The sequence below is a fragment of the Ailuropoda melanoleuca genome, chromosome 7 (assembly GCF_002007445.2).
Source record: "Ailuropoda melanoleuca isolate Jingjing chromosome 7, ASM200744v2, whole genome shotgun sequence".
Classification (NCBI taxonomy): Eukaryota; Metazoa; Chordata; class Mammalia; order Carnivora; family Ursidae; genus Ailuropoda; species Ailuropoda melanoleuca.
In genome coordinates, this window is record NC_048224.1 from 48,220,379 (window position 1) to 48,362,058 (window position 141,680).

General features: G+C 48.8%; 5 protein-coding genes across 15 annotated transcripts in view; 2 read left to right on the forward strand and 3 right to left on the reverse strand.

The window, feature by feature from the left end:
- Positions 1-25,253: 25,253 nt before the first annotated feature.
- NDUFA8 (NADH:ubiquinone oxidoreductase subunit A8) lies at positions 25,254-39,764 on the reverse strand. The gene is made up of 4 exons (XM_002915950.4): positions 39,602-39,764; positions 32,704-32,867; positions 29,242-29,407; positions 25,254-25,572 (listed from the first exon to the last, which is right to left on the reverse strand). The coding sequence occupies exons 1-4, from the start codon at positions 39,650-39,652 to the stop codon at positions 25,435-25,437; spliced, it is 519 nt and encodes a 172-aa protein (XP_002915996.1). The 5' UTR covers positions 39,653-39,764; the 3' UTR covers positions 25,254-25,434.
- Positions 39,765-39,878: 114 nt separating this feature from the next.
- Positions 39,879-68,340, forward strand: MORN5 (MORN repeat containing 5). Of its 2 annotated transcripts, XM_034663713.1 has the most exons (5): positions 39,879-39,988; positions 43,204-43,351; positions 45,028-45,139; positions 48,716-48,847; positions 68,253-68,340. In XM_034663713.1, the coding sequence occupies exons 1-5, from the start codon at positions 39,942-39,944 to the stop codon at positions 68,330-68,332; spliced, it is 519 nt and encodes a 172-aa protein (XP_034519604.1). In that variant the 5' UTR covers positions 39,879-39,941; the 3' UTR covers positions 68,333-68,340. The 2 variants fall into 2 exon arrangements, with proteins under 2 accessions (XP_034519604.1, XP_011218966.1); XM_011220664.2 differs by lacking the exons at positions 45,028-45,139; positions 68,253-68,340 and having other exon boundaries at positions 48,716-48,811.
- Positions 68,341-70,104: 1,764 nt separating this feature from the next.
- LHX6 (LIM homeobox 6) lies at positions 70,105-95,026 on the reverse strand. 4 transcript variants are annotated; one of them, XM_034664446.1, is made up of 10 exons: positions 94,866-95,026; positions 93,649-93,720; positions 93,074-93,256; positions 92,603-92,724; positions 83,511-83,731; positions 80,676-80,776; positions 80,358-80,453; positions 79,968-80,142; positions 76,739-76,842; positions 70,105-72,254 (listed from the first exon to the last, which is right to left on the reverse strand). In XM_034664446.1, the coding sequence occupies exons 1-10, from the start codon at positions 94,947-94,949 to the stop codon at positions 72,234-72,236; spliced, it is 1,179 nt and encodes a 392-aa protein (XP_034520337.1). In that variant the 5' UTR covers positions 94,950-95,026; the 3' UTR covers positions 70,105-72,233. The 4 variants fall into 4 exon arrangements, with proteins under 4 accessions (XP_034520337.1, XP_011218965.1, XP_034520338.1 ...); XM_011220663.3 differs by lacking the exon at positions 94,866-95,026 and adding an exon at positions 94,036-94,646; XM_034664447.1 differs by lacking the exon at positions 76,739-76,842.
- Positions 95,027-104,591: 9,565 nt separating this feature from the next.
- On the reverse strand, positions 104,592-125,941 carry RBM18 (RNA binding motif protein 18). 5 transcript variants are annotated; one of them, XM_034664454.1, is made up of 8 exons: positions 125,803-125,941; positions 122,770-122,898; positions 114,842-114,968; positions 114,556-114,645; positions 111,793-111,879; positions 109,999-110,084; positions 109,716-109,788; positions 104,592-106,635 (listed from the first exon to the last, which is right to left on the reverse strand). In XM_034664454.1, exons 2-8 carry the CDS (start codon positions 122,880-122,882, stop codon positions 106,609-106,611), a joined length of 603 nt encoding a protein of 200 aa, XP_034520345.1. In that variant the 5' UTR covers positions 122,883-122,898; positions 125,803-125,941; the 3' UTR covers positions 104,592-106,608. The 5 variants fall into 5 exon arrangements, with proteins under 5 accessions (XP_034520345.1, XP_034520342.1, XP_034520343.1 ...); XM_034664453.1 differs by lacking the exon at positions 104,592-106,635 and adding an exon at positions 106,644-108,356; XM_034664451.1 differs by lacking the exon at positions 109,716-109,788.
- Positions 125,784-141,680, forward strand: part of MRRF (mitochondrial ribosome recycling factor) — a 55,225-nt gene continuing 39,328 nt past the window's right edge. Inside the window, exons 1-3 of one of the 3 annotated variants that reach the window (XM_019796105.2) lie at positions 125,784-126,026; positions 130,804-131,015; positions 138,572-138,727. In XM_019796105.2, coding sequence (XP_019651664.1) covers positions 125,833-126,026; positions 130,804-131,015; positions 138,572-138,727 — 562 coding nt within the window. In that variant the 5' untranslated portion in view covers positions 125,784-125,832. The remainder of the gene's footprint in view (positions 126,027-130,803; positions 131,016-138,571; positions 138,728-141,680) is intronic. The other 2 variants (XM_002915948.4, XM_034664450.1) reach the window with 2 other exon arrangements.

Here is a 141,680-nt window from a genome sequence, read left to right on the forward strand (position 1 = left end):
GCCCTCCCTCCGCATAAGCCTCACTCCTCTGGCTTGTTTCCTGGTCTATCTCCGTGGAGCAACTTGTTTCTGGGGCTGCCGGGGCAGATGAGCCCCAGACCCTGTGGGGGGCTGTCTACAGCCCCTCCTGACAGCCAGCCCGGGATGGAGGCTTTATGCCAGCTCCCCGAGGGACGAAGACATCCTCTTCCTGGCAGCCACCCAGCCAGGGCCCCAGGGTGGCTATTTGGCCAGCAGCAATCCCAGCCTCTTCAGAGACACCCCAGGAGCTCTGCAGAGGCCCCGGGATCAATGAGCCTGGAGGAAGAGCCTCACTCTTGTGCAAAGCATATCCCTCTAAATGACAGGGCTTACTGGGTGGGGGGGTACCAGTGCACCACGTGAGCCTCTGCTCCTTGGTAGGCTGCCTGGCTGCTGGCCATCGCAGAGGGGAAAGCTTGGGGTGGGGAGGACCCAAAGCTGGCATCCAGTCCTGGCTCTGGTCCCAGCCTTGGGCTTGTGTGACCTTCTTTCAGAGCCCTGTTTCTCCATTGTCCCATGAGAGGTAGGACCAATGTTCTCTCTGACCCTCACAGCTCAAACGTGCCGGGCTGTGAAATAAGGACCCCCTCCCAAAACCTGTCCTGTGGTTTACATCACCCCTCAGTGCCCACGTTCTGCTTCACCGAAGTCCCTATGAGGCGGAAGAACAAGGTGTGGGTGAGGGGCTTCTGTAGAAACGTGACTTTACTCCCCTCTTGGCTTTCCAGAAGCTAGTGCTCAGTCTGGGCAATGAGGTTCTCAGTAGGCACTCACCTTAAGGACACCATAAGGGGCAGAGAGCACAGTAGTTATGGCCACTTGGAGTCCCTGGCTTGGGCTCAGACCCTGATTCTGTCTCTTTCCAGTGGCGTTACTTTGGACAGGGGCATCTTGACCTTAGCACCACTGGCCTCCCAGGTGTGATAATTCTGTGTTGTCAGGGCCTGTCCTGTGTGCCATCGGGTGTTTGTCAGCAATCCTGTAGCAGCCCCCGAGATGTGACAACCGCAAATGCGTCCAAACATTGACAAATGTCCCCTGGGAAGAAGATCACCGCCCCCCCCCATTTGAGAACGACTGCCTTAGACAAGTCACTCAGTTTTCTTTGCCCTCAGTTTTCCTATTAGTAAAATGACAATTCGTAGAGATAAGCAGGACAGCTCACTTGTAGTAAGTCCTTAGTGAATGTGAGGCGATATTCTAAGTGCTTTCCACATTGTAGGTGTTAATTCATTGAAACCTCACCACAGCCCTAGGGATGGGTATGATTCTCCCCATCTTATAGGGAAGGAAAGAGAGACATTCAGAAGTTGAGTAACTCCCCAGGGTCCCACAGCCAACAAGTGGCAGATTCAAGCAAGGCTGTCTGGCCTGACACCCCAGGCCCGTAACCAACAGGGTGATGTCAGGACTGAATGAGGCAATGCACGGACAGTGTGTCTGGAATTGTCCAAGAACTCACTAAATGCCATGATTGGCCTCGATGAGCCTCTCCAACCCAGACGCTGGCCTGTTGTCTCCCCTCTGGATTCTGAGTCAGCTAACAGTGATTGAGCCACTGCTCTGTGCCAGTTACTGCACTCGATCCCACCAGAAAGTTCTCTCCCCCCATTGCAGAGGGGAGATGGAGACTCAGAAAGGGGAAAGGCCTGGCCCACCGTCACTCTGCCAGGTGCCGGGCCACCACTGGGCCAGGCGGTGACCTGCTGCTGCATGACCCTCGGAGGGACCCATGTGGGTACCAAGGTGGGGACAGGTTCCCCCTGCCCCGCCAGAACTGTGAGGAAGGGAGTGAACCTTGCAGCATGGATGCTGAGGAAGAAAGCCATGGTGGGCGTCCCCTCCCTTTGTGTTAGACCAGACTTGCCACGATTGGGGCCTGGAGCCTGTAAACTTGCAAACTTGCACACAACTGTGATTAGTTGCCAACATCAGGAACATCTAAAACTATGGTGTTTCATGTGAACTTTTATATTGCTGCTTTCCTCTGCAATTTTGGAAGAGATCGTATACTTGTATAGGTGATAAGAGCAGGAAGTCCGAAGTCCGAGCATGTGGGTTCCAATTCCGGCTCTGCCACTAACTTGCTGTGTGTCCTGGGCTGAGTTACTCAACCTCTCTGTGCTCTGGTGTCTTCATCTGTATAATGGGGATAATAATAGTACTTGCCTCAGGTTTGTCATGAAGATTAAATGAGAAAGTGCCTACAAAGCTCTTCTTTGGTACAGCACTACACACAAAAGAGGCAATCAAAATGTTAACTCTTATTCTTTTTTATCATTAGTTACTAGTACTAGAATCAGGCAGAGCTGAGCCTCCATTCTCGCTTCCTCATGGCCAAGTCCAGTCAGAGCTGAAATGGCCGCCAGTCTGGAGGGCTGTGAGCTCTTCTGTCGTCCACAGCCCCCCGCCCCCAGCACAGACCCCCAAGCGGAGGTCCTTAAAAGGGCAGCACTGGGGGCCTGAGTCCCGGTTGCTGTGGGACTTTGGACCATCACGCCATGCGTCTGGCCCAGGGTCGCCATTTATAAGATGGAAGCACAGAATTTTAAAGCCTGAAAGGAGCCACACACAGGAGGCCACATTCTCTACAGTTCCGTCTGTGTGAAGCGTCCCGACTAGACAAATCCATAGAGACAGTTAGATCAGTGACTGCCAAGGGCTGGGGGATGGGAAGTGACAGCTGCTGACAGGACTGCTTTTAGAGTGATGAAAACAGTCTGGAACTAGGTAGTCGGGAGGGTTGCATGACCTGGTGAATACACTAAAAGTCACTGAGTCGTGCACTTTAAAATTGTGAATTTTATGGGAAGTGAATTATATGTCAATTTTTAAAATTCTGAAATGGAAATGTCAGGGCCCACCTGGCCTGGCGTTTGGTGAGGATCAAATGAGAAATGGGCTACAAAGCACCAGGCCCACAGTGGGCGCCCAGAGAAGGTGCGTTCCCGGCACCCCGGCCATAGCTGGCTTGGCCCCCTCCTTGGAATTGGAGGGACTTCCTGACCTTCAGCCTGGGTTCCTTCCCTCCCAGCGCCTTCTGTGGAGGGAGCCCCTGCACCCACAGAGGCCAAGGCCACCGCCAGTCTGGCTCTGGTCAAGGACAATCTGCAGAGGCTGGAGCGGCTTCCCCGCTGGTCACTGCTGCCCTGGTGTCCTGAGGAGACCCCTGCCCCACAGAGAACTCAGGAATCCCCTAGTTGCTCTCACCCCTGCTGTGCTTGGCCTAGTCTGTTGGTTTCCTGCCCGAGACGCTGGGACCCCATAACCCTTACCCAGGCAGGATCTGGCCTTCCTCATCTCTACTCCCTGTCTTCAGGGGCCAGAACTGCCAAGGGTTGAGGGCTCAGTCCTAGCACTGCACGACCCTGTCCACAAGTCTGGAGGCTCCTCGGCTCAGCCTCAGCCCCTGGGTACTCGACTTGCTCAGGCCCAGCTCCTGCGGGGCCTGGTGGCTGCAGGGTGTCGGTCATGCCCTGTACCTGCCTCTCCTCCGGAATCTTCCAAATGTGCGATGATTCCCCAGGCCTAAGGGTTTTCGGCTACCTCACCCAAAATGACACCCAAGACACCTTCCGTTGCCATGTCTTCTGGTCCAAGAAAAAGGTGAAGTTCCCTCCCCCAGCGCCTCCCCGCCTGCTGAGAGTGGAGCATATGTCTCATCTGCTCCAAGCCAGGGCCTGCTCTGGACATCTGGGGGGCCTGGAGGAAAGGCCTGGAGGGGGGCCGTGTGCTCAGAGTAAGGCACATCCCCCCGAGGGCCTGCGTGTTCCTGCGAGCGCACCATGAGCATGCGTCTGCGGGCACCCAGCATGTGCGTCCGTGCACATATATGCACACGCATGCTGTTGACACAGCGTCCGTGCACATTCCACACTCGTCCCCGTGCCTGCGTGCTTGACGGTGCACACACAGCCCTTCACAGACCTCCTGGTGGGTGTCCACACATCTGCGGTCCCCCATCCAGGCACGTACGCGTGTCTACATGACGGCGGAGCAGGTGATCTACCGGGGCTGTGTCTGCCCTTCTGTGGCCAAGCCGTTCACACCTGCCTGACCCTGAGGGGCTGCACTTATGTGTGCCCACGCCCACACCCGTGCACATGTGGCTGCTCTGTGCATGCAGAGCACACAGCACAGCAGCGACAACCGCAGCCTGGCCTTAAGGTTCCCACGAGCTCAGCCTCCAGCACCCGCGGCACCTGGCAGACTGGGCCAGTGCCCCGCCACGGCCGGCACAGATGCCCGAAGGCACAGCTCCAGCATCACCGTCAGCAACGAGGGCAGCACCAGCGACAGCCCTGAGCCTCAGGGACCCCAGATCCCAGAGGGCCCGGCCAAGCCACTCCCTCAAGGCACTCAAGATGGGCCCTACAGGTGCTCAGATACAGCTGTGAGGCTGCGCACAGCTGGGCTAGCCGTCAGAATAGGGATGAGGAGGTATTTCCTGTCTGCAGAGTCTCTAGCTCTTCCCCCCCACACACACACCTGCTGGAGCCTATCCCCCAGCACCTCCCTCTTTCCTCTCCTTGGGGTCCCCCAGGCTGTGTCCCCAGCTCCTCAGCTCCTGCCAATGTGGGAGGCTGAGGCACAGGTGAGAGTGGCTAATGGGCAGGTGAGCTGGGTGGGTGGGGGCCAGACCACCCTTTCCTATCCCAATGGCCCCCAGCTGCCTTGGCACAGGTCCTTAGGGCCTGGCTACGTGCTGCCACGGTGGCCCGCAGGGAGGCCCAGGCCCCCGCCACCAGCCTCTGTGCACCCCCCAAGTGTCTGGCACTGCCGGTCCTAGACAACCATGCCTGCGGCTTACCTGGGGAAGAGAGGGCCCCAAGAACGAACACAGCCCACCACCTGGGAGGCCGTGGGCCCAGGTGGAGTTGGGAACTCTGAAGGTCCTGCTCTGGGAAGAACTCAGAAGGACAGGAAATGGCAGGTCCAAGATGGGAGGGGACTTGCACAGGGTCGCCTGTCCAGGCAGTGGCCAAGCCCATGTGACTGCAGCAACTCTTGATTACCCTTTCCCGCCCCCCGAGCCAAAAGTTAGGAACCAGGATCTAACCAAGTCAGATCCCCAATTTTTTTAGAGTGTCAGCGGGCTCCATAAGGCCACCTTCCCAGGGACTAGGCCCCCAAGGACAGGTGGCTGGCCCAGATCCTAGGGCTACTCTGAGCCTATAAGATACTGTCTAGAGTCCTGCATAAGCCCCCCTGCCAAAGCCCAGAGAGGGTTAGCTACTCGCCCAAGGTCACGTAGCAGGAGAGTTGGCACTGTCCAACGGGTCCCTGAATGCTCTCCTGTGCTGCTCTCCACAGGCTTCCCTGGGCTGCCTCACGCTCTGGGGGGAAGGGACCCCTCCAGACAGGCACTGTCTCCCTGGGAAGACAGTCCTGCTCATGGCCAGCTCTGGTCAACCTGCCACTCCTCCAGAAGTGGGCAATTCAGGCCACACTCAGTCAGATTCGGCAGTGAGACCTCAGGCCCGACTCCTCACGCCGGCTCTCTGAAGACCAGACCGCAGCACCAGGGCCGGGAACCAGCAGTCCTGACCCTAGGAAGGCACTGAGGGGTGTCCGAGGATAGGGGAGGGCTGCCTCAGAGGCATGGTGAGGCTGGCAAGATGCTGAGGAGGGTCTCGTGCCTTCCTCCCACCATTGTCCAGAGGTCCCCGAGGTCTGGAATGGAAGGTCATGCAGGGGGTCAGCAGAGGGCATGACAAGGAACCCAGGCTCTGGCCTCCCAGCTGGACTCTGTCTATAGCGCAGACAGAAGGGGCAGAGAAGAGGAAATGGAGCCACTTCCAGAGACGTTGTTATAGATAGGTTTACCCCATGTCTGTGCAATTACGTAGTCTCCATTCTGCCCACCTCACCTATGCCCGTGGGCTTCACTCAGGCCAGCATTCTGTGTCCTCACCCACACTCGGTGTCTGTACCCAACACACTTGACACACGCATGTGCCATCAGCTGGGAGGCCGTCTACACTTGTCCCCTGTCATGGGCTTGGTCTCAGCCAAGCCAGAGGTCTAGGTGGGTGATGGATGGGACAACATGAAATGAAGGGAATCTCCTCAGGGTCCCAAGAAGTGATGGTGTCCAACTCACCCGCTTTGCAGGAAAAGAACGTGAGACCCAGGTTGTTCAAGGACACACCAGAGGACCTGGACCTACAGTCCTAAAATGCTGACGCTGGGCCAAGGCATGACCTGTTCTCATGCTGCCCCCTTGTGGTTGGAGGAAGGTTGGAGGAAGGCACCTGCGTGTGACGGAGCACAGCTGCCAGGCCAGCACATCCCCTGGGGCAGATTCATAGATCCCTGTGTCTACTTTTCTCCTCCCCAGGCCAGCTCCCCTCCACCCCGCCCAGGGGTCCTATCCCCTTCCTGTTGCTCAGTTTAGAGAAGCCTTACAGTCAAAGGGCAGCCGAGTTTCCCCATTCCAGAGCAGGACGCGTGGAGGGGCAACCAGCTCCGTGTGGCTGAGTGAGTGGCTTGCACCTGGGCCCCCCAGCAGCCTCATGGACACATCTGGAGTAACATCTTCAGGCCTTACCTCCTTACCCGCTCTGGTTTTCTACATAACGTTCTTGAAATTCTCAACTTCCTTGGCCTCGCTGAAGAGACACACTCCTGGTTTTCCTCCTACCTCCCTGACCATTCCCTCCCAGACTTTGTGGACATTTGCTCCCTTCTGCCCCTGAATGGTGATGCTTCCTGGGCCCCTGACATCACTGTTCTTGCCTGGATGTGGGGCTGGATCACCTAGCAGGCAAGTGGGTAGACAGGCAGCCCCACAGCACCAGCAGACCAGGAGTGCCAAAAGAGGGAGACGGGTAGGAAAATGTTAGTTTTTATGAACCTACCCATTTGGCAATGACGAAATTTTTTAAGACTCCTAAGTATTATGTTTGACAATCTAGTATCCTTCCTTTAGACCTGCAGATGTAGGGCGGTCACACCATCTTTTCAGTGCTCAGGGCTTCTAAGGGCCCTGCCGGGGCGATCTTACCTGCTCGTTGCTTTTAACTACCCGTCAATAACCTTCAACCTCCACGTGTATGTCACCAGACCTGATTTCGACCGGCCCCTTGAAACCTCCCACCGGTGTCCCCTTGGCTCTCCACTCAACAGATCCAAATCACTCTTGCCATCTCTTGTCTGGCTCTCTCATCCAGCACTGATGTCCCTCCGGGTAACTTCTTCATTCTGCTCACCTCCTCTGGCTCTTCCCACCACGGCCAGGCCCTCACCAAACCTGCTGAGCCAATCTCCACAGTAGCTCTGGAATCCACCTCCTTCTCACCACCCCACTCCTGCCTTTACCCTGGTCCTGGCCACCGCTGCGGCTCCTGGCTGGCCCTCCTGCCCCCATCCTCTTCTCATTACTGGCTCTCACATGGCCATTTGGCCATGTTGCTTCCCTGTCTGAGCCTGTCCCCAGATCCCTGTTACCCCCCAAATACAGTCCTTACTCCTAAGACTGTCCTTGAAGGTTCCCAGCCTCTGCAACCTCATTTCCCACCACCCATGATCTCACCCTGATGCTCCAGGTACTGAGAGGGTCTCCAAGTTTGATGGCTGGTGAATAAACTGAACAGAAGGGTGCTCTGGCTGGATGGGGGTATGATACGGTTGGATATATCTCCCCAAGCTGGTGATAACTTCCAAGTCTGTCCACTCTGCCACTTAAGGCCGCCAGCCTGCAGGGGGTTCCTGATCAACTTGTACACCTCCCATGATGGGGAGCTCCCTCTCTCACCATCCCTGGATAGGCCCTACTGTTAGCAAATTTGGCTCCTGGAGTACATGGGGATGGGGGCAGGGAACCGGAGTTCAAGAGACCTTCAACCTCAGGAACACTTAACTGCCCTTTCCTCCCTGGGAGTCCCAGTTCCCTGGGTCTGGGTGCCCCCCAATATGGCTCCGCTGTGGCTCTAGGAAGCCAGTCTGGGCCAGACGGCGAGATTGCCAGAATAGCCACCAGAGGGCAGTGCTGCCCCATACACAGCCCTTGGGACAGGAAAGTCTTTGTGTCTCAGACTCTGTGGATCTTTCAGATTCAATCTGTGTGTGTGTATATGTGTGTGTGTGTGTGTGTGTGTGTGTGTGTTGGTGTGCATAACAACTGTGTGAGTGTATGACTTTGTGTGTCTGGGTGGAGGTAGCTGGCTAGGCCAGTTGGTGTATGTGGTTGTCCATTTTTGTGCACATCTGGGTCCCCCAATTCCTACCCCAGGAGGGAGTGTCCTCATCACTCTGAGGGTCCCAGGGAAGGACAAAGAGAAGCACAGCCCCACTCTGTGCATCTTCCTCACCCTCTAAAAAGCTCCCGCCACGATCACCATCACCATCACCACAAACCTCAGTGGCCACAGGTGAGCCTCAGGGCACTGACCCCAGTGAGAGTAGGGCAATGACCCCAGTGAGAACGGACAGCCATGCTTTCTGCTGGCTGGGGCACTAGGACTTAGAGACATAGGCCATCCTGACCTTTGGGGCCCATGTGGGCTGGGAGCCCCCCAGGCTCTCCTTCCCAGCCTCACATCCGTTCCTGCCCACCAACACCCTACAACAGGATGGGGTGAATACATCCCCCCATCACAGAGGCAGTGTGTTAGTTTGGTCAGCCACAAACTGGACAGCAGGGCAACAGGGTAACTGAGCCCCAGGCCCCAGGCTTCATGGCTCGGGGCCCTGGAGAAGGGTGTGCATGTACCCCTGCTCACTGCTACAACAGCAGGACATGTCTGGGAATGACAGCGCTCAGGGGAGGGGAGCTGTCCTGTTGCCTGGGTGGTGAGAACAGAAGACATCTTAGGATGGGCTTGGGAAGGGTCTTGCAGGACAGGAGGGGGTGCCAGCCAAAGAGCAGCCCGTGCAAAGGCACCCGCGTGTGACAGAGCACAGCCGCCAGGCCAGGTGCCAAGACTGTGGGATGTGGCGGGTGATGCCCACCCGAGGCAGGAGAGCACTGACACTGACCTTCCTCCCAAGCGGGCTGATTTGGGGGACTGGTCAGGCCACTGCATCGTCAAAGCCAATACCCGAATGGGATCCACCTCATATCTCAATGGCCTCCACAGAACAGACAGGTCCCATTACGGTCCCTACTGTTCCCCAGGATCCAGGAACCCAGAGAATTTCTACAGCAGGAGCGGGGAGAGGGGAAGGGCGTCTGGTATGTTTCATGCTCTGGACGGAGAGCCTCGCGCCCGGAATTAGAGACCTAGAGAAGAGTCAGAAGAAAGTGTGTGAGACACTCGGAGAAAGAAGAGAGAGAAGAGGGAGAGACACATGGGCGAGACCGATCCCCGGAGCCTGAGCAAGGAGCTGGAGCAAGCAGGGGAGCGGCGCGAGGAGGGGGCAGGGCGGACCCCGTGGCCGGCAATCAGGCCGGCAGGAGGCAGGTGGTTCGGGGCAGACAATGGCGCGGAGGAGTGCGGAACCTGGGACTAAATTTGGCGTTGCCTTTGCAGGGCGCGGGGCCGCCCGTTCATCTCGATGCAAAGAAGAGACGAAATGAATATGCAGCGCGGGCTGTAATTGGGCCGCCGCGGCCGCCGCCGCCGCCGCCGCACTATAATTTTCCAAACAGGATCTTGCAATCAGGGCCTTATTCATTAGCGCATAAACAATTTTGTTTCTCGGCACTCGAGCCTGTCAATCACGCCGAGAGGGAACATCTTGGTCGGAGGCGCGGGCCCCCGCGCGCGCTCCCACGCGCGCCCCCTCGAGCGCCGCCAAATGGCTTTGTGCCCGGAGGCCATGGGGTGCTGAGATGGAGGGCCACGGGAGCACGCTGCGGGGTCCCCCCTCCGGGGAAGATGGGGAATGCGCGGCGGAAGAGAGTGCGAGTTTGGGGGGCCCAGCGCTTTGGGTTCGAATCTCGCTCTGACGTCTTCTGGCTCCGTCCTTGGGCAACCCCCCCCCCCGTTTGTCCTCTGGGAAATGCACTAAGTGCACTCACCCCGCAGAACTACAGGGCATCAGCAGAAAGCGTGCCCTGTGCTCAGGATGCTGGGGCTGCGGGGAGCTGGGGGTGCTGGAGCATGGAGGGGGGTGCTAGGGGAGGGGCCTACCTAGTTTCTTCTAGTAAAGGGGGCATGGGGCTCCACAGAAGTCTCCTCATTGCCCCAACCCCAACCAGAACGTGCTTTTGTGACACCGGGTGTGTCCATGAGGTTCCCCAAAGAGCCAGGCGCAGCCCTGGGCTCACCCGTGAAGGGGCGTGTGTGCCTGCGAGACCTTGTGCGCTTGCTGGAAGCAGGGTTTGTGGCCCCTGCGGCACCTAGGATTCTGCATCCGCATGTAACCGTAGAGGGGCTTTGTGCCTGTGTGGTTGTGTGTGTGTCACATCCTGTGTCGCTGTGCATGTAAGAGTCCATCTGTAGATATGCCTGTGTGAGGGCTGGGCTGTGATGGTGTGTGCGGGGTCTTGGCTCCCCGTGAGCCCACGGTGCAGAGTGTGGCTGCCGGTGATGGCTAGATGACAGGTACTGAGTGAGGGAAGGCTGTGTGAGCAGGGCTATGTGACTGGGGGAGGGGGGGGTTCTGTCTCTCTGTCTCTGGATGTGGGGCTAGACCATGTATTTGGGTGGCCCAAGCACTGGGGAGCTGTTTCTGTCAGGACAGATGACAGCTTCTGTTCTCCCCACTTCCTCCCTGGCCACCCCTCCATCAGCCCCACTTCCTGCAGAGTCAGCCAGGATGCCCAGGCGAGGAGAGGAGTAGCTTTTGCCCTACTGGCAGGTTCTGTGTGGTTGGGGGGGGGTCACCTTCCCAGCCCCCTCCAATGCTTTCCTCAGACAGTTCTGAAACTCAACCCCTGCTGTTTCCTCCATTGGGAGAACCCCAAGGCCTCCAGAATTTCAGATCCAAATGTTCTAATCAGCTCAGCTTACATAAATAGCATGTTAGGCCTGGACAGGCCCATTGTATTGATGGGGAAACAGAGGTCTGGGACACTAAACAGGAAAGAGACCTCCCTGGCATCCCCCAGCAAGTGGGGAGCAGAGGCAGGATTTGAACTGTCTGACCCCAAAGCAGGGGACACGGTCCTGACTTCTTCAGACACAAACACAAACACACACGTACCTACACACACATGCACAGCCTCACCTCCCAGACCAAGCCTCAGGGCTGGCCAAGAGCAGAGGCAGCAGGCCACGGAGCTGTCCCACCCCCTCCCACTTAGCACCCCCACACCCTCCCGCTCCTCTTTTGTAGTGCCCCACCCCCACCCTGCATACAATCCCCGCTCTGCACGGAGACAAAGAATTTGAGGATGTGCCGGCAGCCAACTGACAGGCCATCAGTCTCTGCCCAGACACCCTCTTCACAGCTCTAGACCCAGCCCGGATGCCACCCCACCCGCTGGTCACCCCCAGCACCAGGCCAGGAAGGGAGGTGGCCGGGGAAGGGGCTGCAGGGGAAGGCACGGAGTCCGGAAGGCCAGAGGAACAGTCTTCAACCTGTGAATCCGGCCGTGCCTGGCCCTGAGGCCTCCCTGCTCCTGCGTGTCTTGCTGCACGCCTGGCTGGCTAGCCCGGCCCACAAGGGACCCAGGCTGCCCGTGAGGCAGCTGCCCTGAGCAACTCCTGGAGGATAGCTGTGGCACCTCAGCGTGCTGGGCAGAGGCCAGAGGCAACGACTTTGGACAAGGAGGCCAAGGTGTAAAGCCCAGCTCTGCTACCTCCTGGCTGAGCAACCTCAGGCAACTGGCCAGACCTTCCTGTGCCTCAGTTTCCTCATTGGTAAAGAAGGGCTGTTTAACTTAGTCAGCACCCACCTGGCACTTGGTGCTTAGTAAAGTCTAGGAGGACAGAAAGGTCAAAGGAAGAGACCCCTTGGGCCAGATTTCGTCCTGGAGCCCATACCCCAGACACCGTTCGGAGCTCGCACTCATGAGGAAGCCCTGCCAGGCTCGCAGCTGCTGGAGGCCACCGGATCAGGGTTTCAAAGCGAAAGTCACACGAGTTTGTCTTTCTTGAAAAATGGTCCCTTTCCAAGCCCTGCATGACTCTTCTTATGAACAATGTGCTTCAGGGCCACCGGGTGGCCTAAGCCTGGGTGGTCGGCGACTCTGATCATTTATGGAGGCAGAACCCAAAGCCTGGAGGGTCAAAGTCTCTTCCCCAAGGTCACCAGCTGGTTAAAAAAAAGAAGTTGTCAGGACTTGATCCCATGTCTGCAAGCACCAGGAACTGTGCTTGCGCCATCCCCACTCCCAGCCCTCCACTGCCTTTGTAAGAGATGGGCCTTCAGGTCGGGGACACCCAGGCTGGCCCCAGTCCAGCCTCTGGAGCTGCCAGAGCAGCACTGGTCACCCATCACTGACCTTTCTGCAGGGTCACTGGACTAAATGTGAGGCAGGAAGATGGTGGCCTGAAAGCAGGTGCATCGGAAACTGCTGGTCTCAAGGCCCTGGGGTCACAACTCGGGCAGCTAGGGGAAAGGACGTTGAGGAGGGGGGAGAAGCTTGTCCCCAGGGAGGTGTAAAGTCCAGAGGCAGGGGTTTCCTTGAGGAAGGCCCTCTGTAGACCCCTCCTGTACCCCACTCCTCCCTTCTGGGAGCTTTACTTACTTCTAGGTGACCTGTGCAACATGGGGCGGGGGAAAGGGCTCAGAGGGTTAGCAGCTGAGTGACCTCCAGAAAGGCCCTCCGCTTCTCTGAGCATCAGCTTCCCCATCTAGGAGAAGGGAAATATTAGCATAATTGCCTTATTCTCGCCCTCGCTCCTACCATAGTGTTTTACACATAGTAAGTGCACAACAAAAGGCTGTCACATGACTTAGCAAGGGTTGAACCCAAAGAAAACAGCAGAAGAGGCCTGGGGCTGACAGGTGTTCCCTTCCCCCACCCCCGCCTCAACCCACTGGTGTCCCTGAGGTGCCTCCCCGGACTCAGCCCACCCAGGACCTCATTACCAGGGCACGGGCTCCACAGCCCAGATAGCTGTGCCGTCCAATGCAGTAGCCACAGGCCTCACGTGGCTCCCGAGCATTGACAAGTGGCTAGTCCACACTGCGGTGTGCTGTGGGTGCGGAATACACACCTGTTGTCAGACTTCGGAGCAGAAAAAGAATGTCAAATATCTCAGGCATCATTTTTATATGGATAACCTGTTGAAGTGATGGCATTGTCGCCACGCTGGGGTAAGTAAGCTGTGCTCTTTAACTAACTTCACCTGCCTCTTTTTACTTTTGACTTTTGTGTTACTAGAATGTTTAAAATGATGTATGTGGTTTGCACCCCCCCCAGTGCACTCAGGCCTAGTGCACGGCTCATGGGGTCTACCTCAGTTTCCCCATCTGACCCTCCAGTCCTTCATGGTCCCAGCGTCCTGCAGCCCACCTGGAATCACCCCAGAACCTCATTCATGAGCTAGAATAGCACCTGTATGGGGCCACACCCGCCAACTCAGAGGGGGCCTCCGGCACATGTCCACCAACTGACCAACCCAGCCTTCATCCAACAAACCGCTTTACCTTGTACACGTCTCTCAGCCCTACACCTCTCTCTATCCCTTCTGCCACTCTTATCCAGGACTCATTCATTCACTCATTCATCCATCCATCCACCCGCCCATCCACCCATCCACCCAGTAATCCATTCATCCGTTCATTCACTCAGCAAGTATTTACTGAGCACCGCGTACCAGATACTCATTTTAGTGCTTGATATACATCAGCGAACAAAGCAGACAAACCCCTCTGCTCCTAGTGGGGAAGACAGATAATAAGTGGAAAATATTATAAATAAGTGCTTATGTGTTAGAAAGCATAAATGGTAATTTTTAAAAAATAGAGCCAGGTGAGGAAGATCGGCTTCCACTGTGGTCCCCCTGCCTTCGCTCTCCCGCCTTTGACTAATGCTGCATGGGCTGCTGGTGGGATCTCGGGTCCTACCATCCTACCTCCCTGCTTCCAAGCCCTCTCCGGCTCCCCAGCCTGGCATACAGAGCCCCCGGTGATCTGACCCCACCCCACTTCATCCTCCTGCCCAGCTTCACCCTAGCTGCCCTCCAGCGCCTCCCTGTTGTTCTCTCTGCCAAGAACACCTTCCCAGACTCCTTCTGTGCCCTCGCTGGTTCCCATGGCTAGAAGATCTGCTGTCAGGAAGGTTTGCACCCAGTCCCAAGGGGATCTCTGCATCCTAGGCCCGTGTGTTTGCGCCAGCTACGCGCTTGCTGCTGCCACGGCTCACTCAAGTGTGTGTGGACTCCGTGCGAGCCCGCCTGCCACAGACCCGCGTGTCCTCCCCCTCAGAGAGGCCGAGCCAGTGCAGGGGCTGCCCAGGTATGTCTCCATTTCCCAAAGCCTCAGCGGGAACAGCGCTGCATTCAGGAAGTCGCCATGGCAACCGCCTGGCCCTGGTGCCATCTCCTGCAATCAGCGCTGGGACCCGGCCACCCGCTGGGCTTCCTGGAGATTTGATCCCCATGGTGGGAGACTGGGAGGGGGTTCCTAACCCTCCCCCTCCTCTCCTGGTCCTCCCCTCCCTGCCCCCAGCATAGCATGGCAGGACTCCCAGGCCAGGATAGCAGAGTATTGGCAGAGGGCTTCCCTGGACTGGAACCAGGGACTGGAGTTCTGGTCTCATATAAGCCACTGGTACCTTATGTGGTCTTGGATAGAGCCTTCCTTTCTCTGCACCTGTTTCCTTATCCACGAGATTCCTCCCTCACAGGTGGCTGTGGGGTCTGGGGCAATGAGGTGGCACGATTTAGGTGCTCAGCTAATGCTGTCATCAGAATGAAAGGTCTACAACAACCCCTCACCTTCACAGGGCTTCAGGTGAGTTCCTATCCGTTGCTTCACAGCAGCCCTTGAGAAAGATAATTAATGTCAGTTTAACAGAAGAGGAGCCTGAGGTCCAAGAGGTGGAGAGAAGGCTCAAAGTCGCAGCCCCTGCTGGCTGGGGCAGGTCAGGAGTGCTGGGGAGCCCAGGAGAAAAGCCCTCTGGGAGGGATGGGGCTTAGGACCATCTTCTCTGTGAGCACAAGAACAGGTAATTCTGCCAACCTTCTAGTCCCTGATGAGAGCCTGACTCTCATCTCCTGGGCTGGAGCTGAGGCGTAAAGCGGGCTTCTCCCATCCCAGGGCCTCCTGAGTACGAAGAGCCTCGGACTAGGAGGCAGGAGGCCTGGGTTCCAGTCCCGACTGGTGCCGTGACCTCAGGAGAGGGACTCGCCTGCCACCTACCTCTTGGCTTCACTGAACCAGTGCTGTAGACGAGCCGGTGCAGCAGGGGACCCCTGACCCTCCAAAGGCACGTGCCACGCATCCAGGCTGTGGTTTCCATTCTGTGCCCGGACCAGCTCATGGCACATGCAACCCTGGGCCACAGTGACCCGCGAGTTCCCCAATGCCAGGCACAGACCTCACCCACCAATTGCTGGGCCTGGCTTCCCACTCTCCTGGGGAGTCTGGAAACGGAACAGCGCCTTTGATCTCCCAGCTCCCCGAGAGCTCTGACTGCGGGATTCGGGATTCGGAGGCTGCAGCGTCTGTTTCTCTACCTCACAATTGCTGCCAGAAACATCCCCCAAGTGAGGGGAGAGGCGCCACATGCTCACCACGTGCCTCGTGTTCCTGTCATGCCCATGACCCCGTTTAATTCCCACAACCACTCTGCAAATGATGTCTTCCTGTGCGCATGTCATGGGTGTGCAAACAAAGGCTCAGAGAGGTGGAGTGACTTGCTCAAGGTCACACAGCCAGTAAGTGGCAGAAGTGGTACTGGAACCCAGGCTGATTCCAGAGCCCAAGAAAAAGAACCGTCCTCGATTTCTGCTTTACCCAGTCGCCTTTTCCACCCTCAATGAGAGCTCTGTACCCCGAACTCCTCACCCTCCTCTTTCTGAGGCCCCAGGTGCTGCCCACAGCAAAAAGATGCTTAGATTCCAAATTCCAGTGCATCAGAGGCGAAAGTGCCCTTTGAGTTGACCCCGACCAGCCCTGCCTCACCAGTTCTGCCCCTGTACAGATGAGGAAACTGAGGCCCTGTGAGGCGGAACCAGTCCTGGAGAATTAAAGGTGCAGCTTTCCATCCTGTGTGGCATATGGTGAGAGGTGAGTCCCAACCCACGGGAAGCAAGGGGCTGCGGACCTCAGAAAGAGGGGCTTTGGTGAAGCTCTGGAGACGCCTCCAAGGGCAGGCAGGTCTGTGGGTCCGAGCTTGCAGGGTTCAGTCTGGACTGTCAGAGAGGCGAAGGAGTGAGCCAGACACCGGGGTGGGGGCTGGGTGGCCCGGCTGAGCAGGGGGCGGTCAGGCAGCCTTGGCCTGGCTCCCGTCTCCAGCCACAGGGCCAGTGCGTGAGGTGGAGCTGAAACATTCAAGCAGCTTCCTCTCCTTGGTTGGGAGTGATGTCGCCCATTTCCTGGATGTCCAAGAACCGGCTTCAAACAATAGCGCTGTCAGGAAGCCAGGAAGGGGCTGCTGCCCTGGGCCTGGGCCTGCCCCATCCCTCCCCACCTCCTGAGACCTGGCCAGGCCAGGCTGTCCCTTATGCTTATCTCTTGGAGTCTGATGTCTCACTCTGTCCCCAGCCGGCCGGGTTTCTGCAGGCAGGCCACCTGACTTCTGTGGGCCTCGGCTCCCCATCAAAAACTTGGGGAACCTATCCTTACCTAGCAGAACTCGCACATCGATCAAAGGATGTGGTAACACTAGTAGTAGTAACCAGCACCACCACACACAGAGGGGACAGGAGGAAATGCTCAGCACGTAGTAGGCACTTAAAAATGTGACTTGCACTCTGAATCATGGAAATTGTCAACTCACGTTTTTCAAGCCTACTACGTGCCGAGCATTTCCACACGCATGTGGAATGCGTACGGTGTGTTAAGATGGGCAAAGACTGACAATTTGGGAGTCAGACAAAATTGGGTTAAATCCTAGTTCTGTCATTTAAGGAGCTGTGTGACCTGGGACACTGACATGGCCTCTCTGAGCTTCAGTTTGTTCTAAAATAAAGCAAAACAGGAAAAACAAGAATGCCTATTTCATGGCATCATTATGAAGAATAAATGGGCCAATAAATGTAAACTATTTGGTACAGTGCCTGACAAAGAGCAGGCACCCAATACATGTTAGCAATTATTGTTACAACTGCTTCCACGATGGGCCTCCACAGCCACCATTTCATACCTCTGCTCACATTGTCCCCTGTCCGCAAACCCTTCCCCTCCACTGCCCACACATCCAGCTCTGCACAAGCCCTCAGGTAGCTCTGGCTGCAGCCCCTCGGGTAGCCCAGGGTGGGCAAGTCAGAAGTCTAGACTCGGTTCTAATTTTTGCGATTACAGAGTGCTTCCGATCTGTAGGCCTCAGTTTCCCTATTTGTAAAGTAAAGGAAATTTATGGGTGCCTAAGGTCTTGCCAGTTCTGATGCTCCATGAGACAGACCGGCTCCCAACTAGATTCCTGCACTGGACTTGGCCAGACCTGGCGCAAGAGGGCGTCTGCATCCCCAGTCCACCAGCACGCCCCTGAAAGATGAGAGCCACTCAACTGGTTCAAGCTGGCTCCACGCTTGGGAGCTGGGTGGGTACTTTTGTCGAGGAACATGGCCTTTTCATTAGCACCATTGTCCCCCAATTAGCCCAAAGCTGACTCACAGGGAACACGGCACTGGGGGGGGGGGCCACCATTCAGACGGGTATCATGTCCTACTTCTCTGGAAAACCTAGGCTCCACTACCGGGCCAGCTTGTCTCACAACCCTGCTGTGGGTGCACCTGTCACCTTACGAGGGTCACGTTCATTGTACACCTCCGTGGTGCCAGGCGAGGCACACTCATCTGGTTACTGAATCCACAAAACCAATCCGGAAGGGAAGCACTGTTGTTGGCCTCCTTTCTCAGAGGAGGAAGCTAAACCTCAAAGACATGAGGTGTGTTTCTCGGGTCCCGCAGAGGCGTGAAGCACTTCATTAGTCACCAGCCAGAGCAGCCCCTTGGACCCTGTTTGCCAAGGAAACCTAGAGCTCTGTGGTCTTGAGCAAATCACCTTCCTCCACCTCTCCTCTGCTCTCCTGTCCCTCCTACCTCCGTTTCTATGCGGAGCCATGGACCCAGGTTTTGGAGCCCAGCAGGGTTTCAATTTTGCTTCTGCCAGAGAGAAAATACACATGGTTTCTGGGTTGGGGCAGCTCAAGTCCAGAAAGGGAGGGAGGCCAGTAGACAGATCATCTGAACGTAAAGGAGCNACCACGTCATCTGAACGTAAAGGAGCCAGATCGCCTAGAAATCTTCCCATAGCAACGTAGAGAACCACCTGAGACCTTTGCCCGGCCGCCCACGATCGCACTGTATGGTTCTGTCACAAGTCAGAACTGCTTCGCCACCCCTGCCCGACATTTAGGCAGTTTCTCTGGGTGTGTGTGTGTGCACTTTTACAAATAATGCCGCGATGAACATCCCTGTACACATCTTAAAACACTAGGATCAGGACTTCTGTCCTGTACCTTTTGACAGATGTGGAATGCTACACATACTTTGTATTTTGGTAGATGCAACAAATTGTCCTCCCAACATAACGTATCGATGTATCCGTTTATGCTCCTGCCCCCAGGCTAGTAGAACACCCATCTCCCCTCCACCCCGCATCAGGGTTTGGGCGAACTAATAAAATGGCATCTCACTGTGGCTTTAATCTGCATTGTTCTGACTACTCCTGAGGTTAATCATCTTTTCATAAATTTATTGGCCATTCTGATGGTCTCTTCTGCAAACTGCCTGCCCATAGCTTTTGTAGGTGACTCTATTAGGATGTTTGCCTCCCAACCACACTGCCTTGATTCTGTCTCAGTTTATCCCACTCCTGGCATTTTGGCTTCAGATGTTCAGCCCCCTCTCATATTCCAGGCGCTGCTGCCTGCTCCCCGAAAGTGACCCTCCCCGCTCTGCCCTCCACACTGCCCCAGTCTCAGTGTCAGCCAGTCTGAACCCACGAGGGCAGAGTGCTTCAGACTGGACTTGGCAATCAGAAGGCAGCCCAAATAGGGGATGGTCTCCAAAGGGTTCCTCCTTTAACTCTTAAGATCAAAGCCTTCATAATAATCCTCTGACCAAACTCAGCCTCAAATAACAAGAAAGTCACAGGAAACAATTTCCAAATAGATGATAAACTCCCTCAATCTCTTCCATATTATGTCCTTTAAATGTCACTGCTAGTGATTTATTTAAAACAAAGCCTGAAATGCCCTTCTTATTTTAAAGAAATTTCCAAAGCCTGAAATGCCCTTCTTATTTTAAAGAAATTTCCAGAATGAACTGCTCAGGTGATGAGATCTAATCATCAAAACTCCAGCATCTCCCCCAACAAGTGGGCTAGCAGAGAAACTCCGTTTCATATAACTCTTAGCGTGGACAAGAGCCTGGATGCCATCTTAGTCCAATACTTCACTTCACGGCTAAAGAAACTGACTCAGAGGGGAAAGTGTTTTGCCAAAGCCACACAACAAGGTCGGAGATGCAGCGGGGAACAGGACCCCCACCACCACCCCCAACTGTGCCCGCTGCCCGTCATACCGATAGGGCAGAAAAGATGCCAAAGGCTTTACTTGAAAGTTCATGGCACTGATTTCACCACTGGGAGCCTCAGATCCTTGGAACCCAGCAACACAATGGTGCTGCATGGTTAACAGACTGTCAGAATGAATGAATGAATGAATGAATGAAGCCTGTACATCAAACTACTGTCACATCATCTAATACCGTAGTTTCAGATGGCAAATGAAAGAAACATTATTATCATCCTTTTTAGCTTCAACTCTTCCGCCAGAGCAGCAGAATTGATTAAAACAAGGCTTCCAGAAAGGGCATGCCTGCTTAATTTGCATTCAACCCTCAAATTAAAGGAATACCAGCATGCAATTATATTTCTTATTACCATAGCCTAATCTGACCTTTTATGCATTCTCCCTTCAGTTCACAGACAGCATTTTTACTGAGACTGTGACAGAGATTTCTGTGCTCTATTTGGGGAAAAAAAAAAAAAAAAGCAAAAGACCTGAGGGTTTCCTTCCTTCTCCGATGGTGCTAAATCATTACAGTAGAAACCAGCGCCTCTCTCTGAACAGAAAACACTCTCGTGCTTATTCTACACAAAGGGATACACGTTTATGGTTAACTAAGCTACTCCCTTCTGGAGAGGCCAATGGCTGTGTAACATTCATCCAACAAATACTTATCAAGTACTGACTATCCACCAGCCACCACGACACAAAGTAGGTGCCGTGAAAAATAGGGTGCAATTCTTGCTCACAAGGAGAACGACAGCTGTAACGGTCAAGATGCTCTTGAATGCGGAGGAAGGGAAGGTGTGGTTCGCTCTGGGGGTAGTTGAGGGATGTTTCACAAAGAAGACAAATTTGAGCTGCATCTTGAGGGAAGGGCTCACCAAGTAGAGGTGGGGGAGAACTTCGGGGCAGAGGGCACACATGAGGAAAGGTGCAGGTGTCTGAAATGGCGGAGAGCAGAGTGGGGGGCACAGTGGCGGGGGAGGAAGCTGGAGGTGTCTCAGTCAGAGTCTGGAGAGAGAGAGACTGTTAACTGAGGAGTCTGGACTTTACCCAGTGGTCTGTGGAATCACCTATGACAGGAAACGCCCCCATCAGGTTAAAGGCAGTGGGCTTATACCCACAGAGCCACCCTTGAGCCAGATCGTCCCTGAAGCACACCGAGCCCTATCCTGCCTCGGGTTTGCTCCTGCTGTTCCCTCACACTGGACACTCTTCCATCCACTCTCTAACTGGCGGGCTCCTTGTCATCTGGAGGAGGCAAGCTCAAGTACCACTCCCTCTGAGACCTTCCATGGCCTCCCATCCTAAACATATCCTCGCCCCCTTGCTATTTGCTTTCATACTGACCCCGTTTGGTGCCTTCACAGGACTTATCACAACCTGAGACCATCCTGTCCATCTCATGTATGTACTGACCTGTTTATTGCCTCTACCACTGGAAGAGAAGCCCCATGAAAGCAGGGCGCCATCTGCCTTGTTCATCACCCATGCTCCGAATCGTAACTAGCACACAGAGGCTGTAAAATACTTGCTGAATGAATGAACGAATTCATTCATGCATTTCCAGGACGCTAGCTGCAACCATACTCTTTTTTTTCTTTCACCAAAGAAAGTATATTTGAGTGATAATATTTACTGTAAAATCTGTATGCCCAGGCCACACCACAGATCAATCGGACCAGAATATCCAGAGTATGGGATCCAGGCAGACGTCACTATTTCAATGTGTCTGGGTGATTCCAGGGTGCATCTGAGGCCGAGATTCAGTGGCTTTGAAGGACAAGACCGTGGCCCCTGGAATCAGACAACCTCCGTTTGTTTCCCAGATTTACTACTCACAGACCTGCTTCTCACACAGAAAGCCTGGAGCTTCTTACTAAACCTCCCCCTAATCTCTTGAATCTGTTTTATTTTTTAAAGTAAATACATTTGTAAATGTCACCATCTTATTGAAACAAATTACTGGTGACTCATATTACAAATGATCAAGACACCCAAAGATGTCCCAACCCCAAGGTGAGATTTCCTGCGTGGTAGAAGCGACTGATACGTGTTAACACCCGAGTACATTATGGTCTTTTCCAGGGCATAAGAATGCATCTTTTTTTCATACCTGAAGCCATTCAGCTAGGATCTGATACCTACCAAGATGGCAATTTAACCTCAAAGATTTACTCCTATCTCTACATAATTAATGTGGGTGTTTGTTGTTTTGTAACAAGGAGGGGGTGTGGAAATTCTTTGGAAAAATAAACCGGGGGTACAGTTAATCGTTTCCTGGAGGTCTGTCATGTATGGGGCACTAGTATATAGAAATATAAATAAGACAGAAGTCCAGATCTTGCAGTACTTAGGCCAGGGGAGATAGAACACACCCAGTCCCATGACAGGTGTGACACAAATAGAGTGTTTAACGATTGCTATCATTTGTCAACACTGTACTAAGCATCTCGTGTGTCTAACTCATGAAGTCCTCAGAGCCATCCCAGGACCTAGGTGCTATTATTGTCCCCCTCTTTTTACAGGTGAGGAAAATAAAATACAGAAAAGTTAAGTGACTTGTCTAGGGTCACACAGCTATTAAAGGACAGAGCCTGGATTCAGATCCAAACAGCCGCACTGCAGATCCCTTGTGCTCAACCCGCACATTATATTGTGTCATGGGAACAAAGGGGCAGGAAAGACCACTTCTGGCTGTAGGAAAGCGACACTTCCTGGGGAAGACAGCATTCGTGTTTGCCTTGAGAGATGGGTAGACTTTCAAGAGGCAGAGATGGGGGGAGGGTTGTTTCCCAGCAAGAGGATGGCAGCCTCAGGGAAGATTGGGAAACCAGAGAACGCTCTCGAGAAGTGGCACATGGTAAGAAGGTAATGGTGAGGAAATGGGCTAGGCTAAGGCCAGATTCTGCAGTGTCAGAATGCCAGTAAGGACTTGGGTTCTAGTCAATAGCGACTTGGGAGCCACTGAAGGTTTCTGAGCAGCAGAGGCGCACGCAGCAAGTCAGAGGCCAGACTGGAGGGCGAGGTGGCAGGAGGAGACCCATTCGGAAGCAGTGCTAACAATCCAGGCAAGGGGAATGAAAACAAGCTAGGACAGGGACAGTGAGATAAAAACGGAAGTAACAAATGTGAGCGATTATGGAAAGAACTCAGCAGGGCTGGGTGTTGGACTGGAACACGGAGAGGAGTGAGCAGGAGTCAAAAGGTGCGTCTCGTGTTTGACTCTGGAAGGATGGAGACACCGTTCACTCAGATAGGGAAGACAGGAACGGGCTGGGCGGAGGAAAAGGGGCAGATAAATTTCCTTTGGAAATGGGAGGAATTAGTCTCATTATTCTCAAGCCAAACCAGCAGGAAGATGTCCTTATTCTTTGAAGCCCTGCTCAGAGATCCTTCACACTAACTGCTTTCAAATTGTTCTGTGACCTTTTACCTACTGAAATGGAGAGATGTGTTTGTCCTGAGAGATTGGGGACTTCTATCTTTACTTAGACTCCTTGGTCCTAGAAGGCTACGATGTGGTGTAATTCCATCGAGAATACAGGAAAGCCAAACGTTAGTTTCTTTGTTCAAGGAATTCAAAGCAAGGTGGGGAGGGGGAAAGGCAAGAACCTCTGTCCAACTTGGGCAAAAATTAAAACATCCTACAATTGAATTTGCAGCCATTAGCGGCTCAGGACGCGTGGCTCTGAGTCCAGAAAGGTGAGTTAGCAATCAGGGAGGACCCGGTGCTAGACACTGCAGCAGAATAGATTCATCAGATGTACACCCTCCCCTCAGAAAGATGCTGTGGTTTAGTCCCTTGTTAACCAAAGCGTGGTCCACGGACCAGCAGCATCAGCACCAACAGGAAACTTACTAGAAATTTCAGGACCTCCTCCAGACCAATTGAACCAGAATCTTCATTTTAAGACCTCATGTGATTTACATGCAGTGGTATATACAACAGCATGGACTTCGGAACAAGATGTATCTGGGTTTCAATCTCAGCTTAGCCACTTCCTACTTAGTAGCACTTAACCTGGATCTGCTTCATGTATACAATCAGGGACCCTATTCCCTGGTTGGACCTTAGAATAACCTCGAGAGCTTTCAAGAAAATCCAGGCCCTGGCCATACTGCAGACCAATTAAATCAGAACCTCCAGGGGCAGGAACTGGACATCGGTGTTTGAAGGTCTCCAGGTGACTTGAACGTGCATCCAAGGCTGAGAACCACTGACCAAAGAGCAAGGGTGACCACTGGAGCCAGTCTTCGTCTGCATCCCACATCTACCATCTCTCACGAGGACTGGGGCTTCTTCGCTTCTCCCGAAGCTATAGTCCCTTTGGGAAATGGACACGACAAATAGAAACTCTTTCAAAAGCTGAGCACTGAAACAGTTGACACATGGGGAAGCACTTGGCACGATGCTCAATGAATATCTATTACTCATGCAGGTCCCAGCTTCTTTTGCAGAGAGAATCTAAGAAGCAACACATAGCTTGAGGTGTCACGTAAATGCCAATCTGTGAGCATGCCCAAACTCTCCCCACCAGGGGTGACTTCCAACTACTTGGCCAGCAAGAGATTAATAGAGGTTACCTTGGCTGTTTTTAAAACTTAAGAATCTATTCTTTTTCTACATTAAATTCAAGAACGAGGCAAAGGCAGCCAGCTAGGAACTTTTGCAGAACAGGTGAGAGTAAGGTTCACCCAAAGTGCTCCCAACTGTGGGGTAGGACTAGGGTGGGCGAGGGGCCAATCACACAGAGCTTTGTCTTTGAACCGCGCTGATACTTTGGGCGACAGACCCTGTACCTCCTCTAATGCCTCCTAGCACTCTCCCCGCCTGCTAATCTCTAGAATGGGAGTTAGAAAGGCCTTTGGAAAGACTTACAGGACAGCTCTGCTTTTTGGAGTGCCACAAAGGCACACCGAGGCCCAGGGAGCCGCTATGGACTTACGCAGGGCCATATGCAACTGAAGGCCACCAGCAGAAGCATGTAAAGCAACCCAGTCAGATGTAGAGGAAATAGCCTGGTAGCGAAAAAGGAACTGAATGAAAAGGAAAATAACGACATAATAGCGCTTTGAACCAGAGCTTTATAAATACTTGTGGCTTTAACCTGCCCAGGAGGTAGATAAGCATGTTGCCTTTAGTTTGTCCTCAAATTCAACCTCTCACAAGAGGTTAAGGAACACACCCAAGGTTGGAATTGACACTCAGACCTCCCGACTTCCTGGCTTTGGAGCTGGGAGCTCAGCCTCCACCTCCCTTGTCTATCAGGAAAAACATCTGGGTTATAATGCTTGAGGATGGGATATCAAGGGGAAGTGGTGGAAGTTTGGTTCTTTAAGAAACTTTGAGCAAGACTGCCTAAACCCCAGCCAGGAGGCCCCTCCCATGGCCTGAGTCACAAGGCTCAAACATTTCTTCACTTCTCCTATCCTGGACGCTTCCCTTATATGACCTTTAGGAAAAGCTGTTTGTCAGAGATGCTGGATGGGGAGAGAGGTAAGACTACAAAATGCGTGAACACAGACAGGTAAGAGGGCCTTTTCTTTACATAGTCATTTCTGCCTGATCGAGCGTGGCTCCCTGTTAGTAGGCGAATGCCTACTTAAAGCGAAGAGAGAGGAATAGGCAGGACCACAAGAAGAACAAGCAAAGGGAAGTCATCTTTAAAGGCCAAAAGGTTATATAAAACATAATAAAATACAACTGTTTCCTTTAAAATTTTTAATGGCCAGGAAATGGTATAGAATAACTGCCAAGTGACATAAATTAACTTTTTTGTTAAGTTTGTGATCCCAGAAAGAACACTCTATCGGTCGATGCAAACTGCATGGGAATTTCATCAGTGGTTGTCTGGGCGTGTGACTGAGTGTGGGCCATGGACCCATCTTTACATGGTCCAGAAAAAAAGGCGGCTGCCATGTCTGGCAGGCTTCAGCTCTCCTTCTGTCTCAGGGTTGGGCTCTGGTCTTGCTCTTGAGTGATAGGGATTCTCCGGTAAAGGTCGTTCTGTTTTCACTTTGGTGACCTGTGAGGAGCGAAGACGACAGAAGCAACGCTGAGGTCAGGTGGAACAGTCTGAGACCAAGAACGTACCTCCCAGCACTTCCTCTCTGCTCCTGCTACCCCAACTACCCCTCTTTTTTCAAGCCCCAGCAAATCACATTTAGACTCATTTGACCTTTGAACAAACATTTAAGAAAGTCTTCTTTGGGGCATTCCACGTGGTAGAAGTTAGGGATACAGAAGGGAACAAAATACACACTGTCCTCGAGGGGCTCACCGTCTACTGAGGGAGCCAGACAAGAAAATCAACCAAGACTTCCTACAAATTAATCACAACTGAGGCACGAACTAAGTGCTGGGACTTAGGATTCAGAGCAGGGACTCCGCACATGTAACCCATCCTGAAGGCTAAGGGCTGGACTATTTCAGAGGGAGTAACCTTTAGCTTCATCTCAAAGGATGCCCATGCGCCAGGCAGGAAGAGTAGCAGGAGAAAGATACTCCAAGGAAACAGTACATGTGAACATGGAGAGGCAGGTCTTCAGAATGGCCAAAGCCAAGGCTGCACGAATAGCAGTGGGAAATGAAGCACCTAAGTGAGCACCTGTGAGAAATGACAGCGAGCACCTTACTCCATTTCGTTTTCACGATCCCATGAGATCCTCTTGCAGATGTTCCCTGTGGCCACCTGCCTACAGTGGGAAAACCAGTACTCGAAGCCGAGTCTGCCTACTCCAAAGCCTGTGCTCTTAAATAACACACTTCACTGGCAGACAGGGCCAGATGATGAAGGGTACCGAATGACGTGCACAAGTGTCTGAATTTTAACCCAATGGTAACAGGGGCCACTGAAGCAAGGAAGCAATTCAAGCACGTGTGCAGGCTGGAAGGTACAGACGCCAGATCAGAGAGGGGGCAAGGACAAGAACTGGGAGAGCCAAGCCAACAGGCCTGGCAAGATGGTGCAGCACTACACCGTGGTCACGGGGAGAGACAGAAGGTGGTCACCATCCACATTAGCCTTGATGGTCACAAAATCTCTACCAGAAACCCCGCAGAAAGTGTTCTCACTTTAAAGATGAGGAAACATGCAGAGACATGGAAAGACAAGGCCCATAGTTTTAACAGTGTTGTTATGTAGTGGTCTGATCTTCGAGCCACTCCACGTGACATGACTGATTAGTATTCCCATATGCACTAATCCAAAAACCATTTACAGGAACACAATAGCACAATTACTGCTACGACCACGCCGTGAGGCATTATTATCTGTAGTTCACAGGTGAGGACCAGGGAGGCTAACCTGCCCATGATAAAGACACACGCTACGTGTCAGAGCTGGAGCGGGGACCCAAGTCTTCTGTCTATAGGTCCAGAGTAGTTGTTTGTTTTTTGGACAATGTTCTCATCTCTCCACCATAGAGGTCACTAATGGTTCCTTATCGCTTGACAAGAGTTAACTCCAAGTACCTTCAGCTGGCATGTGAAGCTCCTTTCAGGAATTCCAGGTATGTATGAATTAAATCTAGAAAAATGTTTCTCAAATTTAAAGTAATGAACAGACCCCTTAAAAGGACAAATTATTGTGGAAAGAACAAGAAAACAACTTTCTCTTCTGTACCATATCAAAAGAGAAAAGGAGCAGAAGCATGTGGTCAAACTAATTGCTAGGTACACAACTGTGGGCAGCCCACCCAGCCCTCAATTTCCCATCTCTCCAGTGGGGCTCTTAGCTCACGGTGCTATTAGGATACTACACGGTCAGGGGCCTGAGGCACGGCAGGTGCTCCATAGTCATTCTCAATGTGAACCTCACCAGGATACTGGAATGTGGGGTGAGAGACAGCAACAGCCTAGGAAGGTTGGAAACTTCAAAGGACATTGACATTGAAGCTGAGGGTGGAAGAGTGAGTAGAAACCAGCCTGGGACACGGAGGGGAGAAGGGGAAGCCAGTGGAAGCAGAATGCAGAAGTGAATGCAGCTCAAATGTAGGCTTCATCCAGCTGCTCATCACCTTCCTAAAAAGAGAATGGAATCTGATTTTAAGTACGACTAAAACTGATAATCCTCTTAAAGAAATAAACTTTCGAAAAGAGGACAGTATTTTATAGGTTTTTAAAAATGTTAACACAAAGATTCAGGAATCAATATGCTTTCTTAACAGCATGATGTGTTAATTCTCCTTTGATCAGAGACAGAAATGAGAAAAGGTTGTTTTCATTAGTAAATGTGTAGGTCCCACCACTTTCCAACACAGAGTTAGCAACAACTTAATTTTGTTCAGGGCTTTAGCAAAAGAAGACATTGGAAGATAATCAAGCTGGACAAAAAAACAAAACAAAATTGCTAAGTCGTTCATCTACTAATGACACCAAGCTTAAGGCCCAACTACCCACAGACACTACACATGAAGGGAAGGGAACAAAGCTTAACTGCAGACCTATGCACCGGGCGTTAGGCTGGAGGTTCACAGAGGCTCTCTAGCTTAATCTTCACAGAAAACTAGGGATGAATACCGGTCCTACTCTGTAGATGTGGTAGGACAGGAAATAGTCAGCAATTCGCTCAGGATCCCATACTGACTCGGTAGTACTATCTTCCTCCATGCAAACCTGAGTTTTCCCCTCACACCTTGATACCTATCTGTCCCGAGGGAACGGATGATGATGGGGCTCAAGAAGCAGGGGTGGGTCGGGCCGCCTGGGTGGCACAGTCGGTTCAGTGTCTGACTCTTGATTTCGGCTCAGGTCATGATCTCAGAGCTGTGAGATCGAACCCCTCATGAGAATCTTGAGATTCTCTTCTCCCTCTGTGCCACACCCTGACCCCCCCTTAAAAAAAAAAAAAAAAAAAAAAACANAGCAGCAGGGTAGGTCAGATCACAGAGGGCCTTGTAAGCCAGACTACTGCAAGCAAGAGAAGCCCCTGACAAGTTTTAAAAAGAAAGTGATATTTATTTTCCAAACAGATCATGCCTAGAGTGAAGATGTAATCATATCCTAAGTTCTTCAATTTCAGGTGATACAAGGTCTTCTAACATCTGAACTGAACCACCATTCCCTCCCAGACATTCACACAGCCTGAGTTAAGAACTCCTGTTCAAGATGTGGAGACAGTGAGAGGATTCAAAAAATAATCCAGGAAATGCTTACCTACAGGAACTGATGACTGTATAAAGGGAGAAAGAGTGGGACATGAAGAAAAAAGACATTCAGGTTTCTGATGTTTCAAGAGGTGTCATGACTGAGACAGGAAATATAGAACAAAGAGTAGGATGCTTTTTAAACTACAGGGATATACTTTCAAAAATCTTAGGTACTGATAAATCTGGCCTGAAGAATCTGGCATATCCTCGATCCTACTTCCTCTCTGAATTCCACGATAAGTTCAATGCTTTCAACTGACAGTGCCCCCCTAACATTGTGTTTATCCTCATCTACTCCCTTCTGTTCTCCAATTAGCTAATTAAACAAAAACAAATCTGCACATGCTGGAAGATCTATTTAAAGGAGTATTTCTATTAAATAAACTCCCTTCTGGATTGTGTATAATCACTCCCTCATTAACCTGTTTGGTAAATACAGATTTCTCCCATCATATCTGTACTCACAGAAGACCCTTTTCTGACCGCCTCCTGCCCTTAACCACCCGTTACTAAAAAGGCGAGACCGCCAGCAGGTGACTTTTTACCTTGGACAGCTCTCCCAGGTCAGGTCGCACCCAGCCCAGTTTGTCCAGCACACACTCGTCAAACTTGGCCTGCTGTGTGCGACAGCGACGGAACAGCTGCAGGCCGGAATAATCGATGCAGGTCCAGTAGTCTGTAAAAGGCTCCGCACAGTGAAGCTTTATCTGCCTGGAAAAGAGGGCTAGGTTAGGGGTAGCTCCTTGCAAAATAACGAAAAACAGGTAAGTGGGGAAAAACTAAGTACAGACCTCAAATACATAACCTTGCTTTCTGAAAGGTAGGAGAGCAGATGCTCTGACCTCACTTACAAAACAACTTGGAGATCCTCAGATTGAGAACCAATAAGCAGAAAAAGATTTCTGAGGAAGAAGACCTACTTTCTTTATGCAGCAAAACTAAATGAGTTGAAATGCAAAAAGACTGTGGTCTAAGGCGCATATATTTTACACAGAACACTGCTCACTTAGGGCCTATCTATTCTTTCCTTTAGATCCAATTCTAAAGATTATCAGTTCAGCAAACTTGGAAGAGGCAGCATAATCCGAGATGGGCACGTTGACAAAAGTCAGAGGTGACAGACAATGGCAAAGGAAGAGACAATTATAAAAGGCAAATACACAAACTAACAAGCAGAAGATCCTGGGGTCATTCAGTACAGAGGCAAACCACCTTACGCTCCTCAGAGTTCAAAGTCCTCACTGTATTAACGCACTGAACAAAACAGATTAATCTGTGATTAAGAAAGTTAAATTAGGGGCGCCTGCGTGGCACAGCGGTTGAGCATCTGCCTTCGGCTCAGGGCGTGATCCCGGCATTGTGGGATCGAGCCCCACATCAGGCTCCTCCGCTATGAGCCTGCTTCTTCCTCTCCCACTCCCCCTGCTTGTGTTCCCTCTCTCGCTGGCTGTCTCTATCTCTGTCGAATAAATAAAATCTTTAAAAAAAAAAAAAAGTTAAATTATATTTGGTGTTCTCTGTTAAGAAGCAAGATAGCACATAATTCTTTGTGTGACCAAAATGGTTGAAGAAAAAGTAACTTTTGTGTATAAGAGATAAGCTTCAAGTATTTTCCAAAATTCTCCTTCTCTTACCATTCAACCTTGCTGGTAATCCAGTAAGTGCCAATTCAAGGAAGAATACAATACCATCATTTTACGTAAAAGCCATACACATGAGGCACTGGAAGAAATGCATAGCACCCTCCTTCCCCCGACGGAATCACGATCAGGAAGTGACTACTTGCCACACTCTAAGAATCCAGCTACACTCAACAAGGACTCTTACTTCACACAGCTCCAGAAGAACCTCAGAGATGGGATGGAGGAAATACACAGAGAAAAATCTGCTTTCCATTCCTGCTGGGTCTCCCTCCTAGGAAACACCCAATGTTCCCAGTTTCTTAAGTACCCTTCCAGGGATTCTAGTGTAACCTGGGGGTGGTGGGGTGTGCACAGGAAGGAAGGAGGACTAGCAAAGCCTGACAAAGCTTTTCGGAATTGCCTCCAGCCTCACCAGGATGTCCACGGCACACAAAATTGCACCCACCTCACTCGAGAATCACTCCGGTAGTGGGCTACTGTTTCCAATGCCAGCTTTTTAGTCCTCCAGCGTGGGACGGTGGAAGAGCTGCCAGCACTACTGGAGTACTTAGTCTCTCTCTCCTGAACCCTGGTACCCTGGTACCCACACCCAACTGTTACCGACTAACACCTACAAAGAGCAACTTCGGCAGTGTGAAATTCCTCTCATAGAGGCAGGTGGGCTCCTCGGGAGCTTGTCAAACCCAAACACTGCCTGCTTAAATGAACCACCTCTGGGCCAAAGCAGAAATGCTTTTCCAAAGTTCTCTTAGGAAAGTTTAAAAAGTAAGCACATAAACTTGTTAGCAATCAAACCAATGCAAATTTAAGCAAGAATAAAATATCACTTTGTACCTATCAAATACTTAAATAATATGCAATGCTGGTAAGGTATAAAAAGATATTGTGCCGTTGGCAGCATAAACTGACCCAACTTTTTAAAAAATGGCAACTATAGTCCAAGAGCCATAAATAATGTTCAAAGCCTTTTTATAGAATAATCTCATTGCTGAGAAATGTATACCAAGGAATTAATTAAGAAGAGAAAAAGATCTACATACAAAGGTAATCACTGCAGATTTATCTAAAACAATCAAAAACTGGAATAAAAAATGATGTCTAATAACAGGAATTGGTCAGGTGAAGTAGGGTTGGTTTACCTACCGGTGGAATAGTATATAGCCATTAAAAATGACGATCATGAAGACAATCCAGCAACGTGAAAGAACGTTCCCAAGAGTTTCAATGAAAAATGAATTTTAAACCACACACTGTGGCTTTAACCACAAAAATGTCTTTGCATATGGACAAAGACAGCAGAAGCAAGAAAGAAGGAAAGCAGCTATTATGTGAAGGAAATTTGATTTTTCCCTCTCCCGTCATTGTAGTGGACATCTGTGGGTTCTGCCAAGCCAGCCGTCAGTCCCCATTCTTCTGTACCGTCCTTCTAATTTCCCTTTGGGGAACAATCCCTCCCTATCTCTCAGCAAAGTGGTTTGGATGAATCTAAGTCTACTCCCCACTTCAGGCCTGACCAAGCACAGCATTTTGTCTCCTGAAACACACCCGACTCAAAGATACGCATATGAAATCAAGCACCAGGCCAACAAGACTCGGTCCAGGGAGCTCTGCTCACACCACTGGGCAACTGGCACGGCTGGTCTACGTCCACTAGGCAAGCAGCACAGCAGTGTGGAGTGGCTGGTGGCCACTTCTACTACAGCAAGGAAAGAGTCTCTGAAAATGAACTTGACAGAGAAAAACAGAACTAAGAGACTGGGGGAGGACAGGCAAAAGAGATACCAAGTAGTTCTGAAATTATGTAAGCCCTTTGATTCCAGCCCTGCCCGATCCCAGTCCTATTTCTGGACTTACAGCTACATGAGCCAATTCCCTTCAAGTGGAGTTTCTGTCCCTTTTAATAGAGTCTGTCAAAACATTTCTCTACAATTATAACCTGGATTTTTTTTTTTTTTACTTATAGTATCAAGCCTAATGGCCTACTTAATACCTTGACTCTGTACACGCTTTTCTCTCCATAATAACTGAGTGTTCCGTATTAATACCAATCTAGTGAATACCCGTTAGCAAGCACTGTGCTGAGTTGTGCTTACGTACTTCCACAAGTTTTTCATAACAATCCTGTATAAGATAGGTATTATTCTATAATTTGGAAGTGAAGACTCATAGATATTAAAGAACACACCAAATAATAAAAACAAATAACAAAAAAACCTGCATCATTTACTGTGGGCTTATTCTGGTCTGATTTCACGGTTCTACATGTCCTAGTAAAACTCTCCTTTCACTTAATTAGCTGGATGTTCACCGAGATACATATACCCAGATGTTTCAGCCCCTAGGCACTGATGTGAGGATTCTTACCTGAAGAAGTCCAGAGCACACTTGTTGACGAGCTTGCCTTCCTCTAAACACCGCCTGGGGTCTTTCTCTTCCCAGCGGCAGAGCATGAACTCCTTGTTGGGCTTATCACACTGAACTCCATAGTGATGGGCAGCAGCTTTGAGCACCGAAGAACTGACTTTCACCTGGGGAAAGGAACAGTGGGGAGACAGACCTCAGATTTGTGACCAGGATATCACTTCCTCATCTTCACCTCCTGCTGCTCAAAACAGAGGGAACACAAAGGTAGCACTGGTGTGACTCTACCACGAAAATTCAAGACAGGGGCTGCCATAGTAATCCTTTGTGATCTCCGCTGCTTTAGGGATCACAAGGCTCTTTCACATGAGGATTTTCTACACCTTCATAATAATCTCATCAGGCTGACATCACTCTCCCCATTTTAGACATAAGGAAACGGCAACCCTAACAGAACTTAGCTCTCTGACAGACAAAGTGGAGCTCTGAAGGATGATGGAGACCTCGGGGATGGAAAGGGAGGCACCAACTCTGGGGAGCTTTGATGAGTCTTCTTTCCAGGAATAAAAGTGATAGAATAGTAAAATTCCCAGATGAGACTGGAAAGGATCAGTAAGAGAGTATCTAGTCCAGAAAGTTATTAGTAATAATAAAGTACTAAAATTTTTGCATTTTTTACAATTACGGACTATATCCAAAGTAGCCACCCCATAACTATGTCAGTCTCTCACTTGCCTCCCAGGACATTTTCTTGAGAAACAGTGTAGTTACAACTCGCGCACAGGGGACTGCACATAGACCAGGACCCCTCTGACTGCAGCTGCAGCAACGGTCTGCTGGCCTCCTTTGTGTACTAGCCTTTCCTGTGCCCATTCTACAACGTTTTCATTACTGTAACTCGGAACGTTTGCTGTCTGCGAGGACCGCCCTCCTCATCACTCCTCCCTTTCGAAATCACTTTGGTTATTCTTTCAGATGAACCCCTCACCCAATAATCTGCACTGAACTGCACGAAGTTTAGTTATGTATTAAATTAGAAGGTAAGGAGCATGTTTACAATATTAGGCCTCTGCTCAAATTTTCTCTCCTCAGAGGATCTTTTTCTACCGACCTTATAAAAGCTCCTCAATGGTCACTGTGTGTGTGACCACTAGGACATAAGCTCCAAGAGGGTAGGGACTTTTTTCCAACAGAGATCCGAGACTAAAGATGTCAACTCTCCCTGAATGAAATTATAATTAAATGTCATGTTTACTGTGGCTCGCCAAGCACCCACAATAGTGTCTAGCACAAGCAACTGGTGAGCGCACATCGTGTGCCAGGCACCGGGGGTCCAACACTCACAAAAGAGACAAGACTACAGGAATTATGCTCCTCACCAAAATAAAGTATGTCCCTCCTCTTATTCAGGTCATTCTTATGTTCTTTGGTTAAAATTATACTTTCTGTCATATAGGAACCTTGCTCATTTCTTGTTTAATTCCGCAGTATTTTAACATTTTTGATACTAGCTTAATAGGATTTTTTTTTAATATTTTATTTATTTATTTGACAGAGAGAGAGAGAGAGACAGCCAGGGAGAGAGGGAACACAAGCAGGGGGAGTGGGAGAGGAAGAAGCAGGCTTCCCAGCAGAGGAGCCTGATGCGGGGCTCAATCCCAGGACTCCAGGATCACGCCCTGAGCCAAAGGCAGACGCTTAACGACGCTTATTTCTCTCTGTCAAATAAATAAATAAATAAAATATTTTTTAAAAAATCCTATTAAGCTAGTATCCCAGGAGCCCCAGGATATTTTTTTCACTAGATTTTCAAATGGGTTACTGATTGTTTGTACACTGTATCTTCTCTCTAGCCAGATCTTACTGAACTCCTGTCAGTTCTGATAGAAAACTAATGAGGATTAAGAAGGAAAATTTCCATTTACAAGTAAAAACTACCTCCCTTCCTTTCTGATATTTGTATCTTTTTTTCCCTCCTCCTTTTTTCCTATCTTACTGCTTTGACTAAACTCTAGGACAGGGGCACCTGCGTGGCTCAGTTGGTTAAGCATCTGCCTTCGGCTCAGGTCATGATCCTAGGGTCCTGGGATCGAGTCCTGCATCGGGATCCCTGCTCAACAGGGAGTCTGCTTCTCCCCTTCCTTCTGGCTCATGCTCTATCTCTGTCTCTCTCAAATAAATAAATAAAGTAAAAATTAAAAAAAAAATAACTCTAGGATAATACAAATGAACAGCAATGGCAGCAGGTACCCTTGTCTTTCTCTAGACTTTAAAGCACAGTTTGGTACAACGTTTGCTGTTGTTGTCCAGGATATAGCTCTTTGGATATTCCTCAGTAATGAAGTTTCCTTCTAATCTGAATTGACTGTTTTACTGTTCTTTCTGGAAAGACTGAAATTTTCAGGTTTCTTTTTCATTAATCTATAATTGTAGAGCATTAACAGATTTTCCAAAACTCTCTCATTATAGATAGAATAAAATCTAGTTTGCCATGGTATATTATGCTTTAAGATATTACTGGATTTGATTTTTAAATATTTTATTAAGGATTTTTATGTAAGAATAAAGTTGTGATTATTTTTATAATGCTAAAAATTTTATAATTGTACTTATGTTTTAAAGATTTATTTATTTTAGGGAGAGAATGCACATGGATTGGAGGGGCAGAGAGTCTCAAGCACACTCCCCACTGAGCGGGGAGCCTGACACAGGCCTCAGTCTCCCGACCCTGAGATCACGACCTGAGCTGAAACCAGGAGTCGGACGCTTAACCGAATGCAACACCCAGGCGCCCCTATAATTTTATTTTTTATGAATTTCACACAGCTTAGGTTAAACTATTAGTAAGATAAAAGGCAAGGAAAGATGAAGAGAGTAATTCATCTACACACTACAGGAAGAGAATAAAGTTAGAACGATGTCTACTAATATTACAACTGCTATATTATCAAAGCAAAGACAAACTTATGATACAAGTGAAATCAGCCATGACAATTCTAATAAATTTGTTTAAAAATCTGTAAGATTTTGTATTACAGTTTTTTATAGTAAGAGTTTATTTAGGTTAATTGAGGGGTATTCTCTTGCTTGCTTTATTACCTGTAAGAGAATAAAAATCAAAGCTCAGGGGCGTCTGGGTGGCTCAGTTGGTTAGGCCTCCAACTCTTGATTTTGGCTCAGGTCATGATCTTGGGGTTGTGGGATCAAGCCCCGTGCCAGGCTCTGCACTGGAACCTGCTTGGGATTCTCTCTCTCTCTCTCCCTCTGCCCCTCCCCCCTGCACACATGCACTACTGCTCACTCTCTTAAAAATCAAGATTCCGGGGCGCCTGGGTGGCACAGCGGTTGGGCGTCTGCCTTCGGCTCAGGGCGTGATCCCGGCGTTGTGGGATCGAGCCCCACATCGGGCTCCTCTGCTGTGAGCCTGCTTCTTCCTCTCCCACTCCCCCTGCTTGTGTTCCCTCTCTCACTGGCTGTCTCTATCTCTGTCAAATAAATAAATAAAATCTTTAAAAAAAATAAAATAAAATAAAAATCAAGATTCAAACTTTTTTTTAAAGCTAAATATATTTAAAAAATTAAGTTAGCTATATTTACTTCTTTGACAAACGCCTTAAAGATATTTAAACGGCTGATTTAATTACTCAAGTGCCTTCGCAGCTATCGTGCCCAAAAAAGTTATGGCATTCTTTCCTGACTCTCCTACCAGTGTAGAGGTCTTACAAAAATCTAGGCAAGCCCATGTTGTTAAGCATATAAAATATGCGCTGTCACAGGAAAATAAAAGACAATAACCACTCACTGAATCTCTTTCCTGGGGAAAGAGATGTGCTCAAGATGACACAGCAGGCCAGTGGCAACTGGAGAACTGGAATTCACAGACCGTGACTTTCAATCAGGCCTTTTTGCATTACATCACCTACACTGAGGTGGCAAAGGCCTTTGGATGTCACCATCTCCTCTCACCTGCTTTTTCCCAAAGACTGATGAGTTCTAACAGAAACAACATCCTTTCACAGCTGCTTACTGTGAATACCCTCTCAAATTCATTCAGCTCCCTTTGTCTCAAAGAACACAGAGTTCCAGCATCTTCCTCATTTACCCTCATGACAGCCTCCCCGCACAGCAGGTCTATACAATCTGCAGGTGTGGAAAGGGAGGCAGAAAAAGTCTTACAATCTACAACCAATCTTCTAGTCCTGCTCTCTTCCTTAAATCTTGTCTGCACCTCTTTCTACAGTCTTTAATTTATGCTGTGCCTTCCATTTTACTTAATTTATGGAAAATGGGGGATAATCATACTTATTTGATAGGACTACTAAGGATTAAAATGAGTTAACACATAAAAATATAAAGAACAGTGCCTAGCACATCATCAATATTAGCTATTACTTCTACTCAAAATTGTTAACGTGTACAAGGAGTTTCCAGCCTAAGCTTCTGACTGCTTCTTCCATAGGGATGTGTTATAACTCCAAAGTCAACAAGGTCCAAAATGTGTTTGTCTCTCAAATCTGCTCCCTCTGGCTTCCCCAGCCCCATTGTCAGGTTACAAATTTGACAGGCTCCTCAACCTTTCCTGCCTGTGATATCTAAGTAACCGCTAAGTCTCATCACTTCCAGATAAATCTGTTCTTTCGCTCTGTGAGCACAGTCACCAATTATGTTGGGGTCACTAATACCCTCCTCATTATTTCAACAGCCACCAAGACTAATCTCTCTGCTTTTCTTTTCCTCTCTTCAATTCATTCTTCACAGAGTTGCCAGAGTGATCTTCCTAAAAGACAATTCTTACTCTAATCTATTCAAACAAATTAGCAACAAAGCCCTGAAAGGATTCAGGCTTAACAGCAAAATAAAGCCTAAACTTTTTACAGGGTATCCAAAGCCTTCTGGATCCAGCCTTCTTCCCCAAGACACTTCCAAAAAGGGACTTGCTGCTGTCTCAGAACACTGAACTCGCCATCCCCAGAACCCATCTGTGGACCCCGGCATTTTCCCAACTCCTTACCTTTGCTCACATCTAACCCTCGCTTAGAAAGCCCATGACTCTATCTTGGCCTGTAAATGCTATTCTTCAAATGCCATTTAGCCAAGTCTCACATTATGCCCCAGAAGTGCTTTCTCTGTTCCGTTTATAGCCTCAGAGAATTATACAGCTGGAATCACTTCATCTTACAAATAAAATAACCATGTCTGCAAATGCTACAAGTGACTAATCAAGGTAACTGAGCAGTTAGGCCTGGAATTTAGATCCAACTTCAAATCCTGCTCTCTTCTCTTAAACCGTCTGCCCCTCTTCCATAGTATTTAATCATACTTTGTCTTGTATTTGAGTTATTTATGTAATTATCTGTATTTCAATTCAATTGTATGAACGCTCAAGGCAAATTTATTCCAGATATAGAATGCTTGCAGGAAGTAGAACCTTGATGTTTGCTGAACCAAATTAAAGTTCCCATGAAAAATACAGCACTTTCAGGCTAACCCAGCTTCACTGTGGGACAAGAAACCAAAGACTGAATATTGGAGGCCCCCACTCAATAAATGTCACTTTACTCTAAAGTCCCTGAACACAGCAAAAAGTTCTTCATCTGCAGAAAATAATAGCTGCCATTCTCAACAGGCATCTAAGATTAAGTGAAGTCATGATTAACTTCCCGCACATAATTTTTAGTCTTCTCCTTTTCCTTTTATGTAGCCTAGTCTTTCTACTACCCAGTCCTGCCATGACACTTATCTGCCTTAAAACCTTCCACCTCTCCCCGCCACCTCACTTATAAAATAAGTCTGGCCTTGTAGACGCTGCTTCCCAGTCCTCCCAGTCTGAGGTACCTCTCTCCAGGATCAGCAACAGCTGAGCTTCCCACCAACCCTAGAGTCACATCCAACAGCACTTGTCTCCCAGACACGAAATGTTCTGCTAAGCCTTCTCACTCTTTTCAGCTTTTGCCCATAATATAAGAGTTTAAAAGCATGGGTTTTAAACTCAGACCTGGATTCACAGTCCAGCTCCACCGCTTACTAAACTATATGACCTTGCGCAAATGACTTCTACCCCAACGCCTGTTTACTCACCTTTCACATGAAAAGACAAATAATATCCTACTTCATAGTGCTGCTGGCAGGATTTGACGAATTAATGAATGTGAAGTAATTAATTAGCATCCTGCCTGACATCTAGACAAGGCTTGGTCATATTTGCTATAATTTGTAAATACTGGCTTGTCTTCACAGCACAAACTGCACTATACTGTAATTGCCTCTTTATGTCTGTCTCCCCATTAGATTATAAGCTCTATGAGGGCAGGGACCATATCTCTTACTCCCCCGTGTATGTGTATATGGCAATTATTCAATGATATCTTCTGAATAAATGAATGCCTTAAATGTTCTATAACCAAACATCATTCCAGGGCTGTTAGCAACTCCACTCTCCAGTATCATCTTTTGCTTTTCCGCTTCCTAGCTCCACTCCAACACCGTACGGATGAGGCCACCTGGAAGCGACTGCCTCTCGCTCGGCTGTAAGCACCCGGGGTTGTATAATCACTTCGCGGGGAGAGCTGAGTATTAAGTGACATTAAAGTAAGTAAAGTGGCCCTGGCTGGTGCTTAATAAAAAGTACCACTATTATTCACGTTAATGACAAGCAGATCGCTGGGGGTCAGGGTGGGGGAGGAGAGGAGAATGCTACAGAGCCACTGCATGACGGGGTGGGGGTGACGCGATTCCCGGAGGTGAGGAGGGGGCGTCCGGGAAGCGACTTCTGTCTGTGTTGGGGGGGCACTGCGTGGGGGGAGACGGGGCCCACAGTCCAGTGAGACGAAGCAGGGCTGGGCCCAGGCCCGAAAAGCTGCAGCCCTATGCCCCGCTTGCCTGGCTTCCGAACGAGCCTCACCTCCTGCACTTTCAGATCGTCCAGAGTAGGCAGCTCCACTATCCCCGGCATGATGGCGGGAGCCCCAAACCCGAGGAGGCGCCCGCAGCCGCGTCGCCCCCGTCTCCTTGAATTCCCCTTTCGACCGCCAAGGGCCACCTCGCGCCTGCGCCTGCGCAGCCGGCCACGCAGGCGCACTGCTCCGCCCAACCGCGAGCCACAGAGCGTGCGCAGTGCTTGGAAGGGCTGCAGGCTCTGGGGGCGGGGCTTCACTTCGGCCCCGCCCGTCTTGGTTGTCATAGTGAGACGGGACGCACTGAGACTCCGGGATCCCGAGCGCTGGAAGCTAGAGGCCGGCGCCATGGAGTACACAGGGAGCCAATACATTGGGGAATATGTAGACGGGAGGTAAGGGCCTCATCTGATTCACTATGTCTTGAATATCTGTGACTGGGAAAAGACGGCTGCCTTTTTCCTTTGCAAAGGACTATGTACCAGACGTTTTCCCAAACTTCATTCCTTTTAACCTTCAGGACACCCTTCACGTAGGATTGTTTATTCCCATTTTACAGTTCAGGAAAATGAGACCCAGTGAAGTAAAGTGTCTTGCTCAAGGACACATATCTAATAAGCAGCAGATACATATTCATTCCATATACACTTGTGTGTTTGCTATCTGCCGGTTTTAGGTACGGGGATAAAAATATTAAAAATGTCAAGATCCTTGCTGTCATGGAGCTTACAGTCTAGTTGGTGTATTGCCAATAAACAAAGAAATGAGAAGATAATTTCAGATAGTGGCTTTACCTGAATCTTCCCCTTCCTCACAGCAACCCTAGGAGGTAGATATCATCTTCATTTTGCAGATGGGAAAAGTGAGGCTTAGAGTAACTGTGCAACTTGCTCAGAGTCCTGGTTGGTATTGGGCAGATCAGGGATCAAAACCCAGGTCTGACTCCAAAGCTCATGTGTTTTCTACTATGGAGCCCTGCTGCTGAGCTCCTACAGAGGACACATCCAGTCGGGGCAGTCCTTGAAGGCTTTCTGGAGGAGAAAATATTTGAAATGGACCCTGAAGTTTGGGTAGGATTTAGATGGGTAGAGATGCAAGGTGAAGAATGTTTCTAGGCAGAGGGAACAGCATGAGCAATAATAATTCAGAGGATTTACAGGTGGAAGAGCAGGCAGTTCAGCGTGACTGGAGTGTTGGATGCGTCTAGAGGAGAGTGAGAGCTAGAGCTGGAAGGGTGGGTCTGTGCTCCGGCATAGAGAGATTTGAGTACTGTGCACAATTCCGTGGGTGGGGGGAGCCACGGATAGATGGCTCCTTGGTAGGAGCTGGGCATTAGGAAACCTACTTTATTTCATTTCTGTATCCCTCTTCATAGTGCATATGTCACTCGGTAAATGTTGGCTGAATGAATGGATGGATGAATGAAGGAATGAGTGAATGAAATTTGAGACATGGTAATCACAGCCTCACTATGGATTGGAGTCTTTATCTCTGTGCTCTTCTTAACTTACTTTTAATTTATAATGAAGGCTTTTTGCCTTGAGTGAATAAAAGAAAAATGGGAGGGAAGGAAAGAGAGGAAGACAAGGGAAAGAAGGAAAGAGGGAAGCAGAGTGGAAATGGGGAGATCAAGTCCGAGCCCATGGTTGCCCTAGTGAAAGGCAGCAGGATCCTGGACCAAAGCAGAGGCAGTGGAGCTTCGGGAAAGAGAAAGATGTAGAAGTTTGGGAATTTTCATTGCCAGGACTTGGCAACTGATTGGCTCCTGGTCCCACTCAGAGACTGCCTCCAGTCCCAGCTCTGTGCCCAGCTCTAGGCTTCGAACTTGGATGATTCTGGTACCATTTGTGGAAATTGAGAACTCTGCGGAAGGGCTGCTTTGGAGGAAGAGAGGATGAATTTCATTTGGGGTGAGCTGGAGATGTCTGCAGAAGGTCTGAACAGTGATATCCAGTTTGCAGTTTAAAAAAAGGGAGCGGCGTCTAATCTCAGAGAACGGGTTTGATGGAGACAGAAACGGTAGATGTGATTTCGAGTAAAGATGTAAAGGACAAAAGGCCTTCTCTCACGTGTCCTGTCTTGCAGTAGAATAAATGCAACACTGTGTTCGAGCTCTTACTCTATTTGGGGCCTTCCGCTATTGTTTCATAGCTATTATTTCATCCAATTATCTCAACTTTGGAGAGGAGTGTTGTCATTATCCTCATTTTACCAATGAGAAACTCAGGTTCAGAGAGGCAAAGGAGCTGGCCCAAGGTCACACAGGCACAGAGGTGGAGCCAGGCCTGGCTCAGGTTTGGCAGCCCCAGGTCTACATGGCTCAGAAATTGTGCCTCGACCACAGCGCTCTTCTGCTCAGGGCCTATGCCACAGCGGCATCTTCCTCTTCCCTTCATTCCTTACACAGTAGCTGTTTACAGGGCACCTGTTTACATAGAATCAGGATTCTAAGAGCTGAGGATACCAAGGTCTTCCTCTCCAGAGCTTTGATTAAACAGGGAACATGAGGAATATCATTACAATGTAAGGCAGAAAGTGCTGAGCATCCAACGGAAGGACACATAAAAACCTAAAGAAGTTCAGAGTTAGAAGAGGTGACTTCCAGCCGGCGGGGGAAGAACAGAGAAGGAATGCAGGGATGAAGAAATGAAGGACAGTATACTTCTTCAGTACTCACTGGATGTCAGGCCCTTTACTAGGAAAATCATTATACATTATCTGGGTTGATCTTGGGCATTAATCTCAGCCCTTTCACACATGAGGTAGGTGATCAGCTGGTCAAGCTGGGTGTCCCTGGCCTGGGCTCCTGTAGAAGCCTGCTTCCCCTGTATGGCAGTTCCCACATATTCTGCAGTTGCTTAATTGTGTCCCCCACTAGACCATAAGCCCCCTTGATGGCAGGGATGGCACATGCCTTGATCACTGTTGTGACCTCGTTGTATCCAGCAGACCAGACTCAGCACATATGGTAGGTGTTGGTATGTAGTGGATGCTCTGTAAATATTTGTTGGAAAAAAGGAAGGAAGGAAGGAAGGAAGGAAGGAAGGAAGGAAGGAAGGAAGGAAGGAAGGAAGGCGAAAAGGTTTAGGAAGGTCTCCAAGATGATACATCTAGGAAATGGTGAAGTAAGATTCAAGCCCATGTCCCCTGTCTGAATTTCATCCTTTTCCCAATTCTCTACAAGTGGCGTAAAGGGCAAGGGTGGGCTGGGCATGGGGGACGGGGAGGACACAGAACCAGCTGCCAGGAAACCTGGCCCTAGTCTTTGCTTCACAGTGCTTCCTGTGTGGCTTTGGGCACCTCCCTCCCCTCTCTGGGCTTACCAAGGGGGCTGTTATGGGATGTGTGAACTCTAAGACGGCCTCTAGGTGAGGGGGAAGACAAACCGACAAAACTCTCTGCCCCACCCCCCACCTTCAACAACACAGACCCTCCCATTTTTGAGTTTTTGGAGGAAACGAAACGGAAATGGTGTTCTTGAGCAGTATATTGCTGGGACAGTAACCCCTGAGCACCCCGGGGATGCCGTTCCCACTTGCTCTCCTGTGCCTGGCAGCTCTGACCCTCCAGCTGCTGTGCGAAGGCCACTGATTTCCCTTTGTCCTTGCAGGATGGAGGGCAAAGCGGAATACATCCTCCCTACCGAAACAAAATACGTCGGGGAAATGAAGGATGGCATGTTTCATGGCCAAGGAACCCTGTACTTCCCCAGCGGGAGCCGCTACGATGCCGTTTGGGAAAAGGGACTGGTCGTGAAGGTGACCAGCCTGAGGACAGGAGGTTGCAGAGGGCAAAGCCTTGGATGGGAAGAGCGCCCACTACAGAGCACCCTGACCTCTCCATCTGGTGCCCACCTCCTTCCATTCCCCTGCTCCCCTCCAGCCGATCTCCCAGGGCTCTGGAATCCACTCCTCTGGATCCAGAAGGGCCCCGGGAGAGGCCACGATGAGACTGAATCCTATTGTGCCGCTAACTAACTGTGTGACCTTGGGCCCATGGCTTCCCCTATAAACTGGGGACAATAGCTGTACCTCATATTGCTGCTGTAACAAATTACTATAAACTCAGTGCCTTAAAACAATAGACATTTATTACCTTACAGTTCTGGAAGTCAGAAGTCTAAAATAAGTCAGCGGTGCTGCATTCCTTCCAGAGGCTGTAGGGGAGATCCATTTCCTTACCCTTTCCATCTTCCAGAAGTTTCCTGCGTTCGTTGGCTGGTGGCCATGCATCAATCTGACCTCTGTTACTATCATCACATCACCTTCTCTCTGCTTTTGTCATCATCTTGTGCTCTATCCTTCTGACTCCCTTGCTCCCCTCTTATAAGGGACCTTTGAGAGGGTCCGATATTAGGCCCACCCAGATAATCCAGGAAAATCTCCCCATTTTAAGATCCTTCACTTAATCACCTCTGCGAAGTACCTTCTGCCATATAAGGTTAACATTTTTACAGGTTCCAGCAGGTGGATGTGGATATCTTGGGGGCCATTATACAGCCTGCCATGAGAGGTTAACATTTTTACAGGTTCCAGCAGGTGGATGTGGATATCTTGGGGGCCATTATACAGCCTGCCATGAGAGCACCAGCCATGTCCTGGAGTGGTCGTGAGTGTAAATGCGGTGTTGTCTCCAAGCGCTGTGCTCAGTACCTGGCATACAGCAGGCAGTCAGTGTTAGGTCTTAGTACTCCTGCCACCACCACTGCTGCTATCATGACAAGTCAGCTAACCCAGTCATTAGAACCTCCCACTTTATATGCAAAACTTTCTGTGTATCTGGGACTTTGGTTTTCCCTGGGGAAAGATCTATGGCTCTCATCAGTTTCACTAATGCCCACCTAAAAAGGTTAAGGAACATTCCTTGTGTGACAGCTTGGAGAATCTAAGCCCCAGGAAGGGGATGTGACTTACCCAAGGTCACACGGTGAATTAATAGTATCGGAATTTCCACCTACGTTTCCTGATGCCCAGGCCAGTGCGACCTCTACATCCTGGGGACTCCTTCAGCCCTAGGGCAGCAAAAGCAGAATGTACGTGTTTGGACAAAGGGCTGTGACCCGTGGCTGTGACCTTTTTAGCTATGACTGAATGCTTACTCCATGCCAGGCACTGTGCAAAACACTTTGCCGGTACTGTCTCATCAAATCAACCCCGTGAAATATGTGCCGTTACGAGGCAGTTTTACAAATGAGGAAACCAAGGGCCGGTCATCTGCCCAGCATCTCGCAGAGAGTTGCCATATATTCAGTGCCAGTCCCAGAGCCCAGCATTATAGCCGTTCCTTCTAATCATCACGGCCCCGATAACCGGGATAGCTCTCCCCGCTCCTCTGTGGCAATGAGAAGGTGAGAACATCACCCTCTTGCCATGACACCCGTCCTTCTTGGCAGAAGGGCTTCCTCCCACCCACACACATGCTCCTTGTCTTCCAGGGCACGTACACCTTCTCGGACGGGCTGCAGTATGACGCCGAACACTGGCATTACTGCGACAGCTACGATCGCAGGTTTTACACTGAGATCTGCCACGGCTTGAAGCCTGCAGGTACCCGGGCACCCTCCCTTTCCTTCACACCCAGACCGAGAGGGAAATGAAAGGCAGCCTTGCGTAAGGGGCCACGGCCCATTGAAGTCACCCTCAGATCTCCGCCGTACCAGCAGGGGACCACAGGAAGGGCATGCACCACTCGGTGTCTTGGTTCCTCTCCTGCAAAAGGGGACAATAGCATCATCCGTCGCACAAGTCTGTTGTAAGTAAGACCGTGCATGGAAAGTTTCCAGCAGGGTCTGGCGTGCAGTGGGTGTGTGGCCCATCTTGGCTGTCGTTGTTCCTAGTACCCGCGGTCGCGTGGAAATTGAGCGGCACTAAAGGAGCATGTGCCCTGTGTACCAGGCTGTGGCTGGGGCTCTGTGTGATGCCTGTCTCACAGCATCTCCAGATGACCCCGCCACGCCTGCCTTTCTGGTCTCATGTTGTAGAGGAGGAAACTGAGGCTCCAGACTCCAGACCAGCTTCCTGCTGGCAGAACTCCTGGCGGGGGGGGAGGCCAGATCTTCCTCTCTGTGTCACCTGTATCATCAGATATCGTGTTCCATCACGGAGGGTGACAGGTGGGCCTGGACTCTGGATTCAGGGAGGCCGCTGAAGGGGCTCACGTGTGTTTCCGGGGCTTGTGTGTGGTCAGCTGCACCTCAAGAGCATAGGTGTTGGCCCAGCTGAGACAATACATCCAAAATGACAAGTGTGAAGGTGACTTGCGAACTCTAAGAATAAATCCTAACTTACGAAATGATGTGGTGGAGTTGACAGAGCCTGGAGCTGGAAGGTCTGGGTTTGCATCCTAAATTCCCTCTCAGTGGCTGGATGAGCCTGGGTAAGTCAGTCTCCATGAGGGCAGAAAGCTCCAGAAAGCACCCAGGTTAGAGTCAGGCAGACCTGAGCTCAAATCTTGGCTGTGTCACCTTGAATCAGATGGTTGACCCGGTGAGACTTCTCTCCCTTTGTCTCCTTTGTCAGCTCCTTCTCCCCCTCTCCATTATTAATTTGGGGGTTCCCAGGGCTCTCTGGCCTTAAGCCCTCTTCCGTAACATTCTGTACCCGCTCCCTAACCAAGCTGATTCAGCTCTTAAGACTTCATTTATACCATCAGCTTCCAAACAGAGATGAAAATTCCTGAGCCCCAGGTTCCTGCAGCTAGCTTCCCCAACACCTGTATTTGGCATCCCTTACCTTGTCTGCACGGAGCTCATTTCCCTCCCCACCATCCCCTTCTTCCCCCAAGGATTGCTCCCTCAAAGACTGTCACCCCATCCACCTGGATGGGCCGAGTCCTGCCTTCCTCTTTCCCCCTGCACATGCAGCCACCTGGTCCTGTGGATTCCACCTCTCAAATGTGTTCCTTCATCTGTTCATTAAATAATTGTTGACTGAGCACCACCACACACCATGCAGGTTTCCTTCATCCTGTCTGGTGCTGCCGTGTCCCAGACCTCCATCCTCTCCCCTCAATTACCTAGTCTCCTGAGATCTAGGTTTGACTCGCTCCAGGCCATTCCGCACCCCACGGTCACGATCATCTTTGAAGAACATGACTCTGATTGCCACTCTCCCCCACCCCGCCACCCACTCTGCAGTGCTTCCTCCATACCCTCATGAGAAGGTTCCAGATTCTTAAAATGACTTGCATTCTCTGGCTCCTGCCGCTGTGCCCAGCCTTAGCCCGCACCACCGGCCCCTCTTGGATTTGCTCTCCTTCCTCGCCGTGCTGGCTCTATCTTTATTCCTTGAAAAGACCACGGTCTTTCCTGCTGTTCCCTCTGCTGGGATGCTGTACCCCCTCACTGCACCCGAATAACTCCTTCCCAACCCTCAGGTCTCCGTGTATTGTCCCTTTGTCTGGGGCCCCTTCCCTGAATTCCCAGACGAGGCAAGGTCTCCCGGTGGCATACGACGGAGCAACCAGGGCTGGTCCCCGGAGCTCTGTCATGAGTGCACAGCGGGTCTCTTCCCGCGCCGACTGAGCTCCGTGAGGGCAGGGGCTCTGTCTTGGTCTCTGCTGTGTCCCCAGTGCCTGGCACATTGCTTGGCACCTAGTAGGCGCTCAGCAAAGAGTGACACAGGGAGGATAATAGTGGCATCACAGCAGGGGGAGATGCGGTGTGGGAGTTAAGGCCATGACATTAAATTTCCTGAGCATCTACCCTGTGTCAGACACGGGCCGGGCCCCAGGGGACAGTCTCTGCCTTCAAGGAGCTACCAGTCTAGATGCCACTTGAGAACTTTGTCGGTGGCGCCTCCTGGGTTAGTTATGACAGGGCCTGGACTCTGTCATGGGCTCCTCACCCCGACGGAAGCCTGTAGGCGAGGAAAGAGCCCCTGGCCTCAGGCCTTCAGCTGTCCCGTGGCGACTGGTTTTGTCAAAGGAGGGGCTGGGCCAGGCTCATGGGCAGTGCAGTGACCTTCCCTGCGTCCTTCCTTCTCCTCCGACGACTCCCAACATGGCAACTTCATCCTAAGTACCCACTGCCTTGCCAAGTCCCTGGGTACTGGGCAGGGGGAAGCTGAATCAGCCCCTTCCCCTCCTCTCTGAGTATCTGTAAGACAGCACTGGCGTGAGGCTCTGGGAAGAGAATGGCTGGAAAGCGCTTGGCATGAGGGAGAGCCCGGTAACTGTCAGCCGGTAGTGTATACAGGTGGTATCAGTAACCAGCAGAAGGCCTCCTGTGGGCAGGACCCAACCCGGCACCGTGAGCAAGGTGCTGGGCTCAGTGGGCATCCGGCCCTCAGTCCAGAGAACAGGGAATTCCAGGAAACGCAAGTTAGAAAGAAGCTGGGAAGTTATTTATTCCAACCTTGTACCCATTACTCAGGCCTCAGCCTTCCAAGATACACAACACACAGGCCACTGTGACCGACAAGGTGCACCAACTCCTCTCGAGCTCCCAGTGGTGCCAATGTCTGCAGCCTAACGTAGAGGTTTCACGGCTGGGCGCCTAGCCGCTTCCTAGCCAGAGAGTCTGGGGCGAGTTACTTGCCCTCTCTGAGCCTGTTTTCACATCTGTAAATGGGGCCCCAGGGTTGCTGTGAGAATTAAGTGAAATAGCAGGAGTCAAGCATTTAATGAATTTCCAGGCACAGGGTAAGCACTGACTAAATGGCAGCATTTAGTGGTATGTTGGTAAGAGTCAAAGTTGATCCCTGCCCACCTGACCCATTTCTTCCTGGTGTTCTCCTTATACACGCCTTGCCCCGCCAGGTTTCCTGAGTGAGGCTGAAGGCTCGTGCCTCTGGCCTCTGCCCACCCCTTGCATGCCGTCCCTCCTCTAGACACACCTTTCTATCCACATGGCGGACGTGATGCATCGACAGGATTTCTCTGCCTCCAGAACCTATAGGCCCTTGTCATGGTGTCCCCAGAAATGGAGGACGAGGTCACGGGAAGAAGTTGGGGGTCTAGTCTCCAAGCCTCTGCTCCCAGAGCCATTTTCAGGGAGCTGCTCTGGGGTACTGCTCCTTTGCTTTTGCTCTGAGCTCTGAATAGCGGGGAACCAGACAAAAGTGGACTTTAGGGGGCTGGGTTTAGATTTGGCTTTGTTTAATTATCCATTGTATCCTTTCAAGGTATCTCTCAACTCACCAATATGGACCCACCTAGAAAAATCCCTCAGGGCTGCTACGACTGTGGAGATGGCTTCTATAACCCAGCCACGAGGATAATCAAGGACTACAGGAATCGCTTCCTGAGAAATGCAGGTATGCCCATTCTGACATGCCGGGATGCGTGTTTTCTCTTTTCTCACCCCCACGTAGCTGTGTGCATATGTGTGCACACACATGCATGCATTTTGGTGAGAAAGAAACTTTTGCTGACAAAAGACAAAAATTATGATCTGAATGGTTCACAGTCAGGAGTTCTCATGGCTGATGAGTCCCTACATAGTCATGGAGTGAAGCCAAGCACAGTGGTTAATTGTGGCAGCACAGAACTGTAGCACTAAAGGGATTAAACTACAGATTTCTGCATGCTTTCCTCCGACTGGTATTTAATGAACACCGACTGTGTACTAGACACTGTGCTTGGTGTGAGCAGCAGAGCTGGGCAAAGCTAGACACAAACCCCTTACTCATGGAGCTCGCGTTTTGACAGGTAGCAGACAAGTACGAGAAGGGGTTGATCGCATCGTGGGAAAAACACAATGAAAGGCGAAAACACGGCCCTAGGTGGGGAGGAGGGGAGGTAAATCTGGGGAGTCCCAGGGAGGTGGAAGTGATGCTGTGGGAGCACAAAGAAGGCCAAATTCAGAGGGTTTCAAGAAGGAAATGGCAGCTTAAAGGAGACCCAGAGAATAATTGGGAGTTGACCACAGGGCATGGGGAGAGGTTTTCCAGAGAGGAAACAGCACAGGTAAAGGTCAAGAAGGTGAATGATAGCATGTGGTCCAAGAATGCTGGCTGGCCCCTCAGCCAGGGAAGTACCTTGGAGGATCCAGCACTTCCGTTGGTAAGTGAATGTAAGCTGATCAGACTGAGACTTACGGTAACCAAACTCACAGGAGGCCAAGTACAAATAAGAACAAGAAAGTTTTCTTTAGCATGGTGATTCCTAACCTTTCTCTTTCTTGGAGTCACCGTCCCTCAAGGAATAACAAGAGCTATGGGACCTCTTCCTAGAAAAATGACCACATGTGCACACACATAAACCTACATGTTCACACACACACACACATATATACGTTTTGCATGTAGTCTAATGGGGGTCCTTCTAAAGACCCAGGTCAAGAAACTCTGCTCTAAAATGAGAAAGAAACTGCCAGGGAGACCAGGAGCCCCGGACTGGCTGATGAGAGCCTCCTCTCCCTACAGGGATGTTTACTCAGTGAGTCGGTGGTGATTAGCCTCATGGTGCTGGGATAAGAGCAAAGGGGATTGTCAGCTGATGTTGTGGCTGAACGCTGGAGCCGAGCGCTCGGGGAGCCCTGAACCACTGGTGCTCCTGGAGGAACATGGCAAATGCTCACATTCCAAGTCCCTTGGCAGTTTTCTTTCATGACTTCCCGTTTTCCATTCGCAGAGTAGACTGCGTAGGCACTAATTCTTCTGGGTGTTGACAGGCTCACTATGAAGCTTCTTGATCAAGGAAACTGAGGAGATGCTGAGTTATACAATGCCGAACAGTTTCATCTATTGAAGGGCTTCCCAGGGCCATTCACATGCCAATATACTTTGTACTTTTCCTTCCTGGCACTCATAACAACTGTAATGAAATCCTCGTCTGTGTGAGTAATGGCTGGTCGTCTGTCTCTGCCCCGAGACTGTAAGATCCATGTGAGCAGGAACCCTGTCTCTGCATCAGGCAGAGCCCAGTCAGGAAAACAGAGAATTTACTATCAGGAGATACTGGAGAACTGAAAAAGCAAAAGGAGGGCATCGAGGAAGCAAAGAAAGTCGCTGCAGGGAGCAGCAACCCCCCCCCTTTCCTGGAGGGGAAAGCCTGAGACTGGGATATTGAAACCTAGAGGGTCGAGAGAGGGACCCCCAGAAGGGGCAACCCAGACCTCTGAGCAGGGCCCACTGCCCAGAGGGGCGTCTGGAGAGAGAGCCTATAAAGCTGATGCTAGCTAGGGGCTCGGGGGAAAACTGGAAACCAGAAGTGAATCAGCCTTTTGCTGACGTGACACTGACACGAGCAACAAGCCACACAGAAAAGAAGGTGCCCCTCTGTCTCCTCATGAATGCCTTGCAGCATCTAACTGGGGGTCAGCCAGCAGAGCGGAATTGTCAGTCATGTGGTCCCCGTCCTGACTGCAAAGTGAGAAGAGAAGGGCGGCTTTGGAGCTGAGAGTAGCTTCGTCACTGGCATGGTGCCCCTGCGCTTTTGTACACACTCTTCTGTCCTACAAAGATAACACGTGTGTGCCTTTCTGTGTAACTAGTTGCAAATATCGTTCATACAAATACAAAGATGCTCTCACCGTTCCTCCTAGGGGGGAGTTTCTGGGGGTTGAAGGGCCATTGAGCAGGGGAACTCATCACCTGGCTGGGATGCAGGGTGTCAAGTCAGGAAAAGGGTACCAGAAGTGATGGGTCTTAAAGAATGAGCAGGGATTTCGTTATCAGGCATGTTGGGGAAGGGCATTCCAGGTAGAGGGAACAGCACATGCAAAGACACAGAGGCATAAATAAAAAAGGCAAGGTATGACTGGGGAATCAGAAATTGTGGCTCCTAGAATCCTGTGGGCAAAAGCCATGCTTGATAAGAAAATTAAAAACGCACAATGAGATGAACAGATAGATCACTGGGGATTTTTAGAGCAATGAAGATACTCTGTGCAATACTACAGTGATGGCCCCGTGTTACTGTATATTCATCCAGACCCGCTGAATGTCCTACACCAGAGTGAACCCGCCTGTAAACTTCGGATGATTATGAGGTGTCCGTGTGGTTTCCGCAAATGCACCACTCAGGTGGAGAGGGTCGATGATGGAGAGGCCACGCAGGCGTGGGTGTAGGGGGGCATACAGAAAAGCTCTGTACCCTCCTCTCAGTTTTGTTTTGAACCTAAAACTGCTCTAAAAAAAAAAAGAAAGAAAGAAAGAAAAACCCAGCCTTTGAAAAAATGCATCATGAGAAGGGAAGGCCGTTCTCAGGAGGTTTGGAGAAGGACAGACACTGATGACTATTTGGTCAACAAACATTTATTGACTAGTTGATGTGGATCTGACTTTGGGTTAGGCAGCATCACCGATCTTCTCTCAGGGAGCAGGAGAACCTGACGGTAGATCAGAGTTGCTACAAGGGAACGTAGTAGGGATACCTAACCCGGAGGTCAGTGTCAGAGGACCACGGTCATTTCCTGGAAAGAGCAAGATCTAACGGGAAGCCTGAAGAAGAGGGACAAGTGCAGCAGGGTTGGGAAGAGTGAAAGGCAGAGGGAACAGCATGTGCCAAGGATAAGATGGGGGAGAACACCGCACATTTATGGGCCTACAAGTAGTTTGGGAGTGTGAGACAACAATATGTCAAGGGAAGAAGAGCAAGAGAGGAAGCCCAAGGGGTGGGAAGGGGGAGGGCAGTATGTTTCCACCCGAGGGCAACAGGGGAACAAGGGAAGGTTTCGGGCAGGTAGAATAGTAACTGAGTCATCATTTAAGGATTTCTCTGGCTGCATATAGAGAAGGGGCCAAATGGGGTGAGACTAGATAGGAAAGACGGCGAGATGGCACCCGAAGAGCCCCAGGCCCCAGTGTTGTGTGCCAGAGACCCAGGTTCCGGGTCCCGGCCCAGCTCTCGGGCTGCCTGCTGGCTGACCCTGGGCCAGCACCTTCCCTCTCTGGGCCCCTTGCTCTTCATCTGTAAAATGAGGGAGTCGGGCTGGATAATTTCTAGGGTCCTTCCAACCTTAAGAGTCTACGATGGAGGAGAAAGGTAGCCAAGGGGTATTTTAGTCCTGATATTATAGGACTGTTGGAGTTTGGAGTGTCCCAAAAACCACTAAAAGGAGTCTCTGTTTGTGGCCACCTAGTCATTACCTTTGACTCACCTCACCCGGCGGGGGACCAATTCGGACTTCTGTCCATCTCCTGTTTTCTCTGGGGCCCTTTCTCCCCTGCATTCTGGTCTGCCCCCATAAACAGTGCTTCCTGTTGGCGTCCTGAAGGTGCAGGGCTGCTGGCGATGCAGGCCCATGGTGGTGCCTGAGGCCATCCCAGGATAAACAGAGTGGCCTGAGCCACTGCTATTATCAAGTACATGCCACCTGGGTGGGTCAGAGCTGGGGACGCTCTTTTTATAGGAGGTCACCGGCGGGGGCACCAGCAGAAGGGTCGCCTTTGGTTCACCTTCGGGGCTCTCCGGATGGCCCTGGCTCCTCCCCAGCCTCGCCCCGGCTTCAGTCCCCGGGCAGAGAAGCTTGCTTTAGGCCTGACTCGGAAAGCCTTAGCCTGCTGAACCACAAATGGCCGAGTGCCAAGCACGCTTGACAAACCCGGGTTTGCTACACTTGGGCTTTGACAAATGCCTTTCTTGCCTGGGGAGGGTGGTACCTGCTTGCTGGATTGTGGTGAGAATTTAAATCCATCCTTCCACTCATCAAAAAGCTTCTGAGTGCTGACAGCGTGCCAGGCTTTGGGGATCCACGCCGGCAGGAAACCTCTCAGACCGTGGCTCTCCAACCCTTGGACCCTGGCCGCAAGTAAGCACCCAGCACACACACAAACACACACATTTGGACATATTCTTTGTATGTAAGCTGTACGAGGATGTTCTCTATTTTTTAAAAAATTCTGGTTGCTATGCACTAAATGGATTTCACAACCCTCTTAAGGATTGGGACCCACCATCCCACCATTGATAGATCATTGTTTTAGGCAGCCTTCCCTGACCAACTTCTTCCCATCCCCTGTCTCCTGCACTGTTGGGTCAGATGTCCCGCCTCTGTGCCCCCACAAGCCTTCCTAACAACACTTAGCCCATAACTGTAAAAGTATCTTTATTTGCCTCACTCCCCGCACTAGAATAACAGCTTCTTGAGGGCGGGGACCATGTAACTATGTCTGATTCACCATTGGGTCCCCTGTACCCCACACAGGTCCCCAGACATGGAGCTGATTAAATCTTTCTGGAAGAAACGCAGGCAGGCAGGCAGGCGACCTACCTACAAGCCCCTCCTCTTCTTTAACGAATTATACAAAATTCAGTCCCTGGCACCAATAGACAACTTACTGTTCAGAATAATAAAAACAACTATTGTGCTTCTCCGCACCTCTCAAAGCTGCTTAAGCTTTGAAAAACTTGAAAACTTCAGCATTAAGGGTCTCAAACCTGTGACCCTCCGGCCAAATCTGGTCTGTATTGTTTTTGTTTGGCTGTGGCCCCATGCTTGAAATTGCTCACATGTGGGTGCCTCCGTGGGGCACGTACGGCCCAGGTCCCCACCCCTCCCTGAGGTCCAAGCCTCAGGGGTGTCAGTCATTTCTGGGGCCCACCTTAAAGCTTTTGCACTCAGGAGCAGTGCATCCCCTGGGAAATTCCCACGCACCCAGTGAGCTGGGAACGGGAGAGGCCTGACATTAGGGAACTAGGGCATGAGTAATGAATGACAGACCAGCGAAGGTGAGGCTGGGTTCAAACCCACTCCCATCTTCCTGCAAGGCCCCTGGTCATTCCACTGCACTCTGTGGCTGCCTCTGCTGGGACCATAAAAACCACACAAGGCAGCAAGCCCATGCAGGCAGTATTCCACTCAATACAGCAGACACAAAGCAAAACAGAGACAGGAGTCAGGACTTGCCTCCCATAGGAGGCTGGGAGAGGTCAGAGAGAGAGCCTGGTGTGGTGGTTAAAAGCCCAGGATCTGCAATATGGCTGGCCCCTGGTCCCTGGACCCGCCACTGGCCTGCTGTGTGAACATGGCTAGCTAGCTTGTCTCCTTTTGGAGTCTCTGTTTCCTCATCTGTAAAATGGGCATTCTGGTAGTTAACTTAATCTGGAGGAGTTGTGGTTAGGCAAAATGAGATTAAGGATGCACGACACCTGGCCGAAGGCCCGTCCGTGTCCAGTGATGAGCCACCAGGACTGTTAGCATGATGATTACTCACTCGGGCTGGAGGAGGTGGAAGATAAGGGAGGCCACTGGGATTAGTTGAGATTTCTCCGGTGCTCGAGCAGCAAAGAGGCTGTGGGGCGAAATGAAACTGGATATGCTACACGTCGGCCTCCTCAGGGGTTCTGCTTGGGAAAATAAAAGCTACTGAAACATTAGGTTCTGTGGGCTCTTGATTATGACATTTAGAGCCCCCCTGTTTCATCTACCACCCCATGTTCTGGCTCAACCTGACCAGCCGCTTGTATCGATAAACACACCTCTGTTCTCACCTCACATGCTTCCCCAGCCCAGGATGCCCTTCCCCCTCCTCTCTGCCTGTCACAGTCCTCCCCTCCTCTCTGTGCTTGGCCCGTAATGGGAGGCCATGGAAGAATGGCCTGGAGCATCCACAGCTCGGGGAAGGGAAACAGGGAAAGGCATGGTCATTATGGAGGACCCTTGCCAGGCCCTTGCTAGGCACCGTACCTGCTTATCTTCTTGGCTTTTCCCTGCTATCCCAAGGGCATCCCTCGGTTGGCAAGGAGGACACCTGGTCTCAGGTTAATACCTTGTCCCTGGTCACACAGCTGGTGACAGAGTCAGAGCCAATCCCGACTCTTGCCCAAATTCTGTTCTTTTCAGCTTTGTGTCCTAGTTTATTCCTTACTCAGCCATGGCCCTTCCTCCACAAAGCCATGCCTCATTCATGGTGGGTCCTCCACGGAGCACAGGTCCTGCGCCCCACGGGAGCTCAGTGATATGCCCAAATGGATGAAAAGGCCCATTTTAGAGTCTTAAGACAAAAACACCGCAGTCCCCAAAATGAGATGCTACCTTATTTGATAAAGGGTCCTTTACATACTGTGGGCCAATAAGGACGCTTTCGAAGATATTAGAGATAATTACCTTTAATATGGTGGGAAATTGGGAGATTAACCCTTAGCCTCCTACCCATCCCTCTCATTATGCTCAGGAAGGATCCGCCAGAGCTGTGTTAGCAGTTTGTACGTGTGTCTCTTCATGTAGCCGTTGCTTGCCTCAACGTTACTGGTAGGAATCATTTGCAAAATAACTGCACCACTAATCCTTACTCCCTCCCTGCAATTAATGACACCCCGTGCGAGTGTCTCAGATGAAAGGCACATTATTAATATTCAAAGGAAAAAACCCTCGTAACCATTTTAACATATACAACTAACAATGAACTAAATTTGCTTTGTGGAAGACAGAGAGTGAGCATCCCAAATTAGTTTATGTAAAAGCTGAAATTCTTCCCCGAAAGGTCTCAGTACCATCCTCAAAGAATATCCTGATCATCAGAAATGCCGTCAAGATTCCCGCCAACATTATCCCCTTTGTTGTCTGAAATGTTGAATCAAGCACATCTGGCAAATGTCCTAGAGCTCACAAATCTTTCAAACAGCGTATAATTCCCAATGGTTAAAGAGATAACGCCACCGCTTAATCGTGCTGCTCTTCAAAATAGCACCAACTTTCCTTCAATCAGAAACAATGGCTTGGGCTTCTTAAAAATATCACATACCAGTGATTATTTGCAGAGAGGGCCCCTTTGCGTTTGAACCTCTGGGTTCCAGACAGAATTTAAAATCAAGATCACCAGCCTCATTTGAATGTATGCTCAGTTAAATGGACAATGCGGGGCGGGGGGAGGAATATGAATGGGGGTCCAGAAAGAGACGTGGTGGTCCGTGTGTTTCGGAGGCTTTGGCAGGTGCGGGCTGGCTTCCCCCCCTCACACCAAGGTGAGAGCTGACCTTGACTGAGCATTTCCCAGGCACCAGACACCCAACTAAGAGGGTGGGGAGTGTTCCCGCAATCCCTGCTTGACAAACGAGGAAACTGAGACGCACGCAGAACTAAGGCTGAGGAATCTCCCCCAGGAAACGGCAGGAACTGGGATTCACACTCAGGCGTATCTGCCTCTAGAGGTTTTTCCCCTTCTTTCCGCTTCGCCGGACCAGCTCCAAGGTCATTCTGTCCAGAGAGGACAGAGAGCTTCCAAACATTGCCGATCTGCTTACCACCCAACTTTAGGAAAGTTGCACAGTGAACACCTAGAAATGAAAGACCACTTGGTCGTCTGAGGCTTTCTGGCATTATTGCACAGGTGAAAGCTGGAAACATCCCGAATGTGCAACAGGGGGGATCTGAGTAAATAATACAGGGTGTCGTCTTAGGATAAACTTGAGGCTGCTACTGAAATGGCAGTCTGGGAATGGACCGATCGCTATACAAAGGGACACTGTTTTATTTCGGAGGAAAAAGCAGGATAATAAAAACAAGCAGCATTTACTGAGTGCTTCCTATGTTCCAGACCCTGGTCTGAGCATGTTGCATAGTTTATTTTATTTCACTTCATCTCATCCTCACGGTCACCCTGGGAAGCGGCAGTCTTCATTATCCCCACTTCACAGATGATGAAACTGAGGTGAGGTGAAATGCGTTGCCCAAAGTCACACAGGTCATAAGCGGCAGACCTGGAACTTGGCCCTGGGTCTCGCTGACTGAAAGCTGAGGATGGCCTTCGAGCGGGTTCTGGAGTTTACTCGTGAAAGGAGGAAAAGAGACGGTGGGGGGGGGGGAGGACCCTCCTTCGAAGATTGCAGTGATGGTTCTTTTTCCCGAGAGACTTCCCCACATTTTTCCTCCAAAACTGGCCAAAGAACAAGACTCCCAGTGCCCCCGACAGACCAAGACTCCTGGAATTTTGAGGCCTTCCTCTGACAGGTGAAAAACCCAAGGCCCCGCACAGCCCATGCGTGGTCGTGTCGGGCGGGACCAGCCCCCACCACCAGCCGGGCCTCCTTCCCCAACGAACCCAGGCTGCCTCGCCACAAGGCCTCCCTCGCGGTTTTGGCAAAATGGCCCAGCGAGTCCCCTGCCCGGGCCCTCCTGCCGGCATCTCGGCGTGACACAAAAGGCAATTTGCCCAAATGTGATAATCACCTGGAGGCTGGCACGCAGGGCCCTCCCTGCCTTATCTGGGGTATTGTTAGCAGCGCCGTAATGAAGGCTCTGTGGAGGGATAATATCACACTTGTGACTGCCAAGGAAAATGCCTGCACGACCACACACCCCGCCGGCAGACTTGGGCATCTGCCTGAAGCAGAAAGGGTAGGAAGGGAAGATGACGACGTGCATTGGAGGCCCCTGCTGCGCCAGGGACTCACCGCCTCCAGGTCTTTTGAGGGCTGTATCATCACCTCTGCTTGGCCGCTGGGGAAACTGAGGTTCACAGGCGGGTGCAGCCAGGAAAGGGAGGCATCGGGATTTGAACCCAGGCCTCTCTGACACCAGAGGCCACGCTCTGAACTGAGAGAGGCTGCGGCCTTTTCTGAATCCTGAAACTCTCCGAGAAGCTGGGCAAAGCTATTGAACTTCTCCGCAGAGGAAGACACTGGAACCTGCCCACAGAAGTTTGCCTACAGAGGGCGGAATCAGTCCCCTGTACAGGTCTTGTAGGAAAAACAGCCCGCCGGGCTTACTGCCTCTCCCTGACCTGCCAGAACCGCCCATTGCTCCCTCTCTCCCCCACCCCAATTCCAAGAGCCCTGGAAATTCCCCTCCTGCCATGTGCCATCAGATTCTGGTAACAATAAGTCCCCACCCCCACGGCAGCCTCCTGGAGGCGTCCAAAGGACACAGCTTCCCCTTCCGTCACAGAGTCGGAGTTGGAGTCGACCCCAGGCTGGCCAAAGTCAGGGCTTGTTTTGTCTCCTTGAATAGAAGGGAATGCAAGGCCGGAGCCTAGGGGGCAGAAGCTTTGCATCTCTACCTCAGCCCAAACTCTGGAACTCGAGGCAGTTGGCTGAAAGTCCTGCTCGGCCTCCTGGAGAGGGAGGCAGGTTTCCAAGCGGGGCTTTGGAACAGGACCTGTCAGCCCCCAGCTCTGCCATGTGCCATCTGTGTGATCTAGGGCTAGTCTCTCAATGTCTCTGAACGTCGGTCTCCTCACCTGAAAAGTCGGGGGGTGGGGGGTGGAGAATAGGACCTTCCTTACGGGGTTGTGGTGAGCGTTAACGAGGTGACACAGGGGGTAGAACAAAAGCAGTGCCTGGCCCACGAGGAGCTTCAAGTACCAGGAACGACGACGGCAGGGATCCCAATCATGATTACTTACATCCTCGGGGAATCTTTGAAGGAGGGCCTCCTTCATTCCACGCCCCAAAGGGAGGAGCCAGTGGCACAGCGGCAACCTGTCCTCTGCTGTCCACCCACCTGCTTCTGATGGGGACTCCAAGACTGGGCTGCAGGCCATCTCTCTGTCCAGCCCTTGGCATTGTAACTCATCGTCATCATTTCTTATCCACCTAGAGCCCAACACCTCTAAGACCACCCCCACCGTCCAGACACAGGTCTTCACCAGGGTCTCCCTGGGGGCCCAGACTCTGCATCCGCCCTTTCCAACCAGCGTGCTCCAGGGGAAGCAGATACATACCCAGTCACTGGACCTGGGATGGGCGCTCTCTGGACAGAAGCATGGGGCCTGCAGGGAGTCTAATTGTACAAAAGAATGTAGCGAACCTTCTACCCCCCAAACATCGTTCTCAAATGAACGTCAACCCTAAAAATAAGTATGTGGAAAGAAGTCCAGCATAATTCTATATTCCTATGATGTCTATGTTAATGTTTAACTTGAAATATCACATATGAGATTCTTTCTCCAAAACACCGGGAGTGCCCATGCGTTGTTGGTGCCAGAAGCCAGAAACACAGTGTGCTGGGGGAGCGGCGAGAAGAGCCTGACTGTGCCCCAGGTGTAGTTGTGATGCTGTTCTGGAAAAGGGGGTGTTTGGCGAGGCCTTAAAGGATGAGAGGTGGATTTCGCTGATGGAAGGGAAGGAACAAAGCACAGAGAGATGCAGGGACATAGGGCCCCCAAGATGGAGCGCCTGAGACTGGGTCTTGTGTTGGGGGATGGAGGAAGGGTCACGGGGGTGTCTCCTTTCAGCAGGGATGGACAGACTGGGCTTCGACAGGCATGTAGGAATACAGCCAAGCTGGGCATTTAAGGCCCAGGGACGCGGTGTGGGGTGGAGAGAGCCTCGAATGCCATCCTTCAGACAGCGAGGACTAAAGGCATGGCAGTTACAGAGCGGTTTTTCAGGGAAGCGTGTAGTGGCTGAGGGCTGCAGGTCTGGAGATAGACTTGGGCCTGCCCCCGTGCCCACTCACTGGCTAGGTTCGCTTGGGCAGATGACCTCACCTCTCTGAGCCTCAGGACCACCATCTATAAAATGGGGGTGCTAACAGTGACTTCGCAAGACTCCTAGGAGGCTGGAGCTCTAGTCTGCCAGGCGTTCTGGAGATTATTAATATCCTAACACCCCTCCTGGCTGGCCCCGCTGCCAAAGCCTTAATTCAGCCTTCAGCATCTGCCGACTGGAGGACAGAGGTCCCAACTGCCAGGCCTGTCCCCTTCAGCCCATGTCCACACACAGCTGGAGAGCAGGGGCGGAAGGGAGCAATGGTCAGAGCAAAGGCTGTGGGGCCCGGGCCAACTGAGAGACCTTGGCCTTGGCACGTTGCTTCCCTGAGCTGCCGGCGTACAGCGGCTAGACGTGATGAACATGTGTCGTGAACACAGATTCCACTATGGGTGCTTGAAAAGCAGAAGTGGAGGAGCAAGAAGAATAGGAATGGAAGCTCTGTTGGTGGTTTGGCACCTTTCCTCCACTGGCTCCCCGGGGGGGTGCAGGGAGACGTGAATCCGTAGGTCTCTGGCTCTGCGTGCCTCCTGTTGGAGGAGCACCTTGCCACACTTAGGATGATTCTGGTATTTAGGGATATGTCTTTTTTAACAACCCAGCTGTGCATCTGGACTTCAACAGCAGAAATGACTGTGTCTCAACGGTGTCAGAATACCAACTGCTTAGCACTTACTGCTACGTCCGTCCGTCCTCAGTACGGGGCCTTCCTAAGAGAGTCCCAAGGGGCATTATGACTCGGGGCACTTTTCCCTCCACCGACTAACCGGAGGACCCAAGACTCCTACCTGAGACAATGCCAGCTGTGCATACGACAAATGTTGAGGAGTGTGTGAGATCAGGCGTGCGAGGCCAGGCGTGCGAGGCGCAGGACTCGGCGCCTGGCACGTGCGAGTGCTCCCTAACCCCAGGTGGCCATCCTCCCGCTCAGACTCATCCCTTCCAGGCACAGCCCGAATCTAGTCCTGAGTCTGACTTTGGAGGCCTCACCCCCGTGGTTTCAACATACTAAAACAAAACATACCGCACTCCCACATTAAATATATATATTTTTTGCCGTTACAACTTTGAAAGGATTTTTCACATTTTTTGGTAAATTGTTGGACTACCAGTTGGGCTGTGACTTCTAGAGAGCCATGTGCAAGAGAATTCTTGCAAAATGAGGAAAGCAAGCCTACAAACTGATTTCAAGTGTAATAACATTGTTTGGATTTCTTAATTTAATAATTAAGTCTGAATGCATTAATTGTAACATTTGTTCATTTCCGTTCTTGCAGTTTCCCTTTCTGTATTTTAGAAATACTGAAGATTGGTTTGGTGTCCCCAGCCATCTCTCATTTGAACAGGCCTTTATAAACTGTGAGTGCTGAGCCCTGCACCTCTAGCCTGCCTTAATCCACCCCCCCGCCGCACCTCTGAGCCCTCCGCCCACCCGGCCCAGAAAATGCTCTTTTACAGAGAAAATCAGGAGCAGCCCCAAGGCTTCCCTCCTGCTCCATGGCGGGCTGTGCCTGGGCAACGATCCCTTAGTCAATATTGGCCATGCCGTGGCCTTGGCCTCTGGCCACCAGCCCTGCCAGCAAAGTTCAAAGCCTGCTGCTTGTCAGGAGTTGCGAGGAGGAGGTGAGGGGCCCCCTGCGGCAGGCACTGGGCTCAGCGCAAGCTCGCACAGTCCTGTGTTTGCACAGAGGGTGGGGCCGGGCTTTGAGGATGGCACTGCCCACGGGCTGGGGTGCCGCATTTACCAGGCACCTCCCATCCCCACCTGGAACCTCGGGTAGCACAGGAGCCATGTGAGAATCGGTCTTGACCCCGGGGAAATGAGGGCAACCCTCGTGACAGAGCCTGGTCTGGCCTGGCATCGTGGGCGAGCGCCAGGCTGTCCCTGAGGGACGGAGGTGCCCCCTCCCTCGGCACCTGCTCAAACACACGATCGGACTTCAGGTCCTTCCACACTGTCACACTGGGTGCCACACACACGCTGGGCACTTGCACACTCCCAGCACACACCTGTTCCCGCGTACGCACACCTAGGGAGGTTCTCACGCACGTTCACCTGACTGGATGGAAACACGCCCATTTGTGGCCATGCGCACACAGCGTGAGTGTGGCTTTTGCACCAGCACTATGAGCCCAGCCCCTCTGCCCTGGCAGATGAAGTGGGCCAAACTGTGTCTGCCTTCAAGCCCCGGTTTCTTGCCTTAAATGGGGACGACCCGTGTCACTCACTGCGGAGAGGACAGACATGACCTTCTCTCCACAGAACCAGGCACCTTCCAGGTGCTCTGCCAGTGTGAGCCTCTTCCCCTCTCCTGAGGCTAAGATGCCTGGTTTCATCTTGGTCCCCTCCCTGTCCCAGTGGGAGGGAGCTGCATAGCAGTGGTGACCGCAGGTGTGCTCAGCTCAAAGGCTTGCCAAGAGGCTGCAGAATCCAGCTTGTGGGTGCCTGATAACCCGAATCCGCCCCTTCGCCCTCTCTGGGCTCACCTGCCCAAGCCTGCCCACCTCGCTTCGAAGGAAAATCATTAGCTGAGCTGTGGTCGTTGGTCCTTATGATGCTGATCCTTGTGTAAAGACCGCCTCCTCCCATGGTCCTCCCTCCTCCCCGCAGGAACGGAGAAGTCCCGGGGTGCTCTGAGTCCCTTAAGAACACTCTCTTGAAGGCATCCAGTTAGGGAATTAAAGACCCATCAACGTGGTAATCATAGCTCCAACTTCCTGGGTGCCCACCTGGTGTCGTTCATCGTGGCTCTGCAGGGGTCTGGTGAAAACCTGCCCCCCACCCCCCAGTGCAGACAAGGAGCCCAGCTCAGAGAGGGAGAGTGGCTTGTCCAAGATCTGCCAGCAAGTTGGCTCCAGGGCTCAGCACTGGGACACAGAACTCCTTCCAGTCAATGCTGTGCTGTCACACGCACCCTGGAGTCTCACAGTGGGAAGACAACCTCGGGCTTTCTCTTGGTTTTTGGCATTTCCTGTGTACCAGGCATTGTGCTAAGCACTTTTCAGGAATGACCTCACTCGAACCAGCAGGCACTTCGTAGATGAGGGAATGAGACCCACCTGCCCGAGGTCTCCGAGCTGGTGGCAGTGAAACTCCAGGGCCCGTGCCCTTGGCCGCCTTTCCACTGCCTCCCTGCCAACCATCTGGGAGCTCGGAGTGCCCTGCATCTGTTGGGAGATTTTCAGGATCTTTTCTTCCCCCTGCACTGCACTGACCCAGGGATTGCACTAATGACACCATCAGTGACCCTGCTGGTGGCCTGCCTAGGCCTGCCCTTCCCCGCCCCCTCCCTCATTGTAAGGCAGGCCCCAGGCCAGCCGAGGCTTTGAGCATCTTGAGTGTGCTTGGTGCCCCAGAATGAGCCCATATGACCCACCAGTTCTGTGCGGTGGAGCTGCTCTATCTGTGGCCTCAAAAAACAAAAAAGGAAACCGCAGCCTTGGCCCTGCACTTGGCATATCTGCTCTGCCCCCTCAGGAGCTCCATTTGCTGAGGGTGGGGAAGAAATTCTTCCCCCTTTGTCCAAATCCCACAGGGTAAGCCTATTGCTTTTATGTCCCCAACTTTACATTTCTTTATTCTTTCATTCACCAGATATTCATTAAAGACTTTTTAAGTGCCAGATCTGCTTTAGGCTCCGAGGACCAGGAGTGCACTGGGCCCAACTGCCCCAGGCTGGTGGGGGTGAAGGTGACCTCAGTGTGAGTCAGGGAAGATGCCATCCAGGCAGGGCCCGTGGGGGTGGAGGACAGCCAGGAGGGCCCTGGGCCTAGTCACCCACATTTTCCAGTGGCCTCAAGTTTGGAGTGTGGCAGCAGTGAAGGAAAAGCCACGTTCACCAGACAACTCCAACGTCACACCACCTTCCTGAGCCCATGGCCCTTAGCTCACTGTGCCCTTAACACCACCTTGAAAGAAATCCTGGAAAAACACATTTATATTGCCTTTGGGTGTTTATGTTAAAAGCACATGTTAATTATACATGTTTAAACTACACTGCAATTGTTATACTCTCATCTAGGCCTTTCTTCACTTTTATATATGGGTGACTACCATACAGCAGGTAACTGCATTTTACAGGGTGAGGCAGGCGAGCCAGGGAGGGAGGCAGTCTGGAGAGCAGGAAGACCTGGATGGAGGGCCTTGAAGTCCCGGTGAAGGAGTGGGGAGACTTTCCAGGCAAGACTTCTCAGCAGGGAGGTCCATGGTCAGATTTGGGGTCTCTCTCACCAAAAGACCCTTTTCTTCTCTATAAGAAGCCCAGTTCGCCTAGTGATTGGTGAGATTCCTGGGGGGTGACGTGGGGGGGGAGGGAGTTGCACAGGGCAGTGAGGTCTCTTCTAAAGCTTCAGACCAGAATATAGAAATCTTTCTGCCCCAAAGGCAGACAGACCTGAACCTGGAGAGTCAAGCCTTTGGACAACACCCCCTGCTGGGGGCCTCAGTGTCCTCGGTCCCCCACCCCGTCCCCAGCACTGAGCACAGGGCCTGTCCATTCATTCCTTCACTCACTGAACAGATGTGGACCAAGCACTTCAATACCACTCACTTATCTCGGCACCGGCAACACCACTGATCAAGCGGACGGGGCTCCTTGTGTGGATGGGGGAGACCGACAACATACAAATAAACAAGACAATTACAGAGAGAAGCCTGTGCTATGAAGAAGAGACAGTGAAGGGGGGTCACAGGCAGACTGGGGTCCCTGAGGAAGTGATATTTGAGCTGTGACCTGTACGCCAAGGAATAGGTGCTCAGGGGAAGTTTGCTGATGGTGATCAAGGCAAGCCAAAGGTACTCTTTGTCCTTGGTGTTTTTCGCTCCCTTCTATACTGTCCTGGTGGGGCGGAAGTCACTCACTGTGCAGCTGGAACCTAGGAGTGCGAATTATGCCCCACCTCCGTGAGGGCCGTCTTCACAGCAATTATCTGGAATTCTTCCGCTCAGGAAATTTGTCTCTTCTCCCATTTCTACCAATACTTTAAGAGCTGGCTCTTTTACTTTGTAGAAATTCAAGAACCCCCACTGGTGTTTCTAGGAACCTAGAAATATTTCTTTCAACTACCAAAGAGCATGAAATTAGCAAGGCATTAAGTTGGAGGGTAGGAAAACAGACAATCGTTTCTTATTTTTTTCGACTGTCAATACACATTAAGAAGATTTGGGGAATACCCAAAACAGAAGAACCTCTCACGTCCCACTGCTCAGAGATGCCTATTATTCACATTCAATGTGTTCTTTTTAATTTTTCTCCCGTGCGCGGTTTTTACAGATTATACTGTGTAATTTTGTTTCTTGCCTCTTCCCACCTTTGTATCCTATCAAAAGCATCTCTATGTTGCCATACAGACTTCATACCCCGACTTTTTCAAGAGCTGCTAAATCACAGCGCCCCCCCCACCCCACCCCACGGTGCCACCAAACTTAGCCCCATACCTGGCCCACAGTCCCCGTTTAGAAATTAGTTGTTAAACGTATACACAACAAAGTAATCATTCTCTTGTTTTAGAAACATAGATCATTTCAGTTTCCTTGATTCTAAATAATAACTGAGACAAATAGATTATTCCCTAAGGATAGCGTCCCAGAGTGGAATTATGGACCAACAAGGCCAAAACTTTTCAAGATAAATGCACCAAACCAGAAGTCTCCCTCCCCTTCCCCTCGGAACCACCAGCAATTGTGCCCAGGGTAATAATTTACAATTGATTAAAGAGTTTGCGGGGTGTTTTTTTTTTCCCCATCCTTTCCCCTCTTCCTTTCCCCCTCCCCTCCTGCCAAAAAGGGGGGAAATTATCCGAGAAGGTGAAGATGTTCTCAGACAATCATATTAACATATTCCAACAATTGCAATTTGCAAAACAGTAATCACAGCTCCCGGGCTCTGGGAGGCATTAATCAAAGCTGCAGGTTTAATTCTATTTTAAATATTGATGAAACGTGCTTCGGCAGCCTCACCCTGGCGTGGCGGGGCCAGGGGAGCCTCGGCGCCACGCAAAGGAGGTGGAGGGAGGGCTGGTGAGCAGCTGCCGGGACGGGAGGCATCTGTGATTCAAATTGGAGGCTGTGCCGCCAGGTAGAGAGCGAGAGGGGTAGTGAAGAGGCTGTTAAGTCCATTGCTGTCAATTTGTAACGATCAGGGAGGGGCCTGAGGGCTGGTTTAGCACAATAAACCCAGTTTGTCTGGTTTCAGGGGTTAGCGCTGAAGAGCTTGCAGCTGCACTGATTCGAATAGCCTGGAGACTTCAGAACTGTAATTATCAACCAGGCTGCTCCGTGTGGCAAAAGTGGGCTTCACCAGCGCTTAACTCCTTGTGTGCCACCGCTGTCCCCGCCCCCGGGGTTGACAGCCACGCGTGGATCCCCTGGCAGCCTCCCCGGGAGGACTGAGGCCCACCGGCGGCCCAGGGCGGTCCACAAGGGCAGGAGGTCACATACAAAGGAATAGTGGGGAGGAGACAGAGGCGGCTAGCTCCGTGGAGGCCAGCCTTGCCTTCTGGCACCCTTGTCATGTCAGCCCTGGGGTGGGGGCAGTTTGATGGGCCTTGGGTTGAATTCCACTGGCTGTGAAGGTGAGGCAAGGCTCCTCACCTCTCTCAAATGGGGGTAACCTCCCCTACCGTCCTGGGCTATCACAAAGACGCCACGAGACGGGTATTTGTAAAGCACGGAGCACACAGTAGGTTGTCTAAGAAGCCTCCATCTCTCTGATCCTGGGCCTGGTACTTTCCCAGAAGACAAAGGGGGCAGGGGGATCTGATTGGGAGGGTAGGATTTGGGCTGGCCCTCCATGTTTGAGCTCTCAGGGGGTGCCCTTTGTCTCTGGCTACCGCCATGTGTCCCCAAGGAGGAAGAGGAGGACGAGGAGGACAGGTAGTCCCATGCTCCCATCCCTTAGGCGGAAGGCAGGTCAGAAGAGGAGACAAAAGCCCCTCCAGGGTTGTAGCCCTAAGGAGAATGGCTGGAGGGCAGGGGTTTGGGCTCGTTCTCTTTGTCCCCAGTGCCTGACACGGAGGTGAGGCAGGAATGAGGCAGGGACAGCTATGGTGCTAGGAAAAGAACTCAGGCTTAGCTGGGAGTCTTGGTTCATGAAGCGCGGGCACAACTCCAAGACCCTCCTCCTCGACGTTCGCCTGCGAGTTCCTGAACGGGTGGGCACAGCAATGTCTGCCCCGGCAGTATTTCTGGTAATGGGAGGTGGCACCCTTGGGTGTCCTCCCCAGGAAGGGCGGACAGTAAAACGTCACAAGGAAGCCACCACAAAGTATCAGGCAGCAGCAAGAAGCAAAGAACTAGATGTACATTTAGCAACAAGAATAGATCTTGAAAATGTAGTGTTGAGTGAAAAAAGTAAGACACAATGAAATTCACAGCACAATGCCATTTATGGTGGCAAATTAAAACCACATTCGCACACAAAACAACAGCACACTTTTTACAGAGCTGCATGCATTTTTAGGGGTCTATCTCCCACCATTAAAGTGGGTCTCTGTCAGGGTTGGGGGAGGGGCTGGGTGTGGGTTTGGGGGAGAATGGGGGAAAATAAGTCCCCAGAGAGATGACCGTGGTGTGGGGGGATTAAAGACTGTGTTTCACACCCTCTCTCTGAAGTTTGAAAAACAGCACAAGCTTTGTAGTCAGACCAACCTGGGTTCCCATCCTGGGCTTGCCCGAGTACTAACCTATGGCCGTGGGCAGGTGACTTGACCTCCCCGAGCCTGCTTGTTCACCTGCCGAGTGACGGGACTGCTGCCTGCAGGTGCTCACGAGGGTTAAATTAGGGGAGATGAAGAAGCATAGTGCCAACTGGAACATCAGTTCTCTCTTCCCCCTGAAAGGACCAGAGTCAATGGAGGTTCTAGTTCCCGCTAGGGAGCCACGGGTTCTTAGAAGGGTCCACAGTGGAAAACCCAGAAAGGAAACGAAGAAGACCTGAGGGCTCCAGCCCCTGGCACTACGGGCAAGGCCTGCACTGGCTGTTCTGGGGGTGCCCTTTGTGGGTGTCAGACGAGGCAAATGCCCGAGCAAGCTGCTCTCTGGGTGCCCGTCGGGACTGCCCAGTTCAAAGTGACCAGATGACCTCATGCCTGTCTCCATCAGCGATATCCACCATCTGTAAACCCCTTTGTGTTCAATTTCCCCAAGAACAGGCATCTGCAGGCAACTGGAGGATTCATTTTTTAGTGAAAGATCTATCCCTTGCCATCACAGAGCTAGCCCGGCCACCCAGGCCACACCCCCGTGCTAGAATGCACCCCAGCCCCAAGACCCCACGTGCGGGTCTCCCAGCACAGAGAAGGCCCAGCAAACACCGGGCATGACCAGTTCTTCCTCTTCCCCTGCAGATGATGATGAGCACGAGTGGATCATCAGGACGTGTCGCAAGGGCTGGGACGAGATCGTGGGTCACCGACCCAAGCCGTGAGCTCTGCAGCTGGCGGAGGTTTCCTCTACACCGCTGGCTGCAGCTGGCCCTGGGGGCGGCCTGCCGTTCCAGACCCTGACTCTTCACTCAGGAATAAAGCCTTTCTGCACTCAGTGGCCTCAAGTGTACTTTCCTGAGACAATTTCTTAGGGGATCTTCATTTCGCCGGCATCAAAATCGCCTGTGAATTAGACATTTCTGGAACCCACCTACCCCACATGTAGGTGATGAACAGAAAGACGAAGATCACCCCCTGAAGCTATGGGTCATCTGACAAGCCCAGGAGGATGAACTCGGTTACTTCTGTGTGGTTTCCCATCCAGAATCTATGGGAATGGGATCTAGCAATGTGCATTCCCAGATGCCATTCCCGGATGCATTCTTATTTCCCAGGTATTTCTCAACATCACCCCCAAGATCATATGTCAGCTGAAAACCAGAAAAGAAAGGGGTGACATGTTCTAGGGCCACACTTGGTCCACAGGCATCCTGGATCTCTGCATAGCTGTCCATCCATAGAGGCTGCTGGATCCCACAGCCCACCCCACCCCCACCCCCACCCCCTATGCTTTGTTCCTGGCTCACCAAAAGCTGCCAGGAAAAGGCGGGAATGAGAAGGCTCTGACAAGGTCTGCAGGGGTAAGAAAGTGGCCTTCAAACCAGTGATGCAGAGTTGGCATGCTAGGCAGAGTTGGGAGTCAGAGGGTGGCCATAGCACACTCAGCTGCTCCATGGAGGGATCCTGGGGGATTACCTCTCCCCTCCAGGGCAACAGTCACCTCTGTAGAATGATAGGGTTGAGCTCCACAGGGGTTTCCAAACTGTGCTTTGAAAACAGAAGGCACATTCATGTAAAGAAGCACACACACACACAATTAAACTAAACTAATTTTTGAAAGATACACATATATCTAAATCAATATTTGGTAAGTGGATTGGAAGAATGGAAAGGGGAAGGGCAGAGACGAGGCCAGGGATGGCGGATGAAACTAATAAGATAAAGACAGGGCCCTGCAGGGGTGAGGACCACGTACACCCTGAGCTGCGGTTTATGAGCAACTCTGCGCGGGGCCGGGCAGGGCCACTCCATTCCCCTCTCGAGAGCTTTGGCTTGAACCCACAGTTCTGCCGCTAAAAGAAAAGTGGCCAACGAGCCGAAAGATGTTCTCACTCCCCAGATTGTGTGGTGGCTCTGGAACCCAATGAGGCCCAGTAGGAGACCCAGTATGTGTCAAAACTGGAGGCTTGTCTCCTTGTCTCCCTGCTTCCCGTCCCATATTCCCCTTTACTTCCCCGGACCAAATGCTCCTGCATCTTCCAAACAGGCTTCCCTGCGCTTCCCCTCCCTGGCCCCCCAACATCTCCTCTTTTGCACCTATTCTGTCCTGCACTCCGCCCCCCACAGCGTGTAGGAGGGATCCATCTGTTGTTATAGCATTGGCCAGACTGAGAGCTCCTCTAGGGCTGGTGGGCTGGGCTCTTCTCCAAGTCTGCAGAGCCAGCATGGGGCCCAGCAGAAAGCGTTTGCTCGAGAGTGACAAGGAGCACAGTAGCCAGCCTGCCTGCCTGCAAAGATCAGATTGGAGAAGAAACTCAATCGTGCCTTGGCAGTGCACAGATGACTAACTGGGAAGCAGTACCAATTGTCCAGGAAGGGGGACCGCACTGTCTAGCAGCCCAGAACCCTCGGGTGCCAGGGGCCAGAGCCCTTAAACAGAGAGCAGGAAAGAAACGGAATCCCATCGTGTTCTGGATTTAAGTGCCCGCACTTCTACTTGCATTAACTTTATTTATTACACAAATAGGACATTTACAAAGCACAACATGAAAGGTATGTAACAAAACAGACATTGGTTTTACAAAAAAAAGTGCTTACAATTTTTTTTCCGTGTGTGTGTGTTTTCTCCCTCTGTTTTGGATTTAAATAAATAGTCTTGGTGGCCTGTGCGTTCCCAGGCTGCTCTAACAGGCTAGTGGAGACATGTCTGAATGGCAACATGCTACAACCACGTGATCCACGCAAGGAACAGACCCTGGGGGAAGGCTCAAGGCAGAGCGGGTACTAGGCGACCCTGGGCAGGGTTCGGCTGGCCACTTACCACATGGCTGTGCTCGGGGCTTCGATCATCAGGGGCAAAAAATAAAAGGAAACACGAGGGCTCCCCAGTCACCAGGGCTCAGGCCCGAGCTCCTCTTGTGAACACCGGCACCCTCCGCAGGGCCCGGGACAAGCTCTTCACTGTGTGAGCTCTGAACTGAGCTGCACTGGCCACATTCTGGGGCTACCTTCTCTTGGCCCTGAGTCCCCTGGAACTGTCTTTGGAAGGGATAGGAAGCAGGTTCCCTTCTTGGGCTGTACCCGTGCCTTGCCCTCCTCCACGTCCCAGAGCAAGAAAGGCATATAGGTTTTCGTTCTAAGTGCCAACTTCAAGCATTTGGATTCCGAAACCTGATCCAGACTCCGAGAGTGATACAATCAATCGGCGATGTCGACCATGGGCGAAAGCAGGGACAGCAGGAACATACGTGCCGTGAACGAGCTTTCCCCGTCCTAGAGTCTCCTTCCCAAAGCCATGTATCAGGCTGACCGAAGCAGGAGGGAGGACCTGGGTTAGAACATACTTACTAGCAGCCTCTAGTGGGAAATGCATCAGGACACCAAGTAATTCTGAAATTACAGGATAAGCCTGGGACAAATGGGCGTCCCCTGAAAACATAAATCATGGTCTTGTGCAGCCCAAGCCCTTTTGTTTGGGGTGGAAGAGTTGCAGCAGAATAGGGTGGGTGTGAGCACAGCTGTGTCTGGCCTCCACTCTCCCGAGTGGGTGGGGCTGGCTCCGCACAGGCCTGGTGGGGAAGCCCCCAAGTGCCCCCCTGGAATCCTGGGCTTGGCACAGTCACCTAGGCAGCAGGCACCCCCTCTCTACTCAGAGATGGGTCCAGAATTAGTGTTCTTACTGCCATTTCCCTGGGCTCTGTTCCTCCAGCTCCCCCCAGGAGCGACCCCTCCAAGGGAGACGTGGCCCAAGCAACCCTATCAGGAGTCACCAAGGAGCCAACGAGGGTTCCGATTCTAACCCTCGCAAGCGTTCAGAAATGCCGTCATGCATATCCAACAGCATCTCTGCCATGTCTCCTGTATATATGCTGGATAACTAGGTAGGAACAGAGTCTCCCCTGTACACACCTCCCCCAGCCCAGCAAGCCACATCCTTCTCCAGTGGGAGTCTCAGCCACCCCCCGCCCCAGCCCCTGCCTGTCCCCCTGCCTCTTGGTCTGGGCAGGCCTCCATCTCTGCCCTGTTGGGCCTCTCAGGGTTGGTCAGTGTCTCTTCTCTCTCTGAATTAACTTGACATAACCAGACAGATGGAAATGATAAAATTAGAACATAGCTTTCCTTTGGGGACATCCCACAAACACTGTAGAGTTTTCCAGACAAAAGCAACAGAGTGGATAACATTGGGGGTTGTCGGCTATTCAGAATTCAGAGATGGTTGCAAGGAAGTAGTAAATAAAGGCCAATATGGGAAGAAAGAAAACCTGTAAATTAGAAGGCTGTTGGCGTTGCACGATTCGATTTGGCCTTTTGCTATTGTAATCAGCTTAAGTGGAAGATGACTCCTGTCTAAATGGAAAAACAGGCCGTTGTTTTCACCCTGATTCCAAATTTCAGGGAGCTCTGCCTTCCGAGAGGAGGACCCCGCAGTGCTCTTGGCAGGTTCTGGTTGTCAGCAGGAGAAGGGAAGGCCAGGCCCAGGGGCCCAGCTGGTGGCGGTCGGGACGGCGGGTGAGGGGTGGGTGTGGAGCGGGTGGATCCCTGGCAGTGGCTCGGAGCCCGGCTTTCAGCGGCTGCGGGGCAGTGCTGGGGTGCCCGCGGACAGATGCACCAGGGCCGGCAGCGTTAGTACTGAAAAAGGATGACCTGCGGAAAGGAGGGCGCGGGAGGCGGCTGAGTTGGGGGCCTATTGCACCGGGCGGCCCCCCCCAGAGGTCCTTGAAGGCATGGAGAATGAGGGTCGCTCAGGGCCCAGATCTGGGTTCAAATCCTAGCTCTGCCACTTCCTTGCTGTGAGACCCTGGGCAGCTCACTGCACCTCTCTGAGCTTGTTCCCTCATCTGTAAAGCAGGGATGACCAAACCTCTCTCTCAGAATGGGGCGGCTTGAGCGAGATCCAAGAGCAGCAGCACACGTCTGTGGGGCACTGTGCCCAGTGCCCAAGCCCGTGTGAAGTGCCTTACTTACGTCAGCCCCGTGAAGGGGTCCCACCATTATGCCCATTTTACAGGGAGGGCACTGAGGCCCAGAGAGGTGAACATCAGTAGGCCTGGGCTCACATGGCTAGGAGGAGGTGGACCCAGGCCTGGCCCCAGACCAAGCTCTCTTTGTTGTAATACATTGCCTCTGCCTCCACGAGACACAGGACAGTCGTCACCAACACTCACTACACCCCGGGCAGTGGGCCAAACACTCCACTCGATCTTCACAAAGTCGAAAGGCAGCCAGGTGCCTGACACACCGTGGGCGATCAGGAACTGCCTGCCCCTTTCCCTCGCCCTCTCCCACCTGAAGCACCGGACTGACTTCTCATTGCCCCCCACACAGCCGACTCCCTGCAGCTCAGGTCAAGGGTTACTGGCTGGCGGGTCAATGGGAGGGGCTCCGTCACAGTAACATATCAGGGGTCCAGGGACATCCAGTGGGCATGGCCGTATGGCTGTTCCATTTTCTGATCAGGAATGTTCCTTGCCCAGATTGCTCGCTCTGAGCTGGAGGAACGCAGGGCTCATGATCTCCATAAGCATAACTGTAATACCCAGCGTCTACGGAGCACATTCTGGGTACCACGCACTGCGCTAAATGCTTCCCATGCGTTAGTGCATTTACTCCCAGCAACAACCTTTGGGGTTGGCAACCGCTGTTACCTCCATTTTGTGGGTGTGGGAATGGAGGCTCAGAGAAGTGGAGTGTGTTCCCAGGTCTCACAGTGAGAAGGGGGCGGAGCTGGGATTCGGAGTCTGCCTGACTCCAGAGCTCACACCGCACTGTCTCACCCGACCTTGGGCACTGCTCTTCTCTGACCGCTGGGATGCCTGGCTTTGGGCTCTTACTAAGACCAGCTTTCTCGGGGGAGATAACTCGGGTAAGACCCTACCCGCTGTGGGCCTCAGTCTCTCTGTCTGATCAATGACCGGATAGTCCTGATTTCCAAGCTCTGAAATTGTGGAATCAGGGGACATGACCAAAGAGAAAGGCGGTTCTGGAAATTTTCAGGCACGTGTGGCCAAATGACGATGTGGCGGAGTCAGGGGGCGCCCCCTGCGAATGCTCAGAGCCCTGTCCTCCTGGCCAGACCAGCCCTGGTCTTGGGTGGGTTCAGGAGCCTGCCGCAGAGGTACTGAGTCTCCTCACAGCTCGGCCCCTCAGGCCTGGAGGGATTTGGGAGAAAGTCCATACAGTCTTACGCTGATCACACACAACCCCCAGGCCTCGTGGGTTTGGCAAGAGGCAGACAGAAAAGGTCCCCAGGAGCTGGCAGGAAGAACTGACAGTGAGAGGATGGGAGGTCATGAAGGAGGGAGAAACTTTTTTTTTTTTCCTCCAGAGCTGCTGGATGTGAAGCTGGGGACGAGGCCCAGCAAGAGAAAACTCTGCCAAACCCAGGGGCCAGAAAGCTTCTACAGCAAAAGCTGCCAGACCCAAGACTGGCTCATCCTTCAGACTGAACCAGACATAACCACAAGCTTAGCTGAGTAACCAGGAGACAAGGCTCTGGTCCAAGTGCTGAGCCCAGCCCTAAACATTTCCGAGTCTCCCGCTGCCCTGCACATAAAGCCTAAGCCTCTCGCTCCATGGTCCAGGCCCTTCACTATGTGACTCCTGCCACCTCCTTGGGCCTCCGACATGCTAATCACCCCATGGTCCCTCAGACCCAGGCTCCTCTATGCCTCTGGGCCTTTGCACACGCCCTTCTCTTGACATGGAACGCCCATCTTCCCATTCCCTGCTTCTCCCTTAGAGCGCATCACCCCCTCTGCTGGGTCCTCAACTGCTCTGTCACCCTGCTCACCTGCTCTAAGCCGCATGCTCCTTGAGGACAGGGACGGTGCCAGCTCGCCTCTGCAGGGCCTGCACCAGGTCTGACGGGACAAGTGCCCTCCCAGAGAAGAGTGGCAGCTCCGAGGCGGGCAGTCCTGGGACGGAGGCCAGCTCTACCCACACTCCCAGCGTGACGCTGGTGAGCACTGCCATGAGCCCAGGTCTCGGTGGGTGGGACATGGAGTCAATCAGAATCACCCTCCCAGGGAGGCTGTGAAGGGTGAGGTCAGAGAGGGTGCTGTGTGAACTGTAAAGTGCTGCCCCAAACAAGTGACCTGTATGGACTTCGAAGTGCAACAGACTCGAGGCATCCCTGCGCAGGTCACGTCACCTCTCTGAGCCTCAATTTCCTTATCTTTACCATGAGGATGGCCATCCCCACACCCACAAAGTGCTTGGAAGGCATCAGTCAGACAAAGTGTGTAAAGCCCCTGCTGCTAATGGAGGTGTTGCTGGGGCAACAGCAGCTCTTGCTGTGAGAGGACAGTCTTGGCGTGTGTCCCTGGGGACGCTCACCCACCACCGGACCCACCCACTACCATTGACTTACACACCCATCCGCGCACCTAGGCTGTTTGCACCACATCCCTGGCCCGTGGTGCCCAGCACAGAGCCAGACACACAGCAGGGGCTCATTCAGGATAAGCAGAGGTGTCCTGCGGGAGTGGTTCCCCACCCCGAGCCTCCCCAGCAGACTCTCTATGGGTGAAGCTGGGGAATCAGTTTCTTTACAAGCTGCCCAGGTGATTCCGAGGCATGCCAAGACTGGGATCTGCTGGCCTGCAAGGTCCCTGGAGGCCCTTCCAGCTGGAAGGAACTGACCCAGTCTTCCTGGCCCTGCTGACTCCTGGGGCTCCCTGCCTCCCTGAGGCCTGCTACAGCGATGTTTCCAAAAGAGGCCTCCGTTCAATAAAACTAGAAAAACAAATAAAATAAAATAAAATAAAATAAAATAAAATAAAATAAAATAAAATAAAATAAAATAAAATAAGATAGGGGCCCCAGGCTGGCTCAGTTGGTAAAGCGTGAGACTTGATCTCGGGGTTGTGAGTTGGGTGTAGAGATGACTTAAAAAATAAAATCCATAAAAATAAATAAGTAAAATAAAAGAAAAAAAGAGGCCTCCAAGTCCTCCCCACTGCCCCGGGACAAAGTCCAGACTCCTCCACCTGGCAACCCTGAGTTCCCTACCTCTCTCACCGTTCCTCCCAAGCCTGTGCGCCAGCCCTGTTGGACTGCTCAGGGTTCCCTGGGAGCCGAGGTGGCTCACACTCTCCCTGACGAACTCTGATTGAGCCTGCAGGTCTGCGTGCAGGCATTGCCCTCCTCGGGAGAGTCCTCCTTGTGTCTCCCCAGCTCTCCAGCGCCCTGGGCTCCCCCTTCAGTCTCATCGCACTGTGTTGTGATTCTGTTTCTGTTGTGTGTCCTCCTCCAGACTGGCCCCCACAGAGCAAGAACCCTGCTCTCCTCATCTCTGTGTTCCTGGCCACTGACTCGGGGCTGCCGAGCGAAGTCAGTACATAGCAAACGTCAGCTGAATGGATGAGGAAGTACACAGGTTCCCATCCAGGCTCTGGGACCCAGAGCAAGCTGTGCCTCAATTTCTCTGCTCCTAAAATGAGAGGTTGTCCTACGACAGAGGCTTGGAAGGCTAACTGAGAGGTGTCTTGGCACCAAGAGGGAGGAGGGGTTCCTACACACTCTGTGGTTTCACCTGGAGCAGTTCTCCCCACTTTTATCTGTTTTATGGGTTGTGGGGGGAAAATGTTTAAAGGTGCCCATACTTAAAAACAAAGTTTTCAGGCCACTGGCCAGGGGGATGTCTAAGCACCCTTCTGGATGTTCAGTCCTGATGCTTGAGGTAACCAGAGATCCCACTTCCCCAAAGGAGGCCCTGCCAATTGACCAAAGTCCCCAGCTGACCTGCTACCCTGGGGCCCCAGCAGATAGGGGCACTCACTCAACAGCCAGAGATAAAAATGAGAAAGGAGGAAGAGCAGGGGACAGGGTGGGATGCAGCGTGGTGTGGTAGGAGCCTTTCCTGGAACCACAAAATGTGAGCAAAGTAACTAAATTCACAAATCTGGGGGGGAGAAAAAGGCCAAGTATGGAGGGGGATGGGCTACAAGGAGGCCTTTGGAGTGGCCATGCCCATAGAACACACTGCTCGAGCGACTGCCTAGGGGGCAAGGCGGGGGCTGGAGTATTCTGGGCAGAGAGGGTCTGCCACGGAGCAGCATGGTGCCTGCCAGAAACCCATCCCTGGCAGGAAGGCTCTCCCCCACCATACCCAGCCTGGCTCCATTTACCTTCTCACCCCGGTTGGAGAGCGGCCCATCCATATCGGCTTTGAGGTGGACGGGGGGTGCGGTGTAAGGCAGCCGGCAGTGCACCTGCCCGCACTGTACCTGACCTGTGGACGAGAGGATGCCTTGGAGCCCATCCTGCAGCCTCCATGCAGGAGCCCATCTGCCCCGTGCTCAGCAGGCTGGAGCCCTGGGACTGGTTTCGCCTTGGCCACTTACAGGCTGTGTGTGGCCGTGGGCAAAACTTCAACAGAGTTGGTTGTAACTCTCTATGTAAAAATCTTTATAATCTATAAAGTGCTATGTGATAATTGCCCAGCTCACTGATAAACACTCGCAAACAAATAGGTATTTAACACCGATATGCAAAGCTGTACCCCGTTATTAGCATCTTCACTTGATGCCCTCTACCTTCTTATCTCCCAGGTATCACTCAGCCTTCACCCTATGCCTCCTAGAGGACCCTGCACTTGTATGTCGCCTTAATGATTCTGTCCCTGGCCACCCTATTTATTTATAACTGCAGCCCAACACTAACACTCACCCCTACCCTCCCTGCCCTCCTTCCCAGCTTTATTTTTCCTCCTTAGCACTTCCCAGCATCTGACTTACTGTATATTTGTTACTGTTGACGTGGCATTATCTGTCTTTGCCAACTAGAACACAAGCTGCAATGAGGGCAGGAATTTTTGTCTGTTTTCCAGACTCTAGATCATCATGGATTGCCAGTACCTAGAATGAGGCATGACACCTAGTAGGTACTCTTTGAATATTTGTCGTATGAATCTCTGTATCTTATTCCAACATCTAACACTGCAGGGGAAAATCCATCCATATATCTGACACAAATCTCTCATGTTTCGAAGCTTTACCACTACAGTGGAGAAGTCTATGGCTTCTCTCATCCCTATCCTTCTTTCTGTTTGGTCACATGGGTGCAGGGGAGAGCCCTGTACAGAGACTTACAATTAATATGTAACTTAAGACAAGTTACTGTGCCTTTCTGAGCCACAGTTCCCTCACAGGTAGAATAAAACAGTTGTAGAAGACTGGGGGTTCTTAACCTGGGGCGTTCTAGGAGTCCATGAACAGTGTGGGATTACACCGAAAACTATGTGTGTACGTGCATCTTTCTGGGGTCTGGTTCCAAAGCTTCTTATTCAGATTCCAAGCTCTAGGGCCCCAGGAAACTCAGAATCGTGTGACTTTAGTTAACTGCTAAGCAAACTGCTGAGGTGTCCTCCAGTCATGCAGCAAGAGGCGGCAGGTCCAAACACCCTCAACACATCCTGCCCCATGCTGGGTTCCATTGGAAAGAGGAAAGGGCACCCGCAGCCCCTTCTCTGAGCATCCAAGACATCTCTAGGCATGACTCTGGAGGCCATGGCCACACTCCCAAGGGGGTCGCCGAGATCCATTACCAACTCCACAGCAAGCGCTAGGGGCAGCCCAGACTCCTGGTACCTAGAGAGCCCCTGGTCTTTGGCGTCTTTAACAGATGAAGTAGTTGTTCAGTGGGCTCTGTGCAGCCTGAACGTAAGTCAGCGTTTAGAAAAGAAAGGAAGAAAAGTCCCTCCTACAGAGCAGATGGCTCAGAAATGAAACGGCAAAGAGACACGGTTTCCAACTGGCTGCCGGGTGCTGTAGGCAGGACTCTGCACACCCAGCTGTACCAGCCAGAACCACCAGCACCACCATTACCAGAGCAGCTAACACTTATCCAGCATCGACTGAATGCTGGAGACTTGACGTCGGTGATCTCTTCTGATGCTCACACACTGCTCTGAGAGAAGTATTCTTATTGTCCTCATTTTTACAGATGACGAAATTGGTTTCCAGGGAAGCTAAGAAGCTTGCCCGATGGCACATAGCTAGTAAGTGGCAGGGCTGGGATCAGAAGCCCCACAGTCTCACGCCAAAGCCCACAATCAGCCATTAAGGAATACCAGCTCCCACTGACTTACTGTGGACCCTTGGTTTCCTCACCTGTACAATGAAATAGTGATGTGTGATGCTTACACACATGCTTAGCGTAGTGTCTGGCCCATGGCAGGGGCTCAGTAAACTCTCCCCCTTCTCTTTCCCTTTTACTTGGAGCCGGAGAAGGGAGGATTCATGTTCGTGGGTATACTGTGGCCACTTCTACTTTTCTGGTCACGCCCAGCTTTGAGGAGACAAACAAGCTCAAAGGGAATGAAAATCTGTAATAAGCACCTGCTCAGTAGCAGAATCACCCAGAAATCCACAAGCCTACCTTCCTCTCTGCTCCAGGTTCCTGCTCAAAGGTCACTCCACCGTGACCTACTCCATCATCCCCATGGCATCCAGTCCCCACTGACATGCCATCCCCTCCCTCCTTTCTTAGGTGATTGCCTCTCCACCCATGTCCCACTCTGGAACGTGAGCCCCAGGAGCACACAGACTTTGGTCTGCTGTGTTCTCCATTGTATTCCAGTGCTTAGTACAGAAGGCGCTCAAAGAGCATTTACTGAGCACATGAGTGGAGTCTCACAACCCTGTGAAGTAGGCATTATTAACGTCCCAGTTTCCAGATGGGGATACTGAGATTCACGAGGGGTAGCTAATTTGCCCACAGCCTCCCAGCTCGGGACACTCCTGCCACACTGGCCTTCTTCTGCAACCCCAGACGCACCCACGCCACCATGCTTTCTGGGCTATGGCCCGCCTGCATTCAGCAGCTCTGCTACCCTGCACTTCTATCTCCACTCCCCTTGTGTCTCACGAGGTCCTATCCATCCTTCCAGTCTCAGCTTGCTGAAAGGCGGCATCTCCACGAGCTTGCATCCAGCTCCTTTCCTATAGCAATCATCACGATTAAAACCATGCTCTCATCTGTCTGCTCATCGGGCCATGTTGTCTCTCTCACCAGGACGCAGGTTCCACCAAAAGGCAAAGACTTTAGCCATCCTGTTCTCTCCCTAGTCCCTGGGCCCTGCCACACATAGTGGGTACTTGGAAAGTATTTTTTGAATACCCGAATGGTTTTTCTCTACAAAGGGTCCCGTCTCACTAAGGCAGAGACCGGGAGCTTAGCCCCTCTCCCCAACCCCTAGGTCCGGGGAACTGCAGACCCCACGTCTTCACCCACCAGGCTCCGAAAGGCCTCCCCACCAGGCTCCGAAAGGCCTCCCCACGCCTCCGCCTCCCGCGCGCGCTCCTGCGCGCCCCCCTCGCCCGCAGGCCCGGCGGTCTCGGTGTTGCGGTCACTTACTCTCAATGTAGCCGTGCAGGGTGACCATGCGCGCCCGCTCGGGGCTGCTGAATGGGGAGTAGTGGATGTCGTCGGACAGTGCGGAAGGGAGGCGGGACGGCGGCGCCCCGGAGGGCGGCACGGGATGCTGTGGTGTGTGCTTTTTATGACGCGCCCGGCAGTTTTGAAACCACACCTGGAACGACAGCCTCAGCAGCCTCAGCCCTGCGGGAAACGGTCGGACGCGCCGCAGGGAGACCCTAGGCTGGACTGCTTCGTCGCGTCTTGCGGAAGGGTGGCCACGTGCGCCCGGGCCTGCGGCTCCCGAGCCCCGCACACGCGCTGGAGGGTCCGCCCCCGGCCCCTCGTCCCCGCCCCAGACCCGAAGTCTCCGCCCTCCCTCGGCCCCACCTGGATGACCCTCCGGCTGAGGCCCGTCATGTCCGCAAGCTTCTGCAGCGTCTGTGCGTCGGGGTTGTTGTCCTGCGCGAACTGCGCCTGCATAACCTGCCGGGAGCAAAAGGGGCAGTGAGGCAGGAACGCGCGGAGGTCTCCAAGACCCCGGCCCAATCAGAGAGGATCCGGCCCGGAGGCCACGCCCCACACAGCTACGGCCCCTCCCCGGCACCCGCGGGTCCGGGCAGAAGGGGCGGAGCCAGAGGCCCTCTCGGCCCCGCCTACCTCTAGGGCCCGCCCACACCCCCGGCCACTAGCGGCCTGCCCGGGTACCTGCAATTGCTCGGCGGTGAAGGATGTCCGCGCGCGCTTGGCCGGTTTGGGCTGACTGTCCTGTTCCGAGGGCACTGCCCCCTCCAGCGTGAGGCCGTTCCCTGGGGGTGACAGAAGTGGCTGACCACGCGTCCCCATCTCTTCTAGTGGCATCCTGGAAAGGACGGGGGTGGGGGCAGCTGGTCCCTGGAAGGGTCAGGAGTGGAGTTGGCTGGGAGCAGGGATCCCAGAGTCCTAGTCCCTGAGCTCTGTCTTTAGAAAAGGGGTTTGTCATTTCTGACCGTTTGCTCCATACCAGACACTGCTCTTTCGGTGTGTCCTTTGTGTCTGTCTCACAGCCTCATTTTCCAGCAGAGGAAAGAAACTGAGGCTCAAAGAGAAGAAAGTCCCTGCCCAGGACCTTTCTCACCTAGTGGCTTACAGCTGGCTTACCCTAGCCCCCCAAACTGGACCCCTCTTAGTGAAACTGGGGAAACCAAAAGCTGGTGGAGGTAAGATGTGAGCAGATTCTAATTTTGTAAAAATGTATAGAAGCAAAAGGGTTGAAAGGATATACACTTAGGTGCTAGTAGTGGTTACTTCTGAGGAGGGCACTTACGGAGACTCTACTTTCAATATTTCTGCAGTTTTTGAGGTTTTTACAACAATCATATGTCCACTTTATTTCTCTAAGGTTTCATTTTGTTAACTGGAGCATATGTTAGCCATTCTCTTTCCACTTATATTACTTTCACAATCGCACTAAGTACATTCCCATTTTATTTTCAATACCTCATTCTTCTAGGTAATACATGCTCCTTATCAAAAACTCAGGAAATTCAGATAAGCACAAAGAAGAAAATAAAAATCACCAGTAATTCCACCACTGTTCACAATCAGTTGTAATTTTTTTTTAATTAGGATAAACACTATGTTGGGGGGAAAACCAAACACACCACCATATATACAGAGAAAAAAATCTGAGAAGATAGATACTAAAATATGAGAGGTGGTAACGTTTAAAGTGATCTTTATTTTCTTCTTTTTGCTTAACCATCTTTTCTAAGTTTTCTATGATGGAAGGGTGTGTGTTTAAACTTAAAAGTAAAACAGCAGGGGTACCTCGCTGGCTCAGTTGGTAAAGCATGTGACTCTTAATCTCAGAGTCTTGAGTTCAAGCCCCATGTTAGGCATGGAGCCTACTTAAAATTTTAAAAATAATAATAAATAAATAAAATAAGAGTAAAACAGTAACCCAAACCTAGGGCTGCTCAGTAAAGGAGATCTGAGACCCACGCCTTCAAGCTCCCCTGCATGATAGGAGTCTGGAGTCGGCCTAGGGGTGAGAGCGAGAGCTGTAACTGGCAAGGCTGTGGCTAGGGGTGGTCCTGATTGGTCCAGATATGAAAGGGTGTTGCTGATGGGCCATGGTATAGGGGGAGTCCTGACTCCTGGGAATCCATCCCAGTGACACTGCTGACTTGGCCATCACTGCAGGTAACTTCATACAACCCCAGCCTCACTTGCTTCCCACCTAGGCCACTTAGGCCTGATCCTGACAGAAGAAAGTGATGGCCTTGGTTTGGCCATGGTCTGGAACACTCTAGAAATTCCTGACTAGTTCCCAGGCTAGAAATTGAGGCAGGGCAGTCCATACACCTCCCGAGAGGCCCTGAGGATAGGATAGATATTTTGTGATTTTAATGTCCCCTAGGAGAGCAAGCAGGACAAGGATTGGTGTGCCATTTTTTCAATGGGGAAATGAAACTTATAGGGGCAGCCACATCCCAGCAGCCTCCCTTGTTTAATGAAGTCTAATTAAGGGTCCCTGGAGCTTGGGAATGGGGTGGTATGGTATGGTGGTTTAAAGCCTGGGCTTTGGAGTCAAGTCAACATGCTAGTATGTAACCTTTGGCAAATCACATACTGCAGATAACCTCTGCCTGTTTCCTCGTCTGTAAAATGGGGACACACCAGCTACTTCTTAGGGTTTTTGTAAGGATTACACAAAATAATCCACATTACAAAGAAGTTAGCAGCTTCCAAAGACCCAAACATCAAAATTATGGAAAGGGTCCCTGACTCTGCCCTCAGCCTAACCTCCATTCCTACCCCTTTCTAACCACCAACCACCCGTGACTCAGCCCTCACAGTCCCTGAAAGATGTGAATCCTGTCTGCTGGCCTTTGTGTCTTGGGGAGACGCAGTATTGGAGCCAGAAGAGATTTAGGGATCTTTCTAGGTCACCAACTATCTTACACAGCTGAGGAGACTGAGGCCCAGAGAAGAAAGGAAACTTCATACGTTTCCCAGAAGCAAAACTGGAGCTCCTGTCTCCAGACTCAAAGGCCTTTTTCCTTACAGTCCAGGATGAAACCCCCACCCCCAAACCTCTGGCTTGGAGCTGCTGACACTGGAGCTGGGAGAACAGAGTGGAATCATCTCTCCAGGACTGGCCCACGGCCAGGTCCAGGCAGCCAGAGGGGATGAGTCCTCAGAGCTGGCCAAAGGTGGAGTAGGCTGCCACATTATGAGAATCATATCTAGGGTTCATTGAGGATCCCCTGGCTTTACAACACATCAGCTCCTCTGTCTTTGAGAAGGTGTCTTATCATTAGCTCCATTTTACAGATGAGGAAACAGTTGCAAAGACAGACTGTGACTTCCTACTCCCAGGCAAACGGTGGAGCCCAAAGCGCATGCTCCGTGCGCAGCCCCACACCTACGCGGTCTCCAGGTGGTAAAGGGAGCACCTGCTCCTAGAGGAGTGTGGTCAGTTCCTGCAGTGCTGGGGTGGGGTGGGAGAGGGCTGGGCACAGAGGTGTGGCAGGGTGCTGGATGGGGCGGGTTGGGTACCGTTCTCGGCGGCCCTCTTGAGGTTCTCAATCATGGTGTCGTAGTGGATGCGGCATAGCACCTTCTCCTCGACCAGGCCAAACTCCTCGCCCGTGGACAGCTGGCGCTTGCACGAAAAGCAAGCGAAGCAGGCCAGATGGTAGGCATTGCCGCGTGCCCGCCGCACCCAGTCGCTGGCATAGATCTGTCGACCGCACCGTGCACACTTGGTCCCAAATCGGCTGTGGGACACCGGGACAGGAAAGGGGGGTGGCGAGGCTCAGACAGGCTCCCCCCTCCCCCTCCAAATCCCAGTGGCCCGCCAGCACCCTGCCTCCTGGATTTTGCTCACCCACAATTTTCCCTTTGCCTGGATCCGCCTGATACCCCACACCCCTGCAGACACCAGCTCACTCTGAAGGTGAGCTGGTGAGTGGTTTTTATTTTCTTCTTGGTGCTTTTCTGAGTTTTCAAAATTTTCTACAATGATCCCTTACATTTGTACATGAATAATCTGTTCATTAAAATATATCGTGTTGGGGAAAATGGAATAACATAATAACATGCAAGTTTCTGAGCCCATACCACATGCCCAGCAAGATGCCAAGTGTTTTATGTTGATTATCCCAATTAATCTTCATTTTGCAGATGAGGAAAATGGGGACCAGAGAGTTAAAGTAACTTGCACAAGGTCACACAGCTTGCAAGGGTAGAAACCCAAGATGAATGAACTGTAGCGATGCTCAGGGTTTCTTGGAAGCATAGATGGATATGCACTTACTGGCTTTGTGCCCTTGAGCAAATCATTTAACCCCTCTGAGTTCTCACTTTCCCTGCCCTGAGCCAAGGGAAGTGACAACAGCAGAGACCACTGCTTAGTACTTTGCAGTCTATTAAGTACCCAGCCAGTCCCAGACTCCGGGAACCCCAGGACATTCCAACAGTAAATGTTAAAAAGACAAACAAACAAACAAAAGGCCCAGATCAAATGTCCCCTCGCCTAAGCCTTCCCTGTTAGGCCTTTTCCCCATCTCCTCCTCCCCCCCCATCCCCCCCACGCCCTCCACCTTGCATTGTAGTGTGGCTATTTGGGTGTGCCTGCCTCCACTAGCAGACTGGGAGCCCCTCCAGGAAGCAGCAGAGTCTGGTTTACCCTGTCCCAAAAGTCAGAACAAGGCCTGACCCCTGAGCACCAGAGAAGGTTTGTTCTTTAAGTAGATGACTCATCCCGTGACCCTGTCCCAACCTTCAGTTTCCTCTGGTGCACACTTTATTCCAGGGAATGATGCCACCACTCACCCAGCCCCTCAAGCTTAGAAACCTAAACCACGCACTCCTCCCTCACCTCAATCCCACGTCTAACCAATCATCTGGCAATGTCGGTTCTTTTCCCTAAGTATCTTTGGGATCCCTGTCCTCTCCAGAGCCACTGCTGTCCTCCTAGGCTAGAATCTGCCCTGCCCTGCTCTGTTGCCAGCACCACCCTGGCCAACAACCATTCCTCCACACAGTGGCCACAGCAAAGTTTCCAGCATGCGCACTGAAGCCTGTCCTGCCCTGCTTAAAATCCTTTGGTGACTCCACTCTACCCTCAGGATCTGGTGCAAGATCCTTGCCGTTTACAAAGTCCGGCAGACCGGCAGACCCGCAGACCACAACCTCTTAGTCTCATCTCCTCCCTTACTTTCCCCATCCCACATCCAAGCAGGAGTCCCAGGCAGCAACGATGCAAGGTCAGTGCCAGGTCTCTGTGGCCCCGCCTGAAGCACCTTCCCAGCCCAGGCCTTTGCACAGGCTGTGCTCTTCACACACACCCTCCCTGCAGAGTCCCCCAGTTCCAGCACCAGGCTGGCAGCGTTGGTCAGGCGGATTCAAAAATGTCGGATTCTTCGGCTCTCCCTCCCACCCCCTGTATCCCTGGGAGAGGACCGAGAAGATCTGCCTCTGTGTCCCCAGGGCCGGCACACTTCCACCCGGAGGAGCACTCGGAAATGCCTGTGAACGTGTGCAGAAACCAGCCGAGCAAATGCGCTCTGTTTTACAGCCTCGCCTGCCTTGGCAAAGGCAAGCAACTGTCAATTGAATAACCGGGTTTGGGTTAAACTGAATGCGGGAGCGCGGAGGCCTCGGCCCGCCCCGGCTCCAGACCTAACTCCAGCGCCACCGCCGCTGACCAGGAGCGCAAGGACACCCTGCCGCTCGCGGTGCGGTTTGCTCAGCCAGGCTGCGCCGCGCGCCTCTGCTGGGTCCACCGCCCCCTAAACTGAGGCGGTTCCGGACCTCGGAAACTCGGCTTCCCCAGGGGACAGCCTAGTACAGCCCGCGGTTTCTTTCCCAATCCCTCCGTAAAGAGGAGAGGAAACCGCTTAGCCCACCCCTGCCTACTCTCGCCGAGGGGCGGACCCGGAGTTCCGCTGCCCGACTGGTTGTACGAGGACCAGGAGCGCTTTCTGGCCTTGGAGAGGAGGGAGCGGCCAGCCGAGGGCAGAGCAGATAGAGCGATCCAGCTTTCCTGGGCGCAACGTCTTCATTGCACGCCCTCGGCTTCCCGCAACCGCCTGAGGTGGAGACTCTGGCACCCATTTTGCACACGTGGAATCGGAGGTTCAGAGTGGACAAGTGACTTGCCCAAGACCACAAAGAGCGTGGCAAGGTCCGCTCTGAAGTGCAAAAGGAACCTAGAACCTGCGGAAGCAGCAGGGCGGGCTATGATAAGGGCTGGATCCCAGGTGTATTAACTGGAAACGGGCCTGGTCTGACCCCGTCGCGTCCCGCTCCCGGCCACGGGTCCCGGAAAGTCCCGTGCGCAGGGCTTGAGGCCCAGCGGATTCGGGAAGGCGGGCAGTGCGTTCCCAGGGAGAGGGGAGAGCCGGGGAAGGGAAGGTCCCGGCCTTCAGAGGCCAGGTGAGAGCGACTGCGTCTCCAACCTGTGGTCTCCGTGCGCCACCACCCGTGAGCTGCGCCAGAGTACGCGACCCCGGGTCCTCGCGCTCGGCTCTGCGAGATTCCTTGTCCTTTGCCAGAGATGAGTCCAAGACACCCCGCACACCCCTGATCTTCCCGCTCCACAAGTCAGAGACGCCCGGGCGCCTTCGTCGCCTACACTGTACATTGTACACTCCTTGCTCCCAAGCGGACCCCGCGAGTGATCTCTCAGCAACTTTCTCACCCTCCACGTGTCACCCAAATGACAAGAGCTGTCCCCACGCTCTAGGATCTCCCCGCGCTCGCCGTGGTTCGTCCCAGTCAACGAAATCACCTTTGCGATGGATCCTTGGATGGGGGTGAGGGAGTCATTATGCAGTGTTGGATGCGTTTGCAGGCCGCTTCTGAAACGTATCCTCCACCCAGGGCAGGGGTCAGTGGCACAAACAAGGGGGCACGAGGAGGCTTACGGATCGAGGCTCTCTGACAAACCGATAGACTCCTTCTCAGGCGGGCTTCGAGGCCCGAGCCGCCGGATTCCGGAAGCAGCGAAATCGGCGGCGAGACAACGAAACTTCAAGAATGGGGTGTTCGGGAGCTGCGAAGGGAGCGCCAAAGGGATTAGGGGGCGCGGCTACCGCCCCTCCACCCCCAGCCTTGTGGGCGCCCCTCCCTGGATACCGGCGCGCGCCGTGGGGTAAAGGCGCAAAGGACAGACACGCTTTGGGCGTGGAGAAGTGTCCGACAGACACAGACGCTGCGCATCCTGGCAGCTGCTGAAAGGAGTGGGGTGGCCATCGTGCATCCTCCTTACCCTCTCTCCCCTGAGTAGGGAACAGAGACATCTGGGTACTCGTGGTCGTGCAGAGGGAGTTGTGCGCCCTTGACCAGGTCAAGCTCACTCTCCCGGCCTACTTCCTCTGGACACCGAGCTGGTGCTCAGCCATTATTTGTGAGATGAATGAGCCTCAATGAAACAGCCTTTCAGAGTTTCACTAGGACTCCTTTCCCCCTTATTAAGATACCCAGAGCTAAGCCGAAGCTCCGAATGGGAAGACAAATGTTAGTTTCGAAGTGCGGAAACTCAAAGCAGAATTCATGGATTTTGCGTTCCGAACACTCACTTGAGGGCCTTAGGGAGATTCTAAGAGGCCAACAAGGTGGATTGGAGGTGGAGCCCTTCCTATCCCCTCTGTTCCTTCCTTTCTAGGCAAACTCTTTAGGAGAAGAAGCCAGAAAAAACAGAACCAGCAATTATGAGGTTAAAACGCCCCGCGCCTCGGAGGTCTCAGCCCGAGGCCCCTCCCCAGAACTCCTTTCTCCTCTCCCCCAACATCTGTCCCCCAACAGCTGGCGGCCGCTGGGCCGCTCTCTGCCGCGGTGGGGGGCCGATTCCCAGCTCTGAGCCTCCCTGGGGACCCTTGCTCTGGGGGAGGGGGTGGGGTTCTCCTGCTGGAGCCCTCGGTTGGAGCGTGGGCTCTAGGAGGAAGGCCAGAGAAGGCTGAGGGCTTGCCCTAAGTCACATGGGCCAAGCAGGGGACAGGAACTTCAGCTGGCTGCCCGGTGGCCCAGCCCAGGACACTCTCTGAACCCCACCCGTATCAACGCCAGGAGCAGTAGTTAACCCTTTACTCCCCACTCCAATGGGCTGAAGGCAAGAGGGCAAGGGACCATGGTTACCTGATCCTGACAAAGTTGATCTAGTCACAGCCTCCGAGGAGATCACTCCTGTCCCAGAGTTCCCCCGGCCCACCCAGGGAGAGTCACACACCAGAGCACAGAGCTGGTGCTCCTTGTGTGAAGCCAATGAAACCGAGCAGGGAATCTCAGGGCCAGGAGAGAAGGGTCTTTGCCATTCCACGGACCTCACCTTGTAGAGAGCTGCTGCTGACATATCTCACCTATAAAAGAACAGTGCTGAGTGTTTAGACACAGGGATGGTGGAGTCAGGTGGCCATGGGGCTGACCCAGGCTCTGCCACTTACTAGCTGCATGACCTCACCTCTGAGGACCTCAATTTCCCATCCTACAATGTGGGGATTATGACAATATGGTAATCACAGGGTGGACCTGAGGATTCAATGAGAAAGCACTCCAGGAGTTAATGCAGTTCCTGGCTTGAGAAGAGCTCTATACATTCTGGTGAACAGTATCCTCGCCCCTGTCCAGCCCCTCTTACACTCTCTCACCGAGTGACCTTGGGGCTCCACTTTCCTCTCTCCCAGGGCATCAGTCTCCCCAACCATACAATGGGCATGATACTTGGGGGGGCTGAAGAGGGAGGCACTGCAGATCAGTCTATGTCCTATTTGGGGGGGCAGCAGCTGCAAGTCAGTGGGTGGGAGGAAGCTGTCTGAGGCTGTGGTTGCTGAGGGCAGTGGAGATATGAATGGCCCAGGAAGGAGCATTATTCCCCGCTCCCCCCCCCCAGGACTTTTCTTCACTTCTTGGAAGAAAATAGAAAGAAAAATGGTCTTAACCAAAAAAGTGAAGAAATTAAAAGCAATATCATATTTTCCCCCGTGGTCTGCTAGGACTCAGGGAGTGAGGGTTATCAGGAATCTGGTTGAACCCACAGAGGCTGGTGAAGTCCCTCTTTGGAGGGAAAGTTGGAGAAAGTGAAGCAGAGATGCCGGAGCAGTCTTGCCAAGGGCGTCACCCCCATGCTCTGCAGCCTCCCTCCCTGGTGAGTTTGGAGGGCCTTCCTAACTTCTAACTTCCTGAGCCACCAACACCAGGCTCTGCCGAGGGAGACTGTGTGTCTACAGGATGGTGTCAAGGAGGGACAAGATGAGAGATGGAACAGAGAAGAAACCCTTCCCTGAGGGATAAGACCAGAGGCCAGAGGACCATGGAAGCCCCCTGGTGGCACCTCCATGAGGTCTTGGCCACTTCCTTCCTCCCCCTGGCCTATTGGGAGATCTGGGCCTCTCCTAGAGCAGAATGCTCCAGTCTGTATCCCACCAGACCCTTGACCTTGGGCTTCAGAAAACAGAGGTCTAGAGAAACTCAGTGCATGGCCTCTCCCTGAGCCCCAGCTCTTGAGGGAGAACTCTGCCTCCCATGCCACCATTCATGCTTTCCCCAGGAAGAGCTCCTTTGCGGCAGCCACCCAGAGCCTGGGCTGCTGCTGAGAGCAGACAATAGTCCCCGCCTGGCGCTCCACGGCTTTTTCTTTCCCTTTTTGTGGGTTTTATTATTTTTGTTACAGGTGGGGCTGCCAGGGATGGGTTATGCCTGCAGGGAGACCTGGCTGGGGTAGAAATGTTCAGGAGAGCCACAATTCTTCCCTAATTCCAGGGAATGTGAGCTTTTATCCCGTCCATTTTCGTAACCAAAAATCTGTTTTAGTTTTGCTTTTGGGCTTTTGTCACTGGAAAAAGATTAGCGCTCAGAACCTGCTGCCTAGAAATGGCCTGGTCCCATTCCTCCAGGCAAGCCCTGCTCCTCAAACTGCCAGACGAAATGCCATCAGGGGATTGTGCCCAGCAGCCACTCTGCCAAGGGTGACAATGGTGACAATCGAGGCATCCATAGCACCTGCCATGTGGGGAGACACTACTGAGCCTTCCTCCCTACACTGGCCTCCTTGGCAGCTTAGACAGACAACCCTGGAAGTAGGACACTGAGGGCAGAGTGTTGGCCTGATAGAGCCCAATGACTGCCTGTCCCCGCAATAGCTACAGCTTCCATCCTCCACCGCACCGNGACACTGAGGGCAGAGAGATGTAGTCACTTGCCCAAGGTCACACAGTGATTCAGTGTTGGCCTGATAGAGCCCAATGACTGCCTGTCCCCGCAATAGCTACAGCTTCCATCCTCCACCGCACCGCAGTGGGAAGGGGGACTCCAGAGCCAGTGAGGCTCTGAACAGTGGGATCAGGATCTAAATTTTGACTAATCCTTGAAGGTCTAGTAAAGCATAGCATCCAAGGAGGCTCAGTCCAGCCTGGGCATGAACTGAGGCTGGAGAAGCAGGGAGGAAGCTGCCAGGTCCACCGTCACCAGGAGGGCCAGAAGAGGGGTCTAGCCCTGCCTCACTCTAAAGAGGGAGGCTGAGATATCATCCTGCTGGGTTCCTCAGGCTGGAGCCCTGTCCCTGGCTAGCTGATGAGCCCAATGAGCCCTAAAACAGCAGCTGGCTTGGTTGTTGGTTTTTCTTGTTTGTTTTGTTTTGTTTTAACCAAATGAAGACAGGCATAGAGCAGGGAGGTGGCAAGACAGGGACTCTAACCTCCATTTCCTGCCCCGGCCAGTCCATAGTCAGGTGGGACAATGGAGAAAGCCAGGCCCACTCCGCGATGGTAACCCCCTCTGACGCACACATGTGGCAGTCCACATCCACAAATCCACATGCATATCACACCCTTGGCTGCTGGATGCCAGGGTTAAGGCCTTAAGCAGGAATGCCCCCTCAGGGGAGAAGGAGAAGTGGAGTAGGAACGACTGGATCTCAGAATTCTCGCCCTGTCACCTCTGGGTCCCTGTCCAGATGTAATCTTGTCCCTACTACCTTGTACACATGTGCTCACACACACACATGAAGTCCCAACATTCACACGGAGACACACACTCTTGACACTCACAGACAAACTAAAAGACAAATACTTGTCATAAAGGAAGACACGCACTGTCCTCATACCCCTGACCTTGTTCAGCAACACATTCCTCCAGTGCCCCTGCACAGATCCAGACAACACAGACGCGCAGACACTCCTGGCATGCTGAGTCCCAGGCCCTGGTAGACCACCCCCCACCCGCCATGCACACCCCAGGTGCACAGTGTTGCACATCCATACACAAAAGAAGAGTCCACTTCTGAAACCATGCTTCTTAGGGTTTCCCAGAGCACTCCAGCCCCAAACACTGCAAGCTTCACCCTAGCCCCAAGATCCTCTCTTTCCAAGTGCCAGAAGACTCAGAGCCAGAGGTAAGGGGGCGGCATTACCTGCCCACAACTTTCCTTGATTCTCAGGGGCCTTCTGGGCCAGGGGTCTTTCTAGGAAAACTGAAGCCAAGGCCTCTGCAGAGGCAAGGATGGGAAGGATGTCTGTGGGTTACACGCTGGTTATAGGGGACTAGCTTTCTCCACTTCCTGACAAAGCCCTTGGGAACAAGCATCCCTCCCAAGAACCAGTCCCACTCCACTCTCTGGGACTCTGTAGGCCTGGTGGCTCTGGCCTTAGGTCAGGTTCAGCTTCCCGCCAGGATCAGACCAGCGGCCGCTGTGCCCCTGACCCCTCAGTGACCTCGACCCCGTGACCAGGTCTGGCCTGAGCCCGCGGTCAGGAGCCAGGCGCTCGCAGGCGGCGGAGATGTGGCGGCGCTTTGGGAGGGTGAGCCTGGCTGCTGTCGAGAGCTGCAGGGACGCGGCTCTGCAGCGCGGAGAACCCAGGGTAATCCTACTCGGGGCCCTGGTTGCTGGGCCCGACTCTCCCCCCTCCTGTCCCGGCGGCGGCTCAGAGTCAGAGCCTGGACCCGACCGACGCTGAAGCCCGGATCGAAAAGAGGAGGAAACCCCAGAGACTGAAACAGGCGCCCGGGATCCAGGCAGGACCCCAGACTCGAAATGCGACGCACGGAGCGACGCTGGAGTCTTGAGTTGAGGCGGAGCCGGAGATGGGGGCTTAGGACGAAGCGTTTGGGTATGGGACGGGATCTGAGAGCTGCGAGGCTAGCGCTTGGGGCCCGACCAGACCCAGACCCACGGAGGAGTCAAGGGCAGAGCCGGAGCAGGAGACTGGAGCCCAGCTCGAGGTCGGCCGGGAAAGACGCCGGCACGGCTGGAGTCCGAGTGGGGTGGAACCCAGAGCTGGAGCGCACTGGAGGTGCAGCCAGATCGCGGCTGGGATCGGAGCGGGTCGGGGCGAGCACCCAGGATGTCAGAGCTCGACCGAGGCGCTTGGGTCGGAACGGGAGCCAGACACTCTGCAAGACCCGAGACGGAGCCAGAGACGCGACCAAAACCGAGTAGCCTGCAGGAACCGGAGGCGGGTCGCGGGCCCGGACCTGTGCCGGCACCGGCGCGCGGCCTGGAGCTCCTCGTTCGGGGCGCTGAGAGCGAGCGGGCTGAGCCCGCGCGGCGCGCAGGGAGTGCACTCGGGGCCCGGGCTTCCGCGCCAGAGACCACGCGCCGCCAAGGAGTCCTCCGCGCGCGCCGGGGGGCCTGCCTGGCGGCCGCAGCCTACCTGAAATAGTCCATCTTGCAGAAGATTTCCTTGTTCTTGATGTAGCAGCTGTTCTGCTGCCTCAGCGACGTACGACACACGGAGCACTCGAGGCACCGCACGTGCCAGATGAGGTTGTTGACCTGGGGAGGGGGCGGAGGTGGGGGACGGCTCAGAGCGGGCCTCTTTTCACGCCCGGCCCCAGCCTCCCCGGCCCCCATTTGCAACTGTAGCTGGAGGTCTGAAGGTGTGTATGACTTCGCTACTTTTCTTCTGTAACAAGGAAGCTTAGGAAGGTAGAATTACACTCTTCCCATTTTTCAGACGGAAACCCGGGGATGCAGAGAGACGCTAAGATTTGCCCAAAGCCGCACTGTCAGGCAGCGGCTGAGCCAGGATTGGAATCTAGTGGACCTGGCGCCGGCGTTGCGGTCCTCAGGGATGCAACCCACACCCCTCCAACACGCACGCAACACCCGGCCCCCGTCTCACCTTGAGCAGATACCGGTCCAGGATCTCAAGGCCGCAGCTGGAGCAGATGTTCTTGCCCGCGGACGGCACGGAGGAAGCGGCGGAAGGCGGTGAGCAGACAGATGGCGTGCTGGGTGTGCAGGGGGAGGCCCGGCCCTCATCCTTGTCCAGAGCGCCTGCCAGGGCCTCGGCGTCCGACTGAGCCTGCAGTCGGGGGAAGAGGGAGAACCGCGCCCTGAGCTGAGCGCCCAGCCGGGTGCCCAGCGTTGTTGCTGCCTCGGAGACCAATCTGGGGCCCCAGCGCATCAATTGACAACGAAATTCTCCCGAGACACCGTTCCATGGGCTGCAGGATAGGAATGGAAGGGCCTATTGGAGAGGAAGGGACGGCCCCAACTTTTAACCCGCGCGTCCTGGGTGCTGGAGACGGTTAAAGTCTACATTTCCGGCCGGAAAACCGAGGCTCAGAGAGGGGCGGCGCCTTCCCGCAGTCCCCCGGCGCATGGGCAGCGGTTCGGGGCCGGAAAGCCGGTCAAGGTCCCCAGGGCCGGGCAGCCCGCGGACCGGGGAGCGAAGGCAGGGCCGAACGAACTCACCATGGCGGGCGGCGCGGTCCCTTCAAGGCAGCGGGTGGTCGCTTTGCAGCCGGACCCTGGCTGGGCCATCACCTGGGGGAGGGGGAGGGAAACTCAGGCGGCGGCGGCTGCAGAACTGCCTCCGCGCAGCCTGAGCCCAGCGCCTCCCCGCGCCTGTTATATAAACCAGCGCGGAACAATGAGTCTTAACTTTGTAGTGGGCATTTAAAGCCCTTCCCCACAAAAGCGGTGTCTCTCTAATGAAGCAATTTGAATTTGGATTGGATTTTTTCCCTCTCTCTCCCCCTCTCCCTGCACTTAACCCGTGGCTCTTGAAGTAATCGCTTAGTTCCCTTGCAATCCAAGCCTCTGAGGGGGAAAAAAAACACGCGCACACACACAAACTACCTGCAATTAGAAATTGTCGTGAATGCCCAAGATAAGAGGTAGCCAGAGTGTCAATTCCAACTGTCAATCAGTGGGATCCATCAGGCCGCCCAAAGAATTGCAAATTTGATTTTTTAATGGTAGTAATTAAAAATCGAATTTTTTCTCCCTCCACCCACCCCCCTTCCTCGCTCCCTTCTCCTCCTCTCGACACAAAATGCAAAAAGGAGAAAAGAGAGAAAGAAAGAAAATAAAAAGGAGATGGGGGGGCGTTTGAGGAAAATAAAACCCGGAGCGCTGGGAGCATCAGCCCGCTAGCCCAGCGCGCGCTGCGAAATTGATGCGGCGATATTGACAGGAATTCAGGCGCCTTTCGAGGGCCAGTCGGAGGGAAACCCCGAGCAAAATGGGGGCGAGGTCCGGGGGGAAATGGGACCAAAAAGAGAAAACAGAGGCGTCCAAGAAGAGGAAAAAGCACCGTCCAGCCCCTCGGCGCGCCCGGGACCGGCCCCGCGTCGGGATTCTCAGCGTTGCGCCAGCACAACCCCCGGCGCATCGGCGCTATCAGCGCCTATTCAGACGGACAATACCCGCCTCGCCTCCTCTTGATTCGCCTGTGTCTTTGCTAAATCGCTTTTTGAGAAATTCCTCCAACATTTGCATAATGTGTTCCCGCTTTCCGCGACCCCCCCTCCGCGTTCGCGCGCGCTCACACACTCACATACACACACTCATAGGCGCACCCCCGAACCCCTCCTCCCCGCGGCCGCCCGCCACCCGGCCCGGCCCGGCGGGGTCCCGGCCCCTGCGACGGTGGCCCGGGCTGCTCGCCCAGTCGCTCGCTTGCTCACCTGGTCGGTGGCGGGGCCGCCCTCGGCCGGCAGCCGGCAGCCCTCGGGCAGAGCCGGGGCAGCGTTCTCATGCTTCCAGTACATGGGCCGGGGAGCGGCGGGCTCGGCGGGCACGCAGCGCGGAGAGCCGCGCCGAGAGGGGCCACGGCCGCAGCGGGAGCAGAGGCNGGTAGTCCTCCTCCTCCTCTCCCTCCTCCTCGTCCTCCTCCCCCTCCAGCTGCGGCAGCGGCCGCCCTGCCGCTGGAGCCCCGCTCGGTTCAAGATGAGTCATGCGTGACCAATCCCCTCCCCGCCAAGGCAGAGCGAGACACACACAGCGAGGCAGCGACCCAGAGACATACACACACAGACGTATAGACACACAGAACCTCAGAGCTGCTGACAGAGGCTCAGCTGACATACAAAGGCATCAGCTCCCCCACCCCCACTTCCACTCAGCTCTCACTACCGCCAGTCTCTCAGGGGGCACCCACGGCCCTTAGGCACAGCCCTACTTGCAGGTACAAGAGGGACCCATGGTCACACTTCGGACCGAGATGGATTCCATATAAAGTCGCACATTATACTCTGTTGATGTAGTCCCACTCCTGGTGCATCTGTGTACATACTGATGCAAACGATTATCTGTTCACACCACTTGCAGGAATACAAGGCACCCATCCATACACACCTGCACAAATGCCTCTGCTCCCTAACAACCAGAGTGGACTGGCTCCTAAGGGCTGAATGGGACTGGGTTGGGTGGGGGATGGGGAGTTACTTGGTGTGTGTGTGGGGAGGGGGCAGCTGTTGCCCTCAATTCTCCTAGGAGGGATTGCCTGGGATATCCCCATTTCCTTTGGGATTTGCTGAGCCATCCAGGCTCATGCACACCTCACCGTCTGTAGGGTTCTACTGCTAGAGAGGTGGGCAAGGCAAGGGAGCCCAGGCATGTGGCTGGGAGACACAACCCCTACACACACAAAACCCTCAGCCTCAAATGTAGAGGCTTACACATACTAACACTCCACAACACACACACACAAGTGGACACTCACAGCCTCCAGCCCCCTTCTCCACACACAAACTGAGCCTGGAGAGACACATGTAAATACACATCCTCGTTGAAAAACAGGTATGCACACTCAGACTTAGATCCAGCCTTATTGACATCACGACACCCGCACCCCCCACCATCAGGCACACCGTCACAACCCCTAATTGCCCTCATTTACAGATGTGCACCCCACACAACTGTTTTTACACCTGTACTCAGAGAAGAAAGCACAGACATCTACAGAGCTCCAAACCCACATAAAACCTCACGTCCTCTACTTGGACCCCCACAGATATGCACGCACATCCCTACAGATGGCAAAATAACCATTTATAGGCGGAAACAGCACACACAGCTCTGCAGACACAGGATTCCCGGTAGTTACAGCCTCAGTCATGCACACACGTGGGCACGCATGGCAGGCAAGGGTATCTGCACACCAACGTCACACTAAAAACCTACACCTACATCCCTGAAAGATACACATACTCTTCCATTACAGACACCAAGATACACAGGATCAGCCCCAGCCCCAGCCCCAGCCAGTGGCATCTCCCACCCCCTCTTAGTCATTTCCTGCTCTCAGACACAGAAATTCGGAGTGCAAAGTTTCTCTCTGAATCCTAATCTTTTACACGAAGAGCACGATTGCAATGAGAAAGCGAGTGAGATGTGTGCATATACACATGTGTGCACACACATACACACGCACCCTTAAACATCCGCGTAATCACAGAGGAACAACCTCCACCCCCTCAATGATCTCTTTGCACTGAATAAACTTGGCTACTATAGTATGCTCCTTAACCCTTGCAGCAACCCAACGAGGACGTTATGGTATTATACTTATTTTTTTAAGGAGGTTGCATGCCCAGCGTGGGACTCGAACTCGCCACCCTGAGATCAAGAGTCGCATGCTCTTCCGACTGAGCCAGCCAGGTGCCCCGTTATTATATTTTGTGTAGTTGAGGAAACAAGCTTACAGGAGCCTCATCTCAGGCTGTAGTAGCACTCAGACTCAAAAACCCAAACTCTTACCTACTATGCGGTTCCACTCCCAAATTTGGATTAGGTGCTCAGGAAATCACAACTGGGATAATCTCAATAGTGAGAGAGACTCTGGAGCCAGACTGCTGTGAAGCCAGTCTTAGCATTGCCCCTTGTTACCTGGTAACCCCCGGACAAGGTGTTCAGTCCCTGGCTCGGCCTCAGTTTCCTCATCTGTGAAATGGGGGTGACAACAGAGCCCACTTCTTATCCTTGTGAAAACTGAGCAAATGATCCATGTCAAAGGGCTCCCATCATGACAGCATGGACGGGCTACATTTTCCAGGTGTGATTCTACTAGACGCTGTATCAGTTGTTTGTTTTGCTTTGTTTTTTTTGATGGGGATGGCAGGGCATACATCAATCAAATAATCTAATATTCTTCTGAATAATTTACCTAAGGGAGCTGCAGAACACTTATTCCAACCCAAGGCTTGCCTGACCTCAAAAAGGACGGGAGTGAACTTAACTTTGGAAAAGAAATCTCTCTTCTGACAACTCCTGACTCCAGCAGAAAAGAGTCCATATGTGAGTGACCTTGGCAAAATCAGGATCAGCAAACTCAGGGCATTCCATTGAGATACTTGATTTCTTCCTACAGGAGACTGTGGGCAAGTCACTTAGGTTCTCTGAGCCTTAGTTTCCTTACTTGCAAATAGAGATACCAACACTTATCTCTCAGGAATGTAGTGACAACGAACCACCTATTAAAAACTAATATTTTAAAAGTGTCGCCTCAGTTTCTGGCACTGTAGAAACACCTTAAGTGTGTAATGTCATTCGGAGTCTGTACCTACAACGTCATCAGCATCGTGCAGGTATGACGTCATAAGCATCCTGAAGGTACAATGTGATCTAGTCCTTACCTCATTCTTTCTCCTGGGCACTAAACAGGATGTGGTCATCTCATCCTCCAAGTTGAATTTAGCCATCTTTCTCCACCTGAGTCTAGGTCCAAAGTTTGAATTTAAAAAAAGAGACTTCAAGAGTAACTGGATAATTCAAGGGAGCTCCCCCTGCACCCCCCAGCAGCGGTTCCGCCCCACTGGGGTGTAATTCTAGGAAGGTAATGTGAGCCCAGGGGAGGCTAGAGACCCAGCGTCACACTTATTTACTCTGACAGCTAAATTGGTGAGCAAGGGGGGGGGACGTTAGATGAAAGCCATTTCAGAGTAAATACTCAATACAAGATTTAAACATGCAGGTTTGACAAATGGGAAATGAGCAATGGCTAGAGACATAGGCAGTACACCCTTTCCCAGCTCAGGACCCAGTCCTCACCTTGTGACCCTCCTGGGCATTTCCTGTTTGAGTAAAGGAAAGACCACAGAATGGGGTATGGACTGCATGACCTGGGCAAAAGCAATTTGCTCCTCTGGCCTCGGTGTCCTCATCAGTAAAATGTGTGTGTTATTTAAATCAGATCACCAGGGAGGTGATAGAAACAGCACTAGCCTTGGAGACAGATAGATCCAAGGTCACCTCCTGGTTGGATGAACTTGGAAAAGTCACCTAACTGGACCTCCGTTTTCTCACCTATGGGGATGATATCAGTCTCAGAGGAGTAAATGGAATAATCAGTGTGACAAGGCCTTTTAGACCTCAAGTACACCGCGAATGTGAGCAACCGTAGTCACCCAGAGTCCCCTACCAGTTCTGACATTCGCTGTGTGAATTCAGGCCGGCTCTTACTCCTTGCCAGGCCAGGCATTGGAAACACAGAGTGAACCATCCTGGTCCTCGCCTGTGAGGAGCCCAGTCTACGGGGAGAGAAGACAGCCCCAGCATTTGCAGCCTGATGTGACTGGAGCTACACAGTGGCTGGCACAGAGGAGGGGCGTTTCACCTGGCTTACAGGGCAGGTGTGGCAGGAAAGGCGCCCTGGCGGAGGTGACCTCTGAGTGGAGTCCTAGAGGCTGAGGGACTGTGACTCAGGCCGCGCCTGAGGGGAGCTGGGTCAGGACGGAGAGTGGGTGCCCAGGAATGGTCTGCTAGATGAAGCTGAGGAGGTCCAAGGAACCAGACCGTGGCGGGCTGAGTGCCGGGTGAGGAGTTTGGGTTCATCTCGAACGCTACGCGTCTTGCAGCCGCACTGTACAGAAAGCAGCACCCTGTCTCTGCAGAGGCGGTGGGACCTGGTGACTAGGGAGTCTGGGTTTGGAGTCGGGTAGCCTGAGCCCCTCCTGATGCTATGACACACTGGTTGTGGGGCCTAAGGCAGGCGCCGAACTCTAGCAGCCTCGGTTTCCTCAACCATAAACGAGGCATTAACAGAGAACCCACATGAGCTGCGATGAGCCCGGAAGACCAAGAGACATCTCCAAGTTAGAAGCCCGGCACCGGCCTGGCACCCAGCAAGCACGTGGTCGCCCAGCGAGCGTCACGAGAGCACAGAAAGTGCTCATTAAGTGGCGAGTCCTCAACGGGCTAGATGTCCCCTCCTCACCGAATTCTGCCCTGGCCACGCTGTTTGAAGTAAATCTCTCCTATTGACCTTTTTTCCAGCAGAGGGTAGAGAAGGCTGAAGAACAGGTTACACTAAGATAAGCCCTGTACCACCTGCTAGGGAACGTCAGCTTTCACATACAAACTCTGAAGGGCCGCCACAGGCTTTTAAGCATGAGGATGACGTGGTCAAATTGGTTTGGAAAGATGACTGAAGCAGTGGCTTGAGGATAGACTCGAAGGAGCTGAGCCCTTCACGGAGTCCTGAAGGTATCGCAATAATCTAAGGGAGAGGTGAGTCGGCTCTTGCAGGGACAGGAAGGATGGAAAGAAGGAATATAATGAAGACATTATTGTCACCTGTCACTTTGTTATGTTATATATGACCATATATTATATATATTTCTAACTCTATATAAAACACACACAGGCTCCTAAATAATATTTATATATTGAAGCTACATAACCATATGGTTATGTAGAACGATAGTATATATAATATGTAATACATTTATTACACGTATTATATGAGTCTATGTAACATCACCAATAACTGATAAATAAAGTTGATTATTTAGGAGACAGAATGTGAGGAGTGGGGGAGTGGAAAATGTCAAAGATTACTCATTGTTTTCTAATTTTTTATTTATGATGATGTTCCCCAAGGGCATGGAACGCGGGAGCGATTGCGGAGGGGGAAGGGGAAATAATGAGCTCAGTTTGGGCTCAACGGGCCAGGGGAGTATGCAGTGGAGGTGCCCAGGAATGAACTGGGTACTAGGTCTGTGGTTCGGAAGACAGGCTGGAGCTGCAGAAAGGAACCTCAGAGCCATCAGTGCAGGGACAGCAGCTGAAGCCACGGGAGTCGAGATTTTTATAGCATCAAGGATGAACTCCACATACAGAAGAGGGTTGATTTGTTTGCTTTTTGTTTTCAGGGGAAAGCACCTTGTCCCCGAGGCTAATCTTATTTTCAATGAGAATGATTTTTGAATTAGAAAAAATTTTAAATAATTAAAAAAAATTTTAAAAACATATACATTTTATTATTTATATATTCCTGTAAAACCTATGGTGATAGAAGCTAACACAGAATCAGGCATCTGAGGAGCAGAAAGACAATGAACTGCCTCAGGGGCAGTGAGGATGACCAGGAAGATGTCTGTTTGACAAACGGGGTGCGGATGTGCAGAGGGGACTTTGCAGGTAGAAGGAACATCTTGAACAAGGACACGGGGGTCTGGCAGATCGCATTGCATTTGGGGTTTTCAAGCAGTTGGGTCTGGTTAGGGGGAGAAGGTGTTTGGGGACAGATTGTGGAAGGCCTCATACACCTCGCTTATCCTATGGGTCTAGGTGTTTGGAAGCGTCTTACCTCCTCTTACGATTAGCTCTCACTTCAATGGCCTTCGTTTCTCTTCCTCCAACATTTTTCTTAAACCTTTTGCCTGGCCGGTGTTTAAACATCCTGCAGCACTCAGCTCATGAGTTGCTTTTCCCGGGAAATGGTCTATGCCCTTACCTCTGTCTCCAGCTTGGTCAGGTGCCCGTCTTCGGCCCTCTCCCGGCTCCCAGATCTTGCCTTTATCATGGGACGGGGAAGTGTGTGTGCGGGGAACTGTGGCTTGCCATCTCACACTCGCCAAGCCTGGCATGGGGCTGATGGTCCGCACATGTCTGAAGAATGAGTAACTTTCCTTTTGAGGAGATCACCTACCAGAAAGCTTCTCAATAGGGAGAGACCTGTTTTTAGAAGACAAAAACTTAATTTGTTTGATTTTCTTTGAGGCTACATTTCAAATTCTATTTCTGGCTTACGAAGGTCATAGGACATATTAAAAATGAAATGCCATTCTGTGTAATTAGTAATCCTAGCCAAGTAAGATCAAATGCAGAAGGAAGATACAGTCCCACGTCCTGGGATAAATTCTGACAGATCTGTTTTTTATACCTGGGATTCAAGTCTCTCTCCAGAGACCACTAGGGAGATTCTGCCTGAGAATGAACCAACCCAGATGAAAACACAATCAAGAGATAGATTCCTGACTGTATCACTTGAACACCTGGACTTTTTGGTTACGTGAGCCAAATAAATTTCTACCAGAAGGCAGCTGGAGTAGGGTTTGTCACTTGAACGGAGTCCTGACCAGTCTGCTTACCCAGCTGGAGCCACCAGTCTAACTCAGGGGATACCTGATGCCAAAGCTCTCTGGGTCTTAGTTTCCCCAGGCAAGGAGGGCGTCTAGTCCGTACCCATGTAATTTGTTTTTTCAGTGCAGCGATGGTACTAGGCATGGACGGACAGTTCTCTATCCCAAAAGATGTGATGAGGGACTGACCATGCTCACTGTGCACCGTCCTATCACTGTAGTGGGAAAATAGCCAGACGTGAGTGGACATGGCTATGTTCCAAGAAAAATTTATTTTTACAGACGCTGAAATTTAAAATTCATGTATTTTTCATCCATCACAGAATAGTATTCTTCTTTTTCCTCAACATTTAAAAGTAAGCCATTTTTTTTAATTGACCAAAGGCTTTTTCTTTTTATTAAGATTTTATTTATTTATTTGACACAGAGAGAGAGACAGCCAACCAGAGAGGGAACACAAGCANCTTTTTCCTCAACATTTAAAAGTAAGCCATTTTTTTTAATTGACCAAAGGCTTTTTCTTTTTATTAAGATTTTATTTATTTATTTGACACAGAGAGAGAGACAGCCAACCAGAGAGGGAACACAAGCAGGGAGAGTGGGAGAGGAAGAAGACTCCCAGCGGAGGAGTCCGATGTGGGGCTCGATCCCAGATGCTTAACGACTGAGCCACCCAGGCGCCCCGCAAGTAAGCCATTCTTAGCTTTGTGGGGTATACAAAAAGAAGGGACACGCCAGCTTGCCCGGGTAACAAACACCAAACTCAGGTGTTTGCAGGCCCGGGTTCTACCTGGTGCTCTCCCATTAACTACGTGATCCTACCCAAGTCCCTTTTTCTCTCTGGGGTTATTTATTTTTCTTCCCTCTGGGCCATGAGGGGCCATTGGGTCAGCTTCTCTGTACCACACTTCCAATTTTTCATCAACAAATATTTATTGAGCATCTGTTATATAATACCACACATTGTTTTAAATGTTGGGCATACAGCAGTGAATAAAAGTTCCTGCTCACGTGGAACTTACATACTAATGAAAAAAAAAGGTAAAACAAATTGATATTTCAAATTAGGTAGTGGTAAATGCTTGAAGAAAATGAAGAAGGGGGAGGACTGAGAGCTGACAGGATTGTGACTTTAGAAAGGGAGGTCAGGTGGCAGCTTGATCACTGATGTTTGAACAGAGACAAGAACAAATGAGGGAGTGGGCTCTATGGGACAGTTGATGGAAAGGCCTTGGGGTTGGGGCCCCCTTGGATTCAAGAAACAGCAAGGCCAGGGTGGCTGGAGCCCCATGAACAAAGGCGGTAACAGCGTGCCCTAAGGGCAGACAGGCAGTCAGGGACAGGCCATTCAGGGCCCTGTAAGTCTTTGGATTTTGCTCGAGGTGTGATGCAAAGCCAGACACAGGAATGATGTGCTCAGATTTTAAGAAGGATCGCTTTGGCTGACCGTGTGGGAGATTGACTCTGCGGAGGCACCAAGGAGGCAGGGAGACCATCAGGAAGGCACATCAAGAGTCCGGGCAAGAGAGGACAACAGCTGGAACAGGGGTGTCCTGGGGGTGGTGAGAAGTGGTTGAATTCAAGATGGATTTTGAAGGTAAAGTTGACAGGATTTGTTGAAGGACTGGACAAGCAGGACAGAGAGACATCAGGGTAAGTATGATAGGATCAAATCATCTTTTAGGGTTTATTTGAGAGGGAGGGACACCTGGGTGGCTCAGTTGGTTAAGTGTCTGCCTTTGCTAAGGTCATGAGCCCGGGGTGCTGGGATGGAGCCCCGCATCGGGCTCCTTGCTCAGCAGGGAGCCTGCTTCTCCTTCTGCTGCAGCTCCCCCTGCTTGTGTGCTCTCTCTCCGTCTCTTTAAAAAAAAATAGAAAGAGAGAGCAGGGGGAGGGCAGAGGGAGATGGAAAGAGAGAATCTCAGACTCCCAGAGGAGCTCAGAGGCCGATGTGAGGCTCGATCTCACAAGCCCGAGATCATGACCCGAGCCAAAACCAAGAGTTGGATGCTTAACTGATTGAGCCACCCACGGTCCTTGGGATCAAATCATATTTTAGGAATATAGTGATTACATATAGGAAATACTTAACATTCAATTTATAAGCAAGAATCCTATTCCTTTTATACGATAGTATTAAAAAATCACAGATCTATTTGCTGATTTAGAAATTAACTATATATAACTTAATAGACAGGGGACAGCGCTCTGGAATATTTGGCTTTAAAAAACTTTTGCTGTTGATTTTTGACATGCTGTGAAAACCTTTCCTCATGTGATCCTCTTACCCAACATGGAGATGCCAGTTACAGATGTCGGCTGGTTAGGGCTATAATCTGCATTTGATAAAACAGAACTGAGATTACAAATATAGCTCACACCTTTCCTGAATATTTCCCTCAATCTTTCACTCTTGTAAATTCAAGATTTTTTTATTTGAGAGACAGAGTGCAAAGCGAAAGACAGAGAGAGAGGGAAAGAGCCAGGAAGAGGGACAGAGGGAGAGGAAGAAGCAGACTCCCTAATGAGCAGGTAGCCCAACACGGGGCTTGATCCCAGGACCCCGGAATCACGACCTGAGCCGAAGGCAGACACTTAACCAACTGAGCCATCCAGGCGCCCCCACCACTCTTGTCATTTCAAACAATGGGTCAACCAAGTTAACACTGGTATTTTACAAACCTTTCACCAGACTGCTTTCAGCGTATTTATGACACATACATTTATTCTTTGAAACCTCTACACTGAAAGGACCAAACACAGTGTGATACTTTCCCAAACTTCCACTTATGGCCTCTTTTCAAATGATTAGGTTTGCTGTGAGAACGACTAGCGTCTTTCTCATCTCTTAACAGCAGAAGGAGGCAGGCATGACGGGTGGATAGAATGGTCTCTGAGGTCGCCTTTAGCCAGAGTCTAATGCAGAGAAGGCACTTAGGAAAAGCACCCCACCTAGACACCCGGGCCCAAGTCCTGAGGGGAAATGAGCCTACCAGAGAACTGTAGCCTTTATTCCACAAAATGAACGAGAGAAGACACAACCACACAGACACTGTCTTGCATTTATTCACACAGAGGAATTAAGAATCCATACAAATAATAAACGTTGCTTTAAATACAAATAAATAGCTCTGGTTTCTAAAGGAAACAACTCTAGATAATTCAAAGTTAAGTATTTTCTAGGTTCCTATTAAAAATAGAAGACTATTTTGCGTTAAGTAAGTCCTACTCCACCATAACCCTTTGAGGACGGAAGGAAAAAATGGTAAATTCTGTACTCTTAAGAAGTCACCAGAAAAATGGGAGACCACGCTCCCACCTCCCTGAACTATTCCTCAAATGGAAGGAGAGTTACTCGCATCATAGACAGAGCTAACAAATGCAGAAAGTGTTTAATATCTAAAGATATCTAAAAAGATTAAGCTAGAGAAAGGGGATGAGAATTTCTCTGAACTGGTTCTGTGAACTCTGAAACCTCACTATGCTCAAGATTTGGTTCAAGTGTCTTACACTCACTTGTGCTCATACGAAGGCTTGAATCTAAAGTGAAAGCTTCCTCTTGCTGGGAACGATCACGGTAAGATGTCCGTGATCACTAGGAATGGCGCCTAGGTCTCAAAATGATTGACCTGGTAAAGCAGCAAAGGTGCTGCCCAATGAAACAGCTGTCAACCTGGCACCAAAAGGACCAGAACTGCTGACAGAAACACACTCCCACATCTGCGGATTTATTTTTCTTTCTCTGTTCTTATATTTAAGATATTCCAAGTGGCAAAACATATCTGGGCAGAAGTATGTTCTATGAAGGAAGAATCATTTTAAAGTCATGCAGTCTTTCAAGCCTTTAAGAACTACATAAGCCGTGAGGTCATTTTACAATCTCAGTGCCAGAGTAGGGCCTGCTCCGTTGACTTTGTGTCCACTGCATGTCCCCTCCTCACCCTGCACAAGACAGTTCAATTTCTTCGACACAGCCCCCTACGTAATTATTAATAAATAGTATGCTTGACAGAGCTCAATACAGCAACGATTAGGTTTTCTAAGAAATGTTGTTTTTCTATTTAGATTGACCATGATACAATTCCAAATAGAACATTCTCATGCTATAAAAAACAATCTCATGCAATAGGCGCAATTTTAAAAGTCCCACGTCAATAACAACATTTGGTATTATAGAAGGCAGGATTATTTAGATTTTTAAAAAATTATCACTATAGAATAAAAGCTGGATTTCCAAAGAGAACTTCCGTTGCGGTATAAAATGCTAAATTTGAATCTACAGTTTTGTTGCTGCAAACAATTTTAAGATATACACCATGTTTTCCTAACTGGGATTTTGAAACAGTAACCATAATTCTTAAACAGATGACCACAACATTTGCTCAAAGAATCAGCTCCCTTTTGCCAAGAACTTTTTTTTTAGTACAGCTGGAGGGATTTCTATAATAAATTCCGGAACAATAGTTCTCAACATGATTCAAAATCTTGCACTTCCCTCCCTCTTACTTTCCTTTATGTTGTAAAGACATGTGAGCACAGAAAAATGCTCTCGTTTTTTTTTTTTTTGAAAGACAGACGTTAATAAATTTAGTTTCTTGATTTAAATAATGACATTTTCTATGTTTGCCTTTCTCTCTGGCATCCTATATAACGTTTCTGGAGTTACAAATCCAAACAAACCAGCCAACTGGAGCATCCCAGTGTTCAAATCACAAGTTTGGATACAATCCTATTTATTCTGGATGATGCTCAATTCCACACACACTTCAGGGAAGAAACATCCATGAGAACATCCAAAAATGTTAAGTTACCAAACATTAACATGAGACTGTGCTCTGTTGGGCAGTACCATTCACATCGACAAAGTACAAAGGCAGAAGATTTCAAGTGTGGAGACCAATTTGCTTTTGCTGCTACAATAATTCATAACCATCATCTTCGAGATTTCCAAGCTGTTCTAGAATAAGGAGTAGTCCTTTTTTTATCTGGAGGCTTAAAGTAGGAATAAACAGGCGCTGCTGGATACTCTGCGTCAGGATTTTCTGCCATCATTTTCAGCTTGGCTTCAATGGCTTTTATCTTCGCAGTGACACTGAAAAAGGAGAGCAGAGCATCACAGCGGGCCTGGGTGCAGTCCGGAAATACTTGCGTATCTCATCTTCCTTGTGCCTTGTATGCATATCACAGCAGCAATAAGATAACTCAAATAGGAACATGCAAATATTTCACATAAAACACACACCCAAGTAACATTTTAGGAAAGAGATCAAACCTGAACCATCTATTAAATTTTTACTAAAAACCCAGACACCGTTAGGAGTACTTCGCATATGGCTTCATTTAATCTTCAGACACAAACACTGTTGGACACATTAGTGCTTGGCAGACAGTAGAAACTGAAAGTGGGGTCTGGAAGAGACCTTTGTATACCTGGGTGTTCACAGCAGCATTGGTCACAATAGTTAAAATGCAGAAGCAACCCAAGTGTTCATCGATGTATGAATGGATAAGCAAAATATGGTATATATCACATTTTGGAATATTATTCCGCTTTAAAAAGAAAGGGAATTCTGACATACGCCACAACACGGATGAACCTTGCGGCCATTATGCTAAGTGAAACAAGCTGGTCACAAAGACAAATACTGGATGACTTCACTTGTACAAAGTAGTGAGACTAGTCAAAATCATTCCACAAAGTGGAATGGGGGCTGCCAGGGGCTTGGGAGAGGTGGAAAAGAGGAGTTATTATTTAATGGGTATAGAGTTTCAGTTCTGCAAGATGAAAAGAATTATGGAGAAGGAAGGTGGTAACGGTCGTACATTACGAATATATTTAGTGCCACTGAATTTGTACACCTAAAATGGATAATACGGTAAATGTTATTTTACGTGCCTTTTGCCATGATAAAAAAAATTGGGGAAAATATTCGTGTAGGATTGAAAACAACATTATAAGGTAGGTCACACTCCTCATTTTGCAGATGAAACAACCGAGGCACAAGGTTACCTTGCCCAGTATGACATGGCTAGTTAAGTGGGAGAGTTGAGATTTAAACACAATCAGATTCCAGACCCCATGCTATTAACTACTATACTGTACACTTCTTGAATCACTGAATAATAATGGAAAACACACCCTGGAAATCCTACAGAATCTTTTTTTTTTTTTAAACTAATAAATATGTGTTTCTCATTGTAATCATTTATGGAGTGCTTACAATGAGCCAAGCACTGGGCCCAGAATTTTACCTATATTGTTTCTAATCCTTGCGATAATATCCACATTTTACAGATAAAGAAACAAATGCAGAGAGGTAGTCACTCGCCCAGGGTTCACACAGCTAACAGACTGCACAGGCAGGATTCAAGCCCGGTGTATTATCACCAAAGCCCTCGCTCTGTCCTCTCCATCAGGTTGGGAGCTGGACAGCCCCATATCAGAGAGATGGGGTGAGGAAACACTGCACAAGTTGGGAGGAACTCCCTTCCGAGCGAGGTCACTGCCATCCCTGGACCAGAATGCAAAGCCCTCAGGCAGTGGGTATTCTAGGACTCATGGTTTGATGCTGTCAGTGGTCAACAGTCAGGGAGAGAAACTTGGAAGGGAATGTATACAATGGCCTTTTAGAGATCCTCAAAAAGTGTGCTTCTGCTGCACACACTCGTAACTACACGGCCAGGGTAAAGTTAACCATCTAAGTTACAATGAGAAAGAACACCCAGGTATTACCAAGATGCGTTCCAGCACCTCCTCCATTACCAGGATAGCCAGCCATTTGTCCCGTAGGAGTCACCAAAAAACAACGTTCTCTAATTAGGTATAGATGGTAATAGGAAGATGTTAGCTGAGGTTCTCTGGATTACAAAGTAAATGGAAAATCCTAGACTGTCTAGTATAAGTGCAAACATCGAAAAGAAAACTAAAGACATGTCACTGTCACGTCTAGAGCACCAAGCATAAATGCAGTGGTCTCTTCCTAACAGGAGTCAGATTTATAAAATCTGAGATCACGGAGGTTCAAACTTTATGGGGAAAACAGCAAAGTGGATATGGTTCCCAGTGACAGCTACAAAAGTCATATATATTTTTTTAAATTTCTGGAAGTATAAAATAGTAAAAGAGCACAAAATTGGGAAATCAATGATAATAACTACTACATTTAATATTTACCATAAATATTAAATTGATTTATAATATATAAAACACAATTTATCAAGTATTACATCAAATATTTTAGTATTATAAACAAATAAATCAATGACATTAAACTACTAACTCTAAAATTAATTTTACTTTGCTAACTTTATCACTCTGGAAAACATTTCAGGGTCACCTTCCACTGTAGCTTAGTGAGATGCTTAGAAATCTGTTTTGTTTGGTGCAGAAAACATACAAGAAAGGTTGTTTGTTTGCTGTCTGGTCCTCCATCCAAACAGGCATCGCTTTCCTGACTTTGCAACTACAGGCTGATTTCTAACTCTCGTAGGACACTGATGCTCCTTCACGTATCTGCTTTCCCTCCCCTGGAACAGGCTTCAGAACTGTATCCCTGCATTCACAGCATGAAGTTTCTTCGAAGTAGTAACTCAGACTGAATTCTGAAGTCCCGGAGACCTAGCTTTGAATCTGGAATCTGCTATTTACCTGTGTGGATCTCGGCCAAGATCGTTTACCCCGCTAAGTGTCAGTTTACTCAGAGGTAAGATGACTATTACAGTACTTTTACCAGAATTTTCATAATTAAGTGACATATGGCATGTGACGTGTTTAGCACACTGCCTGATTTAGAGTAACCTCAATAAATCCTGGCTATTGCTATTGTTAAAATTTCTCCCTAGGCTACAATGCAGGGAAACAAAACAAAACAACAAAACCCCAAAACCCTCTACTTCTGCTCACCATTCCACTTAACTTCCCCTTTCTCTACCCAACCCCTTGTTCCTTCTGTTTTGAATTAACTCCGAAAAAGTAACGGATAATTTGTGCACACTAGAACCGACACTGTTGCTGTCACAGAAACGCAGCACAGAGAACGAAAGTGCTATAAACTAACACTCTGTATAAAGGAACTCACAGTTAGGGAGGAAGGAGTGGACGATGACAAACGCCAATGAGACCTCAGGCCTCATGAAGATGCTTTTTTCTAGGGTAAGGACTGTCCGACGTACCTTTGTACTCCAGGGCCCAGCACCCTGGCTGCTACGTGGCAGGTCCATCCAGTCTTTTTTGAGGGCATGAATTCTGTAAGGAGACGATCTTAGGGGTATGCAAGGAGAGGGTATGTACACATTCTGGAGATTAACTGAACACATCTCTCAACATGTCAAAAGTTAGCAGATTCTATTCTAAATTAAGAGTCTGAAGATTCACTGAAGTGTGAATGAAGGCTTGGAACGAAGAAGCGACTCACACTCTTGAATACTCGTGTCTTTCTAGAGTACGCTGTCTTACCTTAGGTTAGACTGAGTGGGCTCAGTGCTTGAGGATGGCTCAAGACTGATAGGAAGGATCTTATCATTCTTGTTATGATCGTATCTCTGAAAGAAAAAGGGAAATCACTTGGGTGAGCAAAAACCAGTCCTTTACTGTACTGAGTAGTTCAGAAACTCCAACCCCACCAGTGTATCGTCGGCATGGTTCTAGACAATCTGGGGACTGCTTTACATTTAGAATTAATGCAAAACTCCACACAGTTTTGGCCTAAAAGCTATAAAGTTAGAAAAAGAAGTGCAGAAGAAGCTTCCCATCTAGCCACTAGTCCTCCTTATTTGGTAGGGAAAGAACTTCGACTTTCAAATTCACAGACGGTATAAATATACAATACGATTGCCCTCCTACACACTCTTGCTTTTACTGTCACATATCACCTCTTACAATATTTACTTTGCTTTATTCAAAAACACCTAAGAATTTTGCTCGACTTTTGCAAAGTATCAAGCATAACATTCTACTCTTAATAGGCCTGACTGGAGAAGAAAGGTAGTAACAGCTTTCAGCCACTGACAGAGAAAACATCCTATAGCAAAAGGGTAGTCTAATTTGATGTCAGATAATTATATACCTCTTATAAAAAGTAAATTAAATACTAAAGAGTAATCAGGAGCCTGTGGTCAAAAAGACTTGTAGGAGAAGAGAACCATAAGGCATTGAGATTCTCAAATGAAAGACAGGAATGAAGGATGATTTCTCTTGCGTGTCTTTCCGACGAGAACCAAAACGAGAAAATGACAGCCAGTTTGGCAAATGAGACTTGATTTTCTTTTGAGTACAAAAGCATTTGGTAATTCTCTTTGTTGTTTCTATTTTTAAGGCAATGTGTCCTAGAAATGGAGAAGGCTCCATGATGACCTGAGACCCTCCTAAGGATCCAAAGTGTCTGAGCTCTGGTTTTCAGTTCGGACTCCGAGCTCATATGCTTAATTGCTGTGACTCTTTACTGGGAAGCTTGATGGGTGGGGAGTCTCCGATCAAAAGCCATGCTCCTCTAGCTAAAGACCGAAGCTCCAATTTTAATTGCCACAAATCTTTTTACAGGCAGGTTGGTCAAGACCCCAGCATGAAGGAAGAGAATAAACTCTTGGGATGGCTCCAGTCCACAGACTTCAGTACGTTTGTACCAGGTAAAACAAATGCTTTTTTTTTTTTTTTATAAATGGTCATATCTTTTCCAGTGCAGTCTTCCAAGAGACCAGCTGTAAGATGAACAAAGCGACTGGCCACTTCTCGGGCTTTGGAGACAATACAGACCCTGCGAAGGCCCACAAATAACTCTCAAACTCTCTGGAGTAATGAGACGCCGGTGCTTTAAGTGTTCATATATATGACCCATTTCTGGAGCGTTTAGGATAAACATATTCAAACTCTCCACAGAACTGAGAGGCTGGGAAGAGTCTAATAATGCCTAAAGCAACTAATTTTAAAAATAAGTACATTTTTTCCTCCAAAGAACCACCCCCACCAAAAACATGATAGAGGTCTGAGTATACACATCAGCCACATGGAAAAATCAATCAAAAACAGAATCTGTGGGTATGTGGAGAGAAACAATGAAGGAACTTAATCCCTCCTGAGATGTTTCTCAAAAGAAAAATCTGGCAACACACATGGTAAATACAAGTAGGAGACCAAAGTATGACTGCTCCAGATGTGAAGAGGCTGGGATGCAAATGGGTAAGTGGACAACTCTCTTCTGGAAAACTCACTTCGGGTGAGCTTGATGTTGTCTTTCCAGCCCACCAGACTTACCTTTACTTGAGCGTGTGCCCAGCGCACCACCAGCTTCTTAGACAGAGCCAGCTTGCCATTGAGACACTGGATGGCTTGTTCAGCTTCCTGTCCAGGAGAGGGACGGATGTTAGCCAACAATTCAAATGCCTAATTAACTCTATGTATCTCATAGGGCCTCACCAGCTTTGATGGCTGCAATCCTAACCAGACTGCCTTTGATACACAACTCACAAAGGGTTTAACAGTAAAGAAAAAAAGGCAGAATAACAGAAAGACTGTAAGTTTTGTAAAGTCCGTCAAACAAAAACGCCAATCCTGGCTCTGTCACTTACTGGCAGTGTAATGGTTGGCAGGCCCCTTAATCTCTGTGAATATTAGCTTCTTCATCTATAAAATACGGACAATGCTACTTGTTCCTCATTGGTTACTGTGAGGAGTCAAAGAGTGCATGTAAAGAAAGCATGGAGCACACAGTAAGCACTCAATCAATGTTAGCAGACTGTTCTTATTAGGTGATACCTTTCTATACACTTCCGTCTGTTAGGACCTACTGTGCTAAGAAATTTACTCACCCCCAGGGACCCTGGAACTATACCCCAGACTAGGGCTTAACCTCTGGATCCAAAGTGAGAAACAGCAGGAGTTCAAACGATATGGGAGTGAAGGAAACCAGGCCGGAAAAGCAGGAGTGAGTCAAAGAGCCTGTGAGCAAGGTATTTGTGTGAGCCAATCTATGCACCTGGCTTTTGGAGCCAAAAGTTCCCTGACCCTTTCCCTATCAGATACAGGAGCAACAAGGTTAAAAGGAATTCCTGAAGCTGGATACGAGTCACTCTAGGACATTCCCAGGAAGCCTGGTCGTACTTTTCCATCCTGCCAAACCTTCTCTGCTCCATTTGTATCCATGAGGCATTCAGCCAAGCATAACCCACGTTTACCAGGGGGTGAAGAAGCCCTTAAGGAACAGGAAGAGGAACAAGACAAATCTATCTGAGATCGCAGTGTGATACCAGCAGGCATTCCAGTCTAATTTTACCGGTGATTCTCATACCCCTCCAGAGCTCGCCAGCATGACATTCAACAAATACCTGAGTACTCACTATGTGTCAGCCATTGGACAGTCACTGACATCCTTGCTTAGCAGTTAGAGAGACAGATAAGACATGTTTTACTCTTCTTGTAAGTTCATCCAGTCAGTTAGAATTTACATGGTACTCTCTACTGATTCTACAGCATCAGCAGTAATAAAATGCCAGCAAGGGAATAAATGTTTCAAAAAAATTTTCCTATCTCTATATGTCATTTCAGAGTTCATGTCTTCAACAGCATTATCAAATGCCGATGGTATTTTCCTACATACCCTCGTCTATTCCCTCAACTTCCTGGAAGGTAAGGAAGATGTTTTTAATCCCCATCTTTAAATGAAAACTGAGGCCAAATGAAGTTAAAAGACTTGGCCAAAGTTAATAAATAAGAGAGCCAGCAAAAGAAGCTAGGCTTTGTGACTTATAGTCAGTCCAGTGTTTTAAACCAACATCTATCCCCAGCATGACCACTGATTTTAGCTGTCTGCAAGAATGCTTATCACGCTCTGTCATTAGGGAAGAACAAAGTACTTAAAAATGCTAACCTTACACAGCATTCTTTCAGTTCCCCCATTTAGAACAGCAATGTATCACTTAGTGCCTATCTCATTTGCAAAAGTGAGAGGAAATTGAAAGAATCCCCAGCACAGATGAGGACAAACTACAGTCTCATACGTCTCAGAACATACGGATACATCACTGCTTGAAAGCAACTGGCAGTCGTATCAAGAAAAAGTATGCAAGGCCTTTATTGACACCACTCCATTTCCACGGACATACGTACACATAACATCATCAGAGGGATACAGACATTCACTAGCACACTGTGGACACTTTTGAGTCACTGGGGACCACCTAAATAGCTAACAATCAAGAACTGATCATATATTTCCATGATGAAATATTGTGCAGTCATCAAAAATAATGCTGATTCAGTTTTAAACTGAGGTCTAAGTTACATATAACAAAATGTATATATTAAAGCCCTATATCAGTGAAGTTTTACAAATATGTAGTCACGCTGCTGAAACCACAGTATCACGATATAGACTGTTACCTGGATGTGTAGTAGAGGACAGAAAATTTTTAATATGCTCTGAGTGGTAAATAGGACGATGTGATCTTCTCTGTGTGCTCTAAGCCATACGTGTGTATGCGTGTGTGAATATAAAGAAAGACGAGACTAGAAAGATCTATAACTAAATATTAACAGCGATTATTTTGGGATATTAGGCTGCTTAAGTGAAGTCACTTATCTGTACTTTCATCTACAGTTAACACATATTACTTTTATAAAAGAAAAACATCCAAATATATTATTAATGCAACAACAACTAGGCAATGTCCTTCCACACGACTAATAAAGTTATAGAGAGTATTAAACAGTATGTCTGCATTTAATAACACTCAAATTCAATTTCTTTAGCAAGGCATGTCCACCGAAAGAATATAATTCTACTGCAAGAAGACACATGTATATGTCATGATTGAAGCTGAATGCTCTCTTCCTTCATATATATTCAAATCTGCATGCAGTTGTTCTGAGACACTGAGAAGAAGGGGACATTTTTAAGAAATCAAACTAAAAGAGCTTGGGGGTGGCTCACCACACACACGGAGGGCTTCTACACCACGGGGCAAAACTACTGAAAGAAAAGGAGGCTTTGTTGGCCTGCCACTAAAGGAACAAACAAACCAGACCAGGGAGGAGGATGTCCGTGTGCTTCATGTGGGCACCCCAAAGCATCTGGTCAGAAAAGTAGGTCAGCCGCCTCAGACCGGGAGCCTGCGGAGGGTAGATGTTGAGAGCTGTTCACTCGTTTGTTTATCAAGGGTCACCTTCAAGACGCAGGGCGAGGCACACAGAGAGGAATCGGACATGGCTCCTGCCCACAAGGTACTGCTACTCTAGTCGTTGAGAGAGGCACGGAAATAAGTGGGGGAGTATGAGAAGCACCATGAAAGCGGAGAGGTTTCATTACCTGCTTAGTTTCGAAGTTCACGAAACAGTACCCTCGAGGCTGCCCCTCCAAAGCACCTGACTTGTGGAAGAGGAAGTCGAACTGCTTTACCGTGCCGAACTTCTGGAGGAGCTTGAGGAGGTGATACCTGCAAAGAAAGCGCAGCCCGTGAGCACACTCTGGGGACCGGGACAGCCCCTCGGCCTCAAGTGCGAGATTAAAGCCTAGAGATAATTTACCCTGGGGTGGGGGCGGGGATCTCGCACCCCCGCCCCCTGCCTTCTTCCAAACTGCTGTGTTAGTTTATTTGGCAAACAGACTTGTTTGCCTCTATTTGGAATGGGAACTCAAATTGTCATGGCTATGCGTCTGTCCAGCACAAAAATACCAAACAAAAAACCACACCTAACAAACAGCTGTCTGGCCCACAAGCACCATTTGTTTTTCTTTTGGAGAAAAGCTCAAAAATAGTGTCGATTTATTTATTTTTAATTTCTTGGCAATGAACTAGTATTTGTAAATAACTACAACTCCAACAGGAACACATACCCACACTCCAAACGCCAAAGCCTACCCTATCTCAAAAATAAAGAAAGCAGCAAACACATACACATTCACACAAACAGAAAAACCACCTTGGAGGACTTCTGTAATAGGTTTCATAATTAATCATTAGATCCGAATTGCACTTGTGAGCAGCTCTGCCAAAAACCAAACCACAGCTAGTGGCCCTTCCATAATTGCCTGTGAGTTTCGATCCCTGATGTGACTGAACGTTAGGGACAACGTGGAACCACAATGTGACTGGGGCTGGTCTCACAGAGGGCAGGGGAACCTGGCTAGTCCTATCAATCACCCAGTTGTGGGTAACTAGTCAACCTCAGTCCCTTTAACACAGTTCATACTTTGGAGCATGGTTGATTAAAGAATACGGATGGCCCAGGACGAAATTTTTTCCTGGCAGGAAGTTCACCTCAAGCTCTTGTTTGCCATTCCACCCCTCGTCCTCTTCTTGAATTCCTTTCTCTAAAACTTATTTGGTTTCTATAGAGCTTTTAAGTTATTCAAACAGATGTGGCCTTAACAGGTTGCTGTGGCCAATCTCAATTCCGACTTCCTGTCATCTGATGTAAGGGTGAGACAAACCAACAGCTCTCCCGTTTCCTTTTCCTTTGGCCTTCCTCCTGGCATCCTCCACACTATTCAAATGGAGTCAAGGCTTTCTCTAAACAATGCTGTCCCTGTGATACTAAAAAGGTATCAGCCCACATGCTAAATCTGTTATTACTGGGAATTCTACCCCACAGGGAGTCAGTAAAGCTGTCGTTACAGCCACATTTATATTCACATTGTTTTCTAGGAGAAACTCATCAAGATTTTATTCTTGAGTAAAAATCTCCTTTGGGAGGCAGAAAGATATGAAGTGGATCATAAGCTATATATATTAAATTTGATACTAATGCACATCAACAAGCAAGCCCAATATCCCGGGTCAGGTGCCGGACAGTGGAGGAGGAAAGACATAATACAGGTCTTGCACTGGGGCAGGATACAAGGATCCCAAGGCATATTGTGGACATTAATCTGGTCTTTAGACTGGTTTTGAAAGGGAAAACTGTAACCCCCTAGATTTTAAATTCTCAACTCCCACCAGGAGACCTCAGCTGCCAGTGAGGATGTAGGAGGTGATTCTTCAGGGGAAAGGGAGATACCTCAAGTGCAGATGTCTGGTTTTACTTGAGTTTTGAGTAGGCGTACAGTAAGGGTGAGCCTCTCAAATGCAAAGACGGGCTGGGAGAGTCTCCCCTGGGTCTCTAATTAATTAATTAATCTCTATGCCCTAATTAATGAATTAAAGTAACCTCTACGCCCAATTTAGGGCTCAAACTCACGACCCCGAGATCTAGAGTTGCATGCTCCACTGGGTGAGCTGGCCAGGCGCCCCTCCCCTGGGGCTTTAACTCACAGCTGCATCTTCCACCTACTATGCCATGTGTTAGCTGCCAAATGGTGGGTCAAACCCATTTTTCTAAACAATCTAAGGGCTACTGTGGGCTGGTCATCTTTTCATCAGCTCCATTCTGCTTAATAGCAGGAAGGTAAGGCGATCGGCATTTCCTAGGAAATGAATTTTAATTTACTCAGAAAAAAAAATGCCGACAGATTATTCTTTGAAAAGCTAACAAATACATTCTGCCCGAGAAGTGCGACCTTAAGATTCCAGGAACATCTGCTTAGGTCTGTGTCTTTCAACTTCTCCAGGATTTCTTTCCTTGTTTGATAATTTCTTGAAATTATCGGAACGCCGAAACAAAAGGAATGAAATGTTTACTATTTTGCTTCCTGGAGATGGGGACTGCGAGCTCTGATAGTGAAAAAAGCCTGAAGAATCTTGCTTTCACATCTGCAAGCACTTTCATCTGTTGCTGAAGTATGGGAGGGCTCACTACTCATCAGAGCCTCGCTTCACTTAATGAAACGTGGGCCCTGCGGCTTCAGTACACCGGTCCCAACATATTTCTGCAACTTGGTGCTTTCCATATCGAGTCTTGAAAATGGCCTTCCTGCCTAATGGCACAGAAGTAATTAATCCACACAAATGTTGTAACAGACACCTACTACTTGTCAAAAACTGCTTTAGGCACTTGAACTATCCAGATGAATACAACTAGGTCCCTGCCTTCAAGGACCTCACATTCTGGTTAGAGGAGAGAGAAACACAATCAAAAAATTACAAAACACTATGATATTTGCACACAGAGGTATGTACATGAGCACACAGATGAGGAGGCCCAACTCTGCGGGGGACATGGTGGTTAATGAGTATCAAGTACAAAAACATAAAGGTGAAAAAGAATCTGCTCCACTGGAAGAGAGTGGGGGTAGGGCAGCTAAGCGATAGGCTGAAAGGCAGGCAAGGGACAGGCTGTGAAGGACATTGGTGTCCTTAGTGAGGGAATTTTAGTTTGATGTGTAGGCAATGGGGAGTCAATAAAAAGACATTTAGGACTGTTTTAAACGCATAATTTGTTTTAGAGAAAGTTTTTTAAATAAACTTTTAGAAATTATTATTTGTAGGTCTTTATGTTCTCTGTTCTGTAAGTTATTAAATAGTATTACTGTGTTCCAAATTTAAGTAGCAAACAGTAAAGGCTGATTCATGCAAACCAAGGCATTAAAAGAAAGAAGCATGAATCATGATGGAAAAATAAGGAATGGGCTGAGAAAACCAGGGTTTCCTTAGGGGTAAACACACTGTTCTCACACAACCATGCACGTGCTCTCCCCTTTTGTTCTAGCTCATCTCTGGAAGTCGGCCTCAGAAGGACATTTCCCCCTGGATGGCTCTCTACTGCTTTTCAGTTTACTTAGGACAACCCACACTGACCACCCCCCTCCACAGACGCCCTTTCCAGCTAATCCACCGGTCTGTGTTGACATGATTCTCCATTTCTCAGGTAAGAAACATTAGGGTCATCTTCAACTCTCCGCTCTTCAATCATGTTCTTCACCTTTTAGACTCATCTACTGGCTTCCAAGTTCACTATCTCCACCTACGTGATAGACAGTCCTAGTTTCTGGCAGTCTCTCCTAGTTAATCTTCGTGGTTAGTCTTTGCTCCTCCAACCCGCTCTACATACCAACGTCTCATTTCCCCACTAAAACATCACTTTCGTGTTGTCAGTACCCTGCTAAACACCCACAGTAAGTCTCTTCTACAAGAAATTCAAATTTCTCGTCTGAGTAAATTTTAAAAACCCTGTATTAATTGGATAGTATTCTTTCTATCCAACAACTGTTTTCACTATCACTTAGTATTCAACCTCTCCTTTAGTCAAAAAAGTCCTCCTGATATTCTGCTCACCCACTCTTTCTTATTTCTCCTTATACCCTCTCCTTAGAATGCTCCTTCTTTTAGAATTTCTGCTGGCTTTGCTTTTCACTCCTCCTTATGAACTGTGCAGTGGCCATTAATTTGGCTTTCTATGCAGCACATTTAATGTTTGAAAAAGAAAGCCAATATTAATCCTTTCAGGGGAAACCACAGTGTGGAAAATAGATAATGTCTAAGGACATTAACTTTTTTGGCTTCTCTGTTGCAGGCACTAGCAACAGTATTTGGAGGCATTGTTTTTACTTATGGTTAGACTGGGTCCCACAACAACTTAAAAGAAGTCCTTAAATTTTAAAATTTAAAATAGGATACCTCAGGTTATGATTGTTCTGTTATGTGGACTACTGGAATATCTGTGCAAAGAGCACTAAATTAGGTAATGGGAAATTAGTCCCATCATTAACTACTTTCAGTATACTACGTCAATCCACTTAACTCTTCTTGTCCCACAAAACAGGGAGAGGGGCACCTGGCTGGCTCAGCCGCTTAAGTGTCTGACTCTTAATCTCAGCTCAGGTTTCGATCTCAGGGTCGTGAGTTCAAGTCTCTCACTGAGCTCCACGTTGGGTGTGGAGCCTACTTAAAAATAAATAAACAAGCAAACAAATAAATAAATATCTGTATTATTTGCCTCACAAGGTGGTAATGACCTTAACAAGAGGAACTAACTAATACAATGCTAGAGCTAGAAGAAATGTTCAGATCATTAGTTGAACATTTTTTTTTTTTTTAAAGATTTATTTATTTGACAGAGATAGAGACAGCCAGCGAGAGAGGGAACACAAGCAGGGGGAGTGGGAGAGGAAGAAGCAGGCTCATAGTGGAGGAGCCTGATGTGGGGCTCGATCCCATAATGCCGGGATCACGCCCTGAGCCGAAGGCAGGCGCTTAACCGCTGTGCCACCCAGGCGCCCCTAGTTGAACATTTTTACCTTACAGTCTATGAAGTGTAATATAGTTGGGAGGAATCAGAATACAGTAGAAAGAACAGGGTTTGGGATGTGCTACCTCCACAGATAATAATACGTCACCATTCCCTTAAATTGAAACCTCTAAGACCTATTTAGCCGTACAGGTATTCTTGGCAGCTGGAATGGCCATGAAACGGTGAATACCGCAACCACAAAACACTAAATGCAAATCTACATGAAGCGGAATACTGGAGTGTGAGACAGTTGGTTAGCAATGCATATTCCACTGGGAAGAGACTGAAGGGACATCCCACGTAACTTGAGCAGGACTCACATTAATAACTTAGAAGCACATACACATAGGAGGCTCGAATTAATTATAAAATAAAGTCCGAAAAATTGAGTGGAAAAATCTTTTTTTTTTTTTTAAACCGCCACTGTTTTACATACCCTTGTAACCATTCATGACAATAAATATACACTATATATTGTCTTCTTTTTTTTTTTTTTTAAAGATTTTATTTATTTATTTGACAGAGATAGAGACAGCCAGCGAGAGAGGGAACGCAAGCAGGGGGAGTGGGAGAGGAAGAAGCAGGCTCGCAGCGGAGGAGCCTGACGTGGGGCTCGATCCCATAACACTGGGATCACGCCCTGAGCCGAAGGCAGACACTTAACCGGCTGTGCCACCCAGGCGCCCCTATATATTGTCTTCTAACAAGAGGTGAGAGACCATTTGTATAAGAGGGGCATTCAAATCCATTTATAAGAGAGATCAGGAAGAGGGATGGTAAAGAGCAGGGATATGCACAGGAAAGAGATAAGAAGAGTGTGTTGAAGGGGGAAACGGGAGGAATTAGCAGCAACTGATGGGTGGGGTGTCGGTTTAATTATGAAAACTGAAGTGTGATCTGCAAATTTCTCTCAAGAGTTATTAGAAGTTTAAAGATCTGGATTCAAATACTTTGAGACTGGACTACAAGCCAGGTGCCCCATAGTCATGAAAGTTATAACACCCAATTGCTACCATGTCTGGAAATGACTATTTTAATGATTCATCTAGGCTCATCATTACCCACTTTGAGAGGAACAGGATCCAGAAGTTTATGTAATTCAAAAACTTGGAAGGAAATCAGACATTTCCATTAGACCTACCTTACTAACACATTAGGTTTCTTTACTGTAATTAAGTAAATTAAATGGGATAATAATAAGCATTTCATGCTAATCATAGCTCTAATTGATATCTGTATCTTTAAAAAGAAATTTATTACTATTTTTGTTTGGCAGAGAAAAGGTTTTAACATAAGGAATCCAGAGAAGAAAAACAGTAAACAAAATTGCAGGTGACACAGAGGTGGGGAAGCCACAGGGAGACCGTGCAACGCCCCAATCTGCAGTTCAGGACATGATGTCCACCTCTGGCCTGATGTAAAAAGGGCAGAGATACCAGTAGGAAAGTTTTGTTTCAATGTTCCTGTTAATGCTCTAAGTGCAGAAAACATTCATATACTCCAATTTATGACATAAACTGAGGTGGCAGATGCCTATTTGAACCTTCCTATCACGCAGCAGGACACAATTAGAACAGGTCTCATTACACTGAATTGCAGCCAAAACAATGAACAGTGTTTCCACATTCCAGATTTCCATTCAGACAAATGGAGGTGGGAATGGAAACCACTCTTGGGATCATCCCCTCACAGCTTGGGTTTTAGATGATGGAAAGAGCTTCTGTGATCAACAGACATGACTGAGAGGCTTGGCTGATTTACACATTCATCCTCAAAGCCATGAGCCATAAAGAGAACCAAAATAAATGCACAGTTCATATTCCAGGGCCCCAGTGACCAAGGTAACATAATATGGGGACAACATATCTTAAATGACATCATAGTTCCCAGAGGGACCCAAAGTTATCTATATTTAGCTCATCTGAACTTGAGCGGGATTAAAGAACTAAATTTTCTATTATAATCCTGATCCATTAGTTCACATCCCCTTCCTTTCTCCCAATCCCAATCCTATATACACCTCTTCTCAGCCTAGATTCAAACAAGTGGATTCTCCTCTCACCCTGCCTTTAACACTATTCCAAAGGGAATAACTTTTAGGACTGATGGCATACTCCATGCTTGCTTTAAGCATTGATCCCACAGAGCCCGATCTACTCACTCTTTAACCATCCTGCCACCAACCACAGCCCTGTACCTACTGAGCAACTAGGAGAAGGGAAAACCTCTTAATTCTCTCTGCTAAGAAACTGCTTTCCACTATAATGGCCACAGTATAAAGAGTGGGGAGTCAGGACAATTTAATTAGTGGCAAGGTACTTCCATGTCTTAGGCCCCAGTTTTCTCTACTGTAGGATAAGAGAGCTGGATCATATCAGAGGTTTTCAAGTGTGCTCCGTGGAGTCCTATAACTTACCACCAAAGAAAGGGTAGCAATTGCCAAAAGGCTTTGGGTGGACCTCTCCCCATCCTTTAATCAGAGCAGCTCTGAGCTTTTATTTTAAAAACAGGTTCTAGTTACTTTAAGACAAGGTTCCTCAGATTTAAAAAGCTTGAGCACTGCTTAGCATGGCACCTGGCACAAATGCGCACTGGCACACAATAGGCACTCATATTGTTTAACGACTGAATGAAAACAGAAGGGACTGATGTGATTTCTAAGATGCCTTCCAGCTCTGACCTTCTTTGGTTCCACGGCTGCTTCACATGAATTACAATCAAGTGGTACCCTCTGCCTATCTGTGAAGGTACTGAGACTTCTGCTTGTTTCTTCATTTTGAGGAACAAAAGTATGCCTTGGGGCTGATTCTAGAGAATAATGTTCTGTAGTCACCGGGTACAAGGGTTCAAATTGGTGAAAACAGGAAAACATCTTTGGCAAATAGGAAAAAAAGAGGTATATGTTTTAAACAATACCCAAGCCTATATTCTCGCAGAAGAGTTCAAACGTGAGAAAAACGTCAACATAACAGGTTACTAACAAAAGCACGTACCCTTCAAAGATAATTGAATATATATAAAAAGAAAAGGGCCAAAAATATATCCTCCATCTCTTGAAAATTCTTCTGAACATTATCCGTGCAAACATCCCAGTGCTGTCGGTAATGATTTAAGATGACTCAGACTTACTCTGTGATCTTGGGGTCCAGGTTGCCAATCCATAACCGGTGCCCTTCCTGCAGGGAACCCTCTGAAAGGATGGATGCGTTCTCCAGAGGAAGAGTTTTGGTTTCTGCTTCCATCAATCTCTATGAAAAACTAAAGGAAATGTGAATATTCAGGCAGGAGAGGAGCAACACTGTGTGAACATGAGGCTTCAAATTCAATTCAACAAACATTTATTCAAGGAGGGCAAGCTCTGGCCGGTGCTTCAAAGGCCTCAGTTATTCTGCAACCAGGGCCCCAGCACCAGTTCCCTTGGGACAGCTCCTCTGGCAGCCAGAGTGCAAAAGCTTCCATTTAAGGTGAAAGAGGCGTGGTTCTGTGTGCAGAAACTACAGCTTTCCTCTTCTGAAAGCAGAGGCAAACTGGGCAGGGGGCCAAAGGCTCTATTACTATATGATACTCCAGTTTAAAGACCGTCACCCAAAACCAAGTCTTGGAAATCACCAGAAAGAAGAGTCTTAATGGCACTGAAGGAGATGGGTGGGAAAGAGCAGCATACACATTTTCCTCATGGAAGAGGCAATCTAGGAAATTCAAGGCTGTAGATTTTGGAGTTAGAACTCGGTTTGAAAGCAGTTGTGTGACTTGGTGAATAATCTGAACATTCTAGGCCTCCGTTTCCTCATATATACTATGAATGGAGATAATAGTTCTTATCTTACAAGGCTGTTGTGAAGATTAGAGATACTGCATGAAAAATCATCAAACACTGCATCTAACAGCAGCAAGCAATCAGTAAATGTTCACTAGTATCATGTTTAATATTTTGGGAGAGACTCAGAAGAGACTAACTCCTCTGTCATTCCAGCTGCACCATTTACTAGCTGTGTAACCTTGCTCAAGTAACGCTGCCATTCTGTACCTCAGGTTCCTCATCTCTGAAATGGAGTAACACCTCATAAAAGTTGTGTGGATTTACTGAGTTAACACACCCAAAGCATTAAGAACAATACATCACACCCAAGCAGCTTTCAATTAAAGTTAGTTTGAATTATTACTAGTCTTCCATCCTGAAATGACTCATCTTACAACCAAAAAGGGAGAATGAGGGTTATGATGGAGACAGTAGTGGCAAGAGAAAAAACCTGGGTGTCAAGAAGACCTGGTTTCAAATTTTGGCATTTCTGCTGGAAGTCACTTCTCTCTCTAAGCTTGTTTCCTCATCTCTACATACTAACCCTTGCCCTGCTTGTAACTTAAGGTTGCTAACAGGGCCAAAAATGAGGTGACAGATGTAAAATAAAGCTTTAACAAATGTATAATGTGGTAGAGAAAGAAAAAAGAGCTGGGAAGATGGCAGGCTGTGCCAGACTTCAGAACTAGGAATACACATAGGAACCATGTGTATCATGTAACCAGATGTGCCACAGAGGTCAGTGCTGCAGGAACTATGTCTTAAAAACAATAGATGACATATACTGAACACTGCCATTACCTCTTACTCATCTCAGCAGAGCCGATGAAGTCTGGCACAGGGTGGGCCCTAAGCAACTGTTTGTTGAACATGTTTATCTAACCCCCACGTGAGGGTATTCTTCTCCCTTTCCCACTCACATGTTCAATCTGTTCAGCAATGCATGATAAGCAACTGCTAATTGCTAAACCCAGGACTATGTGCTGAAAATAGAGAAAGGAATAAGCTATAGATCTTGCTCTTACCTCCTGAGGGAAAGATGAAACATACAGAAGAAACAGAATCCCAGGAGTGGAAACACAAGAGCGGAAACATTTTGTCTTCTCCCTGCTTTCCTTTCCTATTCTCCTACTGATCATTCATTGAACAAACAAACAAAAAAATAGAGCTTCTATTTCTAGGCATTGTCTAGATACTGGGGACAGAGCAGTGAACAAACATGGTCTCCCTAGGGATGCTTGTATTTGAAAGAGGGGCGGGACAAAACAAAAGGAAAATAAATAAGCAAGTTGTAATTACTGACAGCTGCAAACACAATTAAACAAGGTGATATGACATGGAGACGGGGTTGGACCACTTCAGAATTAGTGAAGAGGGAAGGCCTCTCTAAAGGACTTAACGTTTGAGATGAGGCTTCAATGATAGGACCTCCTGATTTTCTTGTCTGAAAACAGCAACACTAACAACTACTTAATATCACAGGAGGGGACCATGTTTTGGTGGCAAGAGTACAAGATATGGGGCCAAAAGATCTATTTAAATCCTGACTTTTGTACCCAGTTATTCATGACTTAATAAGAGTCTTCTCAGAAAAGCTTTCCCTGAGGGTTGAGCTCCTTGTTAGTCTCTATCAAAGCCATCTTTCCTTTCCATATAATGCCAATTCAATGTTATTTCCTATTCCATATTGTTTCCCTCACTAGAATGTAAGCTTCTACAGGGCAGGGCCTTGCCTTTCCTAATCATAGTTCTATGCCCAGCACTTAGTACACTGCTTGGCTCGTGGCCGATGCTCAATATTTACTGAATGAATTAATGAGGCTCCACCTGGAGCCTCCGTTCCTTCTTCTTTTCTAAAATGGGCACGATTATCCCAACTCATGGGTCGTTAAGAAGCTTAAATGACAGAGTATCTGTGACAGCTCTGCACAGGGCCTTTTGAGGAACGGTAAAGCGTAATGAGATCAAGATGGCATGCGACTATCAAAATTTTTTAGGTTTGCAATGGCGACAACTCCCTAGACTAACAGAGTTCACAAAACGCTGTCATCTATCCTCGCAGCTGACGTGCAACAACCTGGAAGGCAGGCATAATCATACGGGGAAACTAAAGTCTAGAAAAACCAAGGCACTTGTTCCTAAAGCTAACGGTAACGGCAGGGTCTAGCCTGGAACCCCGGCTTCCCCATTCCTGGCCGCGAATTCCTAGATGCGATGGGTCATTTCTCGGATTGTTATTTCCGGGCTAGCGGCGGGACAATCCGGGGCGGGGCCTGAAAAGCCTTCTTGCTAGGGCAGCCTCCTCTGCGAGCCCCTCGCGGGGCCGGCGCTGGGGTACAGGGGCGCATCGCGGCCGGACTCACCTCGTGGCCTCGGCGTCGTCCCCTCGGCTCATGCCCCAGAAACAGGTCCCGACTCCACGGCCCGACGACCCTCCAAACGCGTCCGCCTCAACGCCGCCTGCTTCCAGGCCGTCGGTGACGCGCTACGCCTGCGCCGCCGCGCCGCCCCGTGACGTCATGGCGCCCGCGCCGACGCCGTCTCCGCGATCGCGTAGGTCTTTTCCTAGTAACCTGGGCGATAGCTGGTGAGTGGCCTCTGCACGGCCTCGAGACGCGCGCTGGGTCCGGGTGCCAGAGACTTCTACTCAAAGATTTCCGGGGGACCTTAGGGAGTCTTATCGCCGTCCCCCGACCGGTTCCATTCGAGTCCGGCTTGACCTTTAAGGCTGGGGGCGGGGTCTGTCGCTTCCCAGAGGGTTTCATGGGATGGGGGCGGGGCCTGTTTCATCAGCTAGGAATTTGGAGGATGGCGGAGGGGAAGGGAGCTTACTCAATAGTAGCCACTACTTAGTAGCCCACTATTTGGCAGGAACATTTAATTTTCCCATGGGAGTAGGTATTATTACTCCCCATGATGAGGAAGTGGAAGCGCGGAGAAATAACTACCAGGGTCATGTGGCTAGCAAGTGATGGAGATTAAATTACAAAGCCTCAACTTTTAACTATTACTCTGTGTCTTCCCTCGGCGAACACTTGTCATTTCAGTAGCTCATCCCTAGCTACAAAGTGTTTCTGCAGCCCTTATCTCATTTGATCGTCCTGGTTACCCTGACAGATAGTACTGTCATTTACATTTTACAGATGAGATTGAGGTCCAGAGAGTTCGACGTAGCTGAGGTCACATATCTAGGAAGTGCTAGAACCAGGACTCTTTCCCAGGTCTTCTTTAAGTTTGGTGCCATTTTCCTTTCGCTACACTCTATTGCACTGCCCAGAATCTGCTCTGACCATTCATTTTACAATTGAGGAAACACAACCGAGGTAGAGAAAATGATTTGATACAAGTCATATGTCAGTTGTAGAGCTCCCACAATTCCTTTTTAAGTACAGGTGATTATGGATCTATACAGGATGGTTGGCAGGGAGTGATGAAATAGGAATATTGGGATCCATACCTTCTTAACTCTTAGGCAAAAGCTCTTTCTCTACCCGTTAAAAAGTGTCTTATCCTCCTTTGGCTATGTTAGGGACATAATTCTATGCTATAGTCATGATACTATGAATAGTCGGATACTATGTAGTCAGTTGCTATAAACACCTTTAAATGTCACTGAATTTAGAGAGCATACCCTACTATCTCTATGTGGAAAATCTGGCAAACCAAGACATCATTGAAGCACTGTTGGGAAGTGGATCCCAGGACCTTCAGTATGAGGCTTAGATTTCAAATCTTGCACCATAATTGTGACCTTGGGCAAGGACTTACTCTTTCTAGACTTTCATTCATGTATTCATCACTTGTATTCAGTATCTCTTTGTTCAGGGACTGTGCTAGTTACTGGAGGTATGGCAATGAACAAGACAACCACAGATAGTCGTTTTGATGGTTATAGTCTTATGGAGGGACTTAGGCAATGATCAGGTAACTACACAAATATTAGCTAATATTGTTTAAGTGCTATGAAGAAGTGTAGGGTGTTAACAAAAGTGGGCTACAGGACATTTGATCTGCTGTGGTTGGAGGAGATGACCGAAGAAGCATCCTCTGAGAAAGCGATGCTTAAGCTGAAATCTGAAAGAAAAATGGCAGGTAGTTCATTAAAGAGGTGGAGGAAGATCATTCCAAGCAGATTCAACTTCAGTAGTATGTTTGAAGACCCAGGAGCAGAAGGAACATTCCAGGAAATGAAAAATCAGTGTGCTTATTTGTAAAATATCGATGGTAATCACAAATCTGGTTATCTGATAATACATATGAATGTATTAAAAATGTACATTTTATAAGCTAATACACGGCTGGATTGGGAGAGGTTGCTGGGACAATGGACAGTGAGCTTTGTGTCCCTCATCTAGTTCTTTCCAAAATTAAAATTCACCTGTGGGAAACAGAGAAAGTCAAGTTTTGAGAACCTTAACTTTGGAAAAACGGTATGTGCTTCAAATAGTTTTAAAAATTACTTCAACAGTTTCAATAATAATGTCAGTAATTGCTCTGAGTGTTTCATGTATGTCATAGTATAGTGTAGTGGTTAAGAGCACAGAGTCTGGAGCTAGATTACCTGAAATCTAATCTTGGGCAAATTATTTATCTGTGCCATTATTTCTTCATCCATAGAATGGGTATACTTATAGTACTTATTTCATGGTGATATCATGAGGCTCAAATGAGTTAATGTATGTAATGTAGCACTTAGAATTGTTTCTGACACATAGTTGTAGCTCTGTAAATGTTGGCAATTGTTTCATTGTTATTGTTATAATTATCATTTTAAAGGCTCATTAGTATCACCATGGTAAAAATGGTTGGCAAACTAGCTCAGGCAAAAAGATCCACCCAAAGTCACTGAGTAAATCCCAGACTTCTGGGATTCCAGTTCAACCCCATGTCCAAAGCCCAGATACTTCCTGACACATTTTTTTTTCTGAGTATAAGTTAATTTTGTTGGATAATACTTGGGCTCCTGTGACAGTTCCTTTTCTCGACTTTAATTCTTCTGTGCTGAACTGTTAATATGAATGTCCTTAAGGTAAAGGGCCCAAGGGACTGCCTTTATTGAACTTCCACTTTGAAATTTCCTGACTTCTGTGCAATTAAAATCTACGCCTAAAACATTTCAGCAATGTGGTTTATTTATAGAATTGTCTTCCGGTTCACATGTACTGGATCTGCTTTTGGGTGCTGCATTTTCTGTCAAAGGTTGTTTATTTCTAACCTATTTTGATTTCCTGTTGCTTTGTGGATTGGTATGACCTGCAACAGGAACACCAGGAAGCCTTCTTAAATGGAGCAGCCAAATCGAGACCCAGTAGATTAAAAAAATAAAAATTAAAAAAACCACATTATTATACAGCCATATTTGGATATAAGTGTGGGTTAGGCATTGGCTATATTAGAAAAATCTAGATATAGAAACCTCACTTAGAGCCAAATTTTCTGAACGGTTTTGCCGAAATAGGGCAGAGCTATTAGTTCCATGCCCTTGGACAGTGACAGTCTCTTTGAACCTCAGTTTCTACATCTGTAAAATGGAGATTATTATACTTTCTTTGTGGCATTATTGGGAGGATTAAGGGAAATATGGACAGATAAAGCAAGCAACCTGGGCCTGGCTTCAATTAATAGTAGCTATTGATAATAATTGAAGAGGAGGAAAAGATACTTTTTCATTTTTTAATCCAGATTAGCGTTTACTGACTTCATATACTAATCACTGACATCTAGCATTCCTTGCTATTAAAAATTCCCTCAGGGGAAAAAAATAATTCCATCAGGAGAAATTATTTTCCTTTGCTCTACTCATTTACTTTTCTTTTAAGAAATAATAATGATAGCTGGCATTTGTTGAGCGGGTACCATATCCCTGGCACTGCGCTGGGTGTTTTCCATACACTTACTATTTCATTTTAAGATCAGAAGTATTTTTCTCTTTTTGGAGATGAGGAAAGTGATGCCCAGATTGGTGGAGTGAACCGCCCAAAGTTGAAATGTACATGCAGATCTGACTGACTAGGCTATCTGGTACATTCGTAAGGACACAAGATTTCTTTATTGTGTCTGACCCTCACGTGGAAGTCTTTTTGAAATGGAAGGCGATAGCTCTCAACAGATAGCCTTTTGTGGTGCTCTTGCTATCCACTGGGCACTATGCCAATTATTTTACCTGCATAAACTCATTTATTGTTCCCCACCCTAAGAAATAACTATAATTATCCCCATTTTACAGTTGAGGAAATCAAGGAGCAGAGATGCTCAGGGGCATTTAGTCAGTGGTGGCGCTGGGATTGGACTCCAAGTCTTTCTGGCTACAGAGCACATGCTCTGATTTAGTTCTACTGCATCAACATTTTAGGATAGAACTAACTTCCTTCCTTCCTTCCTTCCTTCCTTCCTTCCTTCCTTCCTTCCTTCCTTCCTCCCTCCCTCCCTCCCTCCCTCCCTCCCTTCCTTCCTTCCTTCCTTCCTTTTTTAAAATGATGTGTAGGATGGCTTTTCAAAGATAGTAGCTTCCAGGTATTTGATGAGAATTGTTCTTGGTTTTAACTGAGTGATAGCCAGATTCCTGGCAGATGCTAGCTGTATGTCAGCTAGATGCTAACATCTTTTCATGGTCAGACCTCAGATGTATAGTGTGTAACTTGTGCTAACACAGAGGAGGGTGGCATTTTCCAGAGCTTCAGTTCTGTAACATGGAAGACCTCAAACCTCAACCGTGCTTCAGATTCACATTAAAGTAAAGTGCATTCTAATTGGTAATCAGTGCATAAGGAACCAAAGAAAATTTTAATTAAACGCTGTCGTGTGAATTTTCCAGTCATTTTATGCTTGTTGAAATGATTTTTTAAAAATTTAGTTTAAAGTCCTCTCAGGGGCGCCTGGGTAGCGCAGTGGTTAAAGCGACTGCCTTCGGCTCAGGGCGTGATCCCGGGGTTCCGGGATCGAGTCCCACATCGGGCTNTTGCTCTGCCCTCCCTCTTTATAGTATAACTTTATCAAGATTTTTTGCCTTTTCTCATGTAAGGGTTTAATTAGCATCATTAAAGATTTAGGCTGCTGCACGCTTACTTACTCTATGTTCCCTGCGTACTCTAAGAGGCACTTGGTACAGTAGAAAGAGCCTGGCGATTCGGAGTCTTACAGACTGTGAGCAAGTTACTTAAATCTCTGTGAGCCTCGATCTCTTCATCCTGTAATATGGGGCTAATCATATTTCCTTTGATGGCTGTTGGGAGGAGATAATCATTTAAATTGCCTAGCACATAGCTCAGTGTGCAGGGGTTGCTGATAATTGGTACAAATTATTTTCTGAAATTGTAATAACAGTCTGTTTTACTTAGATCTCCTTTTTGTCTTACTCTTTTTAGTGAATGTTCACAAGGATCGTCTTCAGTCATGGCCTTGGGTTTAAGGTGCTTCCGCTTGGTCCACCCTGCCTTTTGTAACTCCCTTGCAGCCTGGACCAGACCTGTTTCAGAAGGGACGCTGAAGAGAGTGAGTGGAAGACAAAATGACCGTGGGCAATCCATGGCCTCTCCAGCTGTACCAGTCCGTCATTTTGCTACCAAGAAAGCCAAAGGTAGAGATGTATGACCTCACTGCTTTCTTATATTTAGCCCTTGAACTCTCATAGCTGGAAGGGATCTCAGAGAGTTACTGAATTTCTCCCTTCGTGGAAGAATGACGAGATGGCGTCTCAGACAGTTCAGCTGATCAGCTTAAAAGATATAGTGACAGAGACAGTGGTATTGAGGGTCTGTTTGCTTATTACCATGCTGCCTCCTATGTTACCATTGCTTAGAAAATGTCTGATTTCCTTCTTTTAGTTTTAGAAATAGAGATGTAAGTGCCAAGCAAATCAGACTATTTGTGGCAGAGATCAACATGTTTTCTCCCTATAGCAAGACCTAGTTGGAAGTAAAATTAAAACCAGAAGTGTGTTGGGTGAAGAGGTATTAGAGCCGTGGATTTAGATGGATGATCTTAATGGTTTGTGTCATCCAAGAATGAGACTTTGATATACCGCAGGTCTCAGCTTAAATGGCGCTTCCTCATGGAAGCCCTCTCTGACCTCTTAGACCGGGTCAGGTCCCTTGTTACGTGCACTCATATGCACGGTTATTTTACCTCTGACATCCTTAGCACAGCATTCATTAATTAATCAATTAATTGTAAGATTAATTATTGTTTCTTAAATGTCTTCTATGCCGGACTTTATGAGGCTAAGGTCTGTATCTTGTTTAGTACCTAACAGGGCCTGACATGTAGTATGTATCAAAAAATGTTTGAACGAAGGAAGGAGTGACAGACAGAAAATTGTCAAGCACACCTGCTTTTGGCAGTGGTTGGTCAGGGCGTCCATTCCAAGGATGGTGCTGGAAATATGCTGCAGAGTATTTTTTCTACTGGCTTTCCTTTTATCATTTCGTATGGACCTTCCCTTTTCTATTAATAGGAAAATGAACAAGTTGCTGAAAGAGCATTAACACATGTTAGAAGACTTACATTCTGTTAATAGTGATAACGGCAACAACTTTTAATCTGTATGTTGCACTAATTTTTTTTAAATTCACATATTTAATAAATGGATCTTCATAACTATCCAGTGAAAGAGAATTATCCAGTGAAGAAATGTTTTTAGTTATCTGGTGAAGCACAGATCTCACTATTTACAAATGAGGAAGCCGAGGTGCCAATGTAAGTTGTTTGTCCCTGGTCACATCTAGTTAGTGGCAGAACTGGAAACAGGGTAGGAGGGGTGGGGGGTCCTGATACGCCCAGCATCACACACATTAGCTACAGCATGTAAGCAACATCTTTTCAGTTTAATTGGCTATTCAGTTTTTATCTTTTTTGATTGCCTCTTTAAAAAGTCGGTTGCTTGACGTTTTCTTTTAGGTTTTTGGATTCTTTCTGTAAGGAATGTGAGTCCTTTGTTGATTGTATGTGCTACAGCTGTCTGCTTTGTTTTTTACTTAGTGATATCTTTTGTTGAGCGTAAGTTTTAATATGGTGATATTTTTTAGTCCTTTTCTTTATCATTTGTACTTTTTGTGTCTTATTTAACAAATCCTTACCTATCCAAGGTCCTAAAGCTATTCCTCTGTATTTTCTTCTAAATATTTTAAATATTTTTACTCTTCATGGGTTTTTAATCCATATGGAATTTTTTCTTGAATATGTTTGAGGTAGGGAATCTAGTTTTAAGTTTCTTTTTTATGATGGGTAATAAGTTGTGTCAATATCATTAACCCATTCTTTACTCCACTGTAGCATGTCAAGTTGCTTTTTGTGTATTTTATTTCTGAGCTCTTAATTTTGTTGAATTACTTATTTCTCCCAACACTAAATTCCTTTCTAAATTCCTGAATCACTGTCATAATATCTTGAATCTGGTGGTACAAATCTTTCCCTTCACCGTATGCACACACTTTTTCATTTTCTTCTTTCCAGCCTTTTGCTCTTGTATATGAAATTTATAATCATATTGTGAGTTTTTCTCCATAAAGATTTTATACATTTCTTTAATCAGGTTTATTCCTGGGATATGATTATTTTGGTCACGTACATATATTTTTAAAGTAATTTTTTGAGTTATAGCATATATGCAGGGAAGTACATACTTGTAAGTGGTTCCAGTTCAGAGAATTCTGATCAAGTGAATCCAGCCTTTTAACCATCACCCACCCTCTGGAAGCTTCCCGCATGTCCCTTTCCGTCGTCACCCTTCAGGAGATAACCCATGTTATTGACTTTAGCACTGTAGATTAGATTTGCCCTTTGTGAACTCAGTATGGCTTCTTCTGTGCCTGGCTTCCTTTCCTAACAATCTGTTGGTGAGGTTTGTCCGTGTGGTTGCCTGTAGTAGTTGTTGGTGCATTTTTCTTCCTTTATGGTACCTAGTGAATGCTTCTGCCACAACTTGTGTATGCTTTCTATAGTCGATGGGCATTTGGGTTGCTTCCAGTTTTGAACTAAAATAAATAATGCTACTATGAACATGCCTGTACCTGGATTTTGGTGCCCATATGAATACCTTTCTGTTGGTGTACATAAACCAAGAGAGGAGATCTCTGTCTTTGAGGATGTGTACCTTCAGTTTCGGTACAATACAGTTCTCCAAAATGGTCATGCCGGTGTCCACTCCTACCAGAAATGTTTTAGCTTTCTCTTTGCTCCACATACTTGTGAACACTTGACGCACACTTTTCATTTCTTGCTATTCTGATGGTTGTGCAGTTATATCTCATTGTGGTTTTAATTTGTAATTTCTTGATGGATAAATGAGGGCAAGCACCTTTACATTTGCTTATTGGCTCTTTATCCTCTTTCCAGTCTTTTGCCCATTAAAAAAATTGATTTGTAGGAGTTGTAATATACTCTAAAGATAAGACTTCTGTTATATGTACGTATTGCTAATATGCTTGCCTTCTCACTCTTTTAATGGTTTTCTGAGGAACAGAAGTTTTTAATTTTAATGTAGTCCAATTTATCAATCTTTTCCTTTATAGATAGTGCTTTTTTCCCCTCCTATTTGAGAAAAATTTCCCTACCTTAAGGTCATGAGTACATCTGTTATATTATCTTATGGAAGATTTGTTGTTTTAAATTTGTATCTTTTAAAATTATGTGTTCTGTTTGGTTGCTGGTAAATAGGAACACTTTTGGTTATTATACTCCAGTCTTGTGTTTTGCAACCTTGAAATCTTTTGTTAGAGCTATTGTTTGTATATTCTTTTGGATTTTCTAGGTAATTATAATATCTTAAATAATGATAGCTTTGTTTTTCCCTTTCTAATCCATATACCTTTTCTTTCTCTTCTTCCCTTCCCCCCCCAACTACATTAGCTAAGAACTCTAATATAATTTGAATAAACGTGACTGATGATAGTAGGCATCCTTATTATGTTTCTGACTTTATCAGGAACACTTCTCATATGTTAACATCAGGAATTAACGTTTGCATATTTTTTCAGTAGTCTTTCTTTTAAGCAAATATCTTCTGTTCCTATTTTGTTAAGAATTTTTTATTTGAATGAGTATTAAGTTTTTATCAAATGCTCTTACTGCATTTATTTAGTTGATCATCTGTTTTTTAAATTTTGTAATCTGTTAATGGGGTGACTCAACATCAGTAGCTTTTTCTGATGTTAAACCACTTTTGCATTTTTGTATGAGCCCTACTTGCTTTTGGTACATAATTTGTACATACATCACTTGATACGTAATCTATATGTACGTTGTTGGATTTGGTTTGCTAATACTAATTTAGGGTTTTTGAGTCTATACTTTTACGTGAGAGTAGCCTTAATGTAACTCTCTGATATTGATGGGCATAATTTTCTAACATTATCCTTGTCTGGTTTTGGTATCAAGACCATATTAGTCTCATAATGTGAGTTGGGGAGTTCATCTCTGTCTCTCTCAGTGGGGTGGTCTGATAAGATCAGGATTAATTGGTTCTTTACATAGATTGTTAGAATGTGCCTGTGAAATCATCTAGACCTGGTATTGTATGTGGACAGACTTTAAATCATAGATTCAATTTCTTTAATGATTATGATGTTGCTTAGATTTTCTCTTTTTTCTTGAGTTAGTTTTAGTAAATTAAATGTTTTTAGCAAGTTTTTCATTATTTCTAAGTTTTCAAAGTTGTTGGCATAAAGTTGTCCATAATAGTCTATTAAGATTATTAAAATCTTTAATGTTTTGATAACTGTCTCCTCCTTTTCCTTCTTAATATTATTGATTTGTCTACTTTCCTTTTTTCCCCGTGATTATCCTTGACAGAAGTTTGTCGGTTTCAAAAGCCTTACAAAAAAGAGCCTTTAATTTTGGTGATCTCTCTTTTCTTAGTTTTATTGATGTCTGCCCTTTATTGTTTATTTTCTCCCATGTCCTTCTTTTTCTATCCTTTCAACTGGACAGTTCATTAATTCTCAACCTTTGTTCTTTTCTTATATGCATGTACAGCTATAAATTTCTTTTTATTTTATTTATTTTTATTTATTTTTTTTTATGTTCGGCTGGCCACTGTGTCATTAGTTTTTGATGTAGTGTTCAGGGATTCATTAGTTGCATGTAACACCCAGTGCTCATCACAGCCTCTGCCAACTCTCGAAAAAACACACGTTTGAAAATTTTAAACACTGCCAAATAACTCATGGACTACAGAAACACATAATGAAAATTTAAAATATTTAGGAAAAGACAATAAAAATACCACATATCTAAAACATCTAGGTGTCTCCTTTCTAGCTAGGTGTCTCCTAGAAGTTTTAGATGTGTGGTATTTTTATTGTCATTTTATTTGGAAGTCTTAAAAATTTTTCAAATGTATGTATTTTGGAAAGTTAGCTTAATCCTACTGTGATCAGAGAATGTGTCCTATATGATACAGAGTCTTTGATATTTATTGAGATTTGCTTCATGGTTTAGAACATGGTCATTTTGTATAAAGGTCCAAGTGTGCTTGAGAAGAATTTATATTCTTTTATTGCTGGGTACAGGATTGTATATATGACCATTAGATTGAGTTGGCTAATTTTATTGATCAAATTTTCTATTTTTTTTTAATTTGCTCAGTTTATCAGTTATGAAGAAAGGTATCTTGGATGTCGTATGATTGTAGATTCATCAGTTTCTCATTTTAATTCTGCCAATTTTGAGGCTATGTTATGGGATATATTTAAGTTCAGAATTGTAATATCTTTCTGGCGAATTGTTTTTACTGTCATTATGAAATGGTCTTCATTTTTTCTAATAATGCATTTTGTCTTAAAATCTATTTTTAGATATTAATATAATCACACAGCCTTCTTTTGTTTAATATTTGCCAGGGTTATAATGTTTCCATTCCTATACATTAAAATTTCTGTAATTTCATGTCTTTGTAAAACCTCTTATGTATTGTGTATGACTAGATTTAAAAAGTTCTGAGAATCTCTAACTTTTATGTGATTTTCTTGGTCTGTTTATTGTGATTACTGGGTATTTGTGTATCTATTATTTTATTTTGTACTTTATCATGGTTTTCTTCTTTTCTTTTTTCCCTCCTTTCTATTGAATTAATTAAATTTCTTTATTTCTCTCTTTTCATCTTTGCTGATTCAGAAGTTGTACGTCTTATTTCTTATTGTTTTAGTAGTTACCCTTAATTTCTAGATATTTATAGATATAGATATTATAGATATTAAAAAACACCTATAGAAAAGTGCAGCTGTCATAGAAAACAGCTTGATAATTTTCACAAACTGAAAACACTTGTGTAATCAGCACCCAATCAAGAACTAGAACTTTCCCAGCATGTCAGAAGTCCCCTTTATGCTCCCTTCTAGTAACTTTCTATCTTTTACTCCTTGCAGGTAACTGTTATTCTGACTTCTAATAAGTGGATTTGTTTTGTCTCTTGTACTGTATATTCTTATATCTGGCTTCTGTACTGCCCAGTCTGTATTCTGGTGTCTAGCCTCTGCTCATCGTTATGTTTGTGAGAATCATTTTCTTCTATGCAGTTGTAGATCTTTCTTTCTCATGGCTGTATCCTATTTCGTTCGTATCATCCATCCTAATATTGGTGGGAATAACTTAAAATTTTTAACATGCATTCTTAGTTCAAAAAAATCTGAAGTTGCAGATACTATTTCCATTGTTTCTAGCTCCTCTTGTTGTTCTTTGAAAGTATGCTGTTATTCTGAATTTTGATCCTTTATGGATCACTTGTCTTTTATCTCAGGCTGTTTTCAAGATCTCTTTGTCCTTGGCTTTCTGCATTCACAGGATGTCTTGGTGTGAATATACTTTTATTATCCTTTGTTTGGAACCCGTATTTCTGAATCTGAAGGTCCTCATCTTTCATCAGTTCTGAAAATTCTAAGCCATTATTCTGTTAAGAGCAATAAAGTTTCAAGCATGGTGGTGACAAAAGCAAATACATGTTTTTAAAAACTCACTCTGCTGCTTACTGGTTGGTACTTGGGGGAAAACATTTAAATAATTTATGCTGTAGATTTCTCATCTCCCTGTACAAGGGGGACAATAATAATCTCTGTTCTTCCTAACTCCGAGAGCTGCTCTGACTCTCTAATAGGAGAATGTACTTTAAATTGCATTGCAAATTATAATGTGCTGTATAGATATCACAGGATGTAGCTCACTGTAGATGTTCAATAAAATTTGTTATGAATGGCTCTCAATAGATATTTGTTGAATAGTTAACAAACGTAGGATAGTGTTACTTAATATTTTTATTCTTTTTTCCCTTCACCCACCTTCCATGAAGAAAGGCAGGAATATTTGTTGTACTCATGGAAGTGATATATATATATATATATAGAATGTATCTGAAAAAATCACCATGGTGGCTTAGGCATAAAATCGAATATTACTCAGTTCCCACTACTGTGGATTCTCTGAAATACAAGCCATTGTTATTACCACTGGTAGTGGTTAATGTTTGTTAACTACTGTTGTTTGTTTTGTCTTTCCCAGCTATCAGGTACTTTGCATATCCTGTCTTAGTATTCATTTTAAAATGAATTAATGTATTTCCTGTGTCTCCAGTTATATTTTTCCGGAGGCAATCTAATGAAGAGTTCATGGGTTTAAACTTAGGCAGATCCTGGACCAAATCTTGGCTTTACTATTTCATGACCTTGTGACATTAGCCAAGTCACTTTACCTTTCTCATCTTCTGTTTATTTTTCTAAAAAATTTTTCTAAAAAATAAGGAATTCATTCATGGATAGTACACTTTTAGATAATTGAATTACTTAATTTGTATCATAGCAACCTGGCAATATAGGTATTGTCCCTGTTTTACAGACAAGGAACCTGATGCTCAGAAGAGTGGAGTAACTTGCCCAAAGTCATAAAACTGGTATGCATCATAGCCAGGATTTTCACCTGAGGTGTTTCATTATAAAGCCTGTGCCTTCACTAGCATGTCAGAAAGTGATTAGCACAATGCTGGGTACCTAGTGGACAATCAATGTAGGCTCTTTTTTAGGGCACTGATAATGTACTATTTTTTAGCAGTTGGCATTTTTCTCTGCACTTAGTGGCACTTCTTCACTAATTGTTTATGGTCTCTGTTTATGCTGCTGCTCTTTTATTCACTGATTGTTGACTTCCTAGCCAAAGGGAAAGGACAAGTCCAAACCAGAGTGAATCTTAATGCTGCCTTGGTTGAGGATATAATCAGCTTGGAAGAAGTGGATGAAGAAATGAAGTCTGTGATGGAAGCACTCAAAGATAATTTCAATAAAACTGTCAATATAAGGACCTCACCAGGTTAGTGGCTGAACCAGTGTTTTGGAGAGGGGCATAGTGGAAAGGTCATGGCTTTGGCAGAGCTGGGTTTCAGTCCCAGTTTGTTACTAACTGGTGACTATGGGCAGTTAACTTTACTTTTCTGGTCCTCAGTTTCCTTGTCTAATTCCTACTTTATAGCTTTGGGGTGGGTATTAAAATAAATGAGGTCATATACGGAATGGTTGGAGCACAGTGCCTGGCTCGTAGTTAACACTACTTTATTCATCCATTCAGCAAATATTTGTCTACTATGAGCTAAGTATTGTGCTGGTACAGAGTGGTGAACAAAACATAGGCATGGTCTTTGCTCTCATGGAATTGCACTCTCAAAACATGGGAGTTTTATTAAGGTTATATTATATAACACTTCTAGGTATATAATCTCACAGTGACTGACATCTTTGGTCTGCTTTTTGCAATTTGTCCTATTTGGCCATTCTTACCCCTTACTGGGAACCAAGTGGCTGCAGACCTATCCATCTGAGGCATTTCTATACCCCTGAGCTTGACCAGGAAGATTCCGTTTGGGTTAATAACTTCCTGAAAGTGGCTTTTCTAAGTGGGAAATGTCAGAACTGTCTAGGAGAACTGTTTGCAGATGTGATGGAAGAAGTGAGTTGTCAGCTAATGGTGCAGGCAGGCAGGAAAAATCCAATTGCTGTTAAATTGGCCTTTTGGAAATTGTCATCATCCTAGAGTCAAGCCTGGGACCCCCTCTGAAGGTATCTCAGGGAGCTTGGGCTTCTCCCACTCACATCTTGGTTGGGATCGTTCCTAAGGAAACTAGAAAATATTTCGTGAACTTGTTCTTAAGAAAACCAAGTGAAAAATATACAGCTCCATTTATAAACACCAGCAGAAACATACTGAGTTCAGGGAGACGAGATCCTATGTGAAATCAGAAGACCATTCCATCATTTGTCAACTTTCGGACTGGGGCATTTCTCCCTTTGCTGACAGTAGAGCGTGCCATTCAATCTCTCCCAACTGTTTATTTTAAACTTGCTTATTATTTTAGGTATGAAACTGATAAAGTGCTTTGTCTCCCCTGTGCTTTCTGGCCTGTTAACATTCTGCAGCTGAAACCAGAGAGCAGTTTGAGAGGAGCTCAGGGAGAAATGTGATACTTAAAATTAGCCAGCAAGCTCCACTCTTGTTGAACTTAAAAAGATGATGGGCCTGGAAAGAGGCTGGGAGTGTAATTTGTTAAATGTTAACCTCTAAGAAAATGAGGGGCAGGAATGAGGCTGAGGGAGATTCTCGCTGGGGACAGATTGAGGGAAAAGGATTTGATGCATTATGTCGATACAGATTTAGGGAACGGGAACCACCACAGTTGCATACTGAAAAGCCCGTGTTGCAACTTCTGTGGCAAAGGATCTTATGGCAAATCAGGAAGGCTGAGTTAAGATCCATTTTCAAAAGGCCTCCCGTTGGTATTTCCTCTTTGCCTCCTTCTCTTCAGGGTTATGTTTGTGTAACGTTCTCCATAGAACTTGGGCCCATGAAGAGACTGGGTGAAACTGAACTTAGCCAGTCTTTTGCATGCCAGATTCTTCCATATCCTCTTTCATTACTATCTGAGCCAGCAGGCACTTTTCCTTTCACACCTCCATCTGTCTACCAGCAATTTCTATCTCCAAGGTCGTTGATTGCTTTTATTAGTTGTCTAAAGTACAGATTTATCCATGTGTTTGTTCTTGCCCTCTTCCATTCATTTGTCCATCTGCACACCCATGTAGTCACCAAAACATTATTGAGCACTTATGCTGTGCTGATTAATAGGTGCTGTTAGATACGGAGAGAAAAGACATTGTTTCCACTTTCCAAGAGCCTAGAGCCTAATGTGAAGGGATAGACAAGTAAACCAACATGGACAAGACCACGTAGCAGAGCAGAGTGGTGAAGACCATGCCTTCAGAGTTAGCCAGACTAGACTTCGTTATTAAGAGTTGGTGTGACCTTGGGCAAGTTACTGTTTGCTCCTCAGTTTCTTCATCTATAAAATAATGGAACTATTTCATAGTGTTACTGGGATAATGAAAGCAAAGAAATTCTAGAAAGCATTAAGCACAATGTCTTGCTCATAGGAAATGTTCAGCAAATACTGATTATTATAGTGCATAGGGTCCCTGGGAGCTCATAAGTTCGTTTTAATCCAGTCTAGAAGGTCAGTTAAGATTTCTGAGATTGGATGCTGTTATAGCTGAATGATAAAGAATGAGCAGGAGTTATCTGAGCAGAGAAGGGCATTCTCAATAGACAGAAAAATATATACTCAAAGTCCTGAGGCAAGAGAGAACAGATTGTATTAGAGGAATTGGAAGTGGGTTAGTTTGGTTAAAACTTAGGAGAAAGTCAAGAAATAATTTCACATTTATTGGGCCCTTTTATATGCCAGGACACAGTTACAAGTGCTTTCCAGAAACTCTTTCACTAAATCCTCATAACAACCCTATGAGAGAAGTACAGTTTTTATGCCCCATTTAGAGATCAGGAAGCAGGTGCCAAAAGGTTGAGGGGATCTGCCCAGGGTCACACAATCAGGAGATGGCAGAGTTGGTATTTGAACCCAGATCATTGGTCTTCAGAATCATGGAGACTTTTACCATTATACATCCTGGACTCTTCTAGATTGAAGCCAGTGATATCAACAACCTCCTATCTTGCGATGACATTGAATCTGGTTGAATACTTCTAATCAGATCTTTGGGCCGTAGTAAAGTACTGCATTATTCTAACAACAGGTTGCTGGGACAACACCCAGTTTGTCTAAAAGGACCCCTCCCCACCTTTCTCTTTGTGTCTCAGAAAGAGCCATTTATAGTTGGCTACCCTGATGGATGGTGAGGATGTCTTCATTCTGTCAACATTTCCGAGCTCTTTCCATCATGTGACACTGCTGCTCCTCCATTGATAAGGGATCTCGGAA

Bases quoted from the DNA above. Each gene is read 5' to 3' on its own strand.
- NDUFA8 (XM_002915950.4), bottom strand. From the start codon at position 39,652: ATGCCGGGGATAGTGGAGCTGCCTACTCTGGACGATCTGAAAGTGCAG. The intron at 32,868-39,601 runs GTGAGGCTCGTT...TCCTTTCCCCAG, and splicing joins ACGATCTGAAAGTGCAGGAG to GTGAAAGTCAGTTCTTCGGT. The intron at 25,573-29,241 runs GTAAAAAGTCAC...CGCTCCTCACAG, and splicing joins ACCTGGGAGAGCTGTCCAAG to GTCACCAAAGTGAAAACAGA.
- MORN5 (XM_034663713.1), top strand. From the start codon at position 39,942: ATGGAGTACACAGGGAGCCAATACATTGGGGAATATGTAGACGGGAG. The intron at 39,989-43,203 runs GTAAGGGCCTCA...TTGTCCTTGCAG, and splicing joins GGGGAATATGTAGACGGGAG to GATGGAGGGCAAAGCGGAAT. The intron at 48,848-68,252 runs GTATGCCCATTC...CTTCCCCTGCAG, and splicing joins TCGCTTCCTGAGAAATGCAG to ATGATGATGAGCACGAGTGG.
- LHX6 (XM_034664446.1), bottom strand. From the start codon at position 94,949: ATGTACTGGAAGCATGAGAACGCTGCCCCGGCTCTGCCCGAGGGCTGC. The intron at 93,721-94,865 runs GTGAGCAAGCGA...CCCCTCCCCCAG, and splicing joins GCGGCCCCGCCACCGACCAG to GTGATGGCCCAGCCAGGGTC. The intron at 92,725-93,073 runs GTGAGACGGGGG...CCCCCTCCCCAG, and splicing joins TGGACCGGTATCTGCTCAAG to GTCAACAACCTCATCTGGCA.
- RBM18 (XM_034664451.1), bottom strand. From the start codon at position 122,882: ATGGAAGCAGAAACCAAAACTCTTCCTCTGGAGAACGCATCCATCCTT. The intron at 111,880-114,555 runs GTTTGTTTGTTC...TCTCCTGGACAG, and splicing joins ACATCCTCCTCCCTGGTCTG to GAAGCTGAACAAGCCATCCA. The intron at 106,636-109,998 runs GTAAGACAGCGT...CTCCTTTTTCAG, and splicing joins CCCACTCAGTCTAACCTAAG to TGTCACTGCGAAGATAAAAG.